The sequence below is a fragment of the Diplotaxodon limnothrissa genome, linkage group LG9 (assembly GCF_057381915.1).
Source record: "Diplotaxodon limnothrissa isolate DT_005_m linkage group LG9, D_limnothrissa_male_GT1.1, whole genome shotgun sequence".
NCBI classification, from domain to species: Eukaryota; Metazoa; Chordata; class Actinopteri; order Cichliformes; family Cichlidae; genus Diplotaxodon; species Diplotaxodon limnothrissa.
Genome location: NC_140604.1, coordinates 33,491,008 through 33,635,186, shown reverse-complemented (window position 1 = coordinate 33,635,186; position 144,179 = coordinate 33,491,008). Strand labels below are relative to the sequence as shown.

At 43.6% G+C, this 144,179-nt stretch overlaps 3 protein-coding genes and 2 pseudogenes across 9 annotated transcripts; 1 reads left to right on the top strand and 4 right to left on the bottom strand.

Moving 5' to 3' along the window:
• Window positions 1–6,592: 6,592 nt before the first annotated feature.
• Window positions 6,593–10,991, bottom strand: LOC146625971 (uncharacterized). 4 transcript variants are annotated; one of them, XM_085363088.1, is made up of 5 exons: window positions 10,926–10,991; window positions 8,746–9,150; window position 8,660; window positions 7,133–8,240; window positions 6,593–6,973 (listed from the first exon to the last, which is right to left on the bottom strand). In XM_085363088.1, the coding sequence occupies exons 1-5, from the start codon at window positions 10,941–10,943 to the stop codon at window positions 6,709–6,711; spliced, it is 1,797 nt and encodes a 598-aa protein (XP_085219214.1). In that variant the 5' UTR covers window positions 10,944–10,991; the 3' UTR covers window positions 6,593–6,708. The 4 variants fall into 4 exon arrangements, with proteins under 4 accessions (XP_085219214.1, XP_085219213.1, XP_085219212.1 ...); XM_085363087.1 differs by having other exon boundaries at window positions 6,593–7,194; window positions 7,363–9,150; XM_085363086.1 differs by having other exon boundaries at window positions 6,593–8,409; window positions 8,494–9,150.
• Window positions 10,992–29,715: 18,724 nt separating this feature from the next.
• Window positions 29,716–35,841, bottom strand: LOC146625970 (uncharacterized; annotated as a pseudogene). Its single transcript, XR_014906515.1, has 4 exons — window positions 35,743–35,841; window positions 33,965–34,040; window positions 33,259–33,855; window positions 29,716–30,870 (listed from the first exon to the last, which is right to left on the bottom strand). The product of XR_014906515.1 is annotated as an uncharacterized LOC146625970 (transcript).
• A 10,019-nt stretch (window positions 35,842–45,860) lies between these two features.
• On the bottom strand, window positions 45,861–47,052 carry LOC146625969 (uncharacterized; annotated as a pseudogene). Its single transcript, XR_014906500.1, has 2 exons — window positions 46,987–47,052; window positions 45,861–46,792 (listed from the first exon to the last, which is right to left on the bottom strand). The product of XR_014906500.1 is annotated as an uncharacterized LOC146625969 (transcript).
• Window positions 47,053–55,582: 8,530 nt separating this feature from the next.
• LOC146625968 (uncharacterized) lies at window positions 55,583–60,378 on the bottom strand. Its single transcript, XM_085362561.1, has 2 exons — window positions 59,456–60,378; window positions 55,583–55,613 (listed from the first exon to the last, which is right to left on the bottom strand). The coding sequence occupies exons 1-2, from the start codon at window positions 60,376–60,378 to the stop codon at window positions 55,583–55,585; spliced, it is 954 nt and encodes a 317-aa protein (XP_085218687.1).
• Window positions 60,379–76,234: 15,856 nt separating this feature from the next.
• Window positions 76,235–141,545, top strand: tnikb (TRAF2 and NCK interacting kinase b). 2 transcript variants are annotated; one of them, XM_085362543.1, is made up of 34 exons: window positions 76,235–76,342; window positions 80,602–80,667; window positions 104,712–104,768; window positions 104,871–104,996; window positions 105,176–105,286; window positions 105,722–105,812; window positions 105,976–106,106; window positions 107,693–107,747; window positions 108,225–108,303; window positions 108,466–108,641; window positions 108,742–108,808; window positions 109,510–109,708; window positions 109,984–110,100; window positions 112,081–112,167; window positions 116,220–116,414; window positions 117,541–117,840; window positions 121,064–121,180; window positions 122,998–123,237; window positions 123,924–124,030; window positions 124,125–124,240; window positions 125,260–125,336; window positions 125,522–125,545; window positions 128,433–128,614; window positions 129,753–129,867; window positions 130,462–130,602; window positions 131,450–131,558; window positions 134,490–134,666; window positions 134,761–134,904; window positions 135,055–135,189; window positions 135,335–135,435; window positions 135,618–135,767; window positions 137,282–137,441; window positions 140,961–141,100; window positions 141,185–141,545. In XM_085362543.1, the coding sequence occupies exons 1-34, from the start codon at window positions 76,235–76,237 to the stop codon at window positions 141,266–141,268; spliced, it is 4,284 nt and encodes a 1,427-aa protein (XP_085218669.1). In that variant the 3' UTR covers window positions 141,269–141,545. The 2 variants fall into 2 exon arrangements, with proteins under 2 accessions (XP_085218669.1, XP_085218670.1); XM_085362544.1 differs by lacking the exon at window positions 125,522–125,545.
• The last annotated feature ends 2,634 nt before the right edge of the window (window positions 141,546–144,179 follow it).

Here is a 144,179-nt window from a genome sequence, read left to right as displayed (position 1 = left end):
TTGTTCTAACACAAGCTGTTGGGGAATTATATAATATTTTTAACCAGTTTATGAAAGAGGATCCAAAACCAAATTTGTGTAAAGTTGCAAATAGAAATTTCCAGTTAACTCTGTCAAATGCTTTTTCTGCATCTAAAGAAAAGATTATGGTTTCAATGTTTTTACTGCATGAGTGGTCTATTAAATTAAGTAATCTATGTGTATTTGTTGATGAGTGCCTAACTTTTATAAAACCAGTTTGGTCAGGATGAATTAAAAGGGGGGTTATTTTCTCTAATCTTTTTGAGAGAGCTTTGCAGATTATTTTAAGGTCTACATTAATAAGGGATATTGGACGATAGCTTGAAGGAAATACAGGGTCTTTGCCTGGTTTTAGTAAGAGACTGATATTTGCAGAGTTCATATATGGTGGTAGTCTACCATTTTCTTTGATTTCCTGCAACATCCTGTGAAAAGCTGGTGCCACAATCGTCCAGAATTCTTTGTAAAAATCTGTTGAAAAACCGTCTGGACCTGGAGCCTTATGATTGGGCATATTTATCAGAGCTTCCTGGAGTTCACCTGGCGTCAGTAGCGAATCCAGTGCCATTGCTTGGGTGTCTAATAATTTTGGAAGAGTTATGTTGGGATTTGCAGGTTAATGTGATCCCTGCCCCTGCTTTGTATTTGCCAGTTGTGTTATCTGGGGATCACATTTTGTAACTCGCTGAAGTGTCCCGTTTTTCAACCCAATTCTCGTCTCTGACTTCGGACGGCTTTGCACCTTTTCTGCCAGGATTTTTTCTAACCACATCAAAACAATCCACAAATCGTTCCAGAACATTTCCACAGCTATGCCATCTGATAGCACAGTGGAGTGGGATGTCTATGCATGAGCTATCCATCTCCTCGAGCACAGACTGGAATTGGCGGTGTCAAAGCAGATTGCTTAACTATAAAGTTCACGATTTTTGCCACTGTGGCCATGGCGTCATGAAGATCTGAATTTGACATCTTGGCACAAAGGTTTTCTAACTCTTTTATTCAGTGTTGTTTAATGATGAGATGACCAACTTGATCCTCAATTAAGGTAACAGCACCCCTGTGTTTTCCAGCAATGGTTGGTGCATCATTATTTGTCACAGCACAATGTAATGCCAATGCCTCGCTCATCAAAACACTCCTTAAAAACCTTGCCAATACCCTCACGTGGTGTGAATAAGGCACGGCGGGACCACAGATCATCATTTAGAGCGTGTTTTCACACGGCGGACGTGATTGCAGACCTGCACGGCGTCGCCGACCACGCCTCACCACACCCCACATCACGTTTTTTCAGGCATCGGGGTTAAGCAGAAGAGTTCCTCTTGTACTTCCACATCACAGGATCTTACCAGAACAGCCAAACGTGGAACCTCACTGATATCAACGCTTTTGTCCAAAGCTACACTAAACACCTGGGCTTCTTTCAAAGCAGCTGTTTGTTGGGCTCTGACATTGTTACCTATTTCCTGGATGTATCATTCCACAGTTCTGGCTGATGCAGGTATGTCTTGAATCCTTGCTTTAATTGCATCTTTGTTTGGAAGCCCATTAAATAACATCTCTGAGCTTGAGAGAAAAGCCTCCTTAATAAATTCTCCGTCTGTAAACAGCTCTCCATGTTTAGCAATGCACTGCCCAATACGAAAACTTACTTATGGTCCATGATGTTTGCTTCTCATATCTTGACACAGCACGTGTAATTGATTCAACTTTCTCTGCCTCATACTTGAAGCTTCTTGATCTTTCATCTCAAACTGTTGTTTAACATTGGAGGTCTGGCAACCAACACTCTCAAGGCAAAGGGCACATATAGCATGATCTTTCTGTTGCACAAAACCCCAGTCTTCTGTCCAAATTGGCATAAAAGTCCAGGAATTACCTTTTTTTGCTCGCTTTAAGGCCATATTATACAGGACTGGCTAGCTAGCAGCATCCCTCTCCCCTGTAATTTTTAGCCAATTGGAAAATCTCCTCCTTGAATCGCTACCTTAGCGTGGTGGAGGGGTTTGTGTGTCCCAGGGATCCCAGGGGATATGTTGTCTGGGGGCTTTTGCCCCCTGGTAGGGTCTCCCATGGCAAATTGGTCCTGGGTGAGGGACCAGACAAAGAGCGATTCAGAAGACCCTTATGAAAAGAACATCGAGCGAACAGTTAACCCGCCCGGGATAGGGTTACCGGGGCCCCGCCCTGGAGCCAGGCCCGGGGAGGGTGCCCAAGGCGAGTGTCTGGTGGTGGCTTAGTCCATGGGGGGGGGGGGGGGGGGGTGCTGGAAGGTGCTCCACCTGGAGACTTCAATGCTCACGTGGGTAACGACAGCGAGACCTGGAGGGGCGTGATTGGGAGGAACAGCCTCCCTGATCTGAACCCGAGTGGTGCTTTGTTATTGGACTTCTGTGCTAATCACAAATTGGCCATAACGAACACCTTGTTCGAACATAAGAGTGCACGTGGCACCAGGACGCTCTAGGCCGTAGGTCGATGATCAATTTTGTAATCGTATCACCAGACCTGCAACCATATGTTCTGGACACTCGGGTAAAGAGAAGGGCTGAGCTGTCAACTGATCACCACCTGGTGGTGAGTTGGATCAGGTGGCGGGGGAGGACGCTGGACAGACCTGGTGCACCTAAACGCGTAGTGAGGGTGTGCTGGGAACATCTAGCAGAGGCCCCAGTCCGCGAGATCACACACGCACACCTCCGGCAGAGCTTCAACAGTTCGGAGGAGTTCGGAGAGGCCATGGAAAAAGACTTTTGGACTGCCTCGAAGAGATTTTGGCAAACCGTCAGGCGTCTCAGGAGGGGAAAGCGGTGCTCTACCTGCACTGTGTATAGTGCTGGAGGAGCGCTGCTGACGTCGACTGAGAAAATTTTCAGGCGGTGGAAGGAATACTTCGAGGACCTCCTTAATCCCACTGACACATCTTCCGAGGAGGAAGCAGAGTCTGGGGATGAGGGGAATGACCCGCCAATTTCCGGGGGCGAGGTCACTGAGGCAGTTAAACAACTCCTTGGTGGCAGAGCCCCTGGTGTTGATGAGGTCTGCCCTGAGTTCCTGAAGGCTCTGGACGATGTAGGGCTGTCCTGGTTGACACGCCTCTGCAATGTTGCGTGGAGATCAGGGGCAGTACCTGTGGACTGGCAGACCGGGGTGGTAGTCCCCATCTTTAAGAAGTGGGACCGTAGGGTGTGTTCCAACTACAGGGGATCACACTCCTCAGCCTCCCTGGGAAAGTCTATGCCAGGGTGCTGGAAAGGAGAGTTCGTCCGCTAGTCGAACCTCGAATACAGGAGGAACAATCCCTTGGGGTGTCCTGTGGGAGGTGTTGCGGGAGTATGGGGTGTCTGGCCCATTGCTACGGGCCATTCGATCCCTATACAACCGTTGCAAGAGCTTGGTTCGCATTGCCGGCAATAAGGACTCGTTCCCAGTGGGTGATGGGCTCTGTCAGGGCTACACTATATATATCCAAGCTATATGATCATAATTATAATATTATAATATAAGAATAATATTTCTGATAGAGTCAAAATCAAATTGAATTGGGACCTGGTAAACCGACCTAATTGCTCTTAGGACCAAAGAAGCTTCTCGGAAGATAGTTGAAACATCTTCAAGGAAGTCCAGTTGCCTTCCTTTCAGTGCTCTTTAGACTACCCAGTAAGGTTGGGTGAAATGTAAAAATTTTCCAACCAACAATCGTCAGTCCACTAACTGAGATATTCGCGCATGCGTAGACTTTTTGATGGGCGGAGCAATGTAATCATCCACGGACTGATTTGCGGAACACAGAAGAAGTCCAAACATGGGCGAACTTATTGCCACATTGCACACTGGAAGGTGCAGATAGATTTCCTGTCAAATTTGTATGTTTTTAAACGTTTTGTTTGGAGGGAATATTTTACCTTATTTGCTTGTTTGTTCCAGTATTAATAAAGATACTATAAATTTCGTTCTTTGAATTCTTTTGGCAGCAAAGAAAGCTGAAAAAAATTATCTTTATTTTACATTTCCGGAAACGGAGACCCGAACACATGAACACACACGCTCAGGTCTGAAAGCAGTAGCAGCCAGCATGGTTATATATATTTCCGCTGCACGTCACACACACACCCTCAGTTTACTCAGTTCCTCTTTCTTTGTGTCAGACTTCAGGTGCAGCTCTGCACTAAACTTCCTCTTTTTTTTACTTCTCCTTTCTAAAGTCTGTTGCCAGGGCAACTTGTCACCTTCCGACCTAGATCTTTGTCACCTCTGGGCCTGGTTTATAAAGGCCTCTATTATTAAAATACATGAAACAATCTAATCAGAAAATAAGCATTAAGAATATATATATATTTAAATCCTAACAATACTTTTTGGATTATTCATTTATTTGAGATGCACTAAATCACACTGAAGACTTAACTCTACGCCAGACTTTTATTTTCTTCTTATGTTCGCTGGAAAAGACCTTTTGAAATTTAACTTATTTGTTGTTTGGACAAGCGTGTAAAACATAAACACTAGAACAGCCTGTAAACATGGTTATACTGGAAAAAGAAGCCAGTTTCTCTTTGTTTCCCTCTCCACCATTGTGGTTATTATATTTGAATAAAATGTTTTTGGGTTTTTCTGAACACAGGCTACTGCCTTGCTTTCTATCTGTTATGACTTTGAGTAAATGGATTGCTGCTGCATTTGAGAGCACTATGATGAGGGTGCCGTTAAAACAGCGCTATTATTTAGTTCTCGTGACTGCTTCTATTAGCTTCAACCAACATCATTAGCAAACTTACTCTTGGGCAAATAAATACAGTGCAAAAAAAACCCCAAACATCCATTTATTTTACTTAAACAAGCAGCTGTTTTTTATGTGTATTAAAGCTATATAAATATTTAACAGTGCAAATGCAAATTCCTTTCTGAAAGTTTAACCAAAAGGCATTTCCAGTAGAAATGGGCTGACATATCCTGAGCATAACCATGTATAACATCCACTGAAGTTAAAAAGAGGTGCTTTGCTACATTAAACTGCAGTGTGCCAAATAAAAAAGTCAAATATGTATTTTTCGGACCACAAGGTGCATGGGATTATTAGGCACATTAAGCGAAACAAAGCAGTCAGATAAATCAAACTATTCAACTCATTCTTCTTGCTTCCTCTACTTCTGTACCATTGATTCATTAATTCTGTATTCTATCACAGCTGCTCTATTCTCATGTTGTTCATGGAAAGCACTCCAAGGGATCATTAACACCGCCCAAAAGATCACTGGCTGCTCTCTCCCCACACTGGAAGTTCTACACAACGTCCACTGTTTTAAAAAGGCCCAAAATATCATAAAAGACACCTCACATCCTGGCCACTCCCTGTTTGAACTGTTGCCCTCAGGCAGACGGTACAGGGCAATCAGCTCAAGGACTAACAGACTCAAACACAGTTGTTATCCAACTGCAATAACACATCTGAGTACTACAAAAAAATGTCCATCACGCCACTCTTGTGTTAATCTATGCACGGTCTGAAGCATGTGTGTGGGAATGTATGTGAATGTTTTACTGTTACGTCTTATTAGTATTTTAAGTATTCTATCTATTTTATTTATTGAATTTTATTGTTTTATTTATATTTTGATATTGCTAGGGATGATGCAATGATCGGGGACCATTCTTAATTTCATTGTTCTTGTGACAATGACAATAAAGTTTCTGATTCTGATTCTTGTTGCAGTATATTAATGACTAACCTCATATTGTGGATGGATTATCTTAGTTGTTCTCCTGACTGAAGTTTGGTCTGTTTACAGCATCCTGCCATGCGATTGCATTTGTCTCTAACCATCAGGAACCTTCACGTTAACTTTTATTGAGTGGAAAAGTGTTAGCGTTCATCCTCCAGCTTTTCTGTTTATGTTATGCTAACATAGCTGTGTCGCTAGCGATCATGTAGCACATTACATACCAGCTAGCCAAACTTCAGTAACCCTACAAACGTCACTGCTGTTTTGTTTCCTGTCTTCATTTATGTTGGAAGTGATAGCAGAGCTGTACGTTTGAATTTTTTCAGAAATCTCTCAGTCAGAACATGCTATATCATGCTTAGGTAACTAGCGAAACTAGCGAGCTAACTTCCGCTAACTTCCTGCTAACTTCTAACTCTGCTAAATGTAATGAATTCTGTTTTCATGGATGCCTGGGTGTTAAACATCATAGTTACACCTGGTAAAGCAACAGCGCTGATTGTTTTATTAAAGATGGAAGAATTTAGACAGTTTTTAACTCCTAGTGATATTCGTTTGACTTCGGGACCTTAAAGGAGTTTAGGACCCAGATTACTCCCAGATTTACAAGCACCTTAGTGCAAAAAAAAATGTGCTTTGTTGTCTATCTGACGAACAAACACCACACCAGTTAAGTTGCACCATTTTTACAAACTAATTCTGGTTCATCCGTTTCACTCAACAATCTGCTTTCCCCCCCATTCTCATTCTCAATTACCACCGTGCTTTTTCGTCACTGCGCATGCACGGTCTACCCATATTCTACCGCAATATTTCATTTTCTTATCGTTGCCTAGCATTGTACCAGTATTACCGTGAACGGTATAATATGGCGCAGCCCTACATGCGAACACAATTTAATGCGAAGAGTTGATCCAAAAAGTCAGTCTTAAATAAGAAGATAACAATATACATACATAACTCACAGTAACTGCACTTGCAGTTTCTTTCTGGTGTGGATCTGTTGGTGGATTTTAAGGTAACGTGGAGCTTTAAAGGTCTTATCACAAACGTCACATTTATAAGGTCTCCCAACAGTGTGGGTAAACATATGGTGTTGTAAGTCTTTATATTTCACAAACAGTTTACCACACTGGTCACAGCAGTAAACGTCATTTCCAGTGTGAATGCGGAGGTGAATATTTCGGCTACTTAGCCAGCGGAAGGTTTTTCCACAAATGTGGCAGCTGTACGCCTTAAATCCGGAGTGGATAACTTGATGATGCTGTAAGTAGGTATGGCGAGCAAAAGCTTTACCACACTGATCACAGCTGTACGCCTTAACTCCACTGTGGCTGAGTTGGTGTGTTTTTAAGCCTCCAGCGTGGGTAAAAGATTTTCCACACAAGTCACAGGTGTATGCTTTAACTCCACTGTGGATGAGTTTGTGTGTTTGTAAGCTAACAGCCTGGGTAAAAGATTTTCCACACAAGTCACAGGTGTATGCTTTAACTCCACTGTGGATAAGTTGGTGTGTTTGTAAGTTAACAGCCTGGGTAAAAGATTTTCCACACAAGTCACAGGTGTATGCTTTAACGCCACTATGGATAAGTTGGTGTGTTTTTAAGCTTCCAACCCAGGTAAAAGATTTTCCACACAAGTCACAGGTGTATGCCTTAACTCCACTGTGGATGAGTTGGTGTGTTTGTAAGTTAACAGCCTGGGTAAAAGATTTTCCACACAAGTCACAGGTGTATGCTTTAACTCCACTGTGGATGAGTTGGTGTGCTTTTAAGCTTTCAGCGTGGGTAAAAGATTTTCCACACAAGTCACAGGTGTACGCTTTAATGCCACTGTGGATGAGTTGGTGTCTTTTTAAGCTTCCAGTGCGGTTAAAAGATTTTCCACACAAGTCACAGGTGTATACTTTAACGCCACTGTGGATGAGTTGGTGTCTTTTTAAGCTAACAGCGTGGGAAAAAGATTTTCCACACAAGTCACAGGTGTACGCTTTAACCCCACTGTGGATGAGTTGGTGTGTTTGTAAGCTTCCAGCCCAGGTAAAAGATTTTCCACACAAGTCACAGGTGTATGCTTTAACGCCACTGTGGATGAGTTGGTGTGTTTTTAAGCTAACAGCCTGGGTAAAAGATTTTCCACACAAGTCACAGGTGTATGCTTTAACTCCACTGTGGATGAGTTGGTGTCTTTTTAAACTTCCAGCCCAGGTAAAAGATTTTCCACACAATTCACAGGTGTACGCTTTAACTCCACTGTGGATGAGTTGGTGTCTTTTTAAGCTTCCAGCGTGGGTAAAAGATTTTCCACACAAGTCACAGGTGTACGCTTTAATTCCACTGTGGATGAGTTGGTGTGTTTGCAAGCTTCCAGCGTGGGTAAAAGATTTTCCACACAAGTCACAGGTGTATGCTTTAACTCCACTGTGGATGAGTTGGTGTGTTTGTAAGCTTCCAGCGTGGGTAAAAGATTTTCCACACAAGTCACAGGTGTACGCTTTAACTCCACTGTGGCTGAGTTGGTGTCTTTTTAAGCTTCCAGTGTGGTTAAAAGATTTTCCACACAAGTCACAGGTGTACACTTTATATCGACTGTGGATGAGTTGGTGTGTTTTCAAGCTTCCAGCCTGGGTAAAAGATTTTCCACACAAGTCACAGGTGTATGCCTTAACTCCACTGTGGATGAGTTGGTGTGCTTTTAAGTTTCCAGCCAGGGTAAAAGATTTTCCACACAAGTCACAGGCGTATGCCTTAACTCCACTGTGGATGAGTTGGTGTGCTTTTAAGCTTCCAGCCTGGGTAAAAGATTTTCCACACAAGTCACAGTTGTATGCTTTAACTCCACTGTGGGTGAGTTGGTGTCTTTTAAAGCTTCCAGCCCAGGTAAAAGATTTTCCACACAAGTCACAGGTGTACGCTTTAACTCCACTGTGGATGAGTTGGTGTGTTTGTAAGCTAAAAGCCTGGGTAAAAGATTTTCCACACAAGTCACAGGTGTACACTTTATATCGACTGTGGATGAGTTGGTGTGTTTTTAAGTTTCCAGCCAGGGTAAAAGATTTTCCACACAAGTCACAGGTGTACACTTTAACTCCACTGTGGATGAGTTGGTGTGTTTTTAAGCTTCCAGCCTGGGTAAAAGATTTTCCACACAAGTCACAGGTGTACGCTTTAACTCCACTGTGGATGATTTTGTGTTTTTTTAAGTTTCCAGCCAGGGTAAAAGATTTTCCACACAAGTCACAGCTGTACGGTTTAACTCCACTGTGGATGAGTTGGTGTGTTTTCAGGTGTTCAGCCTTGGTAAAATCCTTCCCACGCTCATCACAGCTGTATGTTTTCTCTCCCTTTCTTCTGTGAGGTTTGTCGGCCTCCTGAGAGCGCTGACTTCTCGCTCCATGTTGGTCCTGCAGTGACAGAGATACAAACAGAGGCAGTGAGTGAAATGCAGTCTACTTCTTCTTCTTCTTTGTGTTTAACGGCGGTTGACATCCAACGTAAAGGAGCATTACCACCTCTTACTGTTCCGGAGTATGGGTCAGACAGTGAATTTACAAGCTGTATCAAAACAAAAAACAAAAAACAAAAAAAACCCTACACTCTTTCATAAACACCTATATCCTTCAGAAACCCCACCAGTTCCCTCACCTGTGCCCTACTACCCTCCAACACACTCTTCAGATTAAATTCCCCAATTCCCCACTCCTTCAATCTATTCTGCAGAACTTTCCTCTGCACATCATAACCCTTACTGCGGTGTAAGGGTATTACATGCTCTACTGTCTCCATCTCCTCCTGGCACACTCCACAAAGCCCCGTCTCATGTTCTCCTATCATCTGTAGTGTTTTATTCAATGCACAATGTCCCAGTCTAAGCCTGGTAATGACCACCTCATCTCTCCTATTACCCCCATAAAACCTACTCACTGCCACCTCCCTCTTAAGATGATACAATTGCCTGCCCGTACTCCCTGAATCCCACCGCTTCTGCCACTCCTGAACAACCTGCCTCCAAACAATACCTTTTGCTTCAGATCCGCTGCTTGTAATTTCCATCTCAGTCCTATTTTTAGTCAACGCTCTTTTCGCCAACCTATCCACCTTTTCATTTCCATTGATCCCTACATGAGCTGGCAGCCAAAGAAAGTGAATATTGCCACCACAACACCTTATTCTGCTGATAGTCTCCAGAATAGCATACAGCATGCCCTGCCTTGTCTTCGAACAAAATGATTGTAGACTTGAAAGAACAGCTGCCGAGTCAGAACACACTACCACCTGCCTGATTTTCGAACACTCTACCCATTTCAATGCTACCAAAATTGCTACCATTTCAACCGAGTATACTGCCAGTCCATCTGAAGTGCGTCTGTGTATTCCAATATTTTTTGACGGAACTGCTATTCCAAACCCTGTACTTCCAGTAACTGGACTTTTAGCACCATCCGTGAACACATGAATACAGGAGTCCACAGGAGGGGTCTCCAATAATCATGGGGGAACCACAGAGAATACTACTGCAGGACATATTTTAAGTTCATACACCTGACACTCCTTAGCCCACTGATTCCCCACCTTTCCAAAATGATCCTTCTGACTTCTTCCATACTGCCAGCATTCCAAAAGTACCTCCTTTGTGGGATGTGCGTCACCATGACCACCAAGATGAACCCAGTAATTCACCGATACTTGCTTCCTCCTAAGATCTAGGGGCATTTCTCCCATCTCCACCTGTAGGGCACCAACTGGAGACGTCTTAAAAGCTCCACAGCACACTCTAAGGGCTTCCGATTGCAGAACATCTAAACTTCTCAACACATAGGGAGCTGCTGAACCATATGCCACACACCCATAATCAAAGACCGACCTAATTAATGCCTGGTAAAGTCTTTTCAAAGCAGAAGAGCTCGCTCCCCAACCCCTCCCAGCTACACACCTCATAACATTAATAACTTTTTTGCATTTGTTTCAATCCGGTCAATATGCTCCCGCCATGTCAGTCTCAAGTTAAATGCAGTCGTGGAAAAAAACTGAAACTCCATTAGTGGAATCAAAGATGTCAACAAACACGTCGTAGGTGTGTTACCACCACCTTCTGGTGATATTATCACATTACAATTATGAGTTACAATGAGAGTTGTGACGTTCACACAGTTTCAATAACAGAGATATTTTTGCTCACCTTTTGGGTTGAAGTCATTGTTTCCTCTGTAGTGGCTGAGCTGAGTCTAAATGGCTCATCGCCTCCTGATGATCAGCTGGAACAAAAAATATATTTATATGTATTTCATCCTTGACCAAAAGAAGCTGTGATGGAAAGCTCAAATTCAATTCAATTCAATTTTTATTTATATAGCGCCAAATCACAACAAAAGTCGCCTCAAGGCGCTTCATAGATACAGAGAAAAACCCAACAATCATATGACCCCCTATGAGCAAGCACTTTGGCGACAGTGGGAAGGAAAAACTCCCTTTTAACAGGAAGAAACCTCCGGCAGAACCAGGCTCAGGGAGGGCATCTGCTGCGACCGGTTGGGGTGAGAGAAGGAAGACAGGATAAAGACATGCTGTGGAAGAGAGACAGAGGTTAATAACAGATATGATTCAATGCAGAGAGGTCTATTAATACATAGTGAGTGAGAAAGGTGACTGGAAAGGAAAAACTCAATGCATCATGGGAATCCCCCGGCAGCCTACGTCTATTGCAGCATAACTAAGGGAGGATTCAGGGTCACCTGGTCCAGCCCTAACTATATGCTTTAGCAAAAAGGAAAGTTTGAAGCCTAATCTTAAAAGTAGAGATAGTGTCTGTCTCCCGAATCCAAACTGGAAGCTGGTTCAACAGAAGAGGGGCCTGAAAACTGAAGGCTCTCCCTCCCATTCTACTTTTAAATACTCTAGGAACATCAAGTAGGCCTGCAGTGCGAGAGCGAAGTGCTCTAATAGGGTGATATGGTACTACAAGGTCATTAAGATAATATGGGGCCTGATTATTTAAGACCTTGTATGTGAGGAGCAGGATATTGAATTCAATTCTGGACTTAACAGGAAGCCAATGAAGGGAAGCCAAAACAGGAGAAATATGCTCTCTCTTTCTAGTCCCAGCTGCAGCATTTTGGATTAGCTGAAGGCTTTTCAGTGAGTTTTTTGGACATCCTGATAATAATGAATTACAGTAGTCCAGCCTGGAAGTAATAAATGCATGAACTAGTTTTTCAGTGTCACTCTGAAACAGGATATTTCTCATTTTAGAGATGTTGCGCAAATGGAAGAACGCAGTCTTACATATTTGTTTAATATGTGCGTTGAAGGACATGTCCTGGTCAAAAATGACTCCAAGGTTCCTCACAGCGTTACTGGAGGCCAAGTTAATGCCATCCAGAGTAAGAATCTGGTTAGATACCATATTTATAAGCTTTTCAGGGCCGAGTACAATAACCTCAGTTTGATCTGAATTAAGAAGCAGAAAGTTAGCGGCCATCCAGGTCTTTATGTCTTTAAGACATTCCTGCAGTTTAACTAATTGGTGTGTGTCATCTGGCTTCATGGACAGATAGAGCTGGGTGTCATCTGCATAGCAGTGAAAATGTATGCTATGTCTTCTAATGATAGCTTGAAGGCCTGTGGTACATAGCCGATCATTAGAGATAGGTTGATCATATTTAAGATAGAAGAATTAATTAATGGCAGGACTTCTTTAAGCAGTTTTGTAGGAATGGGGTCTAAAAGACACGTTGATGGTTTGGAGGAAGTAATTATTGAAGTTAACTCAGAAAGATCAATTGGAGAAAAAGAGTCTAACTTAACATCAATGGTACTAAGAGTAGCTGTAGATAATATTACATCTGTGGGATGATTATTGGTAATTTTTTCTCTAATGATAAAAATTTTATTTGTGAAGAAGTTCATGAAGTCATTACTAGTTAACGTTAAAGGGATGGTTGGCTCAAAAGAGCTCTGACTGTTTGTCAGCCTGGCTACAGTGCTGAAGAGAAACCTGGGGTTGTTCTTATTTTCTTCAATCAGTGATGAATAGTAAGATGTTCTGGCTTTGCGGAGGGCTTTCTTATAAAGCAGCAAACTATTTCTCCAGGCAAAATGATGATCCTCTAAATTTGTGACATTTCCTCTCCAGATTACGAGTCATCTGCTTTAGGGTATGTGTTTGAGAATTATACCACGGAGTCAGGTACTTCTGATTAGAGACCTTCGTTTTCACAGGAGCTACAGTATCCAGAGTCGTACGTAGTGAGGAGGTGAAATTATTAACAAGATAATCGACCTCTATTGGGGTAGCGTTCAGATAGCTGCTCTGCTCTGTGTTGGTACAGGGCATTGAAGATGATAACAGTGGGTGGATTATATTCTTAAACTTAGTTACAGCGCTTTCAGAAAGACATCTACTTTGATAAAGTCTACTCTCTACCGCTGTGTAATCAATTATTGTAAATGTAAATGTTATCAGGAAATGATCAGACAGGAGAGGGTTTTCAGGAAACACTGTTAAATGTTCAGTTTCTATGCCATATGTTAAAACAAGATCCAGAGTGTGATTAAAGTGGTGGGTGGGTTCTTTTACATTTTGAGAGAAACCAATTGAGTCTAATAACAGATTAAATGCCATGTTGAGGCTGTCATTTTTAGCATCTACATGGATGTTAAAATCACCCACAATAATTATTTTATCTGAGCTCAGAACTAAATTAGATATAAAGTCTGAGAAATCAGACAGAAACTCTGTGTAAGGCCCAGGTGGACGATAGATGATAACAAGTAAGACTGGTTTCTGAGTTTCACAGCTGGGGTGAACAATGTTAAGCATCAGGCTTTCAAATGAATTAAAAGTCTGTCTTGGTCTTTCATTAATTAATAGGCTGGTGTGAAAAATTGCTGCCACACCGCCCCCTCGGCCTGTGCTTCGAGATTTCTGGTAGTTAGAATGACTCGGGGGAGAGTCATTCTAACTAAGTCATTCATGAGAGCATGAGGGTGGGAATGGATGTTTGTATATGTGTGTGCCTGTATTTCTGTGTCTATATGTCAGGTTGGGTGTCAGGCGCCACCTCTCTGGGGACATCTCGGGCCCTCCAAGGTTTGGAGGCCTATCTCCCCCTACCACCACTTCCCCTGCCAGTGGCGGACTCCCTCAGGTGTCGGTGCGTTGGTGGTTCTTTGTGTCCGGGGGTGGGCGTCCAGGTACACACCGGCTCACTCCTTGACGGCCGCTTATCGGGGCCTGGAGCCTGGGGCTCGCTCGGGCCACTTCGGAGGTGGGGTGCCCCCGGCCTCTCGGCCTGGGGCTCGGTCACTCAGGCACGGCTGGCTGCCGGCGGAGCTCACGGGCACATCACTGCAACTCCCCCTGGCTTCTGCTCCGCGGCTGCTGAGTGAGCCCTCATCTGATCTTATGTGCTGCACAATAATGTTTAATATTTAGTATTTACTGTCATATTCCCATATATCATTGTGATGTTGTTTATTCTATTACTCTTGTTCTCTTCTGCTTGTTTTCTTCTTTCTTTCTCAGCAGGTGATCCAGGTGGTTGATATATGCATTTTTTATTTCTTTTTCTTTTTTTTCTTTTTTTTTTTTCTTCTGCTCATTCTGTTGGTTTTTGTTTTTTGTCCTTCTCCCCCGTCCCTCTTCTCAGCTGTTTCTCTTTCCCTCTTTCTTTCTCCCCTTCTTTCCCCCAGTCAAGTCTGTCCCGTATTCAGTAAGTGAAAATAAAATAAACAATAAAAGGTGAATCAAATGGACCATTACGGCAAGGCTGGGATGGTCAATTTGGTAAAGTAAATCCGTTGGGCATCTTTCTTTGCCTTTAGACAACAATTCTGATGGCAAAAGAGCCAAACGGGACAGGCAAAAAGAAAAAGAAAAAAAAAAAAAAAGAATGACTCGGGGGTGTTGATTCATTTAAACTAACATAATCATCCTGCTGCAACCAGGTTTCTGTAAGGCAGAGTAAATCAATTTGTTGATCAATTATTAAGTCATGTACTAACAGAGACTTGGAGGAGAGAGACCTAATATTTAATAATCCACATTTCACTGTTTTACTCTTTGGTTCAGATGTGGATACTGTATTGTTCTTTCTTTGTAATTGTTTATGTTTAAGTTGTTTGTTTTTGGTTTTTAGTTTGTTTTTTGTCTTTTTGGAAGCTGACACAATCTCTATGGAGATGGGTTTTTGGGGTAGCAGGAGGAGAGAAGCTGCAGAGAGGCGTGTAAGACTGCAACTCTGCTTCCTGGTCCCAACTCTGGATAGTCATATTTTGGGGGGTTTAATAAATTGGTCCATATTTCTAGAAATGAGAGCTGCTCCATCCAAAGTAGGATGGATGCCGTCTCTCCTAACAAGACCACATCGTTTCTGGGACACCACTCAGACAGCCAGCAATTTAAGGAGAACATGCGGCTAAACATGTCACTCCTGGTCTGATTGGGGAGGGGACCAGAGAAAACTACAGAGTCCGACATTGTTTTGGCAAAGTTGCACACCGATTCAATATTGATTTTAGTGACCTCCGATTGGCGTAACCGGGTTTCATTACTGCCGACGTGAATTATGATTTTACTGAATTTATGTTTACCCTTAGCCAGCAGTTTTAAATTTCCTTCAATGTCGCCTGCTCTGGCCCCTGGAAGACAATTGACTATGGTTGCCGGTGTCTCTAGCTTCACGTGTCTGAGAACAGAATCACCAATTACCAGAGTTTGACCCCCGGCGGGTGTTTCGCCGAGTGGGGAAAAACGGTTAGACGGTGTACCTGGGGCTTCTGTTTAGGACTATGCTTCCTCCTCACCATCACCCAGCCGCCATCTTTCCCCAGCTGCTTGGGGTCTGCCGGGGAACAGCTAGCGGGGCCTACGCCATCTTCGGCTGCACCAGCTACAGGGGCCTGGCTAGCTATGGGTGAATGAAGGGTGCGAAGCAGAGTCTCCAATTCAGTAATCCTGGCCTCCAGAGCTGCAAATACGCTACATTTGTTACAGATATCATTATTGCTAAAGGAGGCCGAGGAGTAACTAAACATCTGACACAGACCTCTCTGCATTGAATCATATCTGTTATTAACCTCTGTCTCTCTTCCACAGCATGTCTTTATCCTGTCTTCCTTCTCTCACCCCAACCAGTCGCAGCAGATGGCCGCCCCTCCCTGAGCCTGGTTCTGCCGGAGGTTTCTTCCTGTTAAAAGGGGGTTTTTCCTTCTCACTATCGCCAAAGTGCTTGCTCATAGGGGGTCATATGATTGTTGGGTTTGAGGCGACTTTTGTTGTGATTTGGCGTTATATAAATAAAATTGAATTGAATTGAATGAGCAAGAAAGAGCAGGAGGGACAGGTGAAGTAGCCATGGTGCTAACGAGTCGGCTACGAGCTAGGCTAAGCTAGCGAAACAGTACAGAGAAAGTGAGTGAATACTTTGGCTATAAATTAGGTAGTGAGTACACAGAAAGTGTGCTTCGGATGAAGCACGTGAAGATTATACTATGAAAAAGAATGTATTTAAAAGTTGTTAATTAAATTGGTAAGCAAATAAGCTACTCAGAAACACCACTGTGTTTGAGCAGGAACAGGAAGTGATACTATACCGCAGAGCGAGCGAACACCAAGTGACAGCGCCACCAAGAGTCAGGACCACTCAAACTAAATGTCTTCAGTCAGTGTGTCAGCCTTATTAAATTCCGTTCTTTTGAATTCTTTTGGCGACAGAGAAAGACTGGACTCAGAGTGGTCAAGCTAAAAAAAATAAAGATATTTCCGGAAATTGAGGCCTGTCACACTAACACAAGCTCAGGTCTGAAAGCATTAGAAGCCAGAATGGGTATACAGTGGGGCAAAAAAGTATTTAGTCAGCCACCGATTGTGCAAGTTCCCCCACCTAAAATGATGACAGAGGTCAGTAATTTGCACCAGAGGTACACTTCAACTGTGAGAGACAGAATGTGAAAAAAAAATCCATGAATTCACATGGTAGGATTTGTAAAGAATTTATTCGTAAATTAGGGTGGAAAATAAGTATTTGGTCACCTCAAACATGGAAAATCTCTGGCTCTCACAGACCTGTAACGTCTTCTGTAAGAAGCTTTTCTGTCCCCCACTCGTTACCTGTATGAATGGCACCTGTTTGAACTCATCATCTGTATAAAAGACACCTGTCCACAGCCTCAAACAGTCAGACTCCAAACTCCGCCATGGCCAAGACCAAAGAGCTTTCGAAGGACACCAGGAAAAGTATTGTAGACCTGCACCAGACTGGGAAGAGTGAATCTACAATAGGCAAGCAGCTTGGTGTGAAAAAATCAACTGTGGGAGCAATCATCAGAAAATGGAAGACATACAAGACCACTGATAATCTCCCTCGATCTGGAGCTCCACGCAAGATCTCATCCCGTGGGGTCAAAATGATCATGAGAACGGTGAGCAAAGATCCCAGAACCACACGGGGGGACCTGGTGAATGACCTGCAGAGAGCTGGGACCAAAGTAACAAAGGTCACCATCAGTAACACACTACAACGGCAGGGAATCAAATCCCGCAGTGCCAGACGTGTTCCGCTGCTGAAGCCAGTGCATGTCCAGGCCCGTCTGAAGTTTGCCAGAGAACACATGGATGATACAGCAGAGGATTGGGAGAATGTCATGTGGTCAGATGAAACCAAAGTAGAACTTTTTGGTATAAACTCAACTCGTCGTGTTTGGAGGAAGAAGAATACTGAGTTGCATCCCAAGAACACCATACCTACTGTGAAGCATGGGGGTGGAAACATCATGCTATGGGGCTGTTTTTCTGCCAAGGGGACAGGACGACTGATCCGTGTTAAGGACAGAATGAATGGGGCCATGTATCGTGAGATTTTGAGCCAAAACCTCCTTCCATCAGTGAGAACTTTGAAGATGAAACGAGGCTGGGTCTTCCAACATGACAATGATCCAAAACACACCGCCCGGGCAACAAAGCAGTGGCTCCGTAAGAAGCATTTGAAAGTCCTGGAGTGGCCTAGCCAGTCTCCAGACCTCAACCCCATAGAAAATCTGTGGCGGGAGTTGAAAGTCCGTGTTGCTCGGCGACAGCCCCAAAACATCACTGCTCTCGAGAAGATCTGCATGGAGGAATGGGCCAAAATACCAGCTACTGTGTGTGCAAACCTGGTAAAGACCTATAGTAAACGTTTGACCTCTGTTATTGCCAACAAAGGTTATGTTACAAAGTATTGAGTTGTATTTTTGTTATTGACCAAATACTTATTTTCCACCCTGATTTACGAATAAATTCTTTACAAATCCTACCATGTGGATTCATGGATTATTTTTTTTTTTCACATTCTGTCTCTCACAGTTGAAGTGTAGCTCTGGTGCAAATTACTGACCTCTGTCATCATTTTAGGTGGGGGAACTTGCACAATCGGTGGCTGACTAAATACTTTTTTGCCCCACTGTATATATAGTTCTGCTACACATCACACACACAGTTTCGATCAAAACAACTCCTTCTGGTCTGAGTAATGTGTGTGTGTTACTTGGTTCCGCTTTTTCCCTCTGGTTTCCTGTGTTCTATTAATATGGCGCTGCAGCTCTATACTTCCTATTTCTTAACTTCCCCTTACTGAAGCCTCTGTTGCTAGGCGACCTGTCACCCTCTAACCTACCTCTTTCTCACAGACTCACAGTTATTATGCTCAAACTTTCTGTGAGCGAAAGCTCAACTTCTCCCAGCATGCTGAGCTAATGATTAGTTGGTGTTTTTCTCCAAACACTCTCTCACTCTTCTCTCAACGTGTTCACAATAAACTGTGAACAGACACCGAGGAGAGCAGCAGAAGACCTCATTCAGGAGCTAAACTCAACATGAACTGAACTCACAGTAAAGTTAGCTCGGTGCTTACCTTTAGATGAGCCCACAAACCGAGAGAAACTCCGCGATGAAGCCGGAACTCTTTCCAAACACAGGAAACAGATCAGGGAGCAGAGACCCACGTGGCTCACGCTGATCTCAGCTACGATCCAGGAGACAAGGGTGGGCAGATCGATGCAGATATCGATCAGGACGTTGGTAGTGGTTTATGATCGATACTTTAGTTTGTTTCTCTCCTCTAAGTTCACTACTTTACTCCCGTTTCATGAAAAAGCAGCTCTCTCTGCTCGACTCCTCTCCTGCACACATTTGCTCCGCCCCATTTTTCCGACTCTGCTGTGGTTTGTTACTGTGTGGTCACGTGACTCGACTATACATCGTGAGTAGGTGGGGTGTGTTCCAAAAGTATCTCCTCTTTCCTTTTCCTCGGCTCATTTCCTTTTCCTTGATTAAAACGTCCTTTTTGGAAGGAGAATTGCTAAGGACTCAGGAAAAGAGACGAGCGGTGCTGAGAATTGGAACAGCCTCACACTAGTCTCTGTATCAATGTGACACCCTGGAGCGAATCTTATGGACGATCACAAGCGTCACACACCTGGAAATAAAGCATTCTGTCCTTAAATAATGATTTGTGCAATAAAATACAAATTTTAAATCCATTCGCAAAGTAAAGCTTTAAAATAAAACCGTGTTACATTTATACACAGTGTTAGAGCAATGGCATCATCCAACATGGTGGCGTGTGAACATTGCAAGGCTCAGTAGCTGTATCCCAAAACATAAGCCGCATTGTTCGGAGGACCCAGCCTTCGCGGTCTATGTGGGCAGGATCCTTTGAAGACTGAGAAGGCCGGAAATGCGAGGCTGTGAAATGGAACAGTCTATGTAGCTGTTGCTGATCTGTGAGTCTATTGTGCAAGTGGTGTGATATGCCCATGTAGAAAGGACGGCACTGCAACGCTGGACTTGCCCTTACTCTGGGCTCCCTCTTTATTCTGGCAACTGGTAAAAAGAAAACAGCACACAGTCTTCATTAACAGTGTGCAAAGCAACTGCAACATTCAGTTCACCAGCTTGGGAGTTTCTTTTCCTTTTTTTTCTTTCCAAACATAACATATACAACATAACATCAACAAAGGGGGGCAGGGATAGCTCAGTAGGTAGAGCGGTTGCCCCATGATCGCAAGGTCAGGGGTTCGAATCCCCTGAACGGCTACCCTGAGGTACCCTTGAGCAAGGTACCATCCCCACACGCTGCTCCCCGGGCGCTGCACTGGTGGCTGCCCACTGCTTCACTGAGTGAATGGGTTAAATGCAGAGAAGAATTTCCCCACGGGGATCAATAAAAGTGTACATTATCATTATTATTATCAAAGTCTTTCTTTTAAAAGTTCTGGCTGAAACCAAACCTGTGATTGTATAGTAGTGGTATTATTTATTTATTTTTCTCCTTTTTCCTAACCAACAACAACAATAACATATAAAAACAGATTTTCTATTATAAAACAATCATCATTGTTCATCATTTTTTTCCTATACAACAGCATCAATTAAAACTTATACTTAACAGCGCCTACCTGGTACAAAGAAAACAGCACACAGTTGTCATTAACAGTGTGCAAAGCAACTGCAACATTCAGTTCTGTTAAAAAGAATTAGAACAATTACAATCTCATAGAGAAGCATTAGAGCTGAGTGCAAGGCAAGGCAAGGCAAGTTTATTTGTATAGCACAATTCAACAACAAGGTGATTCAAAGTGCTTTACAGAGACATTAGAAACAAGAACAAATAAAAAGCATGATTTAAAATTGATTAAAACAAGCAAATAAACTAACTAACTAATTAACAAACAAACAACAAACAACAGTATATAAAATCAAAACAGATAAAATCAGAACAGTAGATAAAATCAGTAGTTAAATGTAAGTTTTGAAATTTAAGCTTAAAGTGTGGATTTGGTGCTTTATTCAAATGCAGCTGAGAACAGGTGAATCTTCAACCTGGATTTAAATAAACTGAGTGTTTCAGCTGATCTGAGGCTTTCTGGGAGTTTGTTCCAGATATAAGGAGCATAAAAGCTGAATGCAGCTTCTCCGTGTCTGGTTCTGACTCTGGGAACTGATAAAAGACCGGATCCAGATGACCTGAGGGATCTGGAAGGTTCATACTGGGTCAGGAGGTCATTGATGTATTTTGGTCCTAAACCATTCAGAGCTTTATAGACCAGCATCAGAACTTTAAAGTCTATCCTCTGATGGACAGGCAGCCAGTGTAAGGACCTCAGAGCTGGACTGATGTGGTCCACTTTTTTGGTCTTAGTGAGGACTCGAGCAGCAGAGTTCTGAATGAGCTGTAGTTGTCTGACTGATTTTTTAGGTAGACCTGTAAAGATGCTGTTACAGTAATCAAGCCTACTAAAGATGAATGCATGGACTAGTTTTTCCAGGTCCTGTTGAGACATCAGATCTTTTATCCTTGATATATTCTTGAGGTGATAGTAAGCTGACTTTGTTATTGTCTTAATGTGTTTTTCTAAGTTTAGGTCTGCATCCATCACTACACCCAAATTTCTTGCCTGGTTTGTGGTTTTTAGATGTATAGATTGAAGTTCTCTGGTGACCTGTAATCGTTTTTCTTTGGCGCCAAAAACTATTACCTCAGTTTTGTTTTTGTTTAGCTGGAGAAAATTGTGGCACAACCAGTCATTGATTTCCTCAATGCATTTACCAAGAGCCTGTACAGGGCCTCGGTCTCCTGGTGACATTGTGATATATATTTGTGTGTCATCTGCATAGCTGTGATAGTTTATTTTGTTGTTGTTTATAATCTGTGCCAGTGGGAGCATGTAGATGTTAAACAGAAGGGGTCCCAAGATGGAACCTTGGGGAACTCCACATGTGATACTTGTCTGCTCAGATGTGAAGTTACCTATTGATACAAAGTATTTCCTGTTTTCTACGTATGTTTTGAACCAGTTTAGTACAGTTCCTGAAAGACCTGTCCAGTTCTCCAGTCGTTTGAGTAATATGTTGTGGTCAACTGTATCAAATGCTGCACTGAGATCCAGTAAAACTAAGACTGACATTTTTCCACTGTCTGTATTCAGACATATGTCATTAAACACTTTGGTCAGAGCAGTTTCAGTGCTGTGGTTCTGTCTAAAACCTGACTGGAAGGCATCGTAGCAATTATTCTGTTTTAAGAAGTAACTGAGCTGTTGAGAAACTGCTTTTTCAATGATCTTACTTAAAAACGGGAGATTTGAGATCGGCCTGTAGTTGTTCATTTGTGTCTTGTCAAGATTGTCCTTTTTCAGTATAGGTTTGATTACAGCAGTTTTTAGTGATTCTGGAAACACACCTGATAATAAAGAAAAGTTGACGATCTGTAACAGGTCTGACTCTAAAGTCTTTGAGACCTTTTTGAAAAAACTTGTTGGCAGGACATCTAAACAGCAGGAGGAGGAGTTCAGTTGACCTAAGATGTCCTCCAGGTCTTTGCTGTTAATAGGTTGAAACTGTTTCATGGTGTTTAAACAGTTTTTTGGTGGACACAGTACATATCCTGGATCTGCTGTTGATGTAACAATTGCTTGTCTAATTTTTTGGATTTTTTCAGTGAAGAATTTGGCAAAGTCATTGCAGGCCATGGTCGAATGAAGTTCAGCTGCCACTGACACAGGAGGGTTTGTTAGCCTGTCAACTGTAGAAAATAAGACCCGAGCATTATGGCTGTTTTTAGTGATGATGTCAGAGAAGTAGGACCTCCTTGCATTCCTCAGTTGTAAATTATAATTGTGAAGTTTCTCTTTATAAATGTCATAATGAACCTGGAGGTTTGTTTTTCTCCATCTGCGCTCAGCTTTCCTACACTCTCTTTTTTCATTTTTCACCAGTGTGGAGTTTCTCCATGGAGACTTTTTCCTTCCAGAGATAACCTTCACCTTAATGGGAGCAATAGTGTCCATTACATTTAACATGTTAGCATTGAAGCTATTGACGAGCTCATTGACTGACCCTCTGGGCAGGTCAGGTGTTAATGGGAAGACCTGGTTAAAAATTGCACTACTGTGTTCAGTTATACACCGTTTTGTGATCACTGTTGTTGATATATTTGTGTGGGCTGAGATTTTACTTTCAAAGAAAACACAGTAATGATCAGACAGGCCCACATCAGACACAGTAACCTTTGAAATGCTCAGGCCTTTGGAGATCAGTAGGTCAAGAGTGTGTCCTCTATTATGTGTGGCCTCTGTTACATGCTGAGTCAGCCCAAAGTTGCCCAGAGTGTTACTCAGGTCTTTAGTCCCTTTGTCCTGAGGGTTGTCCACATAAATGTTAAAATCCCCAGCAATAATTACACAGTCAAAATCAACACAGATCACAGACAGCAGTTCACTAAGGTCATTAAAAAAGTCTGTGCAGTATTTGGGAGGCCTGTAAACATTAAGAAACACAACTTTGGATGGGGCCTTCAGCTGTAAAGCCACATATTCAAAAGACTGAAAAATTCCAGGAGATAGCTGCTTACATTGAAATGATTCATTAAATAAGACAGCAACCCCTCCTCCTCTCCTGCTCACCCTGGCCTCACTGATAAAACTGTAGGAGGGGTCGTCTCGATGAGAACAGCTCCACTGTTACTTTGGTCCAACCAAGTTTCAGTTAAAAACATAAAATCAAGGCTGTGCTCAGTGATTAAATCATTAATTAAAAATGTTTTCCCAGCTAGAGATCTAATGTTTAATAAAGCCAACTTAAGTGTTTTAGAGGTATTACTTGTCCCCTCGTGTTTGGGAGCAGTCTGTGGCACACAAGGTATGTTTACTATGTTTAAAGATCTTTTAGAGTGCAGCTCTCTGTGTTTTGACCAGGCCACATGTCTCCTGTCACCTAAAAGTACAGAAATTTTAAAACCTTCTAGTAAACAGGGTCCCAGCTTCTCCTGGGAAAAGTCATCACTGCCATAATCCTCACAGCCCGGACCCTTCACACATCACGCATCAGACTGCGGAGACAGGGCATGAAGAGGAACTAAGGGGGGCGAGGCTGGGCAATGTGACTTCGATTGCTCTGTTGAGGGCGGGGCTCGATGGCGAACCTTTGGCCGCTCTGGTGGGGGGTTTATGGGGGACAAAAAGGGATTGGGACGGGGGGTAGATCTGAGCCCAGCATTGACCCGCTCCATCATCTCCTCAGTGAATTTCAGGTGTGGGGAGGAGGGAGAAAGGGAGGGGGAGGAGGGTGATGGCCTGTCAGGGGTTTGGGGGACTGGGGAAGGTCGTGGTCCCTTGTCCTGGTCGTTGGTGTTGTTGAGAGAGTTGGAGGCAAATAGGGACCCCTCTTCTTGCCTTAGATGTCTCTCCTTTCTGAGGCTCTTCCTCAGATGCCATGGATGTCTCTCCTTTCTGAGGCTCTTCCCGGGTGGGGGCAAATGGAGCTCCTCCTCAAGGTTTCTGCTGGGCTTTGTCTGTTCTTGGAGTACTGTTTGTTCCTCTTTATGAGATAACTCCTCGTTTATCTCAGCCTTGGCACCAAGCACGGATGGATGACGTATGGAATAAAACAAGTTGGAGGTGAACAGTTTCACCCCTGACTTGTTAAAACAGATGCCTGCGTTCCCAAAAAATATTAAAGTTGTCGATAAAGTGCACTGAGTGGTCAGCACATGCTGATATAAGCCATTTATTCAGTGTAAACAACCTGCTGAATCTCTCGTCTCCTCCTCTGACCGGCGGTACAGATCCACTGATGAATACAGCTGCATTCAGAGAGTTTACAGTATTTAATAATCCAGTAAAGTCCCGTTTCAGAACCTCCGACTGTTGTTTGGACACATCGTTTGACCCTGTATGCAGAACAATGTTTGTCACAGTTGGATATTCATCTGCAATTTGAAGAATTCTCTCCTTCAGGTTGTTGACCATATCGTTAGGAAAGCAGAGGACTTTAGTGTTCTTACCGCACATCCTTTGTACATCCTTTACGGCAGAGTCACCCACAATCAGAGTTTCAGGCCTAGCCTTTAGCTTTCCCTGTGGCCTTTCACTTTTCAACAGATTTTCAGACCTTATTTCGCTGCTTTTAGATGGATGGTTGTCCGATATAGATCCAGGGTCCTTTGATAGTGGAGCAAATCTGTTCTGCAGTTTCACATTCAGTTGTTTTGGAGGTTTGTTGTTAACCTTCCTATTCACGGTTGTCCAGTCCTGTTTCCTCCCGTATACAGGGGTAGAAGAGCTTCTCTGTCTCGTAGGAAGTGAAGGCCAGTCGGTTTCGGAGATTTCAGCTCGCTGTGCCCTGCCTGTGATACGTCCTCCCCCTTCCAGGAGACATGATTTATGTCTTGGTTTTGCACCAAGACAGTCTAAGGGGGGATTATCACTTGAGGATTTATAATAATGCACAGAGTCTACTTTCTTGGTCATGTTATCTGTGCTCCTTAGCTGTGTACTAGCTTGCTCATCGCCATTGTTTTGAATCAAAGGCAAGGTTGTTTCATTTCCACACAGTCCATTTACCTCCACGTTTACTTCTAAGCGATGAATTTTTGTCTCCAGTACTGCAATCTTCTGCAGGAGGCTGTGGTAGTCATCTGTGGAGAGGGAAGGCATCTTGTTGCTAGTTAGCCTAGCGGTTAGCACCTTTCCAGGCTATTGAGGCTGCTCGGTGCCCAGACGCTGTAATCAGGCTTCAGCTGTGTCTAGGCCACAGACACACGGAGCGCTGAGGACAAGGTAACCATAAAATGTTGCTGTTTCTGTTAAGAACACTCTAGTCCTAATGATCTACAAGTGTCCAGAAGTTATCGCAGGTAAGCTCACACGGAAAAAAGGGAAAAAATCAGCATAAAAATCAATAAAAATCAATATAAGAAGCAAAGCATTCAAGAGCAAAGAGATGAAGCGTCCACACTCACAAAGGGGAGGAGAAAAAAATCAGAGAAAAAAATGAGAGTGCAAATCAAAAAGCACCTGACTAGCTAACGAGTATTAGCTTAGCATGCTAATTTAAAATGCTACTCGTGAATAAAGTTACTACCCATGCATCAAAATGCCTGTAACTTTCAGGATACATGCTAGTACTGCTTACAATCAAAATACATGTTGACAATTACCACTATAAGAATGTTTTCATTAATACAATTACAAAATTGACAACAGTATCGCTCACTAGCACCTACCACCAGCTTGGGAGTTTTTCTCCTTCGCTGACGCATGCGCTGTGCAGCAATTTGGAACCTTAACAGTTGCAGTTGCTGTGTCTGTCCACCAGGTGGCTCCAACTATTCACAAAGCACATCAATTTTGAGGAAATTCATTAAGCTATTTTCTAACTCTGTTACATCTAGCCTTCAGATTTGCGTCACCAGCTGTGACACCACAGTGTGCCGTTGTTCCTTGCTATCTAAAATATACGAGGACACTGGCGTAAATTCTTGACAGTCTCACACTTGTTTAATCAGTTTTCTGTTTGACGTTCATTCAGCTGTGTCAAAATCCCAGAGGAACCCACCTGATGGATTACTAAAGTTTTATTTAATCTAATCTAATCTAATATCTTTGATCTCAGCCAAACCGATTTATTCCGGTACAAATAAAACACATAAAAAAGTCCAACAATTACTTTTTTAAGTTATCCGAGTGACTTGTATATCATATTTAACCTGAGTAGCGAAAGACAGCGGGGGTCATGTTGGTCATGTGTAAATTACGTTGAGTAGGCTAACCACGTTATTACATTAATGCATGTAAGGTAAAGTAGCAAACACCGTCGTAGTTACATGCGGCTGTCTTCTTGTTTGATGGCAGATACTCCCTTCACCCTGGCCAAAAGAAAGGCCAAAGAAAAAGAGCAAAACAGTTAAACATGAGATGCGATCATGGCTCATGAGTTAGGTGTTCGTCTTGTAATCGGAAGTTTGCCGGTTCGAGCCCCAGCTCAGACAGTCTCAGTCGTTGTGTCCTTGGGCAAGACACTCTACCTACCGCCTACTGGTGATGGCCAGAGGGGCCGATGGCGCAATATGGCAGCCTCGCTTCAGTCAGTCTGCCCCAGGGCAGCTGTGGCTACAACTGTAGTTTGCCTTCACCAGTGTATGAATGTGAGAGCGAATGAATAGTGGAATTGTAAAGTGCTTTGAGGGGTCCCGAAAAGCACTATATAAATGCAATCCGTTATTATTTTTGGACAAGGTTTGTGTTTTTTCCATTGTTTAAGCACTGCTTCCAGCCAAGAGTGATACCATATATGCCCCATAGCTGCAGAAAAGGCTAACATTGTTATCTTTTTACCAAAAAAACAGCTAAACATGAGAGGTTTTTGGACAAAGTTTGTGTTCTCCATTCTTTAAGCACCGGTTTGAGCACTGTTTAGGCACCGGCACAGTTTCAAAAGTACCGGTTTGGCACCGGATAAAACCTAAACAATACCCATGCCTAATGACATGACTACCTTTAACAGACTTTATTTGAACTGGCAGAATGGAAAGAAAACCGCTGTCTCTTCCGGCCCCTGTATGACCACAAATTTTCATAGGAGTTCCATAGTTTCATAGGAGTACATTCTTTGAAAAGGAGGGCTCTCCAAAGGACTCTGGACTTAAACCATTGTTATCAATATGGAGGACAGTGGTATGACCTTTACCACATGTCCTACATGTCAAACGCTTAGCACAGTCCTTACTTATGTGCCCAGCACCTAAGCAACCAAAACACAGCCCTTCCTCCTTCAGAAAAAGCATTTGTCTCTCTGCTTCTTCCGCTGAAACTGTTGACACTCCGTTCGCTCTTCATCTGTAACATCGGTTCCAAAGCCGTGCTTTGTGCACCGATCGTTACTAGAGTAACTGCGTGCCTGTCCCAACCCATCACTAGCCTTCCCTGCGTTTGGGTCTAGCCAGCACACCACACGGGCACGCCGAATTACTGTGTTTAGTTTGCACGTTTCCCCCGATCATGACAGTTATATGTTTTCCTTACATTTTCTGTATGTATATTCTTGGTTGCTGACTTTATATTTTGCACACTCAAAATATTTCCATCATTGGCGAGATTCACACTGCACCTGCAAAGGAAAAATCAAAACCTCATATTCTGTTTGGTAAACACTTTGTGTGTTTTTTTAAATCATGCTGCGGTCAGCGTCAGCATCTAACATAGAGCAAAGAATGCAGTAATCCTCAGTTTTCCCTGAAACACATTCATGGCCATTAGCTTTTAATCAAATATTATTTCTTGAGTAATTAAAATATATTAGTACAGTTTTTCCAGAAATACTTCATGGCAAATTAGTCTCCTGAATTTTTTTAGACGCTGGACACAGCATGGCCTTATTTTTATTACCCTTTGACTCAGCTGTGACCTGCTTTTAATTAGTTCAGGGTCAGTTTCCTTTTCATTAAGTCTTCTTACAAGTACATCAGAATGATCTGCTGTCATGCTAACACAAGTTGACACATGGTTTAACAACATTTCACATCAAAACCACGAAGGGAAGATCAATTGAAATAGTTATATCCAACATTATTATGTTCTAACTTAAGGAAATACACAAAGTGTGACTCTTGAACAAACCTCCTTCAATGTTCAGAATGATCAAAGTGGATAACAAAGACATTTCTCTCAGTCACCTGTTTGTGTTTATGACAAACAAGGTACTAATCAGCAGTGTTGGTCAAGTTACTTGAAAAAAGTAATCAGTAACTAATTACTGATTACTTCCCCAAAAAGTAATCCCGTTACTTTACTGATTACTTATTTTCAAAAGTAATTAATTACTTAGTTACTTTTTAAAAACATGATTTACACCCTGAAGAGGTGATAAAGTGATAGATCTTTCAGCCCAATTCTACTTTTTCTGCATAATCCATCATACAAAATGTGATCAAATGGAAAAGTCTCATTTTAAAACTTGTTTTATTAGTTTTAATCTTTTAACTTTATGCATCAAGCAAAAATGTAATTATATGCAACATTCTCTGACTTGAATAAATTAGTTTAACATTTAAACCTATTTTCTGCACATTCCAGCACATAAAATAAAATATTTTGTGTGTTTACACTCAGTCTTTCAAATAGATGCAAGTAAAACACAGCAGAAAATAAATAAAGTCAAAGACTCAGCGGTCCTGTTGCTCTATTTTCACCTGTAAAGCAGGAGCAGGGTAGGCGGAGGTTTACCCTGGTGCAGGTGTGCCGCGGTCAGTGGAAGAATCCGCGAGTTTCTCTGTGAGTTTCCCATTACGTCGTAGCTACTCGGTGCTTGCTTGGAAGTTTAGGGGTTTTTTCGCTGTAAAAAGAAGTTTTCTTCCCACACACGATGGACACTAATGTTTTTGTCACTTTTTATGGAATCAAACTCAAAGTAAGGTCAGTACTTCCACACTTTAAACGCTGCACGCTCATACTCTCTCCCGCAATCGATATGTGATCCATTGTTGATCTGCACACAGCTGTTGTCACCAACGGCGCACTCGCTTACGTCACTGTCATGAGACATTATCGCAAAGAAATCACGGTTTTAGTAACGCAGAAACGCAGCGTTACTACGGGAAAGTAACGGTAATCTAATTACCGTTTTTGCAATAGTAATCCCTTACTTTACTCGTTACTTGAAAAAAGTAATCAGATTACAGTAACGCGTTACGCGTTACTGCCCATCTCTGCTAATCAGTGTCAGTGCGCCCCAGGGCAACTGTGGCTACAATGTTGTTTCCCATCACCAGTGTGTGAATGTGTTTGTGAATGGGTGGACTGTATGTAGTGTAAAGCACTTTGGGGTCCTTAGGGACTAAGTAAAGCGCTATACAAATACAGGCCATTTTCCATTTAATACACAGTCTGTGATTGCTTCACATTGTTAGTTTACTCTGCCTGTCTGTGGGTTTTTGTCCAACTTGGAGTGAACAAAAGCAGAAACAGTAAAAAACGTAAACTGTGAAAGTCTAGTTTATTTCATGAATACAAAAGAAAAACATTTACAGTCAGCAGAAAAAAGTAGCATACATGCATGATAAAATGGATACTGCTATATAACATGGACAGTCAGAGTAAAATTCATTGTCTTACCACTTAAGATATGTTTTAAACTTAAAAAGAAAAACACACTGAAATTAGTTTCTGTATTTGCCTGTAAGTCTTGTATACAATGTGGAATGTTAAACCATGTTCAGCGGTCCCCAAGCCCCAGGCCATGGACCGGTACCAGTCCATGAGTTGTTTGGTACCGGGCCGCGAGAGTTGAGGCTTGGGCGTGAAATTTATGGTTTTCATTAACTCTCTTTGCCTGGGTCTTTTCCCCATGTTGTAGTTGTGTGTCTTATTTTGAAAGAAACATCTACATGTTACCATAGTGACCAGAGAGCATTAAGGGGCAGAGAGGAGGATGTTGCTCTCAATCTTGTGGGCACATTTCCGGAGGACGCTGCTAATAAAGTTACACGATTACACGGTGAATTCACGTTTATTATTTTATTTACAAAATTCCAGTGTTTGTCTTGGTCGTATCATTTTATTTTGTTGTATTTATCCGCCTTAAAAGTCAGTCCATGAAAATATTGTCTGACATTAAACCAGTCCGTGGCGCAAAAAAGGCTGGGGACTGCTGCTGTAGATAGTTAATAAATCTGTTTATCTGTTTTTTCAGACCTCTGACCCTGAAACCAGAAGAGGATCTTTCTGTCTCTTCAGATTCATTGTGATCCAGTGATGGGAGTGATTTCATGATCACGCTGATGTTTGCTCAGAGCAGATAATGAAGTGAATGTTTTTGCACATTGGTAATAGTGAAACAATTTATTTGCAGCGTGGGATTGTTTGTGTTTGGAGTATGAACTGAGCTTACCGAAACTTTTGTCACACTGGTCACAGCTGAAGTTCCCTTCAATGTGTGTACGTTCATGATTGTTACGACTCCCTGAGTACGAGAAACTTCTGTCACAGTGTCTGCACTTGTATGGTTTCTCTCTTGGGTGGACTCGTTTGTGTCTATTAAGCTCACCTGCAGAGGTGTAGGATGACCCACACTGGTCACAGATGTGCTTTTTAACCCCACTGTGACAAAGTTCATGGTTTTTTAATTCACTTATAGTGGGGAAGCCGCTCCCACATTCTTTGCAGTAGTTCATTTTGTCTCCAGTGTGTCTACGTTGATGTATTTTCAGGCTCTTTTGATTACTGAAAGTTTTTCCACAAAGGTCACAGCGAAACTCTTTCCCACCACCACAGTGACGACAGGGTTGAGAACTGGATCCATCTGTGTCGCTCTGCTTCAAAACAAAGACACAAAGACAGTGTAAGTCAGTCCTTCAACATTTTAATCCAGAATGAAGCTTGAAATAAAGAGCATCTTTGCCAACATCCAGTTACATTTTACTGTCACAGTGAAACTATACACACAGCTTGGTTGCATTGATAGAGAAGCCACTGAAGCAGCTCAGCGCCTTTGTGAACGAGGTGCAGCGAACAAATACTGTCAAATACTGCGTGAGTCATGGCACCACTTACCTCAACATCCAGTTGTGAAAGCTGCATCAACCTGAGCCAAAAAGTGATCGAGCTGGAACAAAGGATATCAGAAGGCAGAGGGATAGGCCATTTCAGCCGTCTGCTCAGCCTTAACACCTGGCTTTCCTCCCCCTGTGTCTCCCATGGTGTGGGTTTTATTAACAATTTTGATGCCTTCTGGGAGAGGAGGCATCTTTTTGGGGCAGACGGGCTCCACCTCAACGCCTGGGGACGCCGTCTGCTGTCCGCCAATTTACCATTTGGTGTACAGCACTCCCGCACACCGCCCTGTCATTACTCAAACCGACATTACCTGCTGATCTATCCGCCACTGACTGATGTCCCCCTGGTCCCAGCTCCTATATCTGTTCAACTTTTAACAGTAATACACAAAAACTCTGGACTCGGACCTCTCTCTCCCACAGTCAACATAATACCCGTCATAATCACAAACAGAGAGCAACACAATTATCATAAATCCAGTAACTCCAAAAACATTAATAACCTCCGGCCTCTTCAAAAATGTCAACATGCCAACCTCTGGATGTCGGGAGTTTTGATCTCCTCCATACCTGCTTCATGCCCTGGTGGACGGGGCTATGGCCCCCCCACACCCTCTAGCAGATCATTACATGAAGGAACCTTTTAAATACAAGCGCGTCCATGCTCACAGGTGTACACACAGGTGCTCACACACACAAACTACACCCTTTTTGGCTCCTACCTCAAAACACACTGTGTTCTGTTGATCTTATGTGCTGCACAATAATGTTTAATATTTTGTTTTTATTGTTATATTCCCATAGATCATCGTCCTGTTGTTTATTCTATCTTCTACTTGTTTTCTTTCTCAACAGGTGATCCAGGTGATTGATATATGTATTTTTTGTCTGCTTATTTTGTTGGTTTTTGTTTTTTTGCCCTTTATCCTTGTCCCTCTTCTCTGCTGTTTTTCCCTCTTTCTTTCTCCCCTTTCTCTTCCTCAGTCAAGTCTGTCCTGTATTTAGCAAGTGAAAATAAAAAATAAAATAAACAATAAAAGGTGAATCAAACAGACCATTACGGCAAAGCTGGGATGGTCAATTTGGTAAAGTAAATCTGTTGGGCATCTTTCTTCGCCTTTAGACAATAATTCTGATGGCAAAAGAGCCAAACGGGACAGGCAAAAAAAAGAGAGTGTGGGGAGTGAGTTGGAGGGTGGGGTGGGCTGCTTTTAACCATGTAAAGCACTTTGTGCTACATTTCTGTATGAAAAGTGCTTTATAAATAAAGATTGATTGATTGGTTGATACTTTGAGGACATGTAAATAAAACTAACAGACTATTAAAGTAAGTTGATTCTGAATGTGTGGTAGGATGCACTGATTGCTTTTAGTTAGATGACCCTCCTGTTGTTCAGTTAGTGAATACAAGTAAAATAGAGCAGTTCTGATATGTACAATATATATTTTTAAATGTATTTTGCCATGTATGAAACTTGCAAGTGGGTAACAAGAGGGGGCCATGTGAGAGTCAAGTGACCAGGGACTGAGACTCCACTGAGGGTGAAGCCAAAACTAAAGCCAGATGTCTGGCAGCACATAAAGTCAAAATCAAATTCAGTCTAAACTAATTGGATCGGGACCTTGTGAATCAGAACTGAATGAGTTTTAGAAATCAGTGACAATACCCAGCCCTATTGTCTGTGAAGGTTTTCCCAGATTTTAAAGCCCTAAGGGTTTAAAAACGCTGAGACTCTCTACCAAATCAAGTGAATTAAATTGGGACCTTGTGAATGGAACTAATTGTTCTAAAGACTGAAGAAGTTTCTCGGATGAGAGGTGAAACGTCTTCAAGAAACTTAAAGAAGGCCGAATGCTTTTCTTTACAAGCTCCTTAGACTACCCATCCCTATAATCTACATGAAGGTTGAGGTTGGAAAATTACAAATAATTTAAACAATGCTTCAAAAAAATGCAACTGTACCTCAAACATGGATACCAAGTAACAGGAATCATTGTTTTTAGTAAGATGACTTATTATGTTCTTTACGGACATCCAGTCGATGCCTTTGCATCCAGTGGAATTACTAACATGCTAACACAATTTAATTAACAGAGTTGTTCCAAACACTCAGTCTAAAATAAGAAGATAATAATATAAATACATACCTCACAGTAACTGCACTTGTAGAGTTACTTTCTGGTGTGGATCTCTTGGTGTTTTCTCAGGGACTTTGGAGATTTGAAAGTCTTATCACACAGGTCACATTTATAAGGTCTCTCCTCATTGTGGGTAAACATGTGGCGTTGTAACTGTGCATCTGTTGTAAACAGTTTCCCACACTGAACACAGCAGCAAACATCATGTCCAGTGTGAATCCGTTGGTGAATATTTCGGGTCCCTAGCCGACTGAAAGTGTCTCCACAAATGTCACATCTATACGCTTTGATTCCAGAGTGGGTAACTCGATGACGTTTTAAGGTGCAACTGAGAGCAAAAGATTTACCACACTGATCACAGCTGTATGCTTTAACTCCACTGTGGATGAGTTGGTGTGTTTTTAAGTGTCCAAGTTGGGTGAAAGATTTTTCACACAAGTCACAGCTGTACGGTTTAATTCCACTGTGGATGAGTTGGTGTGCTCTCAGGTGTTTAGCCTTGATAAAACCCTTCCCACAATCGTCACAGGTGTGTTTCTTCTCTCCCTTTCTTCTGTGAGGTTTGTCGGCCTCCTGAGAGCGCTGACTTCTCGCTCCACGTTGGTCCTGCAGTGACAGAGATACAAACAGAGGCAGTGAGTGAAATGCAGTCGTGGAACAAACTGAAACTCCATAACCTGCACACAGGTTCAATAACAGAGATATTCTTGCTCACCTTTTGGGTTGAAGTCATTGTTTCCTCTGTAGTGGCTGAGCTGAGTCTAAATGGCTCGTCTCCTCCTGATGATCAGCTGGAACACAAAACATATTTATATGTGTTAGAGTATTTTAAGCTTTTATTGTCATGAAATGTAACTGAGTGATATACTGATAAGTGTTTAATATTTCTGCTTATGCAAACGTCTTTCTATCATGAACTCTCTGAACAGTGGGCCACCACTGTTCGAGGAGATCACAAGGGATGTGTGCAAATATAACCATCCTTGCAAGAGCTCATTTCTTTAAGCATATTCTAGTTGTCAGCACATAGCAACAGAAGGTTTGCCATAGATAGCGTACAAAGCATTAACCACAATAAGTTGTGAAAACCAGCTGTTATTGTTAGATTAAGTTCCAGGAACTGCATGTTCTCCACCCACGAGTGAAGGGCGTGCAGCTAAGTTCCTGTTTTATCTGTGCGTTTCACCATGTACCATGAAGTATAAAAAAAGACGTAAGACCAGTGCGGGGTGTGAGTATCTGTTGAACTCTCACCCGTGCACGTTAAACTGTTGAAGTGTCTGAGTGTCGTTTCTTCACCCGAGTGTTTTGATAATTGTTTAATCCCTGACAATATGTATTCCACCCGTGACAAAAAGAAGCTGAGATGGAAAGCTCGAATCCACTCAAACTGAATGTCTTCAGTCAGTGTGTCAGCCTCCAGTTAACAATGACAGTGAGAAACTGCACTACTGAACCTCCACCAACTGAGTAACTGCAGTTTGGTGCTTCATTTGAACCTTATAGATTTTATTAAACAAAATGTATAGAAAACTCTACAAAACAGAACAGCATGCAGGGAGCAGACTCTTCGCTGTAATTTTTTGTTGTGCATAAGAATCCACATGTTCCTCTTGTTATAAGATTAGCAGGACTGCTCACTTATGCTTTTACATGTTGGTCTGTTAAAAGGTCACGCCATAAATGGAGTGACTGGAAATGTAGTTAAAAGGTCAGAGCCATATAATATATGCCAGCATTTAGGGTCCTTTCCACAACACCACACGATTGCTGCCACAACCGTGACACCACCATTCAATACCCAACAGGATTAAAAACATAATTCTTCCCCCAAATCACCAAGAGCTGCACATTAACCACCACCATTTATTTTAATTCTCAGTGCTTTCAAACATGAACTTTCATCTCTGTTTCATTAGCTTTTGTTAACATCTGTTGTTAACATCTGTTGTTAACATCTGTTGTTAACATCGGGGCGATTGTGGCTCAAGAGTTGGCAGTTTGTCTTGTAATCGGAAGGTTGCTGGTTCAAGCCCCAGCTACGACAGTCTCGGTTGTTGTGTCCTTGGGCAAGACACTTCACCCATTGTGTTCAGAGGGCCCGGTGGCAACAGTGTCCGACAGCCTCGCCTCTGTAGCTTGCCATCACCAGTGTGTGGGTGACTGAATGTGTAAAGCGCTATACAAATACAGGCCATTTACCATCTTCCTGTGCATCACTTTACAGCAGCCAGACTCATTAAAATGAGACTGTAGGAGTTTACAGCCTCTCATGTGTTCATCCACAGCAGCTGGACTATAAAATTTATTGTGACCCTGATACTGCAGCAGATCGCTCTGATTTCCTGTTATCACTTCAAACACTCTCTCACTCTTCTCTCAACGTGTTCACAATAAACTGTGAACAGACACCGAGGAGAGCAGCAGAAGACCTCATTCAGGAGCTAAACTCAACATGAACTGAACTCACAGTAAAGTTAGCTCGGTGCTTACCTTTAGATGAGCCCACAAACCGAGAGAAACTCCGCGATGAAGCTGCAACTCTTTCCAAACACAGGAAACAGATCAGGGAGCAGAGACCCACGTGGTTCACGCTGATCTCAGCTACGATCCAGGAGACAAGGGTGGGCAGATCGATGCAGATATCGATCAGGACGTTGGTAGTGGTTTATGATCGATGCTTTAGTTTGTTTCTCTCCTCTAAGTTCACTACTTTACTCCCGTTTCATGACAAAGCAGCTCTCTCTGCTCGACTCCTCTCCTGCGCACGCACACACACTTTGCTCCGCCCCCTTTTTCCTGCTCATCTGTGGTTTGTTGCTGTGTGGTCACGCGACACAGCTGCGTAGCGTAACCACGCGGAGTTTTTTTTTTTTTTTTCAAAAGTACCGCCTATCTCCTTTTGCTAACCTCTTTTCCTTATGCCCGGCTTACACTGTGCGATTTTTTCAGTCGCGCGATTCAGCTCCTGCTCAAACTGCACGATTTACTCGCAGGGGTTAGATGTTCGTAAGTCACGATGCAGGGTCTCACACTATACGGCCCGATGCTCTGATGCGACCTGAGTGCTCACACTGTGCGTCCATGAAATGAAGGTTAGAACCAGGGGCGATTCTAGAATCAGAGCTTTGGGGGTGCTGAGCACCCAGAGAGCTGCCCAGCCAGGCAAAATAAACTTTACACGTCACGATGAGACTTCTTCCCTGTCTCTGTCAGTCCCTGCATCCTTAAATGTCTCCAGTTGTCCCGAGTTCTCTGTGACTGTCTCCTTGGTGCATTTAAACCCCTGTTCCTCCCTGTCCTCGTCGTCTGTTGTCTTCTTCTCCGTTATGAGTCATCATAATTTTATCCTCTCTGTGCAAGTCAGCAAATTTCTTTATTAAATCATAAGATTCCTAAATTCATCAAGTCTCTCTGTGCCTGGGTCCTCGTCTCAAAACATGACATCACTGTTTTGTACATTTTAACACAATTTAATCCCACATTTGTGAAAGAAAAACACTTTTTTGGAAAGTCTGTAACAAAACCATCAAATCTGATAAAGGTTATTTAAATGCTGCAAAAGAAGAATGGATTGGAACAAAAAAAAATACATATCCTAACCTTAATTACTGGGGAAGAATAATGAATGATACTTATAGTGAGTAAAAAGTAAACTGACTGCATTTTTTGGACAGAGATTCACTTTTGTTAGGGAAAATATTCTAAAACACTTCTTCAGCAAAGACTCAGAGAAGAGAAACACACAGAACTCTTGCTAGCAAGGGCAGCTCCCTACTAAGAGACTCGCGCCGAGCACTGCCCCGGTCTTTATTTTATACTTCAGTGTGTGTGTGTGTGTGTGTGTGTCTGATCAAAGGGTCATATACATGAAAGCACAAAGGGAAAACATCCTTGGTCAGGAAGAGGGTAGCCTCACCCTAGATAACACGGTGAGGAAGTCAAGCAGTTAAAGCACTTAGACTAGAACAGACGTAACTACGTTAATCCTACCATAAAACAATAAGACAAGGTACAAGCTCTCATGCTCCCAGGACGTGGGGGTGCATTCCTGGGGTGCACACCAAGCCTGCAGCCTGCTAGAGATCACACACAATTGATTATATGCCTCTAAGTATACATGGTTGAATATTTCCTAATACAAATAACTACATGCAGTATTCTACCATATGCAAACTAAAAGATTATACTGACTACTAAATACAATTTTCCCTTGACAACTTTTAATGTGTATGTATAATATAATACAGATACATAAAAAACACTCCCAAAACAGAATAAATTATTACAAATAATTATTACATACTTTTGCAAGCCAAACGGTTCATTCATTTATGAAATTTTGCAAGGACAATATGTATGATGCTTACCGTTTATTAAAGATCAGTATCCTGAAATGCAAAGAATTCAATTGCTGGATCGGCGGACAGAGGCGGTTTCTCGCAAGTTAAGTAGATTTTTTTAAGGCGGTTTATCCCGGAGTCGCAAAAGTATGATGTCACAACAATGTGTTTGGTCACTTGCAATGTTGAACCTGGAACAACATTTATTATGATGATGTGGGAACACCGACACGAGGATATCAGATAGTGCCGATGAAAACGTCATCGTGGGAAGGAGAATTGCTAAGGACTCAGGAAAAGAGAAGAGCGGTGCTGAGAGTTGGAACAGCCTCACACTCATCCCTCTGTAACAATGTTACACCCGGGTGGGATTCTTATGGAGGACCACAAGAATCACACACATAGAAATAAAGAATTCTCGCTTAAATAATGATTTGTGCAATAAAATATGAATTTGTAAATTCATCCACAATGTAAAGCTTGAAATTAGAACCAGCACTGTGCCCTGTAACATTTATACACAGTGTATGAGCAATTGCTGCAACCTACAGCCTTTAAACTTATAATTAAAATGCTGACAGTAAACTCATCAGTAGAGGTGGGCAGGGGCGGTCCTAGCCTGTTTGGTACCCTGAGCAAACACTCCCTCTTTTTACTTTGACTTGAGAAAAGCAGCAAGCAGCCACACTGAGGGCTCTCGTGCTCACTTTTCGTGTATAGAATTTAGAAAAAACATCGCTGCAAATTCTAAGTCTGTGTTATAATGTCTGGTCTTTTCGTGTTTGTTGGATTGTTTTTATTTTTGTTTTATTTTGCGAGTTGGATATTAGGTGCTGCTCCAACCAGCCAGAGAATCCCCCCCCCCCCCTGCCCCTCTCCTCCCTATGTTTGGCAAGCAGCAGGGGCACCTCACAAATGGAAGGCGCCTTTACTCCCAGCAAATGGGCGATAGAAAACCGATCGGTGCCTATGCCATCGGGGCAATCGTGCCTCAAAGATTTGGCAGTTTGTTTTGTGACCGGAAGGTTGCCGGTTCGAGCCCCGGCTCGGACAGTCTCGGTCGTTGTGTCCTTGGGCAAGACACTTCAACTACCGCCTACTGGTGATGGCCAGAGGGGCCGATGGGGCGATATGGCAGCCTCGCTTCTGTCAGTCTACCCCAGGGCAGCTGTGGCTACAACTGTAGCTTGCCTCCACCAGTGTGTGAATGTGAGAGTGAATGAATAGTGGAATTGTAAAGCGCTTTGAGGGCCCCGAAAAGTGCTATATAAATGCAATCCATTATTATTATTATCCCAAAAATACGTTGGCAGTATGTCAGGGCAGCATGAGTACGAGAAACTTTTTTCTTATTTATTTATTTTTTTCCTTTTATTCCCCAAAAAACAAAAAACAAAAACAACTACCAGAACCACAACAAAGGAAAAACAAAAAAAAACCAAAACAAAAATAACATAATAAGCAGTCTGAGACATGTAAACAGAAAACTAATACAGTATGGTAAATAATTTGGTCTACCACGCATTTACACATTTGTCCTGACAAACCCAACCCGCCATTGGAGTGGGCCTGCCCCTCTCACTATGGTTGTCTTCAGATCATCAGATAAGTAATCCATTACAGGGCGCCACATATCCAAAAAAATATCATCATTGCCACTTAATTTTGCACTCAGTCTTTCCATTGGTAAAGCTCTAAAGATTTCTTTATACCACTGAGTTATTGTTGGTAGTTTTCCATTAATCCAATTGAAAATAATACATTTTCTTGCCATAAATAATCATTTACATAGTAGTTTATATTTATCATATTCTTTAAACTAAAAAAAAACCCCACTACAATGACAGTTTTTGTGTTTTCATGAATGTCTTATATGCAACTATATTTCAAGTGTTTTTCAGTTCTTTGTTTCAAATCTATATGCCAACAAATCATTTATACTAAATGGCTTTTTTTAATGAGTGATAGCTTGGACGTTATGTTCCTCACAGAATCCTGGCAGAGGGTGAAGAAATTGGACCTGTCTCAATATGCGTACTTGTGTTCTCGTGTACTCGTGATTAGGGATGGGTACCGGTATCCGGTGCGATGATGGCACAGGTTCTGACGTGAACGGTAGTAACCAGACCGATAAGCTGCGCACATTTCGGTGCTTTATTTCGGTGTTTTTTTTCCTGAGATGTCACACACTTTGGATTCCAGCCAATCATTTTACCTTTGCAAGCGTAGTAGGCGGGCCCAGGTACGTACGTTCAGTTAGAGCAGAGCTACAGATTAAAAATGCCCAAGGTGAAGCGGTCAAAGTCTGGCTGTACTTCACAGAAAAAGATGCAAACTCAGGAGCAAGAAGTGCTTTAAGCTGATACTGTGATACTGTCAAAGGAGGTAACACCTCGAATCTGATGAAACACCTGATGACGTATAGCATTTTGTTACAAGCTGAGAAATGCGCCGTATTTGAGAGCTTGCTGCGAGACCTCACACCGAGCGCATCTACTGCAGGTATGGTGCCTGTTATCGGACCCGGAGTTTGCAACATCCCCCAAAAACCCGAAGAGCAGAGTCCTGGCCCCTAGCCCTGCCAGTGTAGCAGAAATGATGAGGATGATGATGCAGCAGCAGCCGTTCTTCTCTGCTTAATGTTGTTCGTGTGTAATTTACGTTGAGTAGGCTAACCACGTTATTACATTAATGCATGTAAGGTGAACTAGCAAACATCATCATAGCTACATGCGGCTGTCCTCTTGTTTGATGGCAGATACTCCCTTCACCCTGGCCAAAAAGGCTAAAATGACCAAAGAAAAAGAGGGAAACAGTTAAACATGAGAGGTTTTTGGCCAAGAGTGATGCCATAAATCCCCTGTAGCTGCAGAAAAGGCTAACATTGTTATCTTTTTATAAAAAAACAGCTGAACATGAGAGGTTTTTGGACCAATTTTGTGTTCTCCATTCTTTAAGCACCGGTTCGAGCACCGTTTAAGCACCGTTTCAAAACTACCGGTTTGGTACTGGTATCGGATAAAACCTAAACGATACCCATCCCTACTCATGACACGTCATCAGTACTGTTCCAATTCAAAGTACGCTGTCGCTACCCGATCCATACCATGCATGCGCAAATCTTACGTCATTTCTTCTCTTTGCCAACATTGCGACAGTTAATTATTTGAGTGACACGGTTAGCGTCCAGTTAGCTCCTAGCCTCCTTTTCGACTGCCCGGGACATTTAAACAACAGATAATCCGTATACAAACAAATTCATGCTTTTCTCCTTAACAGAGAGCGTCCCCCAATTAAACAACAACGCTTTAAAATAAGAAGAATGGCGCCTAATGACAGACTTAATAATACAGCTCTAGTAATATGTCACATGAAGATTCATCACCCAGATTAAGTGTTTACTGACAATTGACAGTGATAGCGGAAATCCTCATCACTATTCCAACAATCCTCTCCACACAGACAAGTATAAACACACTCGACTATCACTAAATCAAATTTAACACGCCCAGTTCAGTTAAAAAAAGGGTTCATTCGCTCGGTCAGCAGGTGGCAGTATCCTCGTACACTGGGGAGTAAACTGCCATTAAAAGAAACAGAAGAAGAAGAAAACATCTGCACATCCGCGGTACGAATCGTGTAGACCCGATTTGTACGGTCTGACTTTGCACATACATGTGCAGTAAGGATCGGGGAGTCCTGATCTGTGGCTATCTTTTTATTTTTCATTTTTCTCTACGTTAAATATAAATGTTTCATTATAACATTTTAAGAGATACTTAATATTGTTAACATCTTAACAGATACTCTGACCCGTAACTATCGTAAATGAGCAGAAATAGTGGCCTTTCGCACATGTGTGGTACCGATCGGGTTTCCAGTACGGATCAGGTAGTGACAGTGACATGCGCATCAAGCAGAGAACGCAAAAAATTCCCAGATGTGTTCTCGCTCCGCCCATTTTATCGAGCATGCATTGGTGGTGACTTGTGTGAACTTGGTACAGCTAAATATCCCAGAATGCATTTTGTCCAAAATTTAAACACGGCAACGGCGGAGGAGCGTGGCTAAATTTTTTTAAATATTACTCTTTCTGGGTCACAAAATAAACTTTTAAGTTATTTTCAGGATAGAATGTAGTTGTGTAAACTTCAAATATCTGCTTGATTTATCAAGATATCCCATACATACAAAAGTGCTTCGACGTTTCCGGAGATGCCTGTTACCCACCAGCTTGATAGCAGACTGCGAGGTCAAGGATCACTAGAGCCCAGCGAGAACAGACTCCCACACATCGTTTTCAACCCCCCCTCGGCCTTTTTCCTACTCAGGTTAAACATGATATACAAGTCTCTTAGATAACTTCCAAATCTTAATGTTTGGTCTACTTCAAAGTTTTATTTGAGTAAATCGGTTTGGCTGAGATTAAAGTTAAGCTTCATAACATATTAATCACAGTTAAATTAAGAGGGGACGGCAGTCAAAACTCCGAACCTGTGACATCATCCGTTTGGCATCGGTTGGACAAAGAGCGATTCAGAAGACCCCTATGAAAAGACCATCGAGGGAACAGTTCACCCTGCCTGGGATATGGTTACCGGGGACACGCCTTGGAGTCAGGCCCGGGGAGGGTGCCCGAGGGCGAGCGTATGCTGGCCGGGCCTTAGTCCATGGGGACACACCCCGAAAAAGGGACAGGGGCCCATCTTCCTGCAGGCCCACCACCCGCAGGAGGCACGGTAGGGGTCGGGTGCAATGCGAGTCAGGCGGTGGCCAGGAGCGGAGGCCCTGGCAGACTGATCCCCAGCTACCAAGACTGACACTTATCAGTTGGCTTTAAAAGATATTTCTATAACTTTATAACACAAGTATTACAACTAAACACTACTGTTTTCTGAGGGGGAATTATGTAAATGTGACAGGAATAACATTTCAGAGCAATAAAATCCATTAAAATTAAAACACAAAAACTTGATGTACACATCTATATTTGCATCTTATTAAATTTAAGATTCAGGATTATTTACTGCAGGTCCAGAAATCAGAGCTACCTTGTGAGATCCAAGTGTGACATCAGCTGACACTCTTTACAGGAGATTCCATCTGAACTCTGTGGAGCCTGATCTCAAGGTTTTTAAGTCTGACCCTGAAACCAGGGGTTCGTTCTTCGTACCTCGCTTACTACATCCAAGATCAAATCATCGCGCCAACTTTGAGCTCGCTATTCCGGTTCTCCGAACACACCTGTTGTTGACGATTAGTATAACTGGATGAAGTAATGTGAGATCACTGGGTGGCTTAACAGGGGCTACGCATCGATAGTAGAAACATTGATCGGCAACCCTTTGATTGGTCGGCGAAAATGTTGAAGGAGCGCGCTCAGTATTTTTCGGCAGCAGAGCAAGAACTCTTGATTGAGGGATTTCAGGAGTTTCAGAGTTTAATTAAAACGCAAGGGAACACTGCAAAGGCTGCAAAAGCAAGGAGAGAGGGCTGGCAGAAAGTTGCTGACAAATTAAACTCGTAAGTAATTTAATAATATTAATAATAATAATAATAATAATAATAATAATAATAATAATAATAATAATAATAATAGATTGGATTTATATAGCACTTTTCAAGGCACCCAAAGCGCTTTACAATGCCACTATTCATTCACTCACGCATTCACACACTGGTGGAGGCAGCTACAGTTGTAGCCACAGCTGCCCTGGGGCAGACTGACAGAAGCGAGGCTGCCATATCGCGCCATCGGCCCCTCTGGCCAACACCAGTAGGTGGTAGGGTACATTTATTATATTATATTACATTATATCCTCTTTCACATTAGAGCCACGACAGGACCCACTAGAACATGGGAACAAGTAAAAGTGAAATATAAGAATATTCTACAGAATGGTAATATTTATCACTTATATTGCTTTTCGTCTCTTGGAAAGAGACCCTGAAATAATCTGTTTGTTTGTTTATAACCGCAACCAAGAAAAGGGCAGAGCAAAAAAAGACAGGTGGTGGTCCTGCACCCCCTCGTCAACAAGTTGGTTAAGTGAATAATACCCTCACGGGAAAATGGATATCTCTCTATGAGCACACTGTCGCGCTGAGCTAAAGGATCCTGTCTGTCCCGCAATAAACGCTGAATTCTGAGGACTCTCCTTATCAATCTTGCACCTTCCGCAATGGGTGGCTCGCGTATACGGACCTGTATGTATCTGTATGAAATCAATAAAAGGATCAAGTACTGCATTGTCTTTAGTTACATTGATGATATTTATTTATGGTGAAACAGTGGTGGAATATCGCTGTTGCTTTCGTATAAATGAAGCGGACATACCTGAGTGGCCGCGATCTAATCCTGTTTACATAAAGTAAGCCTGCTCCCGAGCAGGTTTACGCTTACAGATCTGTTGCTATGACAGCAAGTTCCGGATGAGCTTCGGAGAACCGAACGATCCAAGATCACGCGAAATGGTCAACAATCAAATCCAGCTAACTTACTTAGCGAGGTACGAAGAACGGGCCCCAGAAGAGGATCTTTCTGTCTCTGCAGAGTCATTGTGATTCAGTAATAGGAATGATTTAATGATCACGCTTACTCTGTTTGCACAGAGCACATAATGTATAATGAGAATGGGATCGTTTGTGTTCGGAGTATGAACTGAGATTCTTGAAGCTCTTGTCACACTGGTCACAGCTGAAGTTCCCTTCAACATGTGTACGTTCATGAAGGTTACGACTGCTCGATTGTGAGAACCTTTTGTTACAGTGTCTACACTTGTATGGTTTCTCTCCTGTGTGGACTCGTTTATGTCTTTTAAGCTGGTAAGCACTGGTTACAGGCGTGCTTTTAAACCCCACCGTGGAACAGTTCATGTTGTTTAAAATCAGATTGAGTGGGGAAGCCTCTTCCACATTCTTTACAGTAGATCATTTTGTCTTGTGTGTGTCTAAGCTGATGCTTTTTTAGGCTTCGTTGCTGGTTGAAAGTTTTTCCACAAAGGTCACAACGAAACGCTTTCCCACCACCACACTGACAATAGGGTTGAAAACTGGATCCATCTGTGTCACTCTGCTTCTAAACAAAGACACAAAGACAGTGAGTCAGTCCTTCAACATTTTAATCCTGAACGCCACCTGAAATAAAGAGCATCTCTGACAACATCCAATTATATTTTACTGTTTACATTATAACAGCTTAATGGGCTACAATAAATGTCTGTGATGCAGAGGAACAGCAAGAAGCACTGCTACCCTGGCTGCAAACAGACTCTCACCATACTTATACATACATAGGACATTTAAATAAAACTTGGAGACTATTAAAAGTCAGCTGATTCTGAGGGGGTCAGGTGGGATACACTGATTGGTTTTAGTTAGATGACCCTCCTGTTGTTAAGTTAGTGAATACAAGTAAAATTGACTGGTTCATATAGAGCACTTTTCCACTCTGAGCACTCAAAGCACCTTATACAACATACCTTACTCACACATTCACAGAAATTATTAGGAAAGGAAATTTCAGGAGATTTTTAAATATATTTCTTTTTTTGAAACTTGGAAGTGAGAGTTAAGTGAGCTGGGACTGAGACCACAAATAAAACCAGATGTCCATGTGCAAAATGGAGGAAATATACTGTGAAATACCACAAATCTCAGAAATAAAATTTAAAAAGTACCATAAGTAACTGTGTTAAGATCTGTTCTTTATTTGGAAATGAATATATTTATTTTACAGGGTTCCTCTACACTATATATATCCATGCTAAATGGAATAATTATAATAGTCAAAATCAAACTGAATCAGAATTTAAAGGAGTTGTAAAATCATACCCAGTCTGTGAAGGTTCTCAGGCGTACATTATCGTAGTCTAAGGAGCTTGTAAAGAAAAGCATCTGGAGTTTTTAAAGTTTCTCAAAGATGTTTCACCTCCCATCCGAGAAGATCAATTAGTGCCATTTACAAGATCCATATTCCATTCGATCCAGTTACTGCAGAGTGACTGGAATTAAGGTGACTTTCCACCAGTTGCTCTTAGGACTAATTTAAATAATGCTTCAAAACAATTGCAACTGTAAATCCTCAAATATGGATACAAAGTAACAGTAATAATTGCTGTTAGTTAGATGACTCATCATGTTCTTTACTGACATTTTCCAAATTCCAGTAGATGCCATTGAGTCCAGTAGAATTACTAACATGCTAACACAATTTAATGAGCCAAACAGTGACACTGAAATTAGAAGATATAAATATAAATACATACCTCACAGTAACTGCACTTGTAGAGTTTCTTTCTGGTGTGGATCTGTTGGTGTATTTTCAGGTAACGTGGAGATTTAAAAGTCTTATCACACAGGTCACATTTATAAGGTCTCTCCTCAGTGTGGCTAAGCATGTGGCTTTGTAACTGTGCATCTGTTGTAAACGGTTTCCAACACTGATCACAGCAGTAAACATCCTGTCCAGTGTGAATGCGGATGTGTCTATTTAGGTCCCCATTGCGACTGAAAGTTTTTCCACAAATGTCACATCTGTACTTATTAATTCCAGAGTGGGTAACTAGATGATTCTGTAAGTGGCTACTGTGAGTAAAAGCTCTGCCACACTGATCGCAGCTGTGTGCTTTAACTCCACTGTGGATGAGTTGGTGTGCTTTTAAGTGTCGAGCCTGGGTAAAAGATTTCCCACACAAGTCACACGTGTACGCTTTAACTCCACTGTGGATGAGTTGGTGTGTTTTTAAGCTTTGAGCCTGGGTAAAAGCATTTCCACACAAGTCACAGGTGTACGGTTTAACTACACTGTGGATGAGTTGGTGTCTTTTCAAGCTTCCAGGGTGGGTAAAAAAATCTCCACACAAGTCACAGTTGTACTGTTTAATTCCACTGTGGATGAGTTGGTGTCTCTTTAAGTGTACAGCCTGGTTGAAAAACTTTCGACACAACTCACAGCTGTAAGCTTTAACTCCACTGTGGGTCAGCTGGTGTCGTTTCAAGTTTCCAGCCATGGTAAAAGATTTTCCACACAACTCACAGCTGTAAGCTTTAACTCGACTGTGGATGAGTTGGTGTGTTTTTAAGCTGTCGGCCCGAGTAAAATCCTTCCCACACTCCTCACAGCTGTATGTTTTCTCTCCCTTTCTTCTGTGAGGTTTGTCGGCCTCCTGAGAGCGCTGACTTCTCGCTCCATGTTGGTCCTGCAGTGACAGAGATACAAACAGAGGCAGTGAGTGAAATGCAGTCGTGGAACAAACTGAAACTCCATTAGTGGAATCAAAGATGTCAACAAACACGTCGTAGGTGTGTTACCACCACCTTCTGCTGATATTATCACATTACAATGATATGCTACAATGAGAGTTGTAACGTCCACAGTGATATTCTTGCTCACCTTTTGGGTTGAAGTCATTGTTTCCTCTGTAGTGGCTGAGCTGAGTCTAAATGGCTCGTCTCCTCCTGATGATCAGCTGGAACAAAAATATATTTATATGTATTTCATCCTTGACCAAAAGAAGCTGAGATGGAAAGCTCAAATCCACTCAAACTAAATGTCTTCAGTCAGTGTGTCAGCCTTCAGTTAACAACAGTGGTGAGAAACTGCAGTAATAAACCTCCACTGACTGAGTAACTGCAGTTTGGTGCTTCATTTGAACCTCATAGATTTTATTAAACAAAATGGATAAAAAAAAATACTCTACAAAACAGAAGGTGAGCTGATAGTAAGAGGGTCATCATCTCAAACTACATCAAGATTCTCAGACCATGTCACGGTTCACTTGATCCCTGCAAACAGGCACAAACTGAAACTGTCTTAAGCTTTTGTAAAGACACTGAAGCAGTGGACTGATGAGGCTGTGGAGAATCTGCAGGTGTGTCTGGACTGCACCGACTGGCAGGTTTTCAGGATTGTTATTAACAATTTGGATTATTATAGAGATGCTGTGACGTCCTGTAACATCAGCATCTGTGAGGACAGCTGCACAGCATCACACACCAGGGTGAGTTAGAATACTGACGAGCTCTGGTTCACAGCTAAGCTAAAGGGGAGACAGTTTCTTTTTTTCCACTTTGGCTCTCGGAGGAGACGGACACCTCTTTCACGCTCTCCTCCCGGTTATCTTCCCTGCTCGCTTGCTTCTATGTCGTTGTCTGGTCTTGTCTGAGTCAAACCCTGAGAGAGTGTCTCATTCTCACTCTTGTTCTCTAAAACCTAAAGAAGAACTATGAATTTGATCAACTGGTCCCTTAACGCAATTGGCACTCTATTCTCAACGAGAAGCCTGGGTTCGGGAGAGCCCGAGTGTCCTGAAGGGACGTTCCCTGCTGGATACACGATGGACGGGTGGCAGAAGTGGCATGTTGTGTGCCTAGCGGGACTGTCTATCGAGGATATTGGAGACATCTACCTATTTGGAACCATGATAACAGGATTCTTGCTGATCGGAGCTGGCATGGCCCTGGCTTATCGGAAATTGAAGAAAGTGGTGACTGCTGTTCAAACCGGCACAAGGCTAGCCGCTATGATCGAAAGTGTGGGAAGAGCTGTGAGTGCTGGGACTGTTCTTACTGAACAAAATATGGGAAAGATCTTGGAGGAGCTCACAGCTCTTAAACGGGAGATACACCTGGAGACCAGTGATGGACATTAAGAACAACTGTAAAATTGATGCAGTCTGTTCGTCCGAAAACAACATAACCATGATTTCTCATGTGGCTACCCCCCACCCTGAAGGCGCCAGCTGGACACTTGAAGGCTGAGGCGAACAACAACAATTCTTCCCTCAGATATGATAACGAGAACGAGCTGACTCTCTTGCCTGATTCTTCATTGCCACCTCAGTAGGCTGCGGACTGTTGATCTTTGCCTAATAGGCGGAAGGCCACTTTCTCAGGCTGAACACAGGACACGCATCCCGAAACGCACACACACATGTACACTGATACGCCCTCACCACCACCCTCCCTTACTCGAATCCAACGCCTCCCCATGCTTACCTCCCATGTGGACAGCGGCTCAACCGGAGTCGGGATCGCAAGATTGCAGATGCAGCTGTGCACACGGCATACTCCCCCATGTTGCTTGTCTGTGTTTTATGGTGTTATGGTATGATAATATCGGTGCTTACTTTATCTGCTATGGAGTTCTTGTTTTCTTCTCATGCTGACTCCCTTTTGGAAACCAGCAATTTCAGTTGCAGGCAACTGCAACCGACAAATAAAGGCATTCATTCATTCCTTGTTCAGGTTTAGTGAGGCTAAACTCCAAAAACTGTTTTCAGCTAATGACTCTGATTCTGTCTGGAAAACACTCAGACAGTGAACCAAGCACAAACCTAAAGACCCCACTCTACCAACATTTCACACCTAGTCATCAGCCTGAACAGCTCCTGCTGTGGATTCTACCAACAATGACCTGTTACTCCCCCACCCAAGACATTCAACACCTTCAGCAACCCCTGTGATTATAAAACACGGCCTGGACATGATCACCACTTCATTAAGTTGCTTGAAGACGTTTCACCTCTCGTCTGAGAAGCTTCTTCAGTTCTAGGTTCAAATGGTGGAGAGTCCCAGATTTTATGGTGTGTTCACACCGAATGCAGTAGACACGACCAAAACGCGCCAGACGCCCCTAGCTTGACGCATGCAAATTCGCACCTCGACGCGTGTCCAACGTGAATTATTGAAGTGGAAATGTGGGAGGAAGTTGTGCCAGACGGTATGTTTGCAAGATGGCAGCTGTCGAGCTAGCGTTTGAAGAGAGAGTCTCCCTTTTCTATTTACTGTGGAGAACAGAGCAGCGGCGTAAAGGACGTCCTCACCGTACCTGGGTCCATCAGGTCCTCCAGAGGCGTGAGCAGTTTGGTGAGTTTCACCATTTGCTCCAGGTGCTGCCCCTGGACGACGGGGCAGCTCCTGGAACTAACCTCTCTTTATTCTCTTAAATAATTGGTCATCACTATGTTGGTCATCACTATGTTGCTATACATTAGTATTAGTATTTTCATTAGTATAATATGAAATAAATTCTACATGTGTCAAGTTCTGTGCCAATATCTGCTGTGTAGTAGAACTGAGACATTAGTCATTACAAAAATTTATTTCAAATAATATTAAAATTCTCAAACAGAAAAACATTAAACATAAATATAAACAACATAACTATTTACAGAGAGACTGGAATAAAAAGGACCCAGCTTAAAGTGGAAGACCCTCAGGGAGAAGGAGAAAAATAAGAACATTGTCTCTGCCCTGGAGAGCTGCTGCCTCATCAGAAAACTACTGATTGCTCGGGTCACTTCAAATATAAATGAGGCTGTAGGCACCGTGGTGGGGGGGCGGCATCACGGGCATCGGCAAAAGAAAAAAAAAAATGCTCATACTCATGCTCCCCAGCCAGCGCATATTGGGAATGGCATACGCACCGATCGGTTTTCTATCGCCCATTTGCTGGGAGTAAGGGCGCCCTTCGTTTGCGAGGTGCGCCTGCTGCTTGCGGCACAGAGAGGAGAGGGCGGGGCGGCGGCTGGAGCAGCATCTAATAACCAACTCGCAAAATAAAACAAAATAAAAACAAACCAACAAACACGAAAACACCAGACATCATGATACAGACTTATAATTTGCACCCATGTTTTTCCTCGGTGCTCCTGCTCACTGCTGAAGTCAAAGTAAACTTTATTGTCATCTCCGCTACAGACAGTCCAGAGAGACGAGACGACGAGGCTCCAGTTACAGCAGTGCAAGTAAACAAACAATAAATATAAGAAGAGTAAGAAAATAAATGTACACTTTAGGACCAGGGGTAAAGGATCAATAACAATTTAAAATGTATAATTTACAGTTTGATGATTTAAAGTCTCACACACAACCCATCGAAAGGGGAGGGGGTCCTGCTGCTTCCAGATAGAGCACATTTCATTCATAATGATGTAAATCCAAGCCTATTATGGATTCATGATTTGAATCCTGGGTTGTGTGAAATCTCAGAAATGCACCCTAGACTAAGTGAACCTGTGAACTAAGGTGTAGGTCTGTTGTGTTATGTTGTGGTGATCCTCGGGTTGAGGAATGGGTGTTCATACTGCAGTGCAAAATTAAAACCAATGTAAGATGGACAAGAAAAGTTCAAAGCCATCAGGTGCTCAGTTTAGAAAAAAGAGAAAAGAGGAGGAGAAACGAGCAAAAGATGCAGGTAAGCAGACGTGTGATTGGATAATGGCAGCTCATCCTGAAACAATCAGAGTCAGAATACTTTATTAATCCCTAAGGAAATAATGTGGGTTACAGTTGCTCCAAGAAGAAATGGTAAAAATAGCAACAGCAACAGACTAAACTGCAAACATTATGTTACAGATTTTAGTATTAATTAGTCAGTGTCAGTTGTTGATTTGTCCTGTTCTCATTGTATGACGAATTATGATGGCTGTTTGGTAGCAGTTTGCATACAATGTATACTCTCTCTCTCTTCATATGTGTGTGTACAACAGTTTTATGTTAATGTACAATCCTTAATATGTTTTGTGCGTGGGGGGGGGGGGGGGGGGGGGGGGGAGGGAGTGTTCGCCCAGGGCGCCAAACAGGCTACGACCGCCACTGTTCAGGAGCTAAACTCAACATGAACTGAACTCACAGTAAAGTTAGCTCGGTGCTTACCTTTAGATGAGCCCACAAACCGAGAGCAACTCCGCGATGAAGCCGGAACTCTTTCCAAACACAGGAAACAGATCAGGGAGCAGAGACCCACGTGGTTCACGCTGATCTCAGCTACGATCCAGGAGACAAGGGTGGGCAGATCGATGCAGATATCGATCAGGACGTTGGTAGTGGTTTATGATCGATACTTTAGTTTGTTTCTCTCCTCTAAGTTCACTACTTTACTCCCGTTTCATGAAAAAGCAGCTCTCTCTGCTCGACTCCTCTCCTGCACACATTTGCTCCGCCCCACTCTTCCGACTCTGCTGTGGTTTGTTACTGTGCGGTCACGTGACTCAGCTGCGCAGCGTAACCACGTGGTGTTTTGTTTTCCTTTGCCTCGATGAAAGCAATTCTCCTTCCCAGGATGACGTTAAGGACTCAGGAAAAGAGAAGAGCGGTGCTGAGAATTGGAATAGCCTGACGCTCGTCTCTCTTTAACAATGTTACACCAGGGTGGGATTCTTATGGAGGACTGCAAGAATCACACACATAGAAATAAAGAATTCTCATTTAAATAATGATTTGTGCAATAAAATATGAATTTCTAAATTATTTCACAAAGAAAAGCTTGAAATTAGAACCAGCATTGAGCCCTGTTACATTAATACACCGTGTTAGAGCAGTGGCTGCAACCTACAGCCTTTAAACTCATGATTAAAATGCTGACAATAAACTCATCAGTCCAGATTTCACCAACTTATTTTCTGATATATTGTGTTAAAAGAACTGAGATAGGGTCATTAAAATAAAAGCTGTCAGTTCTCTCATTCCTCATTGTACTTCCCTCATTTATTTTAAATACAAGATTTCTGACATCTCTTAATGTCGCTCAGATTTCTGAATATAAAGAGTGAATGCATTTACAGCAGGAACTTCACATCTAGCCATCAAAAGTTTGGTAAAGTTGCATGAGTACTGTAAAGTTTTCTGGGGTCCTGTTAAAAATAGCACAAGCGTCACACCACATCTATAAACTATATATTCCAGTTATCCACTTATCAGTAATTTCTGAATCACAACAAGGACACAAAGCTCACTGCTTATCACAGACGTTACATCCTCTGTAAAGCAATTTCAGAGAGAAAGAGCAACAACGACTCATTAAGATCAGCCAGAAATCTGCCCCTCTCTGGCAGCTGTGGCAACTCACAATAAGAAAGCTTGCATTCTTTGAACAATGCTGGGTCATGTATGATTTGTCCGAGACCATGTGTCATGAAAATGTCATGAAATTAAGATATTACATTTTGGATTTTCTGCACCTTCACTCTCAGTGAAGTGTTTTAAACTTTGATGAAATATGGCAACTTTGTGTTGTGCTGCAAGATAAACCCGCTGTCCTCATGAGCGCAACTTTTTAAAAACACTCTCTGTTCAAAGGTAATTTTAGTTTTTATACTTATAGGGTCCAACTAACAGGAGAAAAAAAAAATGCAAACAAACCAGTTTATAATTGGTTAATGATGTATACTTTATTTATCCCCGTAGGGAAATTACTCGTAGGAAGGAGTGGCTGCCCACTGCTTCACTGTAGCCAAGCAGGGGGCAGCCAATCCAGTGCCCAAGCAGTGTGTAGGGACAGTACCTCAGGGTAGCCGTTCAGTGGATTCGACCCCCTGACCTTCCAGTCACTCATCCAAGTGATTTCTTCAGTCTCAGCTGACTGCAGGTTCTTTTACTACCGCGCTGGGTAGGAAACAGGAATTCTGTTGTACATGTACTGTTGGGTCGCAAATTTTAGAGCCAATATGATAACCTTGGATCCACAGCATTGGTGGATAACCTCCACCAAGTACACCAGAGCCTATACATCGGTAAGTTGGCTGCCTTCTAGCACATTGATCTGGCCTCTGTGGCAGGTATATAAACATCTAATGTTCTTAACACTTTAATGTTAGCATTTGATGGCCACTAAAGCATGTCATGTTTTATAACATTTTCTTCTTAATCATTGGATCTGTATTTTATAGGTCACCTTCAATATCCCAAACATCTGATGTGCAAGTATATAATACTCTTTTGTATAACAATGTTGCATATTTAATTGTTCAGTTTCATTTGCATGCCATTACATTTGCAGTTGATATGGTATTGTGTTGTGTTTGTGTTTATGCTGAAGGTTCAGTGTGGTACAGAATCTCAAATGGCATCCACATCAGGAGAACATACTACAAGTTAGTCTTAAGTTATAAAATTACATGATTTCCCCCTAGGGATCAATGAAGTATTATGATTCTGATTCTAAAATTTAAAAAATATAAAATGATATACTTGAAAATAATTCTAAAGTAATAAGCTCAGTGAAACAGTTTTTTTCTTTTTGGGTTTTTTTTTTTTTTTTTTTTGGTAAATTATTGAGGCTCTCTATCTAATCCATAACTTGAGCAATTTCAGCCACGGTGAAGTACTTTAGACCCAACCCAGCCAAATGTAGAGCCAGAATTACTACTGCATAAAATGCATTTTAATCTTCTGTTTATACTCTTATTTCACAGTATGTGTAGTGGCAATTCCTTTACTTTTGAAAGATCAAACGTCCCACAACTTAAAGTCCACAAGCCACTGCTGCATTGAGGTAATATTTCGTACGCAGGCAAAAGAAGTCCATTGTCCAAACATTTTTGTTGAGAGTTTTGGATTATTTATCCATCTGGTAAAAAAAAAAAAAACCATAGGCCCACCCCAATGCATGCTGGTCCTAAACCAGTCTCTTTATTTATAGAAAAAAAATGGCCCTACAGCTCTTACTAACTAATTTAACAAAATAACAACAAACAAACAAATCATTTAAAACAAAATATTAACCAACAAATAAACCCCAAAATATAAGTAAACTAACAACAAACTTTAACTAATTTCAAAAATAAGAACAAAAACAAAAATAAAGAACAAATAGCTCCAACACTCCGGCCCCTAATTGTGCATACAATCACAATTACTTTAAAGTCCCAAAAGGAGGAGCTATTCCCTTAAACAAATCCTTAATTTTCATTGAGGATTTTCTTCACGATGAGGCTTCCAGTAGCAAAATAAGTTTTGTCACTGGCCTTTCCAAAACACTGGTCCTTGTTTGTAGTCTCACAGAACGCACCAAGCCTTTTGCATCCTGGTTTACATTTAAGACTTTCGCCATCATCCATGATCCTCTTGGAGCTGTAGCGTCTGCAATTAAAACAACATCTCCAGGTATAAGACATCTTTTAGTCCTCATCCATTTTTGTCTTTCTTGCATCAAAGGTAGGTACTCAGAAAGCCATCTCTTCCAGAACAACTCTGCCATGTACTGTACCTGTTTCCACCTTTTCCTGACATGCAAATCACTTGGATGAAACAGTCCTGGTGGAAAAACTGGTTTATTTTTCAGCAACAACAAGTGATTGGGTGTCAGTGCTTCAAGATCATTTGAGTCATCTGAAACTTTAGTAATGGGTCTGTCGTTCATTATAGCTTCAACCTCACAGAAAACTGTTTGGAGTCCTTCATCATCCAGAACTTGCTCCTTAAGAACTGAGGCTAAAATATTCTTTACTGAATGAATGAGACGCTCCCACACACCGCCTTGGTGAGAAGCTGCTGGGATGTTGAAGTTCCATTTCATGCCATCCTGAACAAAAGCCTTTTGAATTTTGGCATGGTCCAGCTCAGTCAAACTTTCTTTCAACTCTCGATTCGCCCCAACAAAATTTGTAGCATTATCAGATCTGATGGTCGAAACTGGGCCTCGTCTACAGATGAACCTCCTCACAGCATTTATACAAGAGTCTGTATCAAGTGTACATGCAATCTCCAGATGTACTGCACGACTGGTGAAACAAGTAAAAAGAACGCCATACCTTTTAAGGAGACTTCGTCCTCTTTTAACACTTATAGGTCCAAAATAGTCCACTCCAACATTTGTGAATGGGGCTATGTCTGGCAGGACTCTCTCTTCAGGCAGATCCGCCATCTTTTGTTCAACAAACTTTCCTCTGTTGCGTCTACACGTGACACAACGAGAGATGATTTTCCTGGCAGCAGAATTTGCATTTAGTATCCAGTAATTTTGTCTTAGTTTTGACAGCATGTGTGCTCTTCCTGCATGTCCCAACCTTTGATGGATATGGCGTAAAATCAGTGTTGACACATGCATATCTTTTGTCAAAATTACAGGATGCTTTAATTCCATAGGCATGGCTGCTTTATTCAATCGGCCACCCACTCTGAGGATTCCTGCATCCAACACTGGATCAAGTTTGTAGAGACAATTTCCCTTAGAAACTCCTTTGAGGCCATTGCGGATTAAAGCCATTTCAGTCGTAAATTTCTGTTGTTGTGCATATTGAAGAATAGCTTGTTCTGCCTTTATCAAGTCTTCTGGAGTGAGATTTCCTTTCTTCAAAGTGGTCTTAAATCTTTCCATTCTTATCTCCACTTCTTTCTGACCTTCCGGATCATTCTTATTCAAACCTGCAGCAAGCAACTCTTTCCTCTTCTGTGCCAACAACACCAAGACCTCTTTCATCTTTAAAAGCCAGGCTACAGAGATTTTAAGTTTTGCCCAAGACGAGAAGTAGAGGAAAAAAATAGCTGGTAGGATTTTGTAATTCCCTCACAATGGCATTCATTGTCAGGTCCCTTTTGACCTCTGGGTCATCTGCAGAAATTACACTGTACTCCACATCCAGTTTAGGCCATTCCTTTTCTGACTTATAGAGAAATTCTGGCCCTTTTATCCATCTCCTACATTTGAGGAAATCCCCAGCTCTCATGCCTCTGGATGCATCATTTGCAGGATTCTCCTTGGAAGAAACGTATCTCCACTGCTTCACATCTGTTGCTTCTCGAATGAGAGCAATTCTGTTTGCAACAAAAGTATTGAATCTTCTGGTTTCATTGGAGATGTATTTCAGTACTGTTGTACTATCAGTCCAAAAAACTGATTTTTCCAACCTGACCTGCAGCTCCTTTTGCAGAAGCCTGTCCACCCGAACTGCAAGAACTGCAGCCGTCAATTCCAACCTGGGAATTGTAGTTTGCTTGAGAGGAGCAACTCTAGCCTTTCCCAGGATAAAAGCAACATGCGTGACGTTATTCTTTTCCAACTTTAAATATGACACCGTTCCATACCCATCTTGACTTGCATCAGAAAAATGATGAAGTTGTGCCCTATCTGGTCTTCCAAAGCAATTTGGTTTAATGCAACGTTCCACTTTGAACTTTGAAATCAGCTGGAGATCCTCCAGCCAATCACGCCACCGCTGGGAAAGAGAGTGGGGAATAACTTCATCCCACTTCAAATTTTGTCAGCAAAGCTCTTGTAGCAACAGTTTAGCTGGCATACTGAAGGGAGACAAGATTCCCAAAGGATCATACAGTGAGCTGACCACAGACAAAATGCCCCTTCTGGTTGTTGGACGGTCCTGCAGGGAGGTTCTGAACTGGAACTTGTCTGTTGCTATGCACCACTGTAAACCCAGTGCTCTCTCAACTAGAAGTTGATCTGTGTCCAAATCCAGATCCTTAATTTCCTTTGCTCTTCTTTCCTCTGGGATTGACATGAGCACTGTGTGACTGTTGCTGATCCATTTTGAAAGCTTAAATCCTCCTTTAGCGCAGATATCTGTCAGTCTATTCACCATGTGCTCTGCCTCCTCTTCTGAAGCAACAGATTTCAAACAATCATCCACATAAAAGTTTCTTTCGACTGTATCAACCACTTCAGCTGGAAACTGTTGTGCATTATCATCTGCAGTTCTCTGTAGAGCATAATTTGCACAGCTTGGCAAAGATACAGCTCCAAACAAATGCACTTTCATCCTGCATTCCTGTGCAGACCTTGAAGTGTTGCCATGTTGCCACCACAGGAATGAGAGAAAGTTGACATGTTTTTCTGAGACGTGCACTTGGTGAAACATGGAATCAATGTCTGCCATTAATGCAACAGGCTCTTGTCTAAATCTGATCAGAACCCCAACCAGCGAGTTTGTGAGATCAGGTCCCTGTAGAAGCTGACTGTTCAATGATGCTCCTTTATAAGTTGTTCCACAGTCAAATACAACTCTTAATTTGCCCTTTGTGGGATGATACACTCCATGATGAGGGATGTACCACACCTTTCCATCATCTTTGTGCAACTCATCTACAGGCACAAACTCGGCATATCCTTGTTCAAGCATGTTGTTTACACATTCAGTGTATTCATCCTTATAATGAGTATCCTTTTCAAATCTCCGTCTGAGACTCTGGAGACGCTGCTCCGCGACACAGAGGTTATTTGGCAAACTGGAACCTTCTCTCCTGAAAGGCAAATCAATGTGATAATGATTTCCAATAAGCTTTATTGAACTACTAACAATATCCATGAAACACAGATCCTCTCTAGACATTTCAGTCTGCTCCTCTGATGATCTTTCATTAAAATCATGATTGTACTGTTTAATCAACATTTCTTCAAGACGCTCAACAGAAATCCTATTGGCTGTTACAGCAGTGCAGTTGGTTTTATTTCCACTGTTACTTCCAGTGCGCAGGGGACCATTTATGACCCAGCCAACTTTTGTTTTTGCAGCATAAGGTCCACCTCCCACACTGTTTATCACCTTCCATGGCTCCAAAACACTGGAAGCATCAGTGCCTATCAGTAGCTCCACCTCTGCATTAACGTTGTGAAGTTTAACAGGTTTAAGATGAGGCCACTGATCGATGTCGCTTTGCTGGGGAATATTAACTGTAGAAACTGGCATAGTCTTTTGAGTCAAAACATCTGGCAATGGCATGAAATCATTTGCTTCCAAACCAGACACTTCCAAACCAGACAGAACTTGTGTACTAACAATCTTATCTTGACTCATTGTTCTCAAAAAGATATTGGTCTTTTTACCTTTTACATTCAGTCTTTTTGCCAGAGTTTCTGTACAGAATGTACCTGAACTTCCAGGATCCAAAAACGCATAGGTTTGCACAATTTTATTGCTCTTTTGGCTCTTAACTTGAACTGGAACTATAGAAAAAATTGCATCAACTTCATGACCAGCCCCAATATACCCACATGTCTGAGTAGTTGCAGTTGAAAAGTTGACATTAGAGTTTGTCCTCTGTTGAGTTTGTTCCGAAGACGCACCTGTATCCTTTCGCTCTATATGAAGAACCCCTGGGTGCCTTTGTTGACACATGTCGCAATCCAAACGACTCCTACAGTCTTTGCTTGTGTGACCAACTTTTAAACAACCAAAACAAATTCCCCTTTCCTTGATAAAAGTCAACTTATCCTGATGCGTTTTAGCTTTAAACTGCTTACAATTCTCTAGTAAATGATTGCTGTGTGAACAAAACAAACAACTATGCAGAACGGCGGAAGTTGTTCTGCTTCCAGTTGATTGAGCTTTGATTCCTGGCACTGTACTGACATTAGTGGCAAAACTACTTCCCTTTTTTCTTTGCTTGGTAGAACTTGAAGCTTTAAAGCTGCTTCCAGATTGTGAGTCTTGGATGTTGCCAAACACTGGATCTGATGCTACTTTTACCTGTTTTATTATAAAGGCAACCAGATCAGTGAATACTGCTCTGTAACCATTTTGTTCCTGCAGTTCATAGGCAACAACTCTCCATCTTTCTCTCAATTTGTATGGAAGCTTCATAACAACCATTCTCATATTTGAGGGCAAATCCAACTCCTTCATATAAACAACTTGCTGTGTTAGATTCGAACATCCTTGAAGAAAAAGAGAGAATGACTGTAGACCTTTCACATCCTCACTTTTAATAGGTACCCAACTCACAATCCTCTCCATATATGCAGAGGCAATTTTATTTTCGTTCCCAAAATGTTCTTCAAGAAGATCTTTAGCTGTGGAATAGCCCTGCTCAGGAGGTAAGTGCTGACAACTATGCACCAAATCCCTAGGCTGCCCCCTAGTGAACTGCTCTAAAAAAATGCAAACAGTCGCTCCAGTTATCAGTTTTAGCTTCCACTCCATTTTCAAAGGCATTCATAAATGATCTGTACTGTAAAGGGTCTCCATCAAACAGGGATGTTTCTGGCGGGGAGGACAGAAGATAAGTTTTGTTTTACAAGCAAAGTAGTGATGTCATTTTGTTTTTGCATAATATTTACAATCTCCTTCGTGCAATTCCCAGTCAAAGTAGGAGACTGAGGCTGTGTTTGCTGCGTCACTTGCGCTGAATCATCAACCTGATGTTGGGTTTGACTTTGTCTAGGTACGATTACTTGTGATTCAGATGCAGAATTTATACCAGAGTAATCTCTTGATGTTGGAACAAATGTATCGGCACAAGGATTTAAACTAGGCGCTTCTTGTACGTGCCCTCTTTCAAAATAAGAGTTCATTCCATCAGAATGCTCAGAGCTACAAACTGAATTTATTTTTAAGACACGAAGCTTTGCATTAGTGGCTGCCAGCTCTGTTTCCAAGGATAATGTCTCCTTTTCTTTTCTCAGTTTCTCCTTTTCTTTTCTCAGTTTTTCCTCTTGCGCTTCGATAGAATGTTTTGTCTTTAATGCAGCCAGTCGCTCCATGAGCGCTGCCTTGTCAGCCGCAGCTTTAATGCATGCGGAAGATGTTGATGAAATTCGACTTTGCTGTGACAAGGTTTTTGAAGGTGGTTTTACACTTGAGATATTAGAGACACTGTCTTCAGGTTTTATTTCATCGAAACTTTCAACAGCTTGATCATTACGAACAGTATTGCTTTGTTCAGTGTACGGCTCGCCCGCCTCCTGCAACCAAACCTTTACTTTGTCCATAAAAACAGAGAATGCTGTCACCTTAGACTGAAAATGTGCATTTTGCCTTTTCACTTCATCTTCTGGCAGTGGCAAACTTAAAAAGGATTCTTGCAAAGCGTTTGCATCTTGATAGCATTTAATAAACTTCCCAAATTCAGAAGACACTTCCTTAACGTTCTCATATGAGGTCATTAAAGCGGAAGTTTTCCCCATGTACTTAGATGCTTGCTTACACATTGAACTGCGCTTTTCTTGGCATGTCTTTATATACAAATCCAAACCTTTTGGCATAAATTTAACGCTTCTTTTCTCTGCTTGCATCTCAGTGTCATCCTCTCGTTTACTCTTAATATCCGACATTTTTATTGTCCTCTTGGATTATTTCAAACTTTATAAAGATGCACAGCACACTGAGAATCCATAGCCTAAAGTACAAACATGACATCCATTTACCTGCCTTTTGCAGCGGACAAACATTTCCACAGAGGGCGTTGGCATGTTTCAATTAGCGATCCAATTATGCACCAATTTAGTACGTCAAAACTCAGTTTATCAGTCTTTGTAGTGAAATTATGTCTTTAAACTCCAATAGTTTCACCGTTTTCCTTTACGGCTTAAACAATATTATCACTCACCAGCTTTGACGAACGAGTGACATGTTGATCCAGGCTTCAACATCACATCCGTCTGGATTACTCACCAGACGATCCAATAACTTTTATTCGAGTTCGACGGTGATCCTTGAAATCCTTATATCCATTAATGAAGGATTATTCCTTTGTCCACGGGAAGGTTTTTTACTTTATGTAGTGGCAATTCCTTTACTTTTGAAAGATCAAACGTCCCACAACTTAAAGTCCACAAGCCACTGCTGCATTGAGGTAATATTTCGTACGCAGGCAAAAGAAGTCCATTGTCCAAACATTTTAGTTGAGAGTTTTGGTTTATTTATCCATCTTGGCAAGCAATAACAAGATCCTTCCTGCTGCTTCTGCTCTGGTAAAAAAAAAACCATAGGCCCACCCCAATGCATGCTGGTCCTAAACCAGTCTCTTTATTTATAGAAAAAATGGCCCTACAGCTCTTACTAACTAATTTAACAAAATAACAACAAACAAACAAATCATTTAAAACAAAATATTAACCGACAAATAAACCCCAAAATATAAGTAAACTAACAACAAACTTTAACTAATTTCAAAAATAATAACAAAAACAAAAATAAAGAACAAATAGCTCCAACAGTATGTATAACAATATCTATGCACCTGTCGTTATTGACAGCAGTTCTTCAGATGCAATACAACAAACCCATAGTGTGTGACTTGCAGTTAACTTATTTATCAAATATTTGTTTACTAAAAATAGTGCTGGGTACTGCTGCTATTTTTGATCCTAACCTTTTACAGGAGCAAACATAGCTGAACTGTTCCTGTGAAGTTATTCTGCTGATGTTTGTATTCAGAAAAAAAAAAGATTCTTAAAATTATTTGGTTGCTGATGATTGTTCTTCAGATCACTATTTTGCTTTTTAAAATGAATTAACAGAAAAAGGCCAGTTGATAAAGCAAGAAAAAATAACTTACAAGATATTAAACAAAAAAAATTACATAAAGTGTAAATAGTGTAAATATTTAGTTGCTTTTCACTGACTGGTTCTACAGTGATGAACCTGATGGATTGACGGCTGCAGATGTCATCTCAAATCCGCCTCTGAAGATCAACAAAACCTCCTGTAGCAGATTCAACATTAACCGGGCCAATGTCTGGGATCGTGCCTACCGAGGCTTCAGAAGGTCTTCATAAAGTCCCAACTCTGGCATGATGGTGAAATTCTCTGATGACGTGGGGCTGGCTGAAGAGGCAATAGACACAGGTGGGCCTACTCAAGAATATCTCACCCTTTTGATGGAAGCCATAAGGACGAGAAGAATATTCGAAGGAAAAGACTATGCCAAATATCTCACATTTCATAGTAAAGGTGTTTATTTTTTTCACATTTTTTGCCATGGTCAAAATGACTTTATTATAATGTAATGTCTTTATCTTTAGCTGCAGGTGAAAATGAATATTTCTACATTGGAAGAATGATTGCAGTTTCCATTGTCCATGGTGGTTCAGGGCCATGTTGTTTATCTCCAAACTTCTTTATGTACCTTGTTGGAAAAGACAAGACATTTGAGGCTCCAATTGATAATGAAGAAATCAAGAAGGCTCTACTAGAGGTAAATATGTGATGTTATGATTATGACAAACACCAATAAATAAAAATCTACATTTAATATTAGTTATTTACTTAACATAATCTTAGCAACTAACTGATGCCTGAAATGATTACTGATTGTGTAATTCAAGACTGTGTTAAATTGCACATTAACAGACAGCATGCCAAGGATGTCACTTGACATGCAAATTGTGTATGGGCAGAAATCTGTGCCATCAGAAACTGAATTTGAATAAGTTAAATTTCAATTTGAATTGCTCGGATTGAATCTGAATTGTAACTTGAATAAATGCTTTTAAAAACTGAATAGCCTTATTTAAAATTCAATTTACTGGTTTGAAAATGATCATCACTTGTGTACACTCAAAACTTCTCTTTCTGACCAGTAGTGTTTTACTCGCTGCAGCTGGTTCCTGTCCGGCCAGCCCTCTGCACAGAACTTCATGACTTGGGAACAGACGCTGTCAGACTGTAGCTGCTCACGGAGATCTGCAAGGTATTTGCTGCTAGTAGGAAAGCCCTCCAGCACTGTGTCAACGTAAATATCAGTGTCCTCCATAAGATCATTGTCTCTGGGCATCACACTGTCTATCAGCGGTAACCGTGAGAACGTGTCAGCTGTGGTGAGGCTTTTGCCTGGAATGTGCCTTATAGTGTAAGAGTACCTCATTAGGCGCATGCTGAATCTCTGTATCCGCGGTGGAAGCAAATCCAAGGCTTGCCCTCCGAGTAGGCTCACGAGTGGCTTATGGTCGGTCTCAAGCTCAGTTCTTGTGTTAAACTGCCCCCAGTACCACATGTTTTTAGTTGAAAGCAAGTCTCTCAGTGGTTTGTCTTTTTCGGAGAGTTTTGGGGTGAATTTTGCCAGCTGATTCGCCATTCCTAAGAAGCTCCTAAGCTCACTCACGGTGCTTGGCTCTTTCATATTCTGTGCCGCACTGGTTTTGTCAGGGTCAGGACTCACACCTTCTGATGACACAATGAATCCTAAGAATTTCACTGGAAATTCCAAACTCACATTTTGACATCTTCAGGGTGACGTCTCTGCACGGTCGAGGACAGCGTGGAGTCTCATGTCGTGCTCCTCTCGTGGATCCCCAGGATGTCGTCCATGTGGCACACGACTCCCGCGAGGCCGGCTGTCACTTCCGTCACCATCATGTTTTGGAAATGCTCTGGTGCACTGGAAATACCAAATGGCAAACGATTGAAATGGTACCTACCAACTGACGTAATAAATGTGGTGAGGAGAGCAGATTCTTTGGACAGCGGTATTTGCCAAAAGCCCATGTTAACATCAAGCTTGGAGAAATACTGCGCACCTGTGAGCATGCCTAGTGTTTGGTCTACAGAGGGGAGGATATATCTTTCACGACACACTGACTCATTTAATAGTGTCATGTCCACACAGATGCGGACTTGCTCTTTGTCCTTTTTGGGGGCTACGACCATGCCGCAACACCAGTCTGTCTCCAGCTCTGTTTTGACTTTGCCCAGTAGTGGCAGTGGAACATGCCTTGGCACTTTCAGTGAATAAGGTTCAGCGTCAGGCTTCAGCTTAATCGTGTATGGTTTTTGAACAAGCCCGAGCCCATCACATAGTTTCGGGTACACTTTTTTTTACTGTCTCAAGGTCAATATTGTCCATTCGGGCAATTAGTTTCAGTCTCACGAAAGCGGTCATGCTTAAGAGAGCTACACAAAGATTTCTGACTACATAGATTGTCTCTGTAGTGCTCCTGTCACTGTAGGAAATGTCCTCCTTTGAATGTCTCTTCTGAGATAGCTGTGACATCTGCCCCCGAGTCTAATTTAAATGTCATGCTTTTGCCTCTCACGCAGATGTTAGCAAGCCACGGGTCTTCCCCTGAATCCAGTTCACCTAGGAAGAGTCCATCTGCGCTGTCTGCCACCTCATGCACAGTTGTAGACCTGCAAACTCTCCCGTAGTGTCCACGTTTCCCACAGTTGTGGCATTCTGCATTTTTAGCTCCACCCAGTGGAGTTGGAGTCTGCTGAGCCACAACAGCTACTGGTATAAAAAGAAGCAGATCTCCTCCTAAACCGAAGGCTCAATGTGACAGACTCTCGGCTTTGTTTGTCTGTTAAAATGCTTTTTAAAATTCCTGCTCGAATCAATGTCGTTACAGCTGCAGTCAAAGCAAGATGGAAATAATCAAGAAGGAAAGTTAAAATCCACCCAAACTAAATGCCTTAAGTGTGTCAGCCTCCAGTTAACATGTAGATATAGAATCATGTTTTCACAGGAGAACCCGAAGTGCTCATTAGCAACTTATCTTCATTTTGTCTGGCTGCTCATTCAACACAGTCCTTTTATGAAGCCCACAATAACATTATAAAGCATTACTGTTTGCACTGACTTGTCACAGGAATCTGGCAGGAATGCAGTTTAACACAGTTCACCCTCTGATGAGGGGGACCTCAGTCAGACACGAGTGGACCCTCGCACAGCTTGAACCTACAACTCTAGTGATAAACTGCACTTCTACAGCAACTGCATTTTGGTGCTCCATTTAAAATCACAAGATTTTATGCACAAACTGAAAGAAGCATCTCTGGTCTCTGATGAGCATCAGTGACAGATACAGACTCTCACCAGGGGGAACTGTATTGCATTGAATCATATCTGTTATTAATCTCTGTCTCTCTTCCACAGCATGTCTTTATCCTGTCTTCCTTCTCTCACCCCAACCGGTCGCAGCAGATGGCCCCGCCCCTCCCTGAGCCTGGTTCTGCCGGAGGTTTCTTCCTGTTAAAAGGGAGTTTTTCCTTCCCACTGTCACCAAAGTGCTGCTCATAGGGGGTCATATGATTGTTGGGTTTTTCTCTGTATCTATGAAGCGCCTTGAGGCGACTTATGTTGTGATTTGGCGCTATATAAATAAAATTGAATTGAATTGAATTGAATTGCTGGCAGTGAGTGACCTCAGGATTCACAAAAACAGAGCAGTAAAGACTTTTCTGCTCCAACTTTTTGTGAGCAAACACTCGACATCTTCCAACAAGCTCCAAATCAAGAAATAAAACATTCACATTTTCCTAAACTGGTCAAAATCAGTCATCACTAAAGGACGCTTTACGGAGAGCAATTTATCAAACTGAACAGGCAAAGCTGTTGAACTTATATTAAGAGATTTTTGTTTTGTTTCACAGAGCCCACAGTTTTAGAGTAAAGTGTTTATATGAATCGCACAAACATGTGAATTGCTTTGGAAAAATGCTGGAAAAAAACATGGTTAACATTGCATCTGATGTGGCTGCAAGCTGTGCTGTTAAGAGTTCATTTTTTCTGAATGAGAGGGTGAGGTGTTATCAGAGGAAGTGGTCATAGGCGCTGGTGGATGGCTCAAAGCTGTCACCACAGCATCGAAACCTTGGCCACGTCCTTGCAATCTTTACTGAGTCGTCAACCTGTTTGACTAAAGCCTGACATAATCCTGCTCGTAAGGAGGCACATTTTATTGTTCCATTATCGTGCTGATTTATCTCACTTAGTTAAAGGAGTGAAAAGAACAAACTAGGACGCGTCCAAAGGAGCAGAGCTGGAGATGAAGCTGCGCACACAGCTGGCTGATGTATGAGCACGTAGATTTAGCGACAATTAATCCCTCCACCCTGCACGTTCCCACGAACCTTCACGGTCGCACACTCCGATACTTTAGGGCGCACCTGTGCTGCTTACCTATGGATGAGCGAGGGCCTCGGTAAAGCTGGAACTTCTTCTTTCTTCTTTTTCTTTTATTGGCAGTTGGCAGACAACTGAATGGTGCATTACAGCCACCAACTGTTATGGAGTGTGGACTGAAACATTCATGTCTGTTTCTTTTAACAGGGATTCAGGGGTTAGTGAAGATTTGTGGGATGAAGCAAGACCCAGAAATTTTTTTTAAAGGAATCAAGGCAAGAAATCAAAAATCAAGGAAATGGTAAATGGATTGGTAGTTATATAACAACTTTCTACTCAAACAACAACAGCTGCATCTCTCATTCATTCAGTCCCACACACACTCATACAGCACTTGTATTTATGGTCAGTTGCTTTCTAACATTCCCACTCACACGGATGGATCCATCAGGGGTTCAGTGTCTTGCCAAAGGATCCTTCAGCACGAAGACAGGAGGAGTCTGGGATCAATTCACCGACCTTCCAATTGGTAAACAACCCACTCTACCACCTGAGAGTGTAAAGTAAACAGACTATGTGACAAAGGGAGACTGCACCCTAATAATCCACCCTGGATGACACACGGAGTTCAACAACTTATTCGAACAAGGAACAACGCTTTCAAATCCGGGGACCAGGAGGCATACAGTGCTGCCAGGGCCAACCTGAGAAGAGGCATCAAGACTGCCAAGCAGCAGCACAGGAGGCGTATCGAGGCCAGGTTTGAGAACAACACAAACCCAAGGCAGGTCTGGGAGGGCATCAGGGCTATCACGGACTACAAAAGGAGAACACCATCACCCTCAGCCGACAGTTCTACTCTGGCTGAGGATTTAAATCTCTTTTATGCCCGTTTTGACAGGGAGAACACCGACCCTGTCCTGTCCCCTCTCCCCTCAACCGACCCTGCTCCGGTCCTGAGCACTCATGAGCTGAGGCGTGTGTTCCGGAGCATTAACACCAGGAAGGCGGCCGGGCCGGATGGAGTGCTGGGCCGGGTGCTAAAAGACTGTGCTGCGGACCTGGCGGACGTCTTCACCTCTATATATAACACCTCGTTGTCCTGTTCACTGGTACCATCCTGTTTCAAAGCAGCAACCATCGTTCCCATCCCAAAACAGTCAAATGTCACATGTCTGAACGATTTCAGACCTGTGGCACTCACCCCCATTCCCGCCAAATGTCTGGAGAGACTGGTCATTAAACACATCAGAGCTGCTTTTCCACCATCCCTGGACTCGCACCAGTTTGCATACAGGGAGAACCGGTCAACCGAGGATGCGATCGCCACAGTGCTGCACACATTACTGGAGCACCTGGAACACAGGAACACCTATGCACGGCTCCTCTTTGTAGACTACAGTTCGGCTTTTAATACCATCCGGCCATACAAACTCCGTCCCAAACTCCACCAACTGGGACTTAACTCCTCTCTGTGCAACTGGATTGTGGACTTCCTCACTAACCGTAGACAGAGTGTCAGAGTGGGTAAGAACACCTCTTCCACCCTTGTGGTCAACACCGGTGCCCCTCAGGGGTGTGTTCTGAGCCCTCTGCTATACACTCTCTTCACCCATGACTGTATTTCCTCCTGCGCGTCCAATCTCATTGTTAAGTTTGCAGATGACACTACAGTGCTCGGACTTATATCCAACAATGATGAGACAAACTATAGGACAGAGGTGCAACAACTAGAGTCATGGTGCCACGACAATAACTTGGTCTTAAACACCAAAAAGACCAAGGAGATCATTGTAGATTTCCGGAAGAGGGGTCATAACAACCATCTGCCTCTCTTCATTGGCAGTGAGGCGGTGGAGAGGGTGAGCAGTTTTAAATTCTTGGGGGTAACTGTGACCGAGGACCTGTCCTGGGGCAACCATATCACCTCAGTTGTACGGAAGGCCCAACAGCGCCTCTACTACCTGAGGAGACTGCGGAGCGCACACATTCCCAGATCTCTGATGTTGAACTTCTACAACTGTGCCATCAGCAGCGTTCTGACGTATGGATTTCTAGTGTGGTTCCCCAGCTGCACCAAGGCCGATCAGCAAGCACTCCAGCGGGTGATGAAAGAAGCTGGCAGAATTATTGGAACAAGTCTGCCAGAGATCAGTAATATCTTCCCCACTCGCTGTCTGAGGAGGGTGCACAGTATCCTACGGGACCAACATCACCCTGCGCGCCACCTTTTCCATCTGCTGCCCTCAGGGAGAAGGTACAGGTCTATACAGGCCAGAACATCCAGACTGGCCAACAGCCTGTATCCACAGGCTGTGAGGCTCCTGAACTCTCTGCCCCCCTCTCACGGACAATAACCATATCCAACTTCTTAATAGCAATGAACTGGTCTGCATTGGTGCATCATATCTTTATTCTCTTCCCCTCCTGCCCCCCCCCCTCTTTCTTAAATAGATAACTATCATATCTGATATCATATCTCACAGTACAATAATATTGAATGGGTGCATTGTTGTATTTTGTCATGTTTCTCAGGTCTTTGTCTGAATTTTTACGAACATTATTGCTAAGGATTGTCTTATTGCATTGGAGTCACACTGGGTTAAATATGTACACTTGGGTTTTAAGGGGTATTTATTATTTTCTTCTTTTTTTTGGGTTGTATGGAAGCCCCAAACGCAATTTCATTGTTCTTGACAATGACAATAAATAAATAAATACTAAATACTAAATACAGATGGCTAGCTAGGACTGAGTGAAGACACTTTGGACCTGGGAATGCAAAACTACAATGAGCTGCTGACATGTGATTATGTGAAAAACTATTTGTGTTCTTGAGCAGCTGAACAGGTGTACCTAATGAAATGACCAGTGAGTGTATATTAAATTGCAATATATAATTAGAACATTGTGGCTAAATGCCTCGAGGCTCTCATCAGCTGGTGGTAGTTATCTGTAGTAGAGCTGAGAAGGAAACCAGAGGAGGAAGCAGAAAGATGCCAGAATATAGAGAAAACGCTCAGTGAGGATTAAAGCTGAGCTTCAGCTGTTTATTCAAAATCACTATATCAGCTTTCTCTTTCAGCTTTCAGCTGCTGCTGATGGGAGAACAGCTAAAAGATGCAGCTGAAGGTAAATGAAGTAATAATAGTAATAATAGTAATAGTAACAAAGGCGTTACTGAGAAATAAAAACGCACAGACCCGTGTTTCTATAGCGGAGCTTCTGAGACCTTATCACTGCTCTCTTATCCGCAAACCAGGGTCTCCTCTGACCCTCCCTCTGGTTTTAAAACCAGAGGCGATCATGTTTTTGAAGTCCTCAGGTCAGCTGTTTTAAGTGACAACTGAAAACTCGGTTTTGCAGGTTAGCTTTCCCCTGATTTTCCCCTTTTATTTTGGACCATGGAAGTGTGCATGTTGGAATGAATGTGTGACCACATGGTTGCTCAAACATGTATACATAACCTTAATATGTGGCTTTGATTCAACCTGTGATGCTGTACTATATAAATACATTTATTATTAATAATAATGTTATTAATTTTATTAATGGATAAAGAGGTTTTGCTTTAGTCAAAAAAGCATTCACATCTTTTAAAAATGAATTTCTGGGCTCGTTTTGAACTTTAAGTCCAAATAAACTGAACAATCTTTATATGGGAACCATTCTACCTCACTTTAGCCTTGCAGGTAGTTTCTTCTAAAGAAGCAACTCAACTGCACATGAGTGTGATAAAGAGAGCGCACAGAGACAAAAGATCTTCACGGGCCACACTAATGTAATGTATTTGGAGCTCTGCAGCCATTAGAGAAGACTGAAATTAAACCAAACTGCATTTCTGTGTTTTACAAAGGCTTTGGATCCAGAATAGGGTAAAAGCCACCACATCTCATAACATCTGCCAGATGTGGCCGAGTAATGAAGCAGTGAACAGTCTCACTGTGTGTGCCTTCATCACACGTGAGCGCTCGGTTTTTATCAGGGCTATTTATTAGCATTACCTCAGAAAACCTTCCACTGTACCCAGATCTCTCTGCTTGTAGGTCTCACTTCTTCCACTTGATGGCGCCACACACCCATGCTTTACATGCGGTGATGCCAAAGGTATGCTGTGTTTGACCCTTTTCATGTTTCAGCACAACAAACAAATATAAATAGAGTAAGAAGATAAAAAATGAATAAGAATAAAATCAATAAATATTAGGTAAAGCCTAAATTAATAATATCAATAGAATAACCGGATAGAATAAATAAGCATAAAATAAATAAACGTTAGGTGAAAGCTAAATTAAAAAGGTGGGTCTTGAGCCTGTTCTTAAAAACATGTACGTTCTCTGCGGCCCTGAGCTCCTCCGGCAGGCTGTTCCACAGACGAGGACCATACCACTGAAAAGCTGCCTCTCCGTGAGTATGTGTCCTGACTTTAGGGACAATCAAAAGGCCAGTACCAGAGGACCTCAGGGTCCGCGAGGGCTCATATGGTAAAAGCAGATCTGAGAGATAAGAAGGCCCGAGACCATTAAGACATTTAAAAACCAGTAAAAGAACTTTAAAATCGATCCTGAAACACACAGGGAGCCAGTGCAGCGATTCTAAAACCGGTGTAATGTGGGCCCGCCCTCTGGTCTTCGTCAGCACACATGTGGAGCATGTTATCTGCCTCTCACCTGTGATCAGCATGCATGTTTTTCCTGTTCTGTGGGAATACCCAGAGGGAACGCACACTAAAGACCAGCCCTTTGAGGGCAGGGCTCATACCAGGAACCTTTTGGCTGATAGGTGACCATGGTAACCACAGCACTGCAACCTGCCACCCATGTGAACCTCAGTAAAGCCAAATCCAGTCCATGAAAAATAAACACGACCACCATGAAACTTCAGAGCGTTGCCAGACAACGCGCTTTTGTGTGTATGGGAGTGTGCGGGAAATACCTGCCTTGATTGACATCACTGAATGAGGCGTGTCCTGGGAACATCAGCCCACTTACTTTATTACTAGTATTACTACAGTTATTATTTTTATTTTGTTCTCAATAATTGGTTGTCGATTTGTGACCATAAGCAGGCACGCTGCAGTGTTCCTGAGTCTGAGAGCAAGCCGGGGCAGATCTGTAAGTGTGAGAGGAAAGCTTAGTCCCATTAAGTCCAACTTAACGAGTTTAATATTTAAATATTCTTCAATAAAGAAAATGCTTTCTTACAAAATCACAAACATATTGTATCTTTTGGAAAGTATCTCACAAATCAGCAGCTGTCTCTGCGAAACAAACATCACAATGTGTAAAAGCTACAATTTTCAAAATAAAAGCTTTAAAACTGGTCGTTGTTTGTTCAGTTGACCTTTCTTAATATTATGCTCTTATCTGTTTTCCATTTAACTGGACTGCCAGGATGATCCTGCCCCAACTTGTCTCACCAGCGTAGTTCAGGTGCTGAATCTAGAACCGGTTCCACACATTTTCCCACAAAAACCGCTGGCATAGCACCACAAAACTTGCTATTCCCAAAGTTTGAATCACAACTGTCAGTGGCTATATGAGGGGGGAATGCAAAAAACTCATTAATACAAAACCTGCCTAGTAAAAAACTCCAACTTCTGTGAACTTTGGTTCTCAAAATTGTCACATTGTCACAGATGCAGTGGTGGAAATGAGGAAAAACTGGGTTCAAACAGTCGTCTTACGATTTTAGAAGAGACCTGTTGCAGGGTTTGGGAGGGAAATTAACATTTACTGTTGAAAAATCAGACGTATCAGAAAAATGAGACGCAAACCAACCACAACGAGACACAGACATCGTAAAAGAAAGACGAAAAATGACTACAGACAAAATGAAGAGCAGTATGGGAAGCAACCAAAAAGAGACAGAAAACAATTATAAAAGGCGCAAAATGGCAGAAGAGACACCAAAAAGAAAAAGAAACTGTGCAAAAAGAAGTGCCACGATGACTCAGACAAAGCAGCCACAAAGAGACACAAACTGTCTGCAAAGAACAACCACAGAAAGATCAGTCACAAGTTCCAATACTGAAGAAATCTGAACAGGTGGCAAAGAAGAAATTACAGCTCTAAAAATACACACAAGAAAAACTAAACACAAAAATATGGTTTGCTAAATATGAGCAAAGACGCCAGACACAAAACAACAACAGAAATATTGCAACACAACCACAAAGCAAGACGATAGCAAGACTGCCACAAACTAAACATAAAGTAACAATGTCCACGGAGACACAAACTGACTGCAGAGAGCAGTTGCAAGAAGATGAGAGGCAATAAACATACAACAAGACCAAAAAGAAATGTGGAAAGATCATGAGACAAAAAACCCCCACAAAGAAACTGAAACACAAAGCAACCACAAAGAGAAAAAAGAACACAATCACAAAAAGCTCTAAAAAGTCAACCATGAAGAAACTGAAAGGACACTAACAACTAAAGGTGGCTCACAATGGCAACGAGCTTCAAAAAGGAAAATGACATGAAAGACACAACTGCAAAAACACACAGAAGCAGAGACAACAAACAAATTCCAACAGCCAATTGCCAAAAGTCCAACAAAAAGACTCAAATTGATCAAAAAGAAATGTTAAAGGACAACGAAGTCCACCAATCCAAGCAGATGACAAAGCCACAGCAAAAAAGTGGAAAATGGTAAAGAAAAGATGCTCAAAATGTCCAATAAATAAGTAAACTGGGAATAAAAACCCCTAAAACATGAAGTTGACGGTGCTGTGTAGAACAAAACTATAACAAAGAGACACAAAAACACATAAAATTAAAGGAAGGAAACATGAAGAGAACCAAAATGACTCCAGAGTGATGTCGAACAACACAAAGAGACTCTTCTTTACAGGAGGGGAAAGTGGCCCGTTACACACCCCCCCTTTTTGTTACCAATCCAAAACTCAAGCACTGCTCTCATGGACAGTTTAAAATGTTCTTAGACCAGGATATCTGTCTGTGGGTAACAGAATCACTGCTTTAGACTCCAGACAGGAAAAAGGGAGGAAATGCAACAAGAAGACAAAAGAGAAGTTGCACTAACAGAAAATGTTTGAGCAATAAACTCGCACATGATGAAGATTTTTTATCATGCATAGGAACATAAATTTGGTGCAAACTATTAAAGGACACAGCAGAAAACCTTGCAGTAGAGTGTTTCACTGCTTGCACAACAGCTCACTCATGGTTCGGAGGGCGTGTCCTGCAGAACTCTACCTGACAATCTGTCAGTGGCTGCAGAGAGTAGTGACAGCAGGGCATGTGAAATCACGGCTGAGCTTTTCAGGCATGCGTTTAAGCATTCGACCTGGAGACAGCTTCGGGGGTGGGAGGGTGGGGTCACTGCAGCCTGGGGTTCGAGTGGGTGGAGCTACACAGGCTGAAACACGAAAGATTCCCCGGAACCCGACAGGTCAAAGAACACCAGGAGTGAAAACGCAAGGAGGAGATTTGTGTTGTTGTTAGGAAAAGTCTCCGAGCCAGGCTTCAATAAAGTAAATACAACAACATCCTCAAAAAATTGTGGGTTTTAAAAATAGTTTAAAATCTTCCAAAATGAACTAAAACTATCAACAGAATGTGAAGAAGCAGCTGTTAAAGTGGAGTAAACCAGGGCGGGGCTGGTATAATACCAAGATGTCCCAAAAGATGGAGCAGTGGAATCTTTATTTAATCAGTTAAGTCGTTAAACAAATGTTTTTATTTGCAACTGTGGCAAAGGTGAAGGAAGTCGGGGTAAACAGAAACATCATGACACACCTGGGGGTGAAAACTGCTACTAAATTAGTTACAAAAATCTCCTTTGAAGTGACCTTCAGCTGGCGGCTGAATGAGATACCAGCAGCAGCCAAGATGGTGCTGGTGGAGTCAGTTCAGACATTTGGGTGAATGATTCAGACGCTGAGTGTTAGGTGTGGCTGTGTGCAGGCAGGAATAGGACCCAAGGTGCAGACTCCGGAGACAGACGTGAACTCAAAAAAAGGCTTTAATTTAATACTCAAAATATAACAAAACTAAAAAAACTCAAAACAAACTTAAACTAGAGAAATGACAGAACACACAGCTAAGAAAACGGTAGATCGCGACACGGACACAGAGAAACACAGGGCTTAAATACACAGAGGGAGCAATCAGGGAATGAGTAACAGGAGGGAAACACAGCTGGGGCAAATCAGAACTGACGAGACCAAAGAAGCGTAACCTGAACACACTGAGAAAAGACAGAGACCTTCAAAGTAAAACAGGAAACACATAACACAGACTGGACAAAGACACAGCCTCACATGTAGGCACTACAGAGGGAACAGAGACGTGGGACCAGGGCAGACACAAACACTGACTGGACACGGGGATATAGGAACTAAGGATACACATAGACGCGAACTAGACAAGGGGATGCAGGTGATAGGGGAGACAGAGCAACTAAAGAAGACAGAGACATAAACCATAAGACAGAACTCAAAGAAACCAAAAACTAGAAAATATAAATAATATCATAAACTCAAAAACCCTGGGTCAACGACCCAGGCATCCTAACACTGAGTGATACCGAGGACACGGTTAGAGAGTCAGCTGTGAGGAAACATGAGAGACAAGCGCTGGGGTTAGCCAGCAGGCAGTGAGTGCACTGAGTGAGGAGACAGTGACGGATGATTCTCTCCAAAATGAAGCAACAAAAATTCAGAAACGCTAAAATCTTAAATCACCTGAGCATCGGGCCAAAGCAAAACTATGGGAAGGAAACTGCAGCGAGGTGCGTCTGTGCAATGACCAGCTAGCTTAGCAGCTGATTATTTAGCACTCCAGTCTCTGGTGTGGAGATTTCTGGTGTCATCACTAACACTATTCAGGATCTGTGTGGGCACACAGGCACAGACTAAGATTCAGGACCCTTAGCATCAACATGTTCAGTTCCAGATGCACAGTAATCATATAATGTCATAGATTGTGTGTTTTGTGTGTGGTGTGTACTGAATGAGGCCAGTAAAGTCTACTCTGCTCTTTTTCTAGCCCCAGGCGATGGGGGCAGCCACAAAACGGGAATGGAGCTTCAAAATGGTTGATTATGAGCACCAGGGTGGCTCCATGTGCATCTTTTATATACAGTCTGTGGGAGTTATTGACGAGGCAGACGATTCTGCCACTCGAGGTAGCAAAAAGTAAAACGAAGGCAGACAGTTACCACACACCCTTTGTTTCTTCTACTGTTTTTGATAAATACACGCAGAACTGCTCCTTACTATTTCTTTCTGTATTCATTCCTTCAGTCTTTGTTTTTATGCTGAAAAATAAATAAAAAGTATTGAAGTTTTAACAATTTTTAAAAATACAGATCAAGCGACACAACACGAAGCGTGATTTATGGAGTTTGTTGCGCGTGTTGTGCATTTTTCTACAAAATAAAGCAGTTTTATTTAAAAAAGAAATACTTTTCACCCAGATGGTTAGAGAGTCTTCAGGATATAACCTGAGAAGCTTCTGTTTGACATCTTCTGAACGATCTGAAGCTTTCCTCTGCTGCTGGTCCGGAGGCACAAACTGGGACCAGCCTAAGCAGAGAGGCCGCTAATGTCCCCACTTAAGTGTCCCTTTGATGTGACATTACGGCAGAAATGGGTCTTGGAAAAGTCCCATGTGGGCTCTATGAAAGCCGCTCTGGCAGCGGACACACAAAAGGGCAGGGCCCCTCCTGTGTGTGCTGACATTTAACGCTTGAGGGTTTTTCTTGTGTCTGAGCTGATTAGCGCTAAAATAATACAGGAACAGTCAGCTGTGTCAATGTGTCTTCTTTTCACCTTTGCACTGAAGGTGTGTGTGTGTGTGTGTGTGTGTGTGTGTGTGGTGTGTGTGTGTGTGTGTGTGTGTGTGTGTGTGTGTGTGTGTGTGTCATTGTGGGCGTCTCTGTGAGTAGCGCAGCCTTCTCTCGTCAGGCCACTCCCGGGAAGCGCACTGCTGCTCCGCCTCGCACACGGACGCACGGACGCTGTCCTCGCGCGCCTCGGCTGCTGTGCGCTCTTCTCCGTCCGCGCGCGTCTTCTCCTCTTTCTACTGTCCGGATCTAGGGGGGGCGGGGGTGTCGAGGTGGAGGCATGTAGCAGAGGATCCACGGCGCAGAGCGAGCAGCATGTAGCAGCACCTGGAGCTCCGCGAACATCGCCCGCCTCCCTCCTCCTCCGGCTCCTCTGCCCTGCCGGAGCGCTCGTTGCTCCTCTCGGGCTGAAGCATCGCCTGCACCGGGATCTTTCCGAGGATTTTTTTTCTGTAGGGGTGGGTGGGGGGTTTGTTTACTGCACGGGAGTGTGAGCGTGTTCCTCCCCGCCGCTCTGCACCTCTCGGTCGATGGTCGTTGGGGAAGCTTCCATCTTGAGTCCCGTGTCTACCGAGAGAACCATGGCGAGCGACTCCCCGGCACGGAGTCTGGACGAGATAGACCTGTCTGCACTACGGGTAAATGTGTCCCTGCGTGTGTGATGAGCTGTCTGTGCCTGTGCGCGTGCGTGTGAGTTTGCCGAACACCTGTCCCCCCTCCTCCTTTTCTCCTTCTTCTCCTCTCCATCCTCACCGGTGATGGATGCGTCTCTGTGCCTTCCTCTCCTTTCTTGCTTCTGCCGTGCTTGCGCGTGCACACGAGTTACACTGTGCTGTATGCGGGGGGGGGGGGCTGTGCTGCTCGTGATTGAGGAAATCACATCGGATATCAGAGTGTGGGCTCAGGCAGCCTCCTGTTGTTGTTTGTTCCTTTTTTATTTATTCTAAACAATTGGGACGCGATGTAACGACGCTCCGAGCTGTGCGCGTGCACCAACCCCGTACGCACACACACCTGCGCGTGCGCACGGCAGCAAGTAGAGGCTGCTGTGTCTGTGGTATGTGGGGCAGATGTTAAGCTGCCTGCTCATTGACACTTTCACAGCACACACAGATACGGAGGCTTGTGGTGCACGCGCTCACTTGCCTCACTCGTGCACGCGCGTTTTGCTCTAGGTTTCTCACTCTAACACACACACACTCACACACACACCGTGAATAATAGCGACGATAACCGCAACAGGAGCGAGTTCCGCCATTTCGCGATGTTGTGGCGACAGCAGCAGCAGCGTGCACTGTGTGCAAGGGGTTATGTGCGTGCACGTGCGCGCGCCCCCGCCAGGATGTGAGATGTGCAGAAGGAGACAGTGCAGGAATGTGAGAGTGTGTGTGTGAGAGGAAAACTAATGATAGAATCACATTTGTATAAACTTTCTTATTTTTTAATTCAGTGTGTGTGTGTGTGTGTGTGTGCGTGTGTGTGTGTGAGGCACAGCTCCCCTTTCTTTGCTGCTTATGCAACACAGATGTACCTGCAGAGTAACGATCAAGTCTGGACATGATCGACCGGGTGGGACTGCAAGCCTGTGTGTCTTTGTATCTCTAAAAGGCGCACGCACAGACACACACAGACACACACAGACACACACAGACACACACAGACACACACATCGCTGGGATAAATAAAGACAGAGGAGTCTGTGTGTGTTTTCTTGTAAAAATCCTTTGCAGCCTCCATGAGTAGCTGAAATTAGGTCACCCAGGACGCAGCAGATAGAGCTGTGGGGGGGGGGGGGGGGGTTGCGTGACGCAAAGCCTGTCGCAAGCACACTCACACTAGCACACTTCCTGTTTCTGCAGAGTCCCAAATGATCTTGTGTGATCCCCTCCTCCTATAGGCAAACCTGCTTCCTCCTCCTGGATGCTCAGGCTGGGGTTAAGCTCCTCTGATAGCTCCGGTCAGATGTTGTATTAATAGCTGTTTGAGGCTCACATGGGGACGTAACCTTGGCGTCTGTCACATTCCATTATTTTACAGTCGCCTGCCTGAAATGGGGCTGAGTCAGGAGGGTGAGGTGGAGGGTGGCTTTGTAGATTTGACGCCGGCTGGCAGAAACAGGACAGGTGAGACGGTCGGGGACATTTGAATGAAAGGGGATCGTGTCAACCGAAAGGAGCGCGGTCAAAATCACAGCTGTGCATCGGCTGCAGGCAGCATCGTGGTGTTCATGAAACAGTGCAGTCGTGGATGTTTCAGAGACCACAGCCCCTGAGATCAGGCAGCAAAGGTCCAAAAATCATCCTGCAGATGGAAGGAGACACAAAACGCACAGCGCTGCTTTTTATCTCCATCGTCTCTGTGGGTCTCTGTGGCTATTTTGTGTTTCTTTGTGATCATTTTGAGTCTCCTCGTGGTTATTTTAAATTTCTTGGTGTTTTTTTTTATTCTTCTTGGTATTCTTGAGAAGCTTTGTGGTCTTTTTGTGTCTCTCTTTGGTTGTTTTTGTCTGTTTATGATCCCTTTGAGTCTCTTCCTGGTTGTTTTGTGTTTCTTTGTTGTACTGAGTGTGTTTGACATTTTGCAGCTGAAGCCCACAGGCCTCCTGACCCCTTGAGTCTTGAGCCCAGTTGAATCATTTAGTAATCCACTCATTCTTTATAAGACAGTCAGTGCCGTCTCCTCTGGTGTCTCAGCAGTATCCGCTTAGCCGCTCAGCTTTTGAGAAGAAGTCCCAAAGTTCAGTGGTTATGCCCAAAAGTAGACGTGGAACACTGACGCTGTTTAATCCAGTAGTTTGGATTAACCTGAGATCCCTAGAAATGTTCGTCAAAATGACTCGATTTATGCAGAAAAACCTGTAGCTTGAGGCTGAACCGGTTTGTCTTAGCTAGAGGTTTGTTTACACCCAGCGTGAGCGTCTATATGTTCCAAAGATGTTTTTCTCAGCCAATGAGTGAGCAGAGTGATGTCTTACAAAGGAATGAGAACAATGACAGCTTATTCACGTTGTTCTTTTGGGTTTCCACTGTGGTTTTGCTGCACTGTTGAATTTGCAGAAGTGGAGATGATACCTGTGGCAGACAATGGTCTCGGCCCTGCTGCATCGTTTTGCGTTCACAGAGCTGCAGCGGCACTCAGCTCGTGTACGCAGTGCTCCAGTGTAACAGGCTACAGTTTAAAGAAGGGGTTAGCGAAGGAAAACCTCGAATCCTGAGAGGATTAATTAGAGGTAAAAGGAATATTTCTGGTGCACAGCTCATGAGTTTCCTCAAATATGTGCAGGAGGTGTAGCGATGACTCTGTTGTGGAAAATGCTGGTCCCCAGCTGCAGACTGCTTGTGGATGCAAACTTGTGTTTTACATGTCAGTGTGAAATCTCATTAGCCGCCCCTCAGGTTAAATGCAGACCTTTGTTTCTGTAGCTTTTCCCCTCATTTGCCATCCAAATTTCTTCTTCACGTCAGGTGTTTGTCATACATGTGTGGTCTCACGGCTGGTAAAAGCTGTGCACAGGTGTGTGTGGATGCACGCTAGGCTCGTTCCTCCAGGATTAGATGTGCTTCTGTTTGACCTTGACTGAAAAGGAACACTGCTTTTTAAGCTAATCCCCTTCAGGAGGCTCTGCTGTAACAGTCCCAACGCTCTCCTGTGGCCTACTGTACACCAACACACACAGACACGCATGCACGCACACGCAGGTGTGCTAATACCAAACACGCACCACTCAGGTATGCTTAAAGATCGACGTGTGTGTTTTGGGAGGTTTGCTGAATTTGAATAAACCTGAATATAAGATTATCTTGTGTGTGTGTTTATATGTGGGTGGGATTTGACCTGTGTGGGTTGTACCTGTATGTGTACCATGTGTTAGTAGTTGCGTTATAATAAGAAATAAACACATTTTTTTACATTTCAAGGGAAGATTTAAAACCAAATGCACGGTTTTCTCTGGGCTGATTTGACCCGTCTGCATTGATTTGGTGTGCCCAGTTTTGGAGACGCTCTCTGTCTCCTGACTGCAGTGGAAACGGCTCCTGTGGCACCCAAAGAATCTCTTTTTTCAAAATGTCCGCAGGAACTACTTTTTCTTCAGAACTCCACCTGACAGTCGGATCACTGTGCAGAAGGAAGTGGTGAGAGGTTTGTCTTGCCTTTGCCTGAACCATGGTGTTAGTCAGCTGTGTGCTTCTTTTAGTTCCATAGAAAGGAAATAGTTTTGAGTGAACAGCTCAGCTGGGGGTGCTCCCCTTAATGTTTCCATCACGAAGCTCTTTCAAACTATTACACTTCTAGGAGCAAGTCCTTCCACTTGGCTGCCATCTTGGTCAGGTATTTTGAAGTTCTTTATCAACGTACGTTTCCCATTAATGGTAGATTTAACCATCAGTGTGGTGTACTGAATGAATTGATTAAGGTGTTCAGTGGCAATGTTAGGTTTCCAGTATTCAGGAAGCAGTAAAACGTGACATTAACAGGAATAGATCTGAATAATGTGTGCTTTTTCCACACAGTCCACCCGAAACTATAATCTAACTTTTCTGTGGCAAGATGAGAGATCGCAAAGTGAGATTCTGGTGAATAAGAGGCATATCTGGCTCTGCCGAATGAATCGAGTCTGTAAGAGTAATGCAGAGGTTATCTACTGAAGGACTAATAACAGTGTGGTGACAGTGGGAGGCTTTTTACAGGGTAATACCACAGGTATGCATTGCTCAGTCACCCTTTTAATGAGTGCATGCATGAAGGTCAGATTCCACTTTGAATGGCTTCATCCTTCTTCTGTCCTGCTCAGCTGTGAACCACAGTTAAGTTCTCCTGAATAACGTTGTGCTTTTTGTTCCTTCTCTTCCCTCTTTAACCTCTACCTCCCACTCTCCTGTCTCTCTTTCACACCCAGGACCCAGCTGGTATCTTTGAGCTGGTCGAACTAGTTGGGAATGGCACCTATGGGCAGGTCTACAAGGTAAGGCAGTGTGCAAAAACAGGCTTTTTCCTTTTCCTTGATTGTGTGGAATTAAATCCATGATGAGAGGCAGTAGCAATGGCATTTTTCATCAGTCACAGCTCTAAAAAGAAACCCTTAGTCTCAACTTGTACGGGCCCTTTGTGTTGCCCCTCAAGTCATCTCTAAAACTGAAAAGACTTTTTAGCTCCTTTCTTTTTAAGCAACCCCCGGGGAGGTTTTCTTCTGATTGGCCAGCTTCTGGAAACCTCCAGAGGGGCAGCACCCAGTGATTTCTGATCTGCTACCCTGCTCACGTTGACTACTATTGAAAAAGGAACTTAAAATCTTGAAGCTTTAGATTTGTTTACCCGTATATCTGAAATTACATCATCATGTATGCAATAAGGAAACAGATAATTGTTCGCTTTTAATGTAAATACCAATAGCAAGAATCGTTTTCCTGATATTAACAATTCTGCGGCTGTTTTGTATTCACAAGTCGACGAGGGCGGAAGGAGGGGTCAGTAAAAATTTGACTTTAAAAGCAGGAAGCTGCTGCTGTTTCCTACCAGTTTGTTTCCTCGTAATGGTCAACCACTAACCTCAGAGTGTTTCACAGAATATAATAAAATGTTTTCATGTGTCAGTGATTTGTTCTGCTGAACGTGGTGTTAGATTAATTACATTTTGTCCCGTAACTCTGAGAACCACTGAAGGCAAAAAGCTGCCCTACTTTTTTACTGTTGCTGCTGCTCGCCTTGTTTGTAAATGTTGTCTTTTTTTATTGTGATGTGAGCTTTGAGAGACTGAGTAAGAAGTCACGCCATTAGCTCCTCCGTTGTCTCTAAAACAAGCTCTCACAAATGTCATCCCGTCTCATTTTTGACTAAAACTGAAGTTACTACTGACTTTCTCTTAAGACGCCCACGCTGGCTGTAAAAGCAGAGAGGCTGTGTGTGTGTGTGTCTGCGTGCGTGTAGTCTCACTTTGAAAGCAATTAACACACTCAGACGTGTCTGCTGATGCACACAGAGCTGCAACAAACTCGTTCCGTCTGCTGGATGTTCTGTATTGATCGTTTCAACGAGGTGACGCCTCCTGTGTGGAAATGATTGATAGAACGAAATTAACCTGTGCTCGTTCTCAAGGCATCGTGGGTAAATTAAGACCTTGTGTAAAGCAGGAGACACCCTGCTTGTTTCAGCAGCGGCACAGAGCAGAGGTTACACTAAAAAAACATCTGAGCAAACTTTAATAATGGTTCAAAGATGAAGTTTTATGTTCTTATTACCCTTCATATATTTTAACTGGAGAAACCACACAACTGGAACACCAGTAGCAGCAAGGAGTCCAATGCATGCCATCCTACTGTTATAACAGCGTCTATTGCACATGCTGCACAGCTGTAGCATTCCTATTTGAAAACTTATAAAAGGTAATGAAGATCAGCCAAACGTGTGCAGGCAGCGCGGTGCACAGCGGGGATTGGGAGCAGTGTTGCTCAGGTTTAAAAAGTAATTACTTACTACTTACTGATTACTTCTCCAAAAAAGTAATCCTGTTCCTTTACTGATTACGTATTTTAAAAAGTAATTAGTTACTTAGTTACTTTTGAAAAACAAAATGAATACGTAATAAAGCAATAGGCCTTTCAGCCCAATTCTATTTTTTCTGCATAATCCATCATATAAAATCTAAAAATCATTTTATTAGTTTTAATCTATTAAAATAGTACACATCGCATTAAGCAAAAATGAAATTATATGCAACAGTCTCTGACTTGAAGAAATTGTTTAGCATTTAAACGTATGTTCTGCATATTCCAGTATATAAAATTAATGCTTTGTGTTTACTCTCACTCTTTCAAATAGATGCAAGTAAAACACAGAGAAAAAAATAAAATTAAAAAAAGAAGCAAAGTCATGTGGTTGGAGTCATTTATTTGTGATGCGTTCAATGGCAGGAAATTAGTGCAGGAAATTACTCTGGGTTACAGTTAGCTACGTCATATGTGTTGGTGAGTGTGCGCTTGGTGTTCAGTAAAGGAACACCTGGGCTTTGGCGTCATATCTCTGTCATGCTGGAGTCATGCAAGCGAGGCTGCACTTCCTCCTCAATCCCACAGCCAAGTTTCTGTTGGAAAACCTTCAGACGTCTAATCACTGAGTCATAACTTTGCAGACGAACAGTGACAACAATGCTGAAGATGATGACAAATGCATATTTAAACATTCCCACCAGAAATAATGAAAGGAAAACTACTAGAAACTGTTTATACAAATACAGACAGGTAGGAATGACTACTTTAACAAGTGTTACGAGCTAAATAATCTGGGTAATTCATTGATGTATTGCACGCTGAATTTGATCACAGCCCAATGTCCTGTATTTGCCAATAAAACAAAAAAAAAGCTTTTTCATATAAAAGAATAAGCCAAAAAATAAAATCAAAGACTCAGCAGCACTGACTCCGGTCGTTCTTAATTCTTTTTTCACCTGTTTAGCAGGAGTGGGGCGGGTGGAGGTTTGCCCGGTGCCACAGCGGTCATGTCCGTGGGGGGAGCCGGTGGTTTCTCTGTGAATGTCACATTCCCGTGGCAGCGTGCTCGGTGCTTGCTCAGATTTGAAGTTTAGGTGGAGTTTATTTTCGTTGTGCTTTTTACAGTCAGTTACAATAACTCGTACTGCGTGCTAGCTAGCATGACGGAGTTTCTATACAGCTGGGTGGTGCTATGATGTTACTGATAGTGAGCTTTATTTTATTAATAAGGTTCGTTAGTAGAGTTGCCAACGGCTCCTTAAAAAATGGAATGGTCCCTCATTCAGAGAAAATATTACACGTTTCGTTTTGAGCTGAAAAGGAAAACAGTTTGGAAAAAGACTGTACAAAAGGGTTAGGTTTGTGTATGGGATTTCCTATGCCCCCTGAATGCACCATCGGGGTGCATGTCTGCAACTTTAGTTCAGAGACAAACGGCAGCTGAACAACGGACAGTGTGTGCGTTCATAAGACCGTAAGTTAATGTTTTACTTCACTCAGTTATGTTGGTGTTCAGCCATGAGTGTATTTGATGACTTACCAGCATCTCTCACATGATGATCAGGGCAAGCATTCTACTCATCCTGAAATTCTCCAATATATTCATCATATGAAAGAGGAACACAATCAACTCCGACTAGATGTGCAACGCCTGACAGAATTGATCTCTAGCTCACCTGTACTAGCTCCACAGCATGCCACATCACGGTCTGAGGATGGGACGTCAACCACACCTGCCCACACTAGTAAGCTGGTGCCAATCAAAGGTCAGAAGAGCCCACATCAGCCTGAAAGTGCTCCATAGGTGCCATTTGGGGATGAGTCTCAACATCCAAAGGACAGCCAGCATGGCCTGATTGAGGAGCTCACCCACAGTCTAAATGACGCAGATCTTGACAGGGAGCGCAGCGCACAGTCACCATCACCTTCAGTCGACTCATGCCCTGAATCTCAAGATTTTCTTTCACCAATGACACCAGGTGAGAGGCCCTCTCCACTTCAAGCGTCAGCAGCAAGGGGACGGTCACCGTATCATGCAGGCCAAAGAAGGGTTGACGAGGTGTATGCTCGTCGCCACAGGAACTGCAGTCAGCCTGCCACTCCTCCTAGATTGCCAAGGCTAGGGGCCTGCTATGAAGATGATCCATACTACAGACAAGATGACAGGCATCCTACCCCTGGTCTCCCAAGCTGCCCTGACAGTCACTATCGTTCTCCTTATGGATATGGGTATCAGGATTCGAGTTATCCGTACAGGCGCTGTGGTAACTATCCAGATGACCGCCGACAGTGTCCAACCGATCGCCTGCAACCAGGTGGGTGCCCTCAGACACCACTCTCTCTCAGCAGAGCCCAACCGATAGAGACTTATCGTGGACCTCAACCAACGATCCCCGACCTTGTGCACGAGGACCCACGTGAGTTTGCAAGATTAAAGCTAGCTCTAGATAACATACTTCCACTTGATGCTCCTGAACACTTCAAGTTCCAAATCTTGACAGATCACCTTAAGTGTGAAGATGCACTACTTGTAGCTGACTCATACAGTAACAGTCCATTCCCATTTGCTGACACCATGAGAGCACTTACAGAAATGTATGGGCAACCTCAACATCTGGCCTTAAAAAGGATTACCAAACTGATGGATGGACCCAACATTAGGAGTGGTGACATCAGAGCCTTCAAGTCTTTTGCACTACAAGTCCGTGCGCTAGTCGGTATGTTACACCAGTTGGGAGAACAAGGTCGGACAGAGTTGAGGTGTTGACAACTGTTTGCAGAGCCTCCCATCAGAAGGCCAAGCCAAGGAGTTGGTGGATCGCCTGCAGTCTCTCCTCTTGGAGGGTGGATTTGAACTACGACAATGGGCTAGCAATGTCCACACGGTCATCAGCCACCTACCAGTTGAATCCCAGTCAGAGGGTAGCGTTCTCTGGCTCTCCCAGGAGTCAGCTGATCCGCAAGAGCGCACTCTAGGACTCGTATGGCACTGTAAGACTGATGCACTCCGGTACAAGCATCAGCAGAGCGTCAGTTCAGAGCCAACAATGCGCAACATTTATCGGCTGCTCGCCCAGCAGTATGATCCTCTCGGGTTTCTTATTCCATATACAACCAGGGCAAAGGTCATCGTGCAACACCTCTGGGACAAGAAAAGAGGATGGGATGATCCTCACTTACCTGAGAATCTGCTCCACGCCTGGCGTTTGTGGGAAAGTGAACTCAGCCAGCTCTCACAGATAACGCTGCCGAGATGCTACACTGACTCACGCTCGGATTGTAGTCACAGCCATCGAAGCCTTCATGTGTTCTGTGATGCCTCTGAGCGTGCCTATGGGTCTGTGGCATATCTACGGACCGACCAAGGAGAAGGAAAGGTCCAGGTGGCTTTCTTGGCTGCGAGGTCGAGAGTTGCACCCAAGAAGCAACTCTCAATTCCAAGGCTAGAGTTGTGTGGAGCCCTTACAGGAGCACAGCTGGCTTCTGTTCTGAAGAAAGAACTGACCCTTGACATCCAAGATGTGGTGTTCTGGACAGACTCGACCACAGTGCTTAACTGGCTCCATTCAGATTCATGCAGATATAAAGTCTTTGTGGGAACCAGAGTTGCAGAGGTACAAGAACTCTCTGCTGCAGCATCTTGGCGGTACGTGGACTCAGGAACCAATCCAGCAGACGATATCACAAGAGGGAAAACTGTGGCTCAGCTTGCTGGTGCGAATCGCTGGAGCCGGGGGCCACCATTTCTTCAGCTGCCACCCAGCCTTTGGCCACAAGCACCGGTGGGAGAAGCTAAGGAGGAAGTGGAGGAGCTGAAGAAGCCAGTGTTCTGTGGTCTGCTTACTGGATCCGCTAGTCCAGCGATACCTGACATCAAACAGTTCAGCACATATGAGGAACTCCTGAAAGCCACTGCTCGATTGATGCACGGGGCGGCTAATGACACCAGTCACCCTGATGCTGATGACTTTAAAAGGGCAGAGCTGGCCCTGCTTAGACATTCTCAGATGGAGAGCTTCCCGAGAGAATTCACATTACTTAAATCAGAGAAGCTGATTCCATCCAGTAGCAGGCTAATTACCCTCGCTCCTGAGTATGACAAGGCTTCTGACTTGATTAGAGTTGGAGGTCGACTCCGCAGATGCGAAGGCCTGAGCCCTGAGGTACTACACCCTGTACTTCTAGAGCCTGCTCACCCAGTTACGAAGCTTCTAATCCAGCGATGTGACAATAAGCTCAACCACCCGGGAGCTGAACGTGTTTTCGCTGAGTTGCGCTGGAAATACTGGATCTTAAGGGGGAGAGAAGCAGTCAGAAGACATCAGCATTACTGTCCCGAATGCAAGAAGTGGAGAGGTCAACCAGAGGTCCCGAAAATGGCAGATTTGCCACCCTCAAGTTTGAGGCTCTTCCGACCTGCTTTCTATTCGACTGGAATGGACTGCTTCGGCCCTATGCTCATTAAAGTGGGTTGGCGCACAGAAAAGAGGTGGGGCATCCTTTTCAAGTGTCTTACTACTCGAGCAGTTCACCTGGATCTGCTGGTAAACATGGATGTTGACTCCTTCTTGATGTCACTCAGACGGTTCATAGCCCGTAGAGGGAAGCCGTTTGAACTCCGTTCGGACCAGGGTACTAACTTTCGAGGTGCAAGTAAGGAACTACAAGAAGCATTCATCGCCCTAACGCCAGATCTTAGACAGCAACTGGCAGCAGAACAGATCCGATTCTGTTTCAATCCCCCTAGTGCTCCACACTTTGGAGGGTCTTGGGAGAGAGAGGTGCGATCTGTGAAAACCGCTCTGCGCACCACGTTGGGAGCGCAGATAGTGTCAGAGGAAGTGCTGAGGACTGTCCTGCTTGAGGTGGAGAGTATACTCAACTCCAGGCCTTTGGGTTATGTTTCTTCAGACATCGCAGACCCAGATCCCATCACGCCCTACTCTTTGTTGATGGGGCGGCCAGATTGCTCTCTACCCCAAGTGTTCTATCCAGAATCCGAGCTGCTCAGTCGTAAGAGATGGAGACACACTCAAGTCCTGGCTGACCAATTCTGGAAGCACTTCATACGGCATTTTATGCCCACCTTGCAACCACGGCAGAAATGGCACAAGGACACAGACAACATTGCAGTTGGATCTGTGGTTCTCATTGTTGATCAGCAGACCCCACGAGCGCTCTGGCAAGTAGGAACGGTGAAAACTATCTTACCGGGGGCCGATGATCGTGTCAGAGCTGCAGTCGTTCAAGTAAAGGACCTAACTTACACTCGCCCGGTGGCACGGCTCATCAGGTTGCCTGTTCTACCCCAGGATTCTGCTTAGGTGCAGAGGACATTCCATCGAGGTCAAATTTGTACACCAAATTTGGGGGCGGCTGTACAAAAGGGTTAGGTTTGTGTATGGGATTTCCTATGCCCCCTGAATGCACCATCGGGGTGCATGTCCGCAACTTTAGTTCAGAGACAAACGGCAGCTGAACAACGGACAGTGTGTGCGTTCATAAGACCGTAAGTTAATGTTTTACTTCACTCAGTTATGTTGGTGTTCAGCCATGAGTGTATTTGATGACTTACCAGCAGTTTCTGCTTCTGTTTAAGTGACGTTATGTACAAGTGGCAGTTCGCTAGCATAACAGATTTGTTTGCTAATTAGCTTCTAGCAGAGAGATTCGTTGTTATCGTGTTGTTGATTCTGTGCTCTGTGTAACAGATGATAAACCGATGTAAAGTTGCCTTCAGTGCATAGTTGTATGCGGTGTGTTGATGCATAATGTCTGACTTTAAGTTTATGTAACCAGGCTGAAGTATAATGTCAGCTTATTTAGCTATATGCTGTACTTGAGTACACCTCAGTTATATCTTTATGTTTATTATGTAATTTGATTCCTAATTGATTTGTATCATTATGCTTTGTCTGCAGAAACCACACATACACACACACACTCTATCTCGCCCAGCTGCGGACACATTCTCAATTGAAAATACAAAGAATGACAACTTTATTCCTGGACTCTGCCTGTTTGTTCCTCTCACATCTGAACATTTGCAAGTGTCCTGACCCGACACTCTGAAGTGATTGCTGCCAGCTCAGATTTCTTTAACCCTTCTGAACAAAGACACAAAGCTGAAGTTATTCTGCCGTTACGCTGCACAGCTGCCTCTTCTCTCATTCTCCCCCCTCCCTCTCCTGCTGCTATGAAACTGATCAATGATCAGCTGATCAGCTTTTCTCTCTTGCTTGTTTATCTCCCACTTTGTGCCAGAAACAGGAAACCAGCAGCGGTCACATTAAGCAACAGCAGCACGTTTAAGCTTGATCAGCTGTTGTTAGAATATATTTAATATTAATTTCTAGTATCAGCTGATGTTTGCTGGAGCCACAGCTGTAAACCTGCTGGTCATGATATGGTTTGGATATGTGGTGAGAGGGAAACATGAAGATGAAACCAGGAGATGTCCTTACTGAATCATCAGAGCTGAACAGGTGATGGAGAAACAGGTTTACCTTTTAGGTGACATGAATGAGTTGAAGTTATGAACTGTTTCTGAGAGACAAATAACACCAGGATCCTTTTCTAAGTACCTGACAGCTGGTAACTGTGCAGGGGTGGATCTAGCAAAGTGTTGCCAGGGGGGGCAGGTAGGGCATTAACAGGGAGAGGGGGCACAAAGAAATACTTTTCTTTCTTATTCTCATTTAAAATGTCTGGCTGTTATTAAATAATTATCTGAATCTTACAACCAAAGTTTTTATCTGATGTAAAATGTATAGAAATCATATATATACCAACAAGACTGTACATCACTGTCACAACAGCGTTTGTTTTCATTCAAAGGCTTTATGGCTTTAATACCTGGGGGGCCGGTCTCTAGTCAAAATGCCCGGGCCGAGTTTTTGTCCCAGTCCAGTCCTGGCGGACGCTGTTTTTGTCAAACTCAAAGTACGCAGTACGCTGCACGGTCGTACTCTCTCCATATTATCCATCTGCACACGTCTGTTACCATCATTGTCATGAGACACTCTCACAAACAAACTCATGACGGTTTAGTAACGCAGTAACGCAGCGTGCTTACGAGAAAGTAGCAGTAATCTAATTACTTTTTTGCAATAGTAATCCCTTACAGCGGTCCCCAACCTTTTTTGTGCCAAGGAGCTGTTTATGTCCGACAATGTTTTCAGGGGCCGGCCTTTAAGGTGTCACAGATAAATACAACAAAATAAAACCAGTACCCAAAAAAAAAAAACACACAGGAAAAGACCAGGGCTGGGTATCGTCACCGATTTCTAGAATTGATTCGATCCACGATTCAATTTGAATCGGGGAAATTTTGCCTCAGACAGTCAGAAATATTATAATTCAGATCATGCATCAGTACATTTCCATATTTTTATAGATATAAAAAGAAAGCTGACACCTGCGAGACTTTATCAAAGCTGTGACCATCACAGCAGAGGCCTTTGTGTCAAAGTAGCTGAAGATAAAACAGAAAAACATGAAGGTTTTCCTGTTCTGGGATTTTATAAAAATATTCTGCAGTACATCAAAAACAAAAGAAAACCATTAATGAACACATGAACATTACCTGATGCTGCTGACGTGAAGCAGAGCAAAGTTACAGAGGTTTGATTACAGACACAGCTGAGCATTTTGCAATTTTGCATAATTTTAAAAAGTTTAAATTTGTTCAGAAGCCTGTTGAATGGCAGAAAAGATTTTTTTTTCCTTTTACTTACTTTTCGGAAGTAAGTAAAAGGAAAAAAAAACAGCGGCCGACAGCCTGTAAACAACGGTAGACGTGTGCGTAACAAGCAAGCGAATAATGCAGAAAACAGATTTTTAGACTGGAAACTGTTCTTGAAGTACACAGAGAGAGAGCTGTGCATGAAGTGTGATTTTATTGTGGTGGAAACAAAACAGCAAAAGTCAGAGTGAATTCATGACGATGTTTATGTGAAGCGTAGTTTGGATCTTCTTTTGCTGCTGGTTCGCTCAATATTGTTTGGAGAGAGATAAAACCTGCTGAATCAGCGCAAAAAGGGCGTGAACACAAAGCGCGGACCCGCCGACGGATCAGAGTCAGCGAGCTGTCGGCTTTCAGCCCCGACCGTGTCCGTGCCGTCGGGTGAGAAAGGCGACATCTCACTGATTCTGATCCGCGGGTCCGCGCTGTGTATAACGTTTTGGGCAAAATAAATGTATATTTAAAAATCGATTCAGGATTTTAATGAATCGATATCACGTTATCAAAGCCAGAATTGATTTTAATCGATAAATCGATAATCCAAACCCGCCCCTAGAACAGACCCAGCGAAACCGAGTTAATGATAAAAAATGATACAAAAATAAACATTTCACACACAAGCCTCAGCTCTCGTGGCCCGGCACCAAACGACTCACGGACCGGTACCGGTCGGTGGCCCAGGGGACCACTGCCTTACATTACTCGTTACTTGAAAAAAAGTAATAGGATTACAGTAACGCGTTACTTGTAATGAACCACCTTTAACGATACAGCACAGATGCCTCACATTCGACTCAAGGATACTTTGGTGTACAGAGGAGTTCACGGTCGACTCACCCCTGTCCTGACAGATGGGATGAGGTGTTTGTGCTGTTATGAACTTCAACATTTGACATATTAACGGAGGCCCACCGAGTCTGAGATGAAGCTCCTGGGTTTTTGCAGTTCCTCTGAGCATTGCACAGTCTGACCTTTGGGTGAATTTGCGGGGACGTCCCCTCTGGAAGGACTGGCAGCTGTCAGGAATGTTTTCCACTTGGGAATAATCTTTCTCTGTGCAGAATGATGGACTTCAAATGTTTTTGCTTCTCTAAGATTGTTGCTGATGTCTTCAACACACACCTGAATACTTCACAGTAGCAAACTGTCTGACGTTTGCTTTCATAGAGGTGCTCACATAAGGCTGTTCGCTACAACGATATGTATCACATGGCGACGTCTGTCGTTTCCTATCACGCTATCGTTTGTTTCGCAGTGTCGCAAAACAAACTGTTTACGGCAATATTTTTTCATGGTTTTGATGGTCACTGTAGTGGCTTTATTAATTTCTTAAAGTTCTCTCTTTCTCTTATATTTAAAATATCTACACTATGGACAGACAAGCGCCGACAACAACGACAGTAAACCCAGCATGTGGCTCCACCGTCCACTTGTTTATTTTCCACATTAATCTTTCGCAGTAAAGCTGAAGATCCTGAGATTTTTTCAAAATTAACTGAAATGGTGACAAACAGAAGGACGAGTCAAAACAAATCGAGGACCTTATTCCTAAACAAGGGGCCTCTGTACTCTCTATCTATACATGTAGCATGAACATGGTTTGGTTATTAAAAAGTCTGACACGGACCAGAAAACTGTACTAATGCAAATTATGCAGGAAACCTTTCCCCACCACAGACTAAACACGGCAAGCCTCTTGTACCGCCTACCCAAGAGTCATGTGAAAGAGTACGGAGAGAGTTTATGGATGAGGAGCAAAAGCAAGCCGTCAGGTGCTCAAAATAAACCTCAGACTCAAACGTTAGGACAGGCTTTACCCCGCAGTACGCCGTGTAATAAATACTCTCAAAGAAAATGGCGGCCATTACAACTCGTGCCTAAAAATGTATAGCTTCATGCATTTATCGTCCTGACATGCGTTGTCGGGGAGATAAATGTCTTATATCGGGATTTGGTCACATCGCGCAGGCCTACGCTCACACATGCTGATGATCAGGTAATAAGAAGGGTTTGATCAGCAATACCGGACTGCTTCTTTCTGTGGAAGTAGTGAGGGTATACTTACTTACTTACTTATAAGATGGTATTGCGTGGTAGAGCTCTTTCTTTTCACATGACTGTAGGCTAAACGACTGCAGCCCTGACGTGATAGCTGTCACTTTGTCACTTTGCAAAGTAAGATTTTATTTTTATACCGGAAGCAAATTGCTCAGTAGACTCTCTAGGCTATGCTGGAAATTAATTCAGATTAATTAATGTGACGCGTCTCAATTTCCACTATAATTAGCACCAAATTATCCTCTAAACTTCATAAGAAATTGCAATTACGTGGCTGATGCTTTGAAGGAAATTACAGTGAGGCATCAAACGTTAGATATGAGTGAAAACATTTGAAAGGGGAAGTCGAATGCTGTAATGAAAACACTTAGTTTCTGTCCAGTTTTGTGGCATTTATTGAACTAAAGCAGAATCCTTTTTTTCATTCATCCTCCTTGCCAACATTTTCAAGCAGCTTTCAAATCTTTTTTCCACCCTCGGGGCTGCTGACGCCTCCCCTCCCGGCTCCCGGTTTTTAGCAATCTTTCACAGTTACAGGCTGTGAGCGAGCAATGAAGGAGAAATATCTGAATGATGCTGAAAGGCTGCTCGTGGAGGGCGTTAAAGCATGAAAGATACGCTTTAAGTTTACATTTCACTGCGGGCGTTTCGCTGACATCGCCGAGACTGTTCAGCAGATTTGGTGCGTTGCTGACCTTTTGATTGCGCTTGTTGGGAGTTTTCAAAGCTCACACTGGAGGGTTTGACCACTGAGGAGGCCGCTTTGGTTTTTACTGGATTTGATTAATCAGTGAATGAGCTCTCGCAGAGTGGAGTTTATTCAATCTGTTGTATCGATTAAAGCACAGAGAGGCTCCTCCAGCTTTCAAGCTTTCTCTCTCACGGAATATCTCCCTCTCATTTCGTCTCACTGTGCAGGCCTCATTGATAATAGAGTAGAGTCTTTATTCGCTTAGCAGGTTAAATAAGGAATCTCGCGCAGCCACATAGCTGAGATGCAGGAAACGTGCATGCTTTTCATGCACAGATATGCAACAATAACACACGTGTCTACAGAAGTGCAAAAGTAAAAGACTGGCTCTGGTGCTGGATCCGGTTTATAATATCTCCAGCAAAGCCTTCACACTCATTCATCTCCATCAGATTCCTGACAGCTGGAAAGCTTTATTCAGCTGCAGAGACGCGGCATAAATGGAAGTGTTTGATTTTAGCTCAGAAAGTGAAGTCGCTGTTCTATAAAAGGAGGTCTGAAGACAGGAGCTGCCTGTCGGAGGTGCTGATGTCACCGGCTTTTGTTTGCCATGTATTTTGGTTTCTTCCTCTGAATGCAGCATTCAGAAACACTTTATACAGCAGTCTGCAATTTACAGGAGATTTCATTGTATGAGGAAAGAACCAATAACAACACTGGCTGGCTCCTGCTGCGACTTAAATGAAGGCACAGCAGAAGAAAACAAGACTGTAGGGAACAAATGGGCATTTTGGAGGAAATAGAAGATTAATGAAAGCATATGCATACAAGAATAATTGTAACAGGTTGGCCTACGGTGTGGCTTCCTGTGGGTGTTGTTGCTACAGTGTCATAGTAATGTTGCTCTAGGACCATCAGTGCAACTTATTTTGTGAAGTCACAGCTTCTTAACTGTCTGAATCTGCAATAAATAAAATAAAATATTGGCCAAACGTCATAAAGTTTCTGCGGGACGCTGTTCAGACGCGTGCAAACCAAATGCATAGAAACCAAGATCTCTACAGACGCTCAGTCATGCTCAGAAGCTGCCCCACCATTAAGTAGCCTGGTTGGCAACAGAACTGCTCCCCCTACAGGTGGCGAGTTTTACTGGACAAAAACAGGATACGGCTTTACTTAACTGTTAAGCATACATTGAACGAGAATAGCAGTAAATGGTAGAAATAAGGTTAAAAGTTGCTTCTAATATCAAATATCAAATTTTTATTGTTTCTATTCTGGCACTTCTTTAATGTGTAACCGTCTTCAAAATGTGGAGCAAACAAAGTACTTGGTAAAGTAACGGTGACTCTTTATATTTTGTATACTGTCTGTAATCCCTTCTGTAGTGTAGAGGACTAAAGTCCACATAAAGATTAGACTATGTTGCCTTAAAAAGGATCAGACACAAGAGGTTTATGTTACATATGGAGTTACTTGTTCATGTTAGTAAGGCTGCAGTAAAAACAATAGGATTAAATAGTATTTATTTGTTCATGTTTCTGCTAGCATAAACTGCTGGCAGAAAGCCTCGAAGGCAAACTTTTTCTGTGTGTTGTTTTTTTTCCACACGTTGCAGCATTATGACATCACGTTAGTCACTTCATGTGACAGCCTGGGGAAACATACCAGCCTGCGTGGTTACCCTCCTCTTTTGTTGTTTCTTCTCTTTCTGCAAAGCGAAACTTGTTCAATGTTTGTCTGGTTTGCTGATGAGTGCCTGCATGCTTGTTGAGTAAGTTGGAGTTTCTGCATCTGACACTTCTTTGTAACTTCCTGAAACGGATTCGGAAACTCTTGTGCCCACTTCGCACAGCAGTTGGCCTCATGTGGAGCTGAGAAAGTAGCCACTCTGAACAAATGCAACACTGTGAGTGTCTTCCAGGAGTCTCCGTCTAAAAATGTGCTCTGTTGAGTCACATCTCTGTGTGACGGCAGGATTTTCAGCCTGACCTTGAGTCTGGCCGCTCTCTGCAGCTGGACACACTTTGGCCTTCAGACACCTTTTACACAGCAGTTTATTTCGAGCTCATCCGGACGTTAGCTGTCTAAGCTGCAAAGCGGCATTTTAGCATGAAAACTGCTGCATGTGCTTCAGCAGTCTTCAGTTTGCAGCAGGTTCCAGGTTATTCTGCATTTAGCTGGAAAGAAGAGCTCGTTCCATGAAGAGAGTTCCTGGGAACACTGGCATCTCACTTCCTGGCATCAAACCCCAGAGATTAGTGCAGACACTGGTACATGATTCATGCAGTGAAATAACAGTGTGCAGTACATCACAGGCTGCATTGTACGTGTAAGTGTTACTAATCGTTCCTTTTTTAGAAATGATCAGCAGAGATTAATCAGAAAATGACCTTTGTTATGGCAGATAAGTCATTTCAGTAGGAAACCAGAAGGTGAGTCATGACAGAAAAGCTGATATGTGTTGCCATAAATAATTGGCTTGGATTTGAAAGCAGACCTCCAAGAAAAGAATCATAAACGGACAATCTTTGTTTCAGCCGTGTCTCCAGGTTTACAAGCACACATACGTTTGAATTTCTGGGATAGTTCATCTGGAAAAGTGGAAGCAAAAGTCAGCTTTCCACAGGGTAGCCTCGGTCATGCCCTGTTTATCAGCTATTTTGCCCTAAATGGAACTGTAATTTACAAAATAAAGATTGTTGTGTTGTGTGAAATAAAACTTTTTTGGTGATTAAGACCATAAAGATTTAAGGTCAGTTTTTGTTGGCGTCGTAAAGTGAGAAGTCAGGTCATTTCCTCATAGACTTCCATATAGGAAGATATTCCAATCCTAGTTATATAATGGACATGGGTGTAATCTGTAGACTCTCAGCTTTCATTTGAGGGTATCCACATTCACACTGGATGAAGAGTTTCAGCCCCTTAACATGTGCCACATAGCAAGGTGCAAGCCGCTCGTAAGCCTCAACAATATTAAGGCTAGATTGGACTAAAACATCTCAAAATCCAGCACAAAATGGAAAAACATTCTTTGGACAGATGAAAGATCAACCTCTACCAGAATACTAGTGTTTACTGATGATGTGACACAGGACAGAAGAAGCTGAATGAATGCTGATGTGTTCAGAGACAGACTGTCTGCTCAAATCCAGCTAAATGCAGTCAAACCGATTGGGCGGCGTTCCATAATACAGATGGACAATGACCCAAAACATACAGCCAAAGCAATGTGTTGCAAAAATGTTGACTAAAATCACGACTCCTGCACTTTTCTCCTCCACAGGAGATCTTATTGAGGTAGTGCTAGCTCTTCGGGTCTACTGCTATCACTCGTCTTATAGCCACAGTCGTCCTGAGAACCCAAGCTAGTAGCATTAGCATCCAGGACTGTAACGCTGGCACAGCTGTCAACAGCCTTTCTCCCGCAGATTGTTTTGCTTCCTCCTGGCTGACTGACCTGACCCGTAGCGTACATCCTGCTAATTTGAAAGGCAAAAAGGTAAAACACCAAGTGATCCACCCGGGCAAACCTGTTGGCTGTTAGAGAGAATGCAGGTTTAAGGCATTACCCCACTTCACTTGTGGGGTCTGCAATTATTTTTTATATACAGTCAGATAGCAAAGCTCAGATATGTTTCTGTACCAACCTCTCATTCTTTATTTTTAACACACAAGAGACTGTGAGAGCACAAGGTGAGGAGAGGGAGCTCCCACTGGCACAGAGAAGAAACCGGAGCTGAGATGTGCAAGCAGGGAGCCGGTAGAAATTAATGTAGTGTTTCAGGACTGGAAATAGGACAGTAATGACAGCAGTGCAGTTTGGGTGATGAATGTCAAACAGGAGTCTGCAATTGACTTGCTGCCTTCGTTAGTCGGCAACAGAAATACCCATTTAAATTAAACATTCATATTTCAGCCACGTTTGCAGTCAACTATGGGGTAACACTGTCTTATTTTGCCACTTACTTGTGTGCAGGATGTGGCTCTGAATGGTTGGATGGGACAGCTTTGCTCCAGGTGTCACAGCACACCTGGCGAATTTAAGGTGCAGCAGCGGCTTAGTTGTGGCAACCAGACAGCCTCAGTCAGGGCCAGATGTGGCCCAGGTGTGGGCCAAACATGCATTTGGGTGTCACGTTTAAGTTTAGGCGTTAGACATCTACAGCCTCTTTGACATTAAAACAAGGGTTGGCAACATTTCTGATGATGAGTGCCATCTAAAATTTCCTCAGAAATCAATGTGCCATATGACTGCATTAGCAATAAATTTAATAACACTCTACACGAACAGTTACACGCTTTATAAAACAACTTTACAGAATGATATTTGTTCGCAGATGTTGGCAGCTGTCTGCGAATAGTTATCAGCTATTTTGAAACAAAAAAACAAACACTTTTATCCATAAATCCAGCTTTGTCTTTTTCCATTGTAGCTGAAGTCCGGGACAAACTGTGTTCCTTTTCAGCTCAAAACGAAACGCGTAATATTTTCTCTGAATGAGGGACCATTCCATTTTTAAGGAGCTGTTGGCAACTCTACTAACGAACCTCATGAATAAAATAAAGTTCACCATCAGTAACATCATAGCAACCGAACAGCTGTATAGAAACTCCGTCATGCTAGCTAGCACGCAGTACGAAAAAGTCAGCATAACGAAAATAAACTCCACCTAAACTTGGTTTATATCTGACCCAGATGGACTGCAGGTCATAATTTCTTACCTGAAGTTCAGTTCACCTGATGCTCGGACCGGCGGCCGCCTCGGGTCTCTCCTCCTGCCTCCCCTTTCCCTCATCCACCTGCTGGCCTCAGTGGGAGCTCCGCCACAGACACGACTAAACAATTGAGTTATTTTTACACATCTGCCAGCATCTGGCCAATCCACCACCTTTCATTGTTTATACCGTTACAAAAAACAAAACAACAAACAAACAAACGAATGAACAAAAATCATCGACCCATAAAAACGAAAAATCACATCAGGCATACCAATGGCCAGTCCAACTATAGTTGTGCCATCAGTTAACCCTTCGTGCCCAGGGTTGCCGACCCCTGCATTAAAAAATGGCAGTCAAGAGTCAGTATTGCTTTAAAGTGTGACCCCAAGGACTGCTGACATCCATACCTGTCGAGTTAGGAATGACATCATTTTCACTTTCGTTGCCGCTGATGCGCCGTGGCACCGACACAAAAGCAGATCTGAGTTTCTCTGAAACTAAATTGTCTTTGACAGCATGGCAGTATTTCATGCCTTGGGAATGATGATAAGCTAGTTTAGCTGCTGCCAGTATGGGGGTTTGAAAACAAAATAACAGCCTGCTGTTTGGTGTATTTTGGCCTCCAGTGTTTGCTTTTAAGCTCCTTTAAAACAGAGAATAATGCTTCTTTGAAACTGTGGTTTTCATATTTTCAGTTGTCCTTTTGCAGTCACTTCTAAAATGCCAAACGTGGTGAATTTGTGTATTTCTGCGACAATAGGACGCAGACAAAAGCCCACGCTGGTTGCACAAGCTCGCCGTTTCCAGAGGACGTGTTGTTACATTAGAGCGCAGAGAGAGAAACGCTAATTTGTGTCTGTCAGTCTGTTTCTGTCGTAATGTGTCGGGGCTTGTGTTCAGGTTAGGAATGCGAGGCTTGTCTGAACGCGGGACCTGAGGTGTGTTTTTACGCCTGAGGCAGCCTCAAAAGGATATTCTGCCCTTTTCTACCTCCAGTCATCCTCCTCCTCCGCCTCCTCCTCACCTGCCACCTCCCTCTGTTCTCCCTCTGCTGCTATCTTTATCTCTCTCCCTGCATATGTGCGGATTCGGGTGATATTTTAATGCAGCTTCCTCATGCCGCCCGGCCTCCATAATCTGGCTCGAGCACGCGCACACACGTGAACACACGCTGGGAGCTCTGTGTCACCTTTGGGAGATTCGTCTGGCCGGCCGTCGGTGTCGGAGGAAGAGAGATAGCAAAACAAAGAGCCTCTGTGAGATGCTATCTCTTCCTCTCATCTCGCCGCCGTTATCTGCCTCGCCTTTTATTGCCCCATCGTGCTGGATCGCTGCCGTTTGTCCTGCAGTCACAGCAGCACTTCACACACTTAACCCGAGGTCCAGGGAGCAGGTTTACTGACTTTTCGAATTATAACTTAGCTTCAGCTGCACAAAGCTGCTGCCTACTAGTGACTTAGCCATGTACCATCAACAGGAAGAGTGAGACAGGCTGCTACTTTGTCAGACTGTAAAGGTGCTGTTATGTTTAAAATAATTAGTCAGAAAGTTGTTGATTGATTTGTATGAGAACTTGATCCAAGGTGGAGCTTGGTCCCGGCTGGGCATGAGTAACATCTGGAGATCTGGATCCAGGAATTTTTGAAAAGATTATTTTCCATTGCGAAACAGGCCAAGTCATACGTTTCAGCTTTATCTTGATCTTGATCTTCTCATGGTGCAGTGGTTAGCACTGTTGCCTCACAGCAAGAAGATTCTGTGTTTAAATCCACCATCTTCCTGTGTGGGGTCTGCATGTTCTTCCTCCCACGCTCTACAGACATGCAGTTATCGAGGTAGCTGGAAGAGGCTCCAGCCCCCCCGTGAACTTGAATTGGACCAGTGGAAGAGAATGTACTGAATCCTAAATATGACGAGTTCATGGCTGGTGTGGAGCGTTTCCATGGGCAGTATTTAAATCGCAGGGCTGGACAGTTCAGGCTTTAATGAACAAACCTTACATACAGAGAGAAGGATGATCACCATCGTTAGGCACTTCCTGTTTTATTTTATTATATTAGAGCATATTGTTTTATACTTCCTGCCTTCTTTGTGCTACACCTGTCAGTTAATCGCCTACGTCAGTGTATCATGTACCTCCTGCCTCACTTACACTCGGGCTTTCCAACATTCCTCGTATGTTGACGTTTGTTTATTTACTTATTTTCCCCCTTAAATGTTTGTTGCTTGCTGATCATTATTGCAGCAGTTCTCCAGATTTCTAAAGGATTTTCAAAACTTTTCTTTGAGCACTGGCAGTTTTTCAGTCCACTTTACACTGACCTATGAGTGTGACCTCATTAAAGCATAAAACAGGAACTAACTGAAGCAATAAATCAGTGTTGTGTCTACACAGCTTAGTAAATAACCTTGTATCACATTGATTGTTCACATTTCTTAGCTGAAACTATGAAAGATGCCAAAAATAATTGTCAGACATATAATAGTATTTTTGCGCCATCAAGGTGATTCCCAAAGAGCTATTAGTTAAAAACATGGCACATCTAAGCATGATGTAAAGTGTGTCCTTAAAAGCGTGAGGAAACCGGACACGTGTAGAACAGAGAAGGCCTGAAAATGATCTACAGTGAATAAACAAGCTGGAAGTCATTAAGAAATGGTTAAAAAATCCAGCAAAGATCTGACACAGAACCTGAGCGATGTATCTGGACATTCAGTGTTTGCACTGTTTACTGAGGCCTCATCAGGAGAGAGGTCCAACAGTTACAGTCCACAGCCATCTAGAAAACACAGTGGGGGTCTGTCATGGTCTCAGGCTGCATTTCATCCAATGGTGTTGCAGATCTTCTCCATATAAAAGTGCGATCGGATACAATACCATCTGGAAACAATGACCCCAAAGAGACAATGCACTAAAAACACACATGAATAGAAAAGCACAGAGCCTCATTATTGAAGCAGTGTGGGACGATGTTAACAGAACAAACTCCCAGAGAAGAACTTTGATGTCTGAGAATTATTCCTGATGACAAAAAGCTGAGTTCAGCCCGTGTTGAAGGGTAAAGGCGGTCATACCAAATGACTTTCCACGTTTCCATGCATTACTGCATCTTTTCCCATTCTCCTGCAGAATATAAAGGAATTAGTGGTGGCTCAAGACTTTTGCACAGTACTGTATGTTATTATGAGCAGTTGTGGTGGTCTAGCCCACTTGTGATCAAATTGTTTGTTTGCGGCCCCCGAGCTAAAATGATTTAGACACCTGCTGTAAAAGATGCTTCGGTGTAATTAATCAGTTTTATTCTCGCCGCGTAAATAAACAGAGACAGCAGGAAAGGTCTGTGTGATTTGTGTTCATTCGTCAGGTTTTTCCCCGACTGTTAGGCCAGCTCAGAGTTTAGAGCTGTGCACATTTTCTCGTGCGGAGGTACGAACGCATTGTTTGTTATTGAGACCGATCAGAGCGAGCGTGAATCAAGCTTTACACCGACATTAATGGACAGTTTTGCTTTGTGGTTTCCACTCCTGCCTGTCTGTCATAGAACTGACTGGGAGACAGTGGAGACTAAACTAATTATCATATTTTAAAGGGAGGCTGGTGTACACTTGAGCTTTTAATGGCAGCTGGTGGGTGAAGGTTGGAGTCGGTTCACAGCACATCTACTAAAATGGCATCTGACTAGAAAGGTTTCGATTGGATCGTTAACGACAGATCCAAGGTCAGCTTTCGGTAAAATGTGACTGGCATTGTTAGCACGCTGTGAATCATCAGGCTGGTTTTTAGATCAGCTTTAAAGCAAAAAACTGACATTTTCCTAAAGTTATTGACGATTCCAAAGGCTGAATTATCGAACACTTGGCACAGGTGAAAGAAATCGAGGGAGTCGGCGCGATGAAACAGGAAACAAAAGATGTGAGACGCACAAGAGAGACGGGGAGAGAACAAGAGACTTTCAGCACTCCGAGGTGATTTCAGCCTGTCAGATATATTCAGTGTCTGATGCAACGCTGAGTAACCGAGACGCCGTCTGCGTGAGTGTGTGTGTGTGAGCTTGTCTATTTCAGCGTGTGTGTCTGAATCTGAGGGACTCACATGTGCAAGTGACCCAGTGTGTGAAATATCATGGCCTCTAACACACACACATGTACACACACACACAAACTGCCATCGCTTTGCCTCCTCCAACCCCACATTCATTCATTGCCCTCACTGCCAGGCCTGTTGCTAGGTTACCGTTAGGAAATGGTGTGTGTGTGTGTGTGTGTGTGTGTGTGTGTGTGTGTGTGTGTGTGTGTGTGTGTGTGGTGAGGTGGATGAATTTCCACTTTCTCGCTTTAACAGCTGCTGTGATACCGGCTTCGCTTTGAAGGAGGAGGAGGAGACGTTAGACTCAGTGTTGGATTTTAGTTCAGCTTCACTGTAAATTATTTAAACTCAAAGTCGTCACAGTGCTGAAAAAATGGGAGCTAACAGGCTGCGGCGATGTGCCCTGCAGTGAGCGCGGGGCCTTTACCTTTGGAAAGACAAACCGGAGATTGAAGCCATGAGTTGAACAGTTTCCTGTTATAGTTTATATTTTAAATGCAGAGTTGAACGCATGGTTATTCTGCGTTATATCTGCAGCGTCTGGGAGTATAAATATCAGCGAGTCCTTGGCGAGGGGCGCTGACCATGAATGAATTATTTTATTAATGGGACAGTTGTTTGCACTTTGTTAGGTACAGCCAGACCTGACATGATAGCATCCATAATGTAAATCTGGTGCTCTGCTGGATTAAGATGTGGTGACTGCTGAGGTCATGTGAGTACAGTGAACTCACTGAGGTGACTTAAACTGTGCGACATGTTGTGTTATGTTGCACAACATAAAGTTGGGTACGCTGGTTATAAAGAAATGGACATGGTCAGCAGCAATACTCAGATAGGTTGGTGTTTAAATGACGCTCAGCTGGTACTACACCATTACACCACCCGCAGCCTGAACTGCTGATCCAAGGCAGGATGGATCCATGCGCCGTGTTGTTTTCCCCAAAGTCTGGCCCTAGCATCGGAATGTTGCAGGAGAAGTAAACACAGACAAGACGACGTTTTGCAATCCTCTGCTGTCCAGTTTTGGTGAACCTGTGAATTGTAGCCTCAGTTTCGTCCTCTTAGCTAACAGGAAGGACACTTGTTGTGTTCTTCTGCTGCTGTGGAACATCAGTTTCAAGGTTCAACATGTTGTGTTGTGCACGTCTGTATTCCTTGTTTGTTACAAGTAGCTGTTTGAGTTACTGTTATCGTTCCAGCAGCCTATCAGCTATTCTGGTAAATGAACTAAATGGCCTGTATTTGTATAGCGCTTTACACATCCAGTCATCCACACATTCACACACTGGTGATGGCAGCTACATTGTAGCCACAGCCACCGAGGCAAGGCTGCCGGACACTGGCGCCACCGGGCCCTCCGACCACCACCAGTAGGCAACGGGTGAAGTGTCTTGCCCAAGGACACAACGACCGAGACTGTCGGAGCCGAGGCTCGAACCGGCAACCTTCCGATTACAAGGCGAACTAATCTAATCTATAACACCAATAAGGAATTTTGTTCCCAGAGAGCTGCTGCTCGATGCTCAATGTAACGTAAAGTATCGATTCTTACTTCTGTTTGGCTCTTTGTCGTTTTCATCTACCTGACAAGCTACACGTGGCTGAACTCTAGACCAGGCCAAACTTAAAGGTGAATTAATGAGCTTAAAATGAATAAATAGTACAGCATGAATATGTAAAAGCATCCCACTTGAATTCAAAAGCAGAGGAGCTCTCAGGTGTTTGCAAAGCACAGTGTTCTGCTACATGTGAAGGGTACTTTCTGGTGATTCATTTTTCACTTCTGTGACGATTATCTGGCTGCACACGTCTGTGAAGTGTAACAGCGACGATAAACAAGCAAGCGGCGTGCTTTTATCGCTGGAGGAAGCTGCAGACAGACACATCTCTCGTGGGCACACGATCTCTTGTGATCAGAACAGTGTGTTGTCAGACGGGATCACGTAGTAAGACATGTGGCAAAAAGTATGTAAAAGGAAAGAATGCAATCATAGTTAGTGTGAAGTCATCGGCTAGACAAACCAAAGAGGGATGCTGCACACTCATGTGGCAGTTATCCTTTTAGACTCTGTTGAGTGTTAATATTTAATAAATATAATATTGTATTTACAAAACCTTGAAACGAGCAACTGAGACTGTGAATAGATCAGGAAAGTGTTCACTAAGAGCGAACCAAACCTTTCCTCTCACAGAGTTCTCTACAGTCAGACTTGTTTTTGCCCCCTGCTGGCCATCAGAAGAAATACAGGTGTGCAGCACTTCCGGTGCTTTTCTACTCTAATTAATTCATTTTTACTAAAAGCTTCATTCACCCAATCACATACATGCGTTCATTTTCTCTGTACCCAACATTTATGCACACATTCACATAACTGTGAATGCACTGGGAGCAGCCCAGGGTTCAGTATCTCGCCCGAGGACACTTCAACATGCCGATTGGCGTAGCAGGTTAGTAGGAAACCCCATAATAATGAGGCATAATATGATGCTTCATATGGCAATGAGACATCGACTTCCCCAAGTCTCAAGCAGCCACAAAAACAGCTTGTCAGGTTTCGCACGCTGGTTCTCTGTCAGCTGTATAGTTTCCTCTCCAATCTCAGCCGGGCTCCTTACAGTCCAGTTAGCATGCACACAGGACCACAGTTTGGGTTTACATGCACACTTTCATACATTAAAGACATGTTAAAAATCAAACGTCTTCCATCTGGATCTACCGGCTTCTATTTTAGTCGTTGAGGAAGCCTATTGAAGGAGTTGACATTGGGTTAGATGGATTCTGTATCATCATCATCATTCTTTCTTTGAAGTTTCATGGTAAAGGTGTTTTTTTCCAGCTGAATATACTGAGAATAAGGGCTGTTGCTGTATTTTCGAACAGTATTTGGAACTTGGATCCATAATATGTCAACCTTTACTGAGACCATATTTGCAAAAGAGTCTCTGACTGTATATTGTACACTTTTGTTTGTCCACAAATTCTGGACAGATGGACAGTGCAAAACATAAATATGTCCCCAGAAACCTGCTCTGCAGAGGGCTAAGGCCTGCTCATCTGGATTCCCATCAGAAATCACTCCAAAACAAGGAATTAGAGGAAGCAAACTGGGTTTGCTCTGTTCTTAAGAGATTAAGGGACGGAAATGTTGAGTAAATGTGTCCTAGATCCAAATCCGTGACTCATGTCTTTGATCGCCTCTCCACCTGTGTTCTTCAGGGTCGCCATGTCAAAACTGGCCAGCTCGCTGCCATCAAGGTCATGGATGTCACAGGCGTGAGTGACACACACCGTCTTTAATCCAGCCTTTCTGTTATACTGGGACCGTGTGTGTTATTGGCATTGTGCTGCATCTGTCTCTGCTTTTGTGTGCTTTAGGATGAGGAGGAGGAGATTAAAGCCGAGATCAACATGCTGAAGAAGTACAGCCACCACAGGAACATAGCAACCTATTATGGAGCCTTCATCAAGAAAAATCCTCCAGGAGTGGACGACCAGCTCTGGGTTAGTCACACGAACACGTTTTGTTAGCTGAGCTTAAATCAGTCTGACTGAAAGCTCCCCTGACCCACAACGACAACACGTCCTGTATATAGAGATCAAAGGATGAGATGACTGATAGAGGTTTGCAGTGAAGTGAACAGTTAATAATAAACCCAAAAACTGCACGTATGTTTGTGCAGCTGGTGATGGAGTTCTGCGGGGCCGGCTCGGTGACAGATCTGATCAAAAACACCAAAGGGAACTCCCTGAAGGAGGAGTGGATCGCCTACATCTGCAGAGAGATCCTCAGGGTAAGAACCAAAACGCTGTCGCCTATGTTTACATGTTTTCCCACAAAGAAGAAACACCCAGTTGTTTCCCAGAGGAACACCGTCAGAGTCTTTGCAAAAAAGAAAAAGTCTGCCACATGTGTGTGGACAAAACTGACAAGAAAGGAAATTTGTAAATGCATCTAAAATAAATGAAATCAAATTTATAACATTTATATAAATATAAATGACAGATTTGTAAGGAAAAATGCAGATTGGTTAATTATAAATGACAATCAACAATACAAATCTAACATGTACACCTGGTTTTGTGTATCTGCATATTTTGGCCTCAAAGAGCTGAACTGAAATAATGAAGCGATGAAGCTCACGGATTAGCGAGCCTCTCCTCTGCCTCCTGCTGTTCTGTTTTGGATCGTAAGACGACCTTTGCCACTTGTTTCCCCTTGTCTCCAGGGTCTGACCCACCTCCACCAGCACAAGGTCATCCACAGAGATATCAAAGGCCAGAACGTGCTGCTGACGGAGAACGCGGAGGTCAAACTCGGTGAGGAAGCAGCAGCATTTATTCTAAGTTTCATCCTAATTATGGTGACTTGTGTTATAGTTAGAAGGCTCCTGAGGGGCCGCTCTGGATGCGTGCTGTCAAAAACATAACATGTACAGCTCGGCACTGCACCGCAGCGCTATGAACAGTGTTTTGTGTGCAGTGGACTTTGGTGTGAGTGCTCAGCTGGACCGTACGGTGGGACGGAGGAACACGTTTATTGGGACCCCGTACTGGATGGCCCCGGAGGTCATCGCCTGTGACGAGAATCCTGATGCCACGTATGACTTCAAGGTAATTTATTCTAACTAACAGTCGCCTCAGGACTCGGTGAGCTAACTTTAGGCTTAACTTTGTACTAGGATACATCGTCATGGTAACCTATGCTGCACTAAACCACCACTGAGTTTCCTGAAAACAGAAGATCGTTCAGCCCTCGGTTTGTGGAACCCGAGAACATCGTCCACGGGCGCTTGTATTAGTGACGTGTGGAGCCATTTCACACAGTCGTGCTGGTTTTGTATTGATCCTATCGTTGGTAATGGATTAGGGTTTAGTTCATATTGATTCTGTGAGGTTAAACAGCACAGCTGGTGTTGCACAGACGCCAGTTTACCTGATAAACGAAAGGAGACTCGGGTGAAGTCATTAGCACAGGATCATATAAGATAAGTGATGATTTATAGAGCTTGTTTTTCCTGCTAAAAGTGTCTCCTCTGTTGGGCCCCGAGCAAACAAAATGAACCAGTCATTCTCAGCCTCCCCAGCTTCATGTTAGCACCAGCTTTAAGCTTGAGCAGGAGTCGTATGGGATGACCTGAGACGCTCTCTCGTGTTGGTCGATTTTCGCTGTCTTCATCCTGCCATAGGACAGCATTTGTCTCTGAGGTTTTCCTATAACAGCTCTCATCCTCCATCTCTGTGCTAATGTGTCTGTATGTATCCCTTCAAATTGCTCATATTTAGTTTTGCGTCTTGTTTTAATTACAAAGTTACAGCAGTGCTGTACAGTTTATGGGCGGATTTCCAGCTCAGCTACGCTTCATAAATCGTGTTTTTGCCTGGATGCTAAACATTAGCGTAACAGCTGATCTGATCAGGCTGTTGGAGCTCAGTGACGTCTCCGTGTTTCTTTGATCTGAACTGAAGGAGCATTTAAATCTGCACTTAATAAGCTGGGATAAGATCTCACGAGTACAGATCCAGTTTAACAGTGCACGCGTGATTTTCCACTCTGGTCAAACAAACCTAAATAAGTACACTTTAAAACGAAGGAAAAGGTAAAGTTTTTCCTGCTTTTCTTTTTTATTAAATTGCCCTCACGGAGCTCCTGTAGTTCAATTTCTCGTCCGAGTCAAACTGCTTGTAGCTGTGAACAAACAGCGCGCACTGACCTTTAAAAACAATCCCTCTCACATCATATCTGTTGTTTTTTGGAGTTGTGTAATCTCTGATTATTGCTACCCGAGCGCACCAACAGAAACGAGTATCGTTCCTTCAGAGAGCTGAAATCAGTGGGTCTGCAGCGGTTACTGTAAGAGGAGCGCGCTGTAATGGGGACAGGACGAACCCCTGTGGCGAGCTGGTGGAGGATGTGCGCCTACACCATTAACTCCAACCCTCCGGGGCTTTACGTGACGAGAAAGCCTGAGTCCGTCTGACAGCACGAACAGCTCAGATCTGCACCTAAAAACAGAAACATAATAATAATAATATGGTTGAAATGTTAAAGACGGGCATCTCCAGCACAGGCACAGATGGGGAGCTGACTGTATTTTTATCGCTTAACAAGTACACCGATTGGCGCGCCGATCTCCTGAAAGTGTTGAGTCGGTAACACGTTGGGAGGATGTGAACGTTTCGTGTTTCTCTCTCTGCAGAGTGATCTGTGGTCGCTCGGTATCACAGCCATAGAGATGGCAGAGGGAGCGCCACGTAAGTGTGATTACACCGTTATCAGCTGACACTCACAGCACAGTTTGTCTGCGAGCTAAACGACTAAATCGATGTCTTTTTCTTTTTTCTCTTTCTGCTTTGCACCTCTTCTTCTTCTTCCTGTCTCCTTCCCTCCCCTTCTTTTATCCTGCAACTTTAAATACTTCCTTTCCTCTCCCTTCCTTTCCTTTCCTTTCCTTTGCTCTCCTTTCCTTTCCTATTCTCCTGTCTTCTTCTCCCATTTCATGTCTCATCATTTCTTGTCTCTTGTCCTTCCCTTTTGTCTTATTTCCTGCTCTTGCTCCACCTTTGCATCATTTCCTTTCTCTCATCTCCTCTCCTTTCCTTTATCCACATTTTGGCACCTTTCCTAATCTCATCTCCTCTCTCCCATTTTTCCTTTTTAATTTTTTTAATTCCTATCTTTTTGCTTTCTTTCCTTTCCTCTCTCTCCTTTCCTTCCTTTTGCCTCCTCAGCTCTGTGTGACATGCATCCAATGAGGGCGCTCTTCCTCATCCCCAGAAATCCTGCCCCGAGACTCAAATCAAAGAAGTGGTGAGTCACTTAAACGCACACACATGCTGTCAGACATCTCTACACAAACACGATGTGACAGTGGCCTGTAAGAGGGTAAAGCTGCAGCTCTCCCTTTAATGAAGCTGCTGTTTTAAGAGAGCGAGCTATCAGCGATTAACTGGTGTGTGTGCTCGCGGTCAGGTCGAAGAAGTTCCAGTCGTTCATAGAGAGCTGCCTGGTGAAGAGTCACAGCCAGAGGCCGAGCACCGAGCAGCTCCTCAAGCACCCCTTCATCAGAGACCTCCCCAACGAGCGGCAGGTCCGCATCCAGCTGAAGGACCACATCGACCGCACCAAGAAGAGGAGGGGCGAGCGAGGTGAGCAGGCACTAACTCACCTCAGCTCACAGCTGCCTGAAGCCTCCGCTGTCAACAGATGTAAACACTGACCTGAAATCTCTGTTTGTTTTCCCCTCAGATGAGACGGAGTACGAGTACAGTGGGAGTGAGGAAGAGGATGAAGAGAGGGACATAGGAGAGCCCAGGTATGTTTACTCATGCCGTAGCCTCCACTGTAGCTGCTGGTGTTAACAGGCAGAAATCTAGAATCCAAAACTGAAGCACCACAAATCCAGTTGCCGGAGTGGCAGCGACAGTGAGACACTCCCCATCGACTCCCACAGCTTTGCAACAGAAATGAACGGTTTACAGCCTGTTAAAACACAATGTTTTGGTCTTTGTAGATACCTTCCACCTTCACAAGTGTTTAAAACAAAATAACTCACGTGTTTAAATTTATTTAGGGCTTAAAGTTAGAGGTCTGGCTGCTCTATGCTACAGCTGTCTATTAAACATCCTTTCAGCTGACTCAACGCTGACACCAGCCTCAAGTGGCCACTACAGGAACTGCAGCTTCTTGGAACTTCAGCTGTAGCTTCACTTGCAGTCTCAGAATTTACCGCTTCATATAACAACCATGGACTTACTTACAGATGTGACACTTTAACAGTTTACGAATGCAGGCAGTTCACGTTCTGTAACTCCACCCTGTCATCTGACGATGCTCACTCTTAGCTCCAAAAAACATGATGGGTGTTCAGAAAGAGAGTTCACAAACAAAAACATTATGGTGGCTAAACTTCTCTTTTATTTAGCAAAGACCTGCTATATGCTCCCATTATTACTGCTGCTCGTCCATAGGTTTGCAGATTCGCTAAAACTCAAACAAGTCTTAATCCTGTTCCAGCTCCATCATCAATATTCCGGGCGAGTCCACGCTGAGGCGAGACTTCCTGCGTCTGCAGCTGGCCAATAAGGAGCGGTCGGAGCTGATCCGGCGTCAGCAGCTGGAGCAGCAGCAGAACGAGGAGCACAAGCGCCAGCTACTGGCCGAGAGACAAAAACGTATAGAAGAGCAGAAAGAGCAGCGGCGACGGCTGGAGGAGGTAGATTTAAGACCGCAGATAATAATAATAATGACAACGATAGATTGTTACGTTACACACAGGAAGTCGATTTGTCCTTCGGCTGTTTGAATCTGTGAGAAACAGATCAGAATGATTATAAAGTCACTTTTCCTGCATGTGAAACACATCACACCTGTTTGTTAGCACCTCAGCTCATCCAAATGCCAGGAAAACATGCCTGACGCGCACACACAGACACACACGGACATGCAGACAGCTGAGGTGTTGTTGTGTAAAACGGTTTCCACCTACAGCAACAGCGTCGCGAGCGAGAGCTGAGGAAGCAACAGGAGCGAGAGCAGAGGAGGAGGTATGAAGAGATGGAGCAGCTCCGCCGTGAGGAGGAGAGGAGGCACGCCGAGAGAGAGCAGGTACGGAAACACCTGACTGACAGGTGTCATACGGGGGGGTGTGGCTTCTCAGCACATCTCCTGTCAGTTACTCTGATGAGCGACTGAAACATGGAAATGTCAAATCAGAGAAGACGCTACAGAGATGATGTAAAAGGAGAATTTCACATATTGTAGATGCTGGCCTCCAGACACCAGGGGGCGCTGTAGAAAGAATTTATGGTAGTTAATTTGTACATTAATCATAAATAAATGAGCTTTACAACAACTAGAACAGGGAACAGGAACATAAACTTCTTACAGAGAATAAGAGACTTAAATAAGCTCTCACTAATCTTTGAGAATTATTATTAATGTCTTAGGAAACAACTCGCAGCTGTTACACGAGCAAATTTGAACCAATTGTTAAATAAACACAAATTAATTAGCTCTACTGTTGTAGCAACACATTCATAATAAACCAGATGGTTTGGTGTTCCGACCAAATCATTGATGACTGTGCGCTCCGTCCCTCACTCTGAGCTCAGCTCTGTGTTTTATTGCTTTACACACTCAATTAGCTGAAAGCTAAAGGAGCATTTTTCCTCATTTTACTTCTGCTTCACAGCCTGTGAGAACTCTCGTGCTGCATCACTCCTGCATTATTCATGCAGGGTTTAAATGAGACCTGAATTAAAGAAATTTCCAAGCTGCATTATGGGAAATGAAGGTTTCTAATGTCTCTAGAGCTTATCCTACAGTGGAGATTAAAAGTCAGCATGACTCAGCTTAAAACTACATGACTGTAAAACTTCATTTTATCTCAAACATTTATGCAAAAATGTATTATTGTGCAGTAAAAGGCTGTGCTAATATTTTAAGCACCAACACAAATAATCCTCCTTTAATCCGTCTACAACCTTTGACGTGTGATGTGTGTAAAATGGTAAACAGATCACTTAAAACAGTCGTGGTCTACACGGAGCTTCTGTTCTAACTGTGTGACTACAGTTCATGACGTTTTCCACATTTAAAATATTCAGATTGTACGTTTTTCAAGTTTGTGGCTTTAATGCATTTTAAATTTGGCATTTAAATTGGATTTAATCAAAGAAGCTTGTAATTAGTTAGCTTTTTGTGTTTCTGGACCAAAATGGAAATTCAGTCATGTTGCTTCAGCCTAAAAATACATTTACTCAAACCTCTAATTTCAGAGGTTTATAATTAATGTCAAACAATTCTGCGATTATAGATTACTCTTTACTCTTTTTGTCCCAAAACTTTAAGCAACAGAAAGCAGCCGCTTGCAGATATAATCCCTCTGCAGCCTTTAACGTGGTATCGATCGTTTTATGGAGCCGGTCACTCGTGAAATGTGACAACAGAACATTTTCTAGTCCAGAAAAATCTGTGATGTGACTGAGGGGAAACATGCTACATGATGAGGCTTTAAGGTTTCACCGGATGATGAGGAGCATGTCTGACAGACAGAAAAAACTCGTTTTAACGTGTAAACCTGCGCTACGTGAAGGTTTTACACACAGATGTGGGCTGTGTGCTCGTTGTGGTTCGGGTTGCTGATTTTCAGCTGCAGGGTCGCCACACCTCCAGCCTGATACTGTAACACACGAGACTTATAAATGACTCGTAGTTAACTTCGCAGCAGCGCTTCCTTAACGCTCTCTCAGACAGAGATTTCTTCCTCTTGCACAGCTGATTTCACACTGATCTTTAACACTGCCATCTTAATAATAAGCATGTTGTCTTTCTGTTCTACTAATTACGGCCTCCTGCTGTTCCTCTTTTTTCTCTCCTCGCCTGTTCCTGACTAAATCCCTACTTTCACACCTCTTCAACAAATCTCCTACTTTTGGCTGTCCTCCTCCTCTTTCCTTTTTCCTTTTCTTCTATTTCCTCCTCGGGTGATGTCACTGGTTGCCTGGGCTCCGATTCGCTTCCATTTCTCCTGGTCGCTCTCTGATTGGCTGCCTGTGGTGCTGGCTGGGGCTGCTGATTGGTTAGGAGTATATCCGTAGACAGCTGGAGGAGGAGCAGAGGCAGCTGGAGATCCTGCAGCAGCAGCTCCTGCAGGAGCAGGCCCTACTGCTGGTAACACAACACACAAACACACACAGACTGATGAAGGGCAGAGCCTAACGCCGGGCTCAAAGTACCCTGCTTTGATTTTTTTATTCACATAAAACTCAAAGTGCCTTAAACTCTAAGATACACAATCTGAAATATTACAGTGAAAGCTTCAACAATCAGATGACTGTTTTTTGGCGACAGCGGGGAGGAAGAACTCCCTGTTAACAGGAAGGGACTTCCAACAGAACCAGACTCAGAGACGTGTTGACATCTGCTGTGATCGGTTGGGGGAAGACGAGAAAGAGAAGTGAAAGAACAGAAGCATGAACTAGAAGCAGATTTGTTAATCCTATTCCAACCCTGGATTCTACAAATGTAGCGAGCTTGGTCATTCAAACCACAGATGGGTGCAGCTGCCACGATAACTCGTTTGTTATTGAAGTCCTTTTTTCATGGACATTTATAGAACCACAAGTCTTTTTTGCTTTCAACCAGAGCAGTCGCCCCCTGCTGGCAGGTAGAAAAAGAAATCAGATTTCAGGCAGTAGCATGTTGGCTTAGACCCAGAGGTCACGTTGGTTTAAAAAAACAATATTTATTATTTGGGCATTTTTTAATGCAGCAGCCGTGACGACTAAACAGGAAGGAGAGAGCAGGGGAAAGCACAGCAGTCACACTCAAACCTGGGCTGCTGCATTTTGGCCTTGTCGTGGTCTCCGGTGAGCTAACCTGGAACTCGGGGAAGGCTTCACTGTGTGTTGTCACACAGTGGTGATCATTTGAATTTGTTTGTGTTAATTGTTAAAACGCTACATGATTCATTCACATAGGAAGGGCCTCAGGTCTCCAGGCCTGGGATTGATGCTCCCGGGTGAGTTCAGTGGGAGGCTGATGTGCAGGCTAGCTTGGGAGCAGCTTTAGGTTTGCTTGATTTCTAAGCTTTGTTATGTTCTGCAATAAGTTTTAGGAGGTTTTCCCACCCAGAAGCACCTGGAAATGCCTCGTTTGTCTGATAAGCGCTAAGGATGCTACATTATACCTGGTGAAGAATGCTAGCTCCAAGTTTGCTTCCTCTACCATCACCCAGTGCTTTACAGCCTCCTAATCTAAAGTCAGTTTGATGTGCATTAACAGTTAACAGTGTGGGGCTTTTTCTCTTGCTGAGTGGGCATCATGGTTGCCTTCTTTGTATCCTCTATCCAAGCAACTTCCTCAACTAAACCACAAAGAGTGTTTGCAGCACTTAAAGAATTCCTGAAACAACTATTTCCTGCTGAGCGCTTTGAGTCAGAAGAACAACTACAGAAAAAATAATCTCCTGAATCTGTCCGGAGTTCAAACAGCACGTTTCTGTTTCACACACTGATAAATCAGTTGATTTATAATAGCTCTGAATCAAGGGAGAAACAGATGGACTGATTACCTTTCAACCTAACAAGCAACTTCAGTTCAGTAAAAGCCACCACTGGCCCCAAAATGTAAGATGTCCGGGCACGATTGGTCAGGTTTCCCCAGGTACACGAGAGACTAGATGATAATCGTTCGAGGCTATGAGACCCCAGCTTTACGCTCATCTCTCAGAAAGCAACTGAAATAACACTCACTGAATATTTTATAATAATAATGGATTGCATTTATTTAGCGCTTTTCAAGGCACCCAAAGCGCTTTACAATGCCACTATTCATTCACTCTCACATTCACACACTGGTGGAGGCAGCTACGGTTGCAGCCACAGCTGCCCTGGGGCAGACTGACAGAAGCCAGGCTGCCATATCGCGCCATCGGCCCCTCTGGCCAACACCAGTAGGCGGTAGGGTAAAGTGTCTTGCCCAAGGACACAACGACCAGGTCCACGGTCGCCCCAAAGCTGGGGACTTATTTATGTCCCTTTAAAAGTTTAAATTCTTATAATTACAATAACAGCTCACGACTCACACACTCTGTCCTCAGAAGTCAGTTTTAAAAGGTCCCAATCGAAACCAAATCACTAAGATTATTGTCTGAGCGATGGCATGTTCAGGTGCAAAGAGCGAGGTCCAGGTCTGCAGGAAGTCACTTCCAGAGTTGGCTCTCTTTGGTTCCTAAAAATCAAAGCAGCACGGTTTCCAGGAAGTCTGCCTGTTTATTGTTTACTCAAATAAATAAAGTGTGACGCAAAGGTGAGGCCAGTCAATAATCGATCAATACCAACCAAGCCGAGATGACTCATGCGTCGGGCTTTTCTTTTTTTCACAGAAAAAGTTAACAAACATCAAATCAATCAGCACACGCAGCAGTGGGCGTGTCAGTCGATGGCCGCCGGCGCTGGGAAGACTTTATTCAGCTTCACTGTTTGTGATGATGCGTCTTCCTCAGTCAGTGACATCAGAACAGTCAGGGGTGCAAACTGATCAGTGCGCACGCGCACACACACACACACACACACACACACACACACACACACACACACACACACACACCGTGTTTCCATATCTTTGTGGGGACATCTAATTGACACAATGCTTCCCTAACCATCAAAATGAGCGCCTAATCCTAACCCTGACACTAAACCCACATTGTGACTCTGAAACGTCTTCAAACTCGTAGGAATTGGGATTTTGTCCCCAGAAGGGCCGTTGGTCCCCACAAGCACAGTAAACGTTCACGTTTTGGTCCCCACAAAGATACGTAAACACAGTCACTCACACACACACACGCCTAAAAGGTCTGCTGCAGTCTTTCACACGTGGCTCAGATAAATGCCAGACCTCTAAAGGGACGTTACAGTGTGAGGAGAAATGTCAGCCGATGGCATTCAGCTCGTCACTTATGACCCTCGACGTAAGAACACACGCTTCTCTAAGATTTCTTTTTATATTTAAGAATTTTCCTCTTTCAGTCAATTAATAGAGAAACAAATGGGGAAAAAAGAAGTAAAGTATAAAGTGCGGGATGCGTTTCAAAAAGCTCATTTTACATTGATAGTGACTGTAATAGTTCTATAATCTGATGCTTTAAATGAATATTAAAATTGTGCAGCACCATCAAAGTTTGCCTTGAACCAAGATCTGCAGACGGCGTGCAGCTCTGCATGTTCCTGTGGCTGCAGCTCTGCTACACACTGACGTTCCTTTACGCAGACCAGTGTCATTCCCAGCATCTTTACCTTTAGTAGCCATTACTTTCATTTCATGTCACAGATCAGCTCAAAGACTGTGAGAAGAACTTGGGGGTAAGAAAAAGGTGGAGCTCATAGAACTAATTAGCACCTGCAGCAAAGCAAACAAAGACACCCAGAGCTCAGGTGGCTCGGAGGTCGTTATCAAGATACATCAAATTAAACGTGTTCGTGATATCATAAAACAACTCCTCCCCAGTGCAGTGTCGCTCCATGCTGCTTAGTTTTGGTGCATCATTCATTAAAATAACCAAAAAGCACCTCAAAGGTTCGACAGCGTCTGACGTGTCAGGCCTAACGTGCAGGATGGAAGCAGCAGAGACGGACCTCACGCTTATTCTACTCAGAGGCAGCAGCAGAGTTAGCCAGCATGGCAATTAGATTTTTGAGCCATCAAATGTTTTGTAATTGTGTTGCAGTCACTGGAGTGCTCTTGGATCATTTCTCCACCCACAAATGTCTACTCCTAACAGCCAGTGGCAGAGCTACTTCCTTCCAAACTACAGCTGATAGCTGGAATTAACAAGAGCTTCTGAGGAAGTCGTGCGATTCTTTCTGCATGTATCTAAAAGTTCAATCAAAGAGCTCCACTTTTTCAGCTCTCTCTCATCCTGATAGTCAGCAGTGTCAGCGGGCTTCGCAGTCTGTGGGAGAATCTCAGCGGGTGGGTTTTGCATTTGGTCTAAACCCACCACAGGACCAGTGCTCTGGTGTCTACATGCAGATCAAATGCAAGCTGGTCTCAAGACGTGCAGGATAATTAAAGTAGCATAAAGGTTTCTCTTTGCACTCGTGCACACAGGCCATGTTGAGCTGAGCACACGAGCCTGTTTGTTTGAGGAAATGTGATCCTTGTTGTTTTTATCTCTGCAGCTCGACCTGCGCTCAGCTGACGTCTCTCTGTTCTGTGTGCAGGAGTACAAGAGGAAGCAGATCGAGGAGCAGCGGCAGGCCGAGCGGCTGCAGAGGCAGCTGCAGCAGGAGCGGGCGTACCTGGTGTCGCTGCAGCAGCAGCAGGAGCCGGCGCGACCGCCGCAGGACAAGAAGCAGCTGTACCACTACAAGGATCAGGCGCCCAGCAGCAACGACAAGCCCACCTGGGCCAAAGAGGTAGCCTGCAGGCACGCAGTTTCACACGACGAGCCTTACTTTCTTTCATTTTAGTGCCGGTGCATGCTTCTGGGGGGGCACAAGTCATTTAACCGGCAACATCATTTATGTTGATGAGTGTGGAAGAAGCTGTTTCAAGGCGGCTTTGCTCTGATTGGCTGCCCCTCGCAGCAGAGGTGGCCATATTAGTGACACCCTGTCCCCGCTGACATCACACAGAGCCTGAAACTGATTGTTGATTTTTTGATGCTTTTGATCGATTACTACAAACAAATCTTTGCATAAAATAAAGACAAAATGAAGAATACAGCTACATTTAAACAAGTTTTTTGCCACATGTTATGAGAAACATTCGATCGCACTAAAAGTCAGACTATTGTTTGTTTTCCCTTTGTGACTATTGGAAAAGTGGTTAAGCACCAACACCTTCCAACATGTTTCAAGAAAAGAGCTTTTACCGCTCTGAGGATGTGACGCTGCTGTGCAAACAGGTGCTGCTAGCATCCAAATGTGCACACATACACTCAGGTGAAGCTCTGCTGCAAAGACAAAAGGCTGGTTTATATGTGGGAGCAGGAACAAGACTCTACCCACTGAGCAGCTTGTGGTTCCACTCAGACTCACACAAACAGATGTTTCCATTTATAGCAGCACTAACTGAGCTGGAGTCGTGTGAATCAAAGGCCAGCGCGCTCTGTTTGTTCAGGACGCGCTTCGAGTTTCCCACCCTGCAGGTATCATCGGAGCTGATCTGCAGAAGAGTCTGCGATAAATAAAAGTGACAACTTTCTGATTTCTTTCATTTTCCAGGTGAAACAGCAGAGCGGCAACAAACAGGCGGAGAAACTACCAAAATAAGAGTTTCATTTTAAAAAGGCTTGATGTGTAGTGACTTGAGTCGTCCGTGTTCGTCACTAACAGGGTGATGAGCTCAGCGTGTTAAAGGTCAAACTGAGTCGTAGTGAGATGTTTTTCTGCCTTTTGGAGTGTTTCTGTAAAGAGGGCTTACGTTCCTCCCATCAAACAAATGTGAATGCAGATCACAGATCTCACTCTCTGGACACCAAAACCAGCGAGTGTCCTCCTCCTGTCCTTCTCCTCGTTAAACACCCACCTTGCCTTCCAGGTGATGCGTCGAGCTCAGAGCAACTCCCCCCGCATCGCCCCAAAGAACTATAACTCCTTCACAGAGAAGCAAGACATCAACTTTGAAGAGCTCCTCAAGCTCCCTGGGTACAAACCTCGGCCCCGTCCCCCCTCCTACCCTGTCCACGTCAGCCCCACCAGACATCACATTCACACACCTCGAATCCGCATCACCTGCGTCCCCGAGCCCGCCTACTCTGAGCCTGTGGGGTCCCGGAGGAGCCCTGACAGGAGTCCCGACAGGAGCGCTGACTCCAGGGGCCGCAGCCCCAGCCGCTTGGTTAGTCGGAGGAGGAACAGATGCTTCCTCATCTTGCCGTCTGTCCAGCTTCCTAATTAACCTCCTGCTGGGATGATTTCCCTTTAATCTCTAATAAGAGCTCCTCTAACCAGGTGAACTGTCTAACTGTAACTCTGGGATGATGTGGACTCCTCCCTTTCTCACCTCCTCTCACCACTTGGATCTGTTGGTTAAGCTCCTCTTTGATTGGCTACCTCTGCACTTTCAACCACTTTAGCTCAAAATGTTGAGTTTCCACGGACACCATGCTGTTTGCAGACACACTCATTTACAGGGCGCGCAGTGATGTCACATATAGCATACTGATGTATTCTTATGGCATATCTACAGCATATATAGGTGTAGACGAAGGAATAACCTAGGTAACCTAGCCAAAATGTATGGCACGCCTACAGCGAGCCTACAGAGTAGCTCCTACACATCTATGCTGTAGCAAACCTGCAGCTTACCTGTGTACCTGCATGTCTACCTCAGAGCTGCCCCACGATGGCCTTTACTGCACTAACATTCTCACGTTCAGCACAAACGTTTTGTGCAGAGATAAGTATTAAATCTCTCTAACAAAGAAAAGACGACGATACAGCTGAAGCAGTTCTGCTGCAAAACAAGGACATTAGTTGATACCAGATGAGCCCAGAGTTTTACTAGTGTGTATTTCTTTAAAAAAAGCATATTTATCCTAAAATTTGAACCTGCAAATCTCATTTTTTCTTCTATTCCTGTTAATTATCTGGAATACTGAAGAGGTGTATGTCACTGAAACACAAGTAAACCCATGTTTTGCTCTGGGGCTCCAACTACATGGTGGTCAGTGACTCCAGCAGAGACCCTTCAAATGTTTTTTATGCAAGTTAAAATTTGGATTCCACAAACAGCATCGCTGACATGACATATTTTGTTGTTTTGGGGATGTATGTAAGAACACTTGGTCGCTGTAACACCTGCCCTCTTACTTTTCTTTCTAACTCTTAACTTTAACCATCGCTTTCCATTTTACAGGCTACTGACTGTGCTGGTGCTGCAGGGTGATCTCTACCCAGAGCAGCTCTCACTCTGGTGCTTCTCAAACCTATGCTGTGCATGCTGTTGTATAATATTTACAGGTCATTTGAGTTTATCTGGTGATTTAGAGCAATAAAGAGGATAAAAGCGGGTAAGAGTTTAAAGCCACCCAGACTGAGAGCTGCTCTGTTATTGCATGCTGTGATTTTATCTCTAACATGTACTTAATCAGATTTCCTCTTCGAGGCTTCATGTTAACTTCATGTTAAATTCCAGGTTGTTGAAGTCGTTATTTGTTCTGTAACATTGGTTTTATTTGCCTTTTACACTCTTACACAGAAGGTACGAGCTCATAAAATCTGTGTTTCATGTGTGAACTCTGCTGATTTTGTCCAAACCATAAATTAGGGCCACTTTAAACTCATGACAGACACACATTTAGGGCAGAGCTCCAGGTCTGCCCCCTGGTGGCAGCTGGTGGACAGATGTAGGACAGCTGCAGCTATATCGGTGTTTCTCCCTGCGGACGCTGAACATGGAAAGCACACTGTGTGCAGATAGGTCTACCCTCATCTCCCAGGATTTCCCTTCGAGCTTCAGAAGAGCAAATGTTTCCATCACAATGTTCCCCTCTAAAAACACATGACCGCCGTTTAGAGAGAACCGACCCTGTGGAGGTGCACCTCATCGGGGGCCGCAGGTGACGTGTGCAGCCAGCTCAAAACCATCAGACATGATAGTTTGTTAAGCTGACAGTAGAGGAACGAAGAGCAGACTTACAGTGTTTTACAATTTAATGAGAAGCAGCTGAATTCACACAGAAAACAACTTCTTTTAAAAAGTCACTTTTGTCTGACCTGAAGACAAATAAGTTCTCCTGTAGATTTACAAGCTGAAATCATCAGCCACAGTAACCAGCAGCAGAATATGAAACTGAGGGAAAGAGATCAGATGTGAGCTCTTTATTTAACTAATGCAGGAGAAAAGGCCCTGAGACAGACTTCACTTTACTGCACTGTAAAACACATTTCAGGTCAAATTCATACAGGATTTGTATCTAATTATGTAAAGATAGCAAAGAAGGTAAAAGTAGACATACTTAATGTGTAATAATGCCCCAATCAGTGTTTCATGTTGTTAATAGTTAAGTATATAATAAATGTAATAAGTTCAGTAAAGGCCAACGTACTGATTTTCTAGATGAATCAATGTGTTTGTTTAAAAAATCCAAATACAAAGAGTCAATTTTCCATCTACACACTTCAGCTCCAACTAATAATTACATTTTTAAAACATTTCCACAGAAGCTCAAATAAATCAAGTCATTGGGAGAATTAACGGCACCACCGCTGGCTGGAGATCAGACCTCCAGATGTTGGTTTAGCCACATGTGAGAACAGCTGTTATCTTTTAATGACGCCTGTTTTTATTTCGTATCCATCAAACGCTTCATTAAGTCCGATACTTCCAGTTTTCATTTACAGTTTGACATGAACTAAAACATCTTCCTGTTGGGAGCAGAACAACGTGATATCTATGTAAATATGAATAAGTGTATATCACGTACTGCAGAAAAAGTCTTCACCGAAGTTCATCTAAATGTTTGTGTGCAGAGATGCACACAAACAATAAACAATATTGAGCTGTAAACAGTAACTCTGCTTCTTTAGCAGGTTAATAAACCTGTGCAGCAAAGAGATTCATTCACTGTCATGTGTCTGATGTGCTGCTTCTGCTGTTGCTCCTGTGTTATAGTTTTAAATTGTTGTGGTGAAGCCAGCTTCATTTTCTGCATCTTTCGAGCATTAAAAGCAGTAAATAGACGTCATTTTTAAACGAATCCATTTAGCTCTGCACAGAACGAGCTGTTTCCTCTGATTTCAGCAGAAGCACAGTTTAACCTCCCGAAACAATTATTCGTTTCTACCTGAGGAACAAAACTGGAACAAAATGTCTCAGACTTGGTAACGAGCTACAGGAAAACTCCCAGAAGAAGAAATCAGTCAAATCAGCTTTAAAACCAAAACATGTGAACAGACACACACAGCTTAGAGGACACTTTCACCATGGTGTGTGTGTGTGTGTGTGTGTGTGTGTGTGTGTGTGTGTGTGTGTGTGTGTGTGTGTGTGTGTGTGTGTGTGTGTGTGTGTGTGTGTGTGTGGGAACATTACAAGCTGAACCTCTTCTCCTGCATTGCAGCATAAAGTCTCCAACCGGATCTCAGACCCAACCCTGCCGCCTCGCTCCGAGTCCTTCAGCAGCGGGGGCATCCAGCAGGCCCGGACTCCGCCCATGCACCGCTCCATGGAGCCACAGGTGTGTGACCTGTGTTTGTGTGTTTGTCTGAGTGTGATATGTACGTTGGTACGGTGCAGTGGAATTCACTGGTTCTCTGGGACTCACCAACTGGCCCGTCTCTGAAACAGGAAGAGAGGATTAGACTCAGGACTGTGGATGTTGTGGTTATGAGGTTGTCCTCTCTGCTAGCTTCAGTATCGTGTCCACAGGATGTCAGTTTAGTTTAGTTTAACTCGCTTTAGCTTTTTCTTTTTTAATCAATCAGTGAGAAGAGCTCCTTTCGTGATCAGCGTTCAGGCCCCTCAATAATGTCTCTCAGTTATTGGACACAAAGAAATTTGTACATAAAATATTTGCAGAGAATGAAGCGTGTGCGTGTCCTGGACATGCACGCACATGCAGATACAAACCCTCCACACTTCTGTGGAACCGTCACAGATGCCCACGAGTGCATTTTAACGTGATGAATTCAAAGATCGGCGAGTGTTGGAGCCAGCGAGGTCGCTCCGTGTCGTCGATGCGTCCGATCGTCACGGACACACGTGGGTTTTGGTTTCATCAAAGGCGAAGCAGCTGAAATGAAACTCTGAGCTCTTTTGAACATCAGCAGAGTGGCCTCATTAGTGCAGGAGAGGCTTATGTGAATGGGATTAAGTGTCTGAGAGGAGCTAGAGTGAGACAAAGATTAATAAGGAGATTGTCGGGTGTGATGGAGCGGTGTCGGCAGGCGGTGACGCAGCATTGTGCTAGAAAGTGCGCAAAGCTTTGTGACGGCTTTTGATCGTATAGATGAAGAGCAGGAGGAGGATCAGGATGAGCAGTTATTGCGAGTTTCTCCTTTGTGAGTATTTGAGTTGAAAGTTATGTATCTTTGCAGTATCACCAGCCATCCCTGCAGCGAGTCTCTCATGCTGTGGTGGAGGTCCAGCTGCACCGTCTGTAGTCTTTTCTGATCTGCAGCAGGAGTGAGCTCGGCGTAGTGGCTCTCCACCCTCTGGGCTCTGGTTGGACTGACCCTCCAGCCGGCAGCAGGTATCAAGATTAAAATAAGGGGCCCGGAGGAATGAGAGTGTTTGATCAGAAATAAATACAGTGAAGAAAACTGGTGCATGAAATGTTGTAATAATAAAAGCGTCGTGAAAGCCTGCACTGGAATCACTGTTTGATTTCAAATCCACTGTGATGGAGTACAGATGCAAAATGACAGGCATCCAGTCGGCAGGGTTACTTATCAATAATAGTACATTTGGTTCTGGGTCTCAGCTTGTCTGAGGAGTTTTCAGCAGTTTATAGGTGTCACCCCCTCAAACTGGGTGGGGTCTGTTTATGTTATGGGAACAGTGGATGGTAATGGAAATAAGCAAGATGGAAACATGCCAGACTTTTCCTTGACATCTCTCCGTCTGTGCTCAAGTAAAGCCGGTCTGTGGGGAGTAGTTTCAGTAAAACTCTGGTAGGAGCTGAGTCCTGCAGGTGTGATGCACCTGTTTGTATGACATCAGGAGACACGGACAAACTCCTGGGCTTGGACAGAACGCTGCTGCACGTCACCAGCAGGAGGCGCTGTTTGTCTGCTGGGCTGTTGGAGAAAATACTCACACACACACACACTCTCACACACACACACACACACTCACACACTTCACACACTGCGAGGAGTGTTTTCCCTCCTCCGTGACCTCATCTTCCTTCCTCTGCATCACTCCTCCTGTATTGTTTCCTCTTGACTTGCCTCCTAATCACTCTGTCCTGATCCTGCTCTCTCCCCTCCACTTTGCCTGTTTCCTGCCTGCGCGCATGTGTGTGTGTGTGTGTGTGTGTGTGTGTGTGTTCAGATGGCCCACCTGGTGCAGGTGAAGAGTCATGGCTTGTCAGGCTCCCAGTCCCTGTACGACCCCCACGGCGTGTCCTCCTCCTCGGCGTTGCCCTCCCCCTCCCGGCCTCCCATGCCCCGGCAGAACTCTGACCCCACCTCTGACACCCCTCCTCCCCCGCCCCTGTCCCGCCTGGCGCCCCCCCTCGACAAACTGGACCGCAGCTCCTGGCTGCGGCAGGACGACGACATGCCCCCTAAGGTCTCTGCATGCCACCGCCAGTGTGTTTTTATCCACGTGTGCTGAGTTTGCTTTTCTTTAAAGTCTGTTTTTACCTTTTTCTGTCTTTTTCTGAGTTTCTCTTTACTTTTTGATTTTTTGAGTGTTTTCTGATTGTATTTATCATTTAGTTTATCGTTAGTTAAACATGATCTATTTGAAAAAAGGACTTACTCTGGTAGAAATCACAAATTTCTACCAGAAATTTGTGATTTCTGGTAGAAATTTAAAATGATTGTGTTGTGTATTTAGCTTCACATTAATTGTGTTCAGATTAAATGCAAAGCTGGGTTTCAGAGCACTGCTCTTTAGTCTTGTGTTATGTGCTGCAAATATCCTTCATCCCAGTGAAATGAGCTTTAGTTAAAGCTGCTCAGCGAGGCATAATTCTGTCAAACGTTTTTCTTATATAAACACCCAAATGACTAAGACAAACAGACTTTGTAATGGATAAAGGACAGTCTATCCCCATCACCCTGATTAAAATTGTAATGCACAGACTAAAATTCTGCTCATTTTTGCTTCCTTTTTGAGTTAATTTTGTGAATTAAAGAATGCCTTTGCAGCTCTCAGTTTTGTACTTAAACTCTCTGATGTTTTAAAATGTCAGCTTTTAGCCTGTTGCTTCCGGACAGATGTTAAAACCTGCTGCTGTTTTGTGTTTCCAGGTTCCTCAGAGGACGACCTCCATCTCTCCGGCTTTGGTCAGGAAGAACTCTCCTGGAAACGGGCCAGGCCTCGGCCCGCGGGCCGGCGCTCACCTCATACGGGCCAGGTATGTGCAGCTCCGATGTCGACCGGTGGAAATGTGGGTGTGGGTATTTGTTCACAGTCATGTCTGAGGCAACGCTGTGTTTGTGTTACTGTAGCAACCCTGACCTGCGGAGGCCCGACATGTACTTGGACACTCCCCTGAAGAGAACAAGCAGCGGCAGCTCCTCCAGCTCCAGCACCCCCAGCTCTCAGGGAGGCTCCAACGAGCGCGGTGAGTCACCTGTTTGTCTGTGAACTCACAAAAACCTGACCTGAACCCACGAAACCCAGTCTGAGCGCCCAAGCAGGCCTTTGAAGGTCTCTCTCAGTGTAAAGGTACTGTTTGTAATTACCCTCTGAAACTTTTTTGCTTAAACTCTCACCACCACCAGGGGGCAGCGTTTTATTAGTTGAGATGTTTTTAGATATTTTGATGTCTCATTTTCGTTAATATTTCATGCTTGTTGAACTTGTTTCCTTAACAAGTTTAAATTTTTTCCATTAGTACTCGACATCGCTCAACGCGACTCAAGGTGGTACAGCTCGCCTCGCCTCATTTTCTCAGTGTGCGTGGTCCTGGTTATAGTACCGTGTCCGAGGTTGTGATAATTAGTATGTGACATGAACGCTAAAACAATGACATACCTGCTGCTCGGCCTGAAGCTTTTAGTCACACTCAAGGATCACGGCGTTGGTTTTTGTGGCCTTTTCACTCATTGCCAGGTTTCAGAAATGTCCGTTTTGATTTCGTCACACACTCTCTCATGACTCATCGAGTGACGCCACTGACCAGCAATCGGTGGCTTGCAGTCTTTTGACGTCACATTTTTGCCTTGGATCACTTGGAACCTCGACCGAGTAGGTACTAAAAAGTACCTGGTAACAGGTACTTTGTGTTCGTAATGGCCAACCTGATTAAATAAAGGTCACACTGACTTGCTGCACCACCTTGTGGTTCAAATTGGTATTGCGTTAAAGTCTAACCTCACCTTATATTTCCCTATGCACAGACGTTTTGGACATAAAGTCATAGCAGTTGATTTTTTTACGCTCAGTTGATAATTTTGGATTTTGGAAGGCTCACCAAACCCACTGATGAAATGCTGCCCCCTAGTGGAGATATTTGTAAAGGGTAATTACAAAAAGTGCCTTTAAATTGCTTCTTAGAATTCTTTCTTAGCGTTCTGTCTTCCCCAATTTGTGCAAGCTCTGCTGTTTTATGAAAAACATCCTCTTGTGTTTGGGTTTTAGGTAATTCAGCCTCTAAGACTGAAGGCCACGACGCCAAAGACGACAACAGAGAGATAACCCGACCCAGCAGGCCTGCAGTGAGTACACACTGTGTATAACACAAACACACACACACTCCTGCAGCTCTCCTGTGTGTGGCAGTGCCACAAACCCCCGTAAGATTAAGAATACTCATTAAATAAACATGCGGTGAAAGCCTGACTGACTCTTCTCTCTGAACTAACCTCTTCCTGTCCTCCATCCCTCCTCCATCGTCCGTCAGAGCTATAAGAAAGCTGTAGACGAGGTTAGTGATGTTTCTCCTCCTTCATCACCTCACCGCACTGGCACCCTCACATACGTTCTGAATTAAACTCCCGATGTTACCCTGTGCGATTCTTTCAGAATAAAATCATGCTCGGCTTGTGATATTTTTTTCACTCACATTAACACAGGCTTCGGCCCAGATAATAATGAGAGCTGGAAAAGTTGAAAAGCCGTAAATGCTCCTCGCTGAGAAGCCCTCCAGCAAAGCCTTTGATTTTTAGTTTCTTGCTGTGAATTTTCACTTTGAATGAATAAAAAACACAGTTTGGAAAACTGTCTCCAAATGCTTTGAAGTTTCTTAGAATAGACTTTAATTTTCACCAACTTTCCACTTGTTCTCATGTATGTATCATCGATTCATGCTGCTTTTTTAAATTCATTATCAGGTTTTCATACCGAATAAGTTATATTTGTATTTAAGGTCTTTGTTTTCAAAGAAAGTTCTCAAGAAATATCTTATTTTCCAAATTTCCTTCACTTCCTGAAACTTTAAAAGAAGAAAAGGTCTCTCCTATTTCAAAAAAGATTTAAAGCTTTATCAAAATCATCCAAACTTCTCTTTCTGAAATTATTCTCAATCTGTTTCAAAATATAAGGTCTTAAAAAATCCTGATTTTAAACCAAAGTTACTGTTTTCCAATAAAAATCTTCTTACTTTTGGAAAATGTGTCTGAAAACATTCCCTTCTGTTTCCTGTCAAAGAGACTCGGTCTGGATTTAATAAGTTATAATTATGAATAATAATTATAACTTGTGTCATTTCCACATGTGCCCCCCCCCCTCCCCCCTTTTCTTCCTTGTTATCATTTCTCTCCAGGAGTTGGTAAGACCCCCCTCCCCCCCGTGCCCCACCAAAGCCCCACTTCCTACCCACTGCTCACGTGCACGTTTTCCTGCTGTGAACTGAAGATGTTTACATGTAGTTGTTTTGCTGAGTCTCTGATTCATTCGCAGGATCAGGATTGGACGATGATTCAAAGTTCAAATAATCACAACTCAAATCTTTCTTACTGACAGAGTGCAGAGTGAAATACTTTTGGTCTTTTAATCCTTTGAATTTAGTTCCTAGTAATTTAAATGAAATGTTTATATTCACCTTATTACATTTCTAATAATAGCCAAAGACATCCTATATTTATTATATTTGTATTGATGATGTCTGATATTTTAGTTTGTTTTGTCTGTTTTTACATTTTCTTCATTTCAACATTTATTTATATTAATATTTTATATTTATAGTATTTTTTAGAATGCTGTTTATATTTTATAGTCCTTATTTTTATGTGTAAAATTACTTCAGATTTTTAGATTAATTGTATTTTTTGTTTACTGTATTTATATGATTACTTTATTACTTAATTTTTGTAGCAACTTTATTATTTTGTAGTAAATTATTATGGATTTTATAATCATCCTAATTTATAAAATTATTCATTATTTAATATATATTTAATATACAGATGATAAATATATTATCTGTATATTTATGAGTGTATTATTTTTTTGTGTTTTATGGGGTGTTTTAAATTTCCAATAATACATTTTCCTCCTTTACGCTGCGTACGTGGTTTGTGAGGCTCACAGTGAAACCACAGTGCTGCACAGAGTTCTCGTGTGAAGGTTTAATGCATTAAGGAGGTCTTACAGGAGAAGCTTTTGGTTATTCTTGTGATCCAGAGAGAAACATTTACTGTCGTATTAAACTTCACAACAGGAAAATGTTGCAAAGAGCATCTCAGCTGTAAAGACAGGATATCGGCTGCTTTTCAAACCATCGCCAAACATTTCTAACTTGTTTAAACTGGTGCTGCTGTGACGTGTTTGCAGCAGAGGCAGTGCACAGAAGCTGGATGAGGCGTCAGGGTGCATGTACCTGGCTGCTCGCTGTAAAATATCACAGAGGCTCAAGTCTGCTGAACTTTGACCTCCCACTTTGAGGCATGGTGCATCCTCCTTCTCTCACTTCACCGTCCTCCTCTCGACGGACTCGCTAACGGCTTGCATGGTGGCACAAAAACCAAAAACACATTTGCTTCCTGCTCTTTGCTTCTGAGCCGCTGCAGCGCCGCAAAGAGGCAGGAGAGCTGCGAGAGTCACTGAAGCGTTCCAGGATTGCAAAAATAAGGAATATCAGACATGCAGCTTTTTTTATTGTGGGGGGGGCATAATCCAGGATGATGAGAGATGTTTGTGATAGCATGTTTCACTTTGTTCCACCTCAAACTTTGCAGCACAGACTGTGAGATTTTTGTGTAAAAATGAATTTTCCTTAAATGATTGATTTAAGGAAACGTCGCCTCAGGTCAGCTTTGTTTCATCTCTTTGATCGCTGTGTTTTTATATTACTGTGATTTTCTTATTGTAAAAATGTTTCCTGCCTTGAATTTGTTGTGAATCTTTCTCTCAGACAACTTGTATAGTTCGTCTGGTCTCTGGTGTCGAGCAAGTGAATTCTGAAATATCGTTTAAAATTAAAATTGCTTTTGCTGCCAAATTACTTTTCCATCATCAACGCTCTTACTCGGCTAATTAAACACTTTATTTTCAGTGTGATATTAATCTAAAATTTAATGAAATGCAAATCTGTCTTCACACCTGAGAGTTGTGCTTTTGTGGTGTTGGAACAGCTTAGCAGAGCTTTTTAGACGTGATAGTTAGGCTACAAAAGACTTTCGTAGATGGACCGAATTCCTTTCAGTTATGATATTTAAACCTCCAAGAAGCCACACGCCGGATATATAAGAAGATAAACTTATTAAAGACAAAAATAGTTATTGCATGATCATTTTGGACCTGCACACTACTGACTTACAGAAATGAAGAAAATAAATAAGTGTTGAGTCACTTTTGAATTTGTCTTCCTGCAGGATCTGACGGCTCTGGCCAAAGAGCTTAGAGAGCTGCGGCAGGGCGAGGAAACCAGCCGCCCGCCGGTCAAAGTGACTGACTACTCGTCGTCCAGTGAGGAGTCCCACAGCAGCGAGGATGAGGAGGGAGAGGGCGGGGCTAACGATGGATCTGTGGCCGTCAGTGATATCCCACGCATCATGTGAGTGATGGTGATAATTCAGGAATAGCTTTGCATCCAAACCAACGAAGAGCACGACCACAGACCGTACCAGCTAACGTTTAGGTCTGAGCACGGAGACTGAAAGAAACACCTGTAAGAAATGTTTCTTAATCATTTTTTAATAAAATGGATTTTGTAAAGGATGGATGCAGCTCAGGCGCTGAGGATCCAACTGCAGGAAGCACAAAGGTTTAATCTTTGGGTGAGGTCAAAGGCAATCAGTCAGTGTGCCATAAAATAAGGCGCAGACAAAAGGAGAAGTACATCAAGAATTCAAACACGCAGGAAAAATTGCAGCTAAAAAGGACAACGATGGAGCAAATGGTTAGAGGCAGGCTGTGATTGGCTAATAGGAAGCAGCTGTGAAACACAACAAAGATGATGCCAGTTAGGGCGAGGCTTTTAATCACAGAGGAGGGAACACTAACAGCAGTAAGATTTGTAAGATTTTACAAAATAAAACAGGAAACGACAGAAACCCAACAGGAAGTGCCTTAAGTCTGGATTCTTTCTAATAATAGCCACCAGGAGGCGACTCTTCTGAATGCAAAAAAAGAAAAACAACATTTTCCAGGTGTGCTTATGGGCTCAGTCCCATTTCAGGTCATATTGAGCAAACCATTAAGTCCATTTTGTAAATTTTGGTCATTATGAGGGTTATGCAGGAGGATGCACATCGGCTAATGATGCACAGCGCTATTAGTGCAGCTCGGAGGACGGTTTGCTTTCACAAACATTTGGCCGATACTTGTTTTGCAGTTAAGAGGCGACTTTTGTGTTTTTCCCTTGTTTTCCCAAAGTCTGCAGCTCTGTGCTACACTCATCATTCATCTGGCAAACCTTCCTTTTCTATGTTTCACTGTGAAACAACAGCTAAGGGCGTTAAGAAGAGGCTTCAAGCCCCTCTTGCACAAGATGATATATATGCAGTATTTATGCAGTACTGAGTGGGTTTTTTGTACTTCTTACTTGTTTCTCCACACGCCATTATCACATATATAACCCAGGAGATGGATCTGTTCAAATTGTTAAGCTCTTATTTTAAAGTCAGATGCGTCTGTTTAAAAAAAAACATTTTAAAAAAGTTATTAAAAGATGATAAAAATCTGTTTTTCAGGCCCGCTGCGAGTCAGAGCACCAACGAGTCCTTCGGCACAGCGGGAGAGCACAACGACACCAACGAGGACACGTATGCAAACAGCTCCCGGGACAGCACCCTGGTGATGCGTGAGGTGAGTCTCCGTTTTAACCTTTGACCTTGACTGCACAGAAACCGACACTCTTCATCTCTGCACCAGATTTGTTGCTTTTTTACTGAGGGCAGTGATCGTGGTCTGTTTACACAGCTTGCCCTCAAATCTCAGATATGATTCAAAATCAGCTTTACAAAACAAACTGATTTAAACAGTTTGTTTAGAATATGCTTTGGGGCTTTTATTGTGAAAGGACAGTGTAAGGGGAAAACGCACAGAAAATGGCCCAAAGCGAAGCTGAACCTGTGCCTCTGCCTCCAGTGAGCTGGAGCTGAAAGCATAGTTTAGAGGTAACAGAACTATTGCACATCCATTTCTGTTTATTATTCAAATAATCTTTGAACTCCGCTGAAGGTTTTGGAGAAAACAATCTAAGAGACTCACCAGAGTGTAAGTGTGTGTTAAAGGCCAAGCGTGGTAGAAACACAGACCTGATAGCACATGTGCCCACCCTCCCCAGTTTAAAAATAACACAGAAACAAGCACACCTGCATGGGTCCCGCCTCCCTCCATCACCTGACCTGTCAAACAGCCTCGCTGCACAGTAGCCCGCCCCTCTCTCTCTTTTTCCAGAAACACAGGGAACGGAGGCGGAGCTCAACCGCCAGCAACGGTTTCCCCGGCAAACTGTTCTATGGCAGCGCCAATCTCCCCGATTTGGTGCAGCAAAGCACCTCCCCCCTGGTCTCTCCAGGGAATGCCTCTGGGGTCCAAGTAGGTGGAGCAGCACCCAGATATCGGCCCTGAAATCCTCTCCACCCTAAACCTCCCCGTATCCTGACAAACCTCAACCCTGCTCGCCCCGACACCTGCCCACACTGCTGCTTTATCAGGGTGGGAAATTACCAGCAGCCACATTTAAGGCTGACATTATTGAAGCTTGTGGACTAAATGAATAAAAGGTGCATATGTAGTTTCAGAGGATTGGCCACAAAACCGAGTGCTTGTACAAGATCATCTTCTTGTGCACATCTGGAACGATTTCAACACTGCTCATATATTTAGGCCGCTCAGTTTTGTCTCCTTATACTTCCGATGAGCGGATCTCAGTGATCCTTTGCTTCGATCCTTTGCCAGTCACGCTGTAGGAAAGGGTCCTTAAGGTGGCCGTTGTTGTGAATTGGAGCTACAGGAAGGAAACTGAATTGATTTCAAAGAAGAGAAAACTCAATGTCAAATCTAACACGGTGAGATGCCCCCGAAAAGTTTTATATGTTAACAGATAAAAGTGGCACCTTTAATTTCCTGCCCTGTCCTGTTTGACTCAACCTGCCTTGCTCTACTCGTTTGATCCTTCTTCGTTTGTTCCTCCCTCGCTCAGTTTTCCAGCCTCTGATCCAGGAAGTAACCCCTTTCCTTTTTCTGAGCACCTGATACAGGTCTCTGACAAAATACAGGAAACACTGATGAGGACCGGTTTATATTTTGTGACACTTCATAGAAAATCTTTGTGTTTCCTATATTTTGATCCCAGTTTTTTTATACAGATTTTTTGCTGTTCATGGTAAGTGTTTGACAAACACGTGTTGGACTGTAAAGTCTGTGTTTCTGTGGCTTGCAGTTTGGCATGGGAGGCAGCGGAGGCTCCAAGTCCTCCTTCACGCCATTTGTTGATCCGAGGGTGTACGGGACCTCCCCGACCGACGAAGATGATAAAACCTCAGCCTCAGGTAGGCTTCTCTTCTAATTTAAAGCATCAGTCACATGAGCAGGTGGCGTACAGTAAACGCAGCCTGGCAGCAAACTGTTTTTACCCTCTGAAAGGTCAAATATAGTGTTAGTGCTGCTGATGCTTCTAACCCGAAAATCTCAGGTTAAAGTTTCTTTAGCCCCCCCCTATAGTAGCCATGCATCTGCAAGCTGCTTTGCAACCCACATCCTGACAGCCTGACTTAATCATGTTTGTATCTGTTGTTATTGATTGCCAGTATTTTTATATATATATATATATATATATATATATATATATATATATATATATATATATATATATATATATATATATATATATATATATATATATATATATATATATATATAAGGTGCCTAAGAAATACAGCAAGCTGTCCATACCTGAGGCCTTGGAAACTGCCAAGCAAAGACTCACAGCCTTGGCCAGCCGCTTGAGGAGGTACACCAGAGAGATAGAAGGCAGGAGAATAAACCAGCTGTTCTCCACAGAACCAGCAAAGGTGTACTCTCAGTGGCAAGGGAACAATAATAAGAGAACAGCACCACCAAGGCTGGAGACGGAGCAATACTGGAAGAGCATATGGGAGAAGGATGCAACCCATAACGGCAATGCTCAGTGGCTAGTGGATCTGAGGGCAGACCACAGCGACCTCCCTGAACAGGGTCCAGTAACCATCACAGTGGCAGATATCCAAGAAAGGGTCTCCAGTATGAAGAGTTGGACAGCACCAGGGCCCGACATGGTTCACGCCTACTGGCTGAAGAAGCTGACTGCACTCCACGAGCGTCTGGCAGCACAAATGAACCAGCTGCTAGTTAACGAGAGACACCCGGAATGGCTAACTGAAGGCCGGACGGTCCTGATCCCCAAGGACCCCAAGAAGGGACCGGTCCCCTCCAACTACCGACCAATAACCTGCCTCAGTACTACATGGAAGCTCCTGTCAGGCATCATATCGGCTAAGATGAACAGGCACATGGGTCAATACATGAGCGGGACACAGAAAGGAATTGGCAAGAATACCAGAGGCGCAAAACACCAGCTACTGGTAGACAGAACAATCAGCCGAGACTGCAAGACCAGACTGACCAACCTGTGCACTGCCTGGATTGATTACAAGAAGGCCTATGACTCAATGCCCCACAGCTGGATACTGGAATGCCTAGAATTGTACAAGATCAATGGGACCCTAAGAGCCTTCATCAGGAACTCAATGGGGATGTGGCGTACAACACTAGAGGCCAACTCCAAGCCCATAGCACAAGTCACCATCAAGTGCGGGATCTACCAAGGAGATGCTCTGTCCCCACTGCTGTTCTGCATAGGCCTGAACCCCCTCAGTGAGATCATTAACAAGACTGGCTACGGATACCGACTACGGGAGGGAAGGTAGTCAGAACTGAGGGGATTGAACTACCAGAAGGCAACATTGCAGACATAGAGGACAGTTACAAGTACTTGGGGATCCCGCAGGCAAATGGGAACCATGAAGAGGCCGCTAGAAAGGCTGCAACCACCAAGTACCTGCAGAGGGTCAGGCAAGTCCTGAGGAGTCAGCTGAATGGTAAGAACAAGATCCGGGCCATCAACACATACGCCCTGCCCGTGATCAGGTACCCTGCTGGGGTAATAGGCTGGCCAAAGGAGGAGATAGAAGCCACTGACATAAAGACAAGAAAGCTCCTGACCATGCATGGAGGGTTTCACCCCAAGTCCAGCACCCTGAGGCTGTACGCTAAGCGGAAGGAAGGGGGCCGGGGACTGGTGAGTGTCAGCACCACAGTCCAGGATGAGACAAGGAACATCCAAGAATACATTGGGAAGATGGCCCCAACTGACCGAGTGCTCAGTGAATACCTCAGGCAGCAGAAACCCAAGAAAGAGGAGGGAGACGAGGAACCATCATGGAAGGACAGGCCCCTGCACGGTATGTACCACCGGCAGATAGAGGAGGTGGCTGATATCCAGAAATCCTACCAGTGGCTGGACAAAGCTGGACTGAAAGACAGCACAGAGGCACTAATCATGGCAGCACAAGAACAAGCTCTGAGTACAAGATCCATAGAGGCTGGGGTCTATCACACCAGGCAAGACCCCAGGTGCAGGCTGTGTAAAGATGCCCCAGAGACAATCCAGCACATAACAGCAGGGTGCAAGATGCTAGCAGGCAAGGCATACATGGAACGCCATAACCAAGTGGCCGGCATAGTGTACAGGAACATCTGTGCCGAGTATAACCTGGAAGTCCCGAGGTCAAAATGGGAGATGCCCCCAAGGGTGGTGGAGAATGACCGAGCTAAGATCCTGTGGGACTTCCAGATACAGACGGACAAAATGGTGGTGGCTAACCAACCGGACATAGTGGTGGTAGACAAACAGAAGAAGACGGCCGTAGTGATCGATGTAGCGGTTCCGAATGACAGCAATATCAGGAAGAAGGAACACGAGAAGCTGGAGAAATACCAAGGGCTCAGAGAAGAGCTCGAGAGGATGTGGAGGGTGAAGGTAACGGTGGTCCCCGTGGTAATCGGAGCACTAGGTGCGGTGACTCCCAAGCTAGGCGAGTGGCTCCAGCAGATCCCGGGAATAACATCGGAGATCTCTGTCCAGAAGAGCGCAGTCCTGGGAACAGCTAAGATACTGCGCAGGACCCTCAAGCTCCCAGGCCTCTGGTAGAGGACCCGAGCTTGAAGGATAAACCGCCCGCAGGGGCGTGCTGGGTGTTTTTTTTTTTTATATATAGATAGATAGATATATATGTAGTCTAATTTATAATTATGAAAATAATAGAATCCAATATATTAGTAGCGTAAAATGAAAAAATAGTGTAAAATATTGTATTATTGTCTCAGGGATGGGGCAGCTGCAGATGAGATGATGTTGCATTTTGTTGTACTTTGTGCTGCAGCGCTGTTTGCTGATGAGTTGCTGAAGCAGGAGCAGGAGCAGGCGAGGCTCAATGAGGCCCGCAAGATCTCCGTGGTCAACGTCAACCCCACTAACATCAGGCCGCACAGCGACACGCCCGAGATCCGTAAATACAAGAAACGCTTCAACTCGGAGATCCTCTGTGCGGCTCTCTGGGGTAAAACTGTCACGTCAGCAACAGCCTCGTGATAATTTGAATCCTGTGCAGATACAGAGGCGCTAAAAAGGAAGCGTGTGTGTGTTTTGGGCAGGAGTGAACCTGCTGGTGGGAACGGAGAACGGCCTGATGCTGCTGGATCGAAGCGGTCAAGGCAAAGTTTACAACCTGATCAATCGAAGGCGCTTCCAACAGATGGACGTCCTGGAGGGACTCAACGTCCTGGTCACCATCTCAGGTTGGCAGCTGATTTCACCAAATGCCACATCACAGATCCACAGTTGATGGGTTAAACTCACAAAGACGCAGACACCATTTAATTTATGTTTGTTCCATACAGGAAATGAATTATCATTTCATTTGAATTCTGAATTTTCCTCCAAAATAGGGAAGAAGAACAAGCTGCGGGTTTACTACCTGTCCTGGCTGAGGAACAGGATATTACACAATGACCCTGAAGTGGAGAAGAAACAGGGTTGGATTACAGTCGGGGACCTGGAGGGCTGCGTGCATTACAAAGTCGGTACGTTCAGATCGTTTATGGGAGACGTGCGGACCTGTTCACTAACAAACTAGAAATTAATATCTATCATATCTTATGTTGAATTAAAATCTTTTTTAGCTGAAATCCTGAGATTTCACATTAAAATGTGTCTTTATTTCTGCAGTGAAGTACGAGAGGATTAAATTCTTGGTGATTGCTCTGAAGAACTCAGTTGAGATCTATGCCTGGGCACCTAAACCTTACCACAAGTTTATGGCTTTCAAGGTAATCAAGCTAAGACTTGTGATATTTGGAAAAGTACATGATACTGATTTCTTTGTATTTCTTTATTTTATTTGTCTTCTGCAACTAGAGAGGAAATATCACACGCCTGATTCACAAAGTTATATCCAGCTGCTTTAGTGCATGACTGAACCTCAGTCAATCTTCTTTTCTCTGTCTGCCAGTCTTTCACTGACCTGCAGCATCGCCCCCAGCTGGTGGACCTGACTGTAGAGGAAGGGCAGAGGTTAAAGGTCATCTACGGCTCTAGTGTTGGCTTCCATGTAATTGATGTGGATTCTGGAAATCCCTACGACATCTACATCCCCTCACATGTAAGTGTGTGTGTGTGTGTGTGTGTGTGTGTGCGTGCGTGTGTGCGTGTGTGTGTGTGTGTTACTAGGACAGGCCTCCACAAAGTAAATCAGTAATTTCTAAAGTAAAGACTTGGTTTTAGCTCAGGGTAAAGTTAGGCTTGGGTTAGGTTTAGGCTGAGGCAGTGTGTGTGTGTGTGTGTGTGTGTGTGTGTGTGTGTGTGTGTGTGTGTGTGTGTGCTGGTATTAATACACTGCTGCTTGTCTTCAGGGACAATTCTTCACAATGTGAATCACTTTGTAAGGCAGGGGTGTCCAACTCCAGGCCTCGAGGGCCGGTGTCCTGCAGGGTTTAGATCTCACCCTGGGTCAGCTCACCTGAATCACATGATTAGGTCATTACCAGCCTCTGGTGAGGAGGTAACTCAGCCATTTAAATCAGCTGTGATGGATCAAGGACACATCTAAAACCTGCAGGACATCGGCCCTGGAGTTGCCCACTCTTGGTGTAAATCTTTCCCACCACAAAAGCAATACTCCTACTATGGATGTACGTGGTTTCACAACAGTACGTCCTCTGAAAACAGCTGTGAACCTCTATTGTGCACGTACAGGGACCTGCCTTCCTTCGGGGAACATGTCCTCATAATATAATAAAGCCCAATGTAAAAGAATTAGGAGAGAGCCATAACTTCAATTTCAGTGGTTACAGGGAATTAAACTGGTAATTCCATAACAAATGTTTTAAAAGTTTTCTGACTTTACCCCAAAAAGTATTAAAAGTTTATTTTAGGTAACATTAAGGTTAAGTTTGGCTGTTGTTGTTGAAGCTGGTGCGAGGCTCTGTGGGGACACGCCCCCATAATTCATTCAGATGTTCCAGTTAGGCCGAGGTCAGACAGATAGCAGCTGTGGTTACAGTAGATCACACCGAATGAATCAATGTGCTGTAAACATGACTGCATATGTGTACTTTATATGTAACTGTGTTTGACTGCATGTTTAATATGAGTGTGATTTAAGGAGTGAACATGTGAGGAAATGTGAGAGGATGAATGAGCTAATAGCAGAACAAATGAAATGGTGAATGTGTGACAGCCCCAGAACAGAAGTGATGAAGAGAACAAAGGAATGTGTGAGGAGGAGAGGCTGTAAGTCACAGATGGAAATGTTTCAGCGAGTGAGTGAATTAGCAGATGAATGAGCGAGTTAGTGAATGAACTGGTGTTTGAATCCAGAGGCAGAGGGTGAATCGCTGTCCTCCTTTAACCCCGCTTTGGTTACAGTCAGAGATGGACGGGCCAAGGAGACGGTAACCACAGCAACCGCCTCTCATTGCTTTTGGCAGTCATGAATCACGCTGTGCTCGTGTCTGTTTCCATGGCAATTGCGTGGCTGAGGAGCGGGAGGCTTTATTGTTGCAGCAGTTTCTTCTCTCTCAGGGTGGGGAAGGGGGGATGTTAGAGGGGTCCAGCTCCTAACACCCCTGCCCCCACCCCATTCAACACCCCCCCTCCCGTCTGTCGTCCTGGCAGATTCAGGGTCAGGTGACCCCGCACGCCATCGTGGTTCTGCCCAAGACGGACGGCATGGAGATGCTGCTGTGCTACGAGGACGAGGGCGTCTACGTCAACACCTACGGACGCATCACCAAAGACGTGGTGCTGCAGTGGGGCGAGATGCCCACCTCCGTCGGTACGTCAACCAATCAGCTCGCTTTTCCCTGACCCCACTGACCTCTGACCTCTGATAAGCGGTCTCAGCAGATCATCTTTCACCCTCACTATCTACCACACCCCTTCTCCGCTCAGAGCAACACGCTTGCCTTTTCTTGCCTTTTGCTTTCACCTGTAAACAAGAAGCCCAGACTGTCGTCTCACTCACCTGTTTCATTACCTGCTTAAAGGGATACAGCAGGTTTGGGCACTTGGTCAACTCAGAGCAGTGAGCTGATGAGAACAAACTGTCTCCATCACCTCCGTTACCTCTTTCTACGTCTTTACCGTGTGAGAAAATTTAAGTCAGTTTATTTTAAAATCAGCACAAGATTTAGAAAAAGTAACCGTGCTGGCTCAGAGGGAGTGACTTTATTGATTTGAACTTTTACAAAAAGTAATCATGATTAAACTCTTTATATTACAAATATACTCTGCATACACTTTAGTCAACACATAGTGTGGCCACCCTGAAGCACACCTGGTTTATTTTCTTATGTAAGGTCCAAACTTCACTAAATGAACACCAGGTTTAATTCAGCAAGACATGAAACCAGGACTGAGATTAGGGGAGAGTGAGGGCCATTTTCTCAACGACTTCATTGCATTTTGACTTCTCTTTGCAACCCGAGCAACTGATCAGGACTAAAAGTAAAATGTTTAGTTAAATGTAGACAAAATGATTCAGTGGTCACATTCTCACACATCCAGCATTGACCTGGGGGAATTGCAACAAACTCGATGTGTCTGCAAATCCTTAAAACCAGGCAAGCTTTAGCAACACGCACACGCCAGGATCATGGAGAGTTTAGTGTCAGTGCTCTCATCACACGAGGGGTAAGTTGACCAAATGTATGACATCCCAAAACCTCGACGTATCCCTTTAACGTTAAGTGTTGAACATCCAGCGGCTGCATGAGCTGATAGCGGCGGATCTTTGCCTTCCTCACTCCCAGCTCTCACAAGTCGTTTACTGTCTGCTCGTTCTTCTTTGTGAATTGAGTTTGTGTCGTGTGTCTGCTGTGTTAACTTCTGTCCTCTTGTTGTGTCTCGTTGTTGACCGTGAAACATTTCAAAAGGCACTTTCTCATCCGCTCTTCCTTTCATCCTTGATTGCTCGAGCTCTGCAGTAACCCGGTCCAGACAAAACGTTTGTGAGATCCAGCAGCAAAGCAACGAGATGAAAGCTCTGCACCAGATCAATGCAGGGGCAGCACATCTAAATTCATCTATTATTTAGAAGTAGCGTGAGTGCATCAGAGCGCAGCCGAGCATGAGGGGTGGATCTTGAATCTTACGATCCAAGTCAGTCAAAGCTGGTGTGTGTCTCCGCCCATCCTCACTCTTACAGATTTCTCTGTGCTTAACCCTGAATGACAAAAACACGTGTGTGACTGTGTCTCTGTCCTGGAGCACTGTTGCTGACGTGTCACATTTTCTGTGTGGGCATCGTCTCCTGTTAACATGTTTTTGTGTATTTAACTGTCAGACCAGATTGTCTCACAGCCAAGCCCGGCTTCGACCCCTCCCCCACCCCATAAAAACTTAAACGCCTGACTTATTTAACTCTCCGCTGCGCTTATAAACACCCAACCGATCCCGATCCTCCGTATGTGGGACCCTTTTTGTCTTTTCTCCCACATGAGAATAAAAAGAAGCACCAAGAAGCTGCACTGACCCTGGGTGACCAGGTGGACCGGCCTGAACACGGTTTTAATAACTTCTGATAAAAGAAAAGATATCAAAAAATCTATTAGTGCCACTTTTCCTGAGCTTGTAGTTTAGAGACTTTCCCTCCAGTATTCTGGTGACGCATTAATATAAATTAAATGGAAGCTTCTGGCACAACTTCACTGCACTGTGAAAGTGCATGAAAGAGAACAAAGATCTAAAGAGGTCAAAGCTCCAGCAACATTTATTAATTAACCTTCATCAGCCTGATCAAGAACTATACTGCACACAGCATGCAAGTAACATATGTAATAGAGTAGAGCAGGGGTCCCCAATCCCAGGCCTCGAGGGCCGGTGTCCTGCAGGTTTTAGATCTCACCCTGGGTCAACACACCTGTATCACATGATTAGCTCATTACCAGCCTCTGCAGAACTTCAGGACATGTTGAGGAGGTAATTTATCCATTTAAATCAGCTGTGATGGATCAAGGACACATCTAAAACCTGCAGGGACACCGGCCCTCGAGGCCTGGGACTGGGGACCCCTGGAGTAGAGAGAAAAAATTTACACCCAATCAGCTCCATCCTGTATATTTATACAGGTCATTTGGGGCGTGAACAGGAAGAGGATACATCTGAGTGATAATTTAAGTTTTTCCTCATACAGTGTTACACACATCCACTATGAGGGGGAAATAAATGTAAAACAAATAAACTGGTAAAAAGGTATATATAGATTTATAATTATGATCTTCTGGGGCGATCGTGGCTCAAGAGTTGGCAGTTCAGCTTGTAATCGGAAGGTTGCTGGTTTGAGCTCCGGCTCCGACAGTCTCGATCGTTGTGTCCTTGGGCGAGACACTTCACCCGTTGCCTACTGGTGGTGGTCAGAGGGCCCGGTGGCGCCAGTGTCCGGCAGCCTCGCCTCTGTCAGTGCGCCCCAGGGTGGCTGTGGCTACAATGTAGCTGCCATCACCAGTGTGTGAATGTGTGGATGTGTAAAGCACTTTGGGGTCCTTAGGGACTGAGTAAAGTGCTATACAAATACAAATACAGGCCATTTACAATTTCTCACTTTTATCAGAAATTAAGCAACACAATAAAATGTATAAAATCAAACTTCTTCTTATGATTTAAAAAAGAAGCTGAAACTTCTGGGGCTTAAATATTTATCTCTTTATCTTTTTTAACCCTCATTCAACCAGCAAGTGAAACTCTTGAGATTAAGGTTCATTTCCTCTGAGAGCGCGCTGGTCTGAGAGAGGCAGCATTAACAGAATAAAGCAGAGAAACCTCACACAGCAGAAATAAGGAGATCCTGAACTTTCCCACTGTAGTGCACATCACAAACAAACATTTCCCGCTAAACCTTCTTGAGACTTCACCATCATTTTAGGGGAGTGTTCATTTTAAAAGGCCACGGCTGTGCACAGCTGGGCGAGCTGTCATCATTTACTGGCCTCCACCCTGCGGACTCACGTTTCACAGTGTTTCACAGGCTGACTTTGCCCTTAAACGCTGTAATGACACTGCTGCTGGACAGCCCGGTGCAATGTGGCAGCTCAGATAACTGCTTTACATCAAAGCGACGAGGTTTGCCAGACAGCAGGCCTGCGACGCGTCTCTCCCAACGCTGGTCGTTCACATCCGTCAGAAACTGCTGCAATAATCTCCCGGAAGTGAGGCGGAGGAGGCCTCGAGGTGTGACTGGCTTGGGTGTGAGACTGGTGCTGAGTCTTCTCCTGTCCAACCCCCTTCTGTGTGTGTGTGTGTGTGTGTGTGTGTGTGTTTGTGTGTGTGTGCGTGTGCACCCTTTCCTCCCCTGCAGCCTACATCCACTCCAATCAGATCATGGGCTGGGGAGAGAAGGCCATTGAGATCCGGTCCGTGGAGACGGGACACCTCGACGGAGTTTTCATGCACAAGCGAGCTCAGCGACTGAAGTTCCTGACGGAGAGGAACGACAAGGTGAGTCTGTGCACACACAGCGCACACGAGCGAAGGCGCCACACCTGAAACACACCTGTATGACGTGCTGCCCTCTCCCTGCAGGTCTTCTTCGCCTCGGTGCGTTCTGGAGGCAGCAGTCAAGTCTTCTTCATGACCCTCAACAGAAGCTCCATGATGAACTGGTAACCCTTCCACCTCTTGGACCCGCAACCCTTGTTTTCTTCACCCCGAACATTGGCCACTGAGGGATGGAGGGATGACAGGAGGACGGTGTATGTGTGTGTAAATGTGTGCGCGTGCGTGTGTTTGTGGATAAACGGACAATTGAGCATCAGGAGAAAACTGCAGGAGTGTGCCCACCCCACACACACCCCCCCTCCAGCTGCAGGGGGCACTACAGGGCCCCCGCGGGCGGTGCCACTGCCTGCTGAGCAAAGGCGACTCCTCGTGCTGTCGGCGGACGACGCCTCCTCCTCCCCTGCAGGCCAACGGCTGCTGTGGACATGCCGAGTAGCCTTCGACCTCCCCGTTCGATTGAGTGAGGAGCTGCAGAGTGTAGCACATCAGTGACTTTACATCACAGCAGTGTTCACACTGCGGGCACAGCGGCAGGTGGTTTGGCGTGTCACAGTGAAAGCTGGTACTGCTTCTTATACTGTGATTAAATTAGGTTAGAAGCATGAGCGTCCACACTAAGCCTGCTGGATCTGACAGTTTTGTGGATTTGAGCGCCACCAAATGAACGTTGACGATCGTGAGGATGTTTTGTCACCTGCACACAACGTGGTTTCTGGCTGCCTTTAAGTTTCTGCTGAGACAAACTAGTCCCTCGAAATAATCGCCTTCCTTTGTCTTGATGCACATTTGACTCAGTAAGAAGTGAGAGGGGTGCGCACAGATGGCTTTATTTAAGGTAGTGTTAAAAGAATAGAGATCATGGCAAAGACTTATTTATAGCCAAAAGCGACTCGCTTTGCAGAATCTTTCAAATAAAGAATTTCAGGCTTTAGAAGAAGTTAAAAAATCCTCAGAGAGAAATTGTTTTGTTAGTTTCTCAAAAGCAGAGGAAGAGATGTGAATGACGCAGTGGAAAGAGAGTTAGTGTGACCTTAACCTCCCAGGACCTGGCGTCCACAGATGTGGCTTATTTAGACCAAAATACTCAATTTTGCTCTACAAGGGCCTGATATCCACTTACGAGGACGTTTTACTGCCACTGTTGTATCGAAATTTTAAACAAATATCCTCATATGTGGCTCTGATGTTTCTTAGAAACAAAAATCAGGTAAAAAAAAAAAATCTGGTAATTCTGTGTTTAAATAATCATCAGGCCCCAATCAGCCCAAATATCAAAGAGAAATTAAACATGCTGCCGTGGAAGAGTTCAGGTCTGAGGAGGTTAAATGACTAACACAGTCTCAAAGCTTTCTATTAATCAGTGACAAATCTAGCTACAGTTTTGTGGTGACAAGTCTAACCCCGTTTTTAACCCTTACTTTAATCAGTCTGGGCTCATAAAAATAACCTGACAGTTTGTGTCCATGAACATGACAAAAACAGTTTGCCTTGTCACGACTTTCATGTTTTGTTATGAGACTGTGCTGACATGAGAAATGATGGCCGAGTGCAAAATAGACGCTCACGCTGAGCTTATCAGTAATAATTTTTACTTTTTTAGTAATCCATACCCGTTCAGTACACATTCTACGAACCGAAGAGAGCAAAGTCTGAGTCGAGCCCTGACGCTGTCCCCCTCGGATGCATGTTTTCTGTTATGTGAGCAGCTTCTGTCATATTTCAGGCCTGCGTCGAGAGCAAAACCACTGGGTGTGCATCACTGTGGCCTCTGCAGCTTACTAGAGCTGTATCGGCAGTATAGGCAGCTTCTGGGTTGAAAAGCAAAGAACCTTTTCAGTGGTGATCAAACCACATGTTTATTGGTATTATTGAGGTGTCAGAACCCGTTAAGGATACGGGGGAGGACGTCAGATGTCTTTATGGAGGAAAGACTCAAACATGAAGGCTCTTCCTCACAGTGGCTAATACACGTTATGAATTTAACACTGGAATCTATCTGCAGATATCCAAACCTGCAGAGCCAAAGCTGTGTCTTATATGTGAACTGGAAGAAGCTGAATCGGTGCTTCCAAAAACCAACAAATGTGTGTGTTGAAATTCTAAAACACCCAGGCTTAGTGTGGATAAGCTGCTTGTTGTCACGCCGATAACGATGGCGGTTAAATGTTTTGTCTCAGACCGATGTAGCTCTTTGTTCCAGCAGGAAACCACGAGGCCGTGCAGACGGCGTTTCTCACAGTGTGAACACTGATGCTGCTGCTGTTCTTCCCCGTCGGAGGCTACAACAGTTCAGACGAGCAGCGAGTGTCGCGGAGCTGCTGCACAGCCGGCTGCTTTGTCCCGGTTTGTTCCCAGCAGGGGGAGGGAGGTTGTAGATATTGTACCATTGCTGCAACAGCAACACAACAACAAAAGTATTCCCGTCATTTTCTCACAGGAAGAACTCAGCTGTAGAGTAGGCGCCACCTTCTGGAGGTTTTTACTCTCGTCTGTCCACGCTGCTGTGTGCACTCGTGTAAATACTCACTTTGATGTTAAGGACAGACAAAGAAAATAATGACAGTCTAGCTTTTTATCCTTTCTTTTCTGGCTCATCCCTTTGTGAATCTGTCGACGCTTTAGGGGGACTAAGCTCAAAAGTTTAGTTTGGATTTTTCTCTCCATAATTCATTTGCCTTTATTTCGTTTTTGCATGATGGCATTCATGTTTTTTTACCCGCCGTTACTTGTTATGAGTTGTAAATTTGAGGCAATACGCGGTGGGGCGGGGGACGTCTGACTGTGTACCCTACATCTCTGAGCTGAAAACAACAGCTGGGCTTTTATCTGCTGAACTGCACACTGGAGGATCACACGTTTACCATTAAAGTTTTTATGTTCACGATCATTTCCAGAGTGCAGCTGGTAAAGAGCGAGCAGGAGCGTCTTCTTAAAGGCTGGAGCTGAGCCTTTGCTGACTGTAGGCGTTTGTGTTTATAGAAGGAAGCTGCTCCATCCTTTACTTGATCTTCTTTTGCTG

What these genes read in the sequence shown, in the direction of transcription:
- tnikb (XM_085362543.1), top strand. Translation starts at nt 76,235, where the DNA reads ATGGTCGTTGGGGAAGCTTCCATCTTGAGTCCCGTGTCTACCGAGAGA. An exon ending in GATGGCAGAGGGAGCGCCAC is followed by an intron (nt 107,748 to 108,224) that starts GTAAGTGTGATT and finishes TTGCCTCCTCAG; the next exon opens with CTCTGTGTGACATGCATCCA. An exon ending in AGACTCAAATCAAAGAAGTG is followed by an intron (nt 108,304 to 108,465) that starts GTGAGTCACTTA and finishes GCTCGCGGTCAG; the next exon opens with GTCGAAGAAGTTCCAGTCGT.
- LOC146625968 (XM_085362561.1), bottom strand. Translation starts at nt 60,378, where the DNA reads ATGTCGGATATTAAGAGTAAACGAGAGGATGACACTGAGATGCAAGCA. An exon ending in ACCCAACATCAGGTTGATGA is followed by an intron (nt 55,614 to 59,455) that starts TTCAGCGCAAGT and finishes AAGCTATTCTTC; the next exon opens with AATATGCACAACAACAGAAA.